Here is a 144,179-nt window from a genome sequence, read left to right as displayed (position 1 = left end):
AGAAAGGATACGTGAGAAAAGTTCCTCTTGATATCTTTTCATTGAAATGTATTCTGTAAGAAATAGCTTTCCCTCTTGAGAATTCATAATGCATATCATCACATTCGCATTTAAAGGCATTGAGGTATTTTTTGTTGTAATATTTATAATAGCACAAATATGGAAACAATTTAAATGTCCAAAGATTTGGCTCATTTGTGGATCATCCATTTAGTATATTATAGAACCATTAAACTTATGGGGAGCTGAGCTTCCCAATGGCAGTGGTTCTCTGCTCTGCATGACTCCTTTTGGAATTTTTTGCTTTCTTATCAAGAACAAGATTTCCCTTTACTTCTAAAATCCAATCAGTCAAATATTAACCTTTATCTTAAACTATATTTCTTTTTTCAATAACTTTTTTTGGAATAGTTTTAATTTTACAGAAAAGTTGCAAATAGAGTACACACAGTTCTCATACACCTCCCATGCAGTTTCCACTAATGTTAACCCCTTTCATTACCATGGTACATTTGTCAAAAACAAGAAATTAACATTAGTACAGTATCATCAATGAAACTCCAGGCATTATTCGTATTTTGCCAGTATTTCTACTAGGGTCCTTTTTCCGTTACAGGATTTCATCCAGAATCCCACATTACATTTAATCATCACATCTCCTTAGTCTCCTCTGACCTTCTTGGTCTTTTCTTGTTTATCAGCACCCAGACAGTTTTGAGTGCTGGCCAGGTATGTTGAACAATATCTCTCAATTTGGGTTTGCTTGATGTTTTCTCATCGTTAGAATAAGATTATGGGTTTTGAGGAGGAATACCCAGAGGCATAATCCTGATTCTACATTGTCTCACATTCGTTTACAAAAGTTGATACTGCAGAAGCAGCCTCCAAGATGGTGAACACCTCCTGGAACTCATTCCCATGTACAGTCCCCCCCTCCAACCATGAATTAGGATTAGTCTGTGGATCTCATAGAATACAGTGGAAGTGATAACGTCTGATATCTGAGGCCAGGTCATAGAAGGCACTGCAGCGTCCTCCTCGGTTTTGTGGGTAGGATTCGCTCTGGGGCAAGTCAGCTGCTGTGTTGTGAAGACACTCCAAGACAACTGTGGAGGGGACCCACCCTGCCAGCCACATGAATGGCATCACCTCGAAGCAGATCTTCCAGCCCCAGTTGAGCCTTCAAGTGAGCACAGCCCTGACACATCTGACTGATCCTCATGAGAAATCTCAAGCTAGAGCTATCAGTCCACCTGTTTCCAAAGTCCTGGCCCACAGAAACTGTGACGGAAAAGAAATGCTTATTATTTATGTAAGTTACTGAATTTGGGGATAATTTGTCACAAAGCAATTAGCTAATGAATACAGAAACACTCAGAAAAGTATCTGAAAAAAAAAAACTTCAAATTTTACAATTCCAAAATAAATTCATTATAACTTGAATATAATCCCTTCTTTTAACGCTTAACCATACTTAAACTATGCCTTTGTATAATTTTAAAAAATAAAACTGGGATCACAATGTAAGTTCACTTTTATATACTGACATTTTCCCCACTTAGTGTGTAAATTCATTGCAGATAACTTATCCATGAAGAAAATTCTTCAGAAACGTAAGTTTAATGGTTCTATAATATACTAAATGGATGGTCCACAATTGAGTCAAATCTTTGGACATTTAAATTGTTTCCATATTTGTGTATTATAAATATTACCACAAAAAAATACCTTTGAAAGAGACAATACAGGAAACTGCTGGGAGCATAGGTTGGAAGCTCATTTTGTGTAGGCATGTTCTAATTCTGCCCCTCCCTAGCTCTACAGCGTTGAGCAAGTTCCTTGGTATCTGTGCCCTGTTTCCCTCTCCTATAAAATAAGGAATGCAGTACCCTTCCTGGCATTTATTATTATTTTTTGTGGTAAAATTTACATAACATTTACCTTTTTAACCCTTTTTAAGTGTACAATTTCGTCACATTAAGTACATTGTCATTGTTATATAACCATCACCACCATCCATATAAAAACTCTTTCATCATCCCAGACTGAAACTCTGTACCCATTAAATGGTAACTCCTCATTCTCTCCTCTACCCAGCCCTGGTAATCACTGTTTTACTTTCTGTCTCTATGAATATGACTACTTTGAGTATATCTAGCTAATTTCACTTAGTATAACATCATTTTTAAAAGGCTGAATAATATTCTATTATATATATCTTTTCCATATATTATAGAACTATGTATATATAAATTGCATAGATTATAAAAATTATATATAAAGGGAAAATTATATGTATACATATATATAAAATGTGATATATATACACTACTATATATATTTATGCCACATATATGTATTTATACCACTTGTGTGTGACCTCAACTATCTCCATTGCCTGCATCACCCTGGCTAACCAGGAGTCCTGAGTCTGTACACGTGACCAGTTCATTCCTACCCCAACCAGCATTTGAGAAAGTCAATGCACTAAGACTATACCCAAGGAATCTCACAGAGTCTACATCACTCTCCTGCCACCCCTATCAGAACTGGTGCTGGTACCCACTGTTGGACGACTTGAGGACAGATCACATCTCTGGATCCCTTGCAGGCATTCCCCAACACCAGCTTGGAGTGTGACAGCCCCACTGGGCAGCTAGACCCATAGGAGCAGCAACGTTCACAGTAGTCTGGCTCTCAGGGACTCCTACTTCTAGGAGAAGGAGGAATGCACCACATCAAGGGAGCAACCTGTGGGACAAAAGAATTCAGAGAGCAAGGCTTCAGTCCCAGAACTTTCCGCTTGTGGAAAGTTTACTTTAGTAGAGGCACAGGTGCAGTGCGAGGCTTAGTGGGAAAAGTCTGTGATTTTATCTCAGCAGTCAGGCAGTGAGGTTGAATCAATAATTTTTTTTTTTTTTTTTTTTTTTTTTTGAGACAGAGTCTTGCTCTGTCGCCCAGGCTGGAGTGCAGTGGCCGGATCTCAGCTCACTGCAAGCTCCGCCTCCCATGTTTACGCCATTCTCCTGCCTCAGCCTCCCGAGTAGCTGGGACTACAGGCGCCCGCCACCTTGCCCGGCTAGTTTTTTGTATTTTTTAGTAGAGACGGGGTTTCACTGTGTTAGCCAGGATGGTCTCGATCTCCTGACCTCGTGATCTGCCCGTCTCGGCCTCCCAAAGTGCTGGGATTACAGGCTTGAGCCACCGCTCCCGGCCTGAATCAGTAACTTTTTAAAAATTGCAAACAAAAGAAAAGCTCAGGTTCAGATGAATTCACAGCCAAATTCTACCAGACCTTTAGAATTGGTAACAATCCTACTGAAACTATTCCAAAAGATTGAGAAAGAGGAACTCCTCACTAACTCATTCTATGAAGCCAGTATTACCCCAATACCAAAACGAGGAAAGGACATAACAGAAAAGAAAACTACAGACCAACATCCCTGATGAACATAGGTGCAAAATGCCTCAAAAAAATACCAGCAAACTGCATGCAATAGCACATCAAAAAGACAGTACACCATCATCAAGTGGGTTCAGCCCAGAAATGCAGGATGGTTTAACATACATTAGTCAATAAATGAGATACATCACACAAGCAGAATTAGAAACCACAACCATATGATCATCTCAATAGGTGCAGAAAAACCAGCATCATTTTATGATTAAAAACCCTCAACAAAATAGGCATAGAAGGAATATACCTCAAAATAATGAAAGCTGCATATGACAAACCCACAGCCAACATCATACTAAATGAGGAAAAGTTGAAAGCATTCCCTGCAAGAACTGAAACAAGACAAGGATGCCCACTTTCACCACTTCTATTCGACATAGTACTGGAAGTCTTAGCCAGAGCAATTAGGCAAAAGAAAGAAATAAAGGCATCCAGATTGGAAAAGAGAAAGTCAAACTATCCCTGTTTGCTTAATAATATGATCTTATACCTAGAAAACTCTAAGGACTCCTCCAAAAAATTCCTAGATTTAATAAGTGAATTTGATAAAGTCTCAGGTTACAAGATCAATGTACACAAAGCATAGCACTGCTATACACCAACAACAATCAAGTTGACAATAAAATCAAGAACTCAATCCCTTTTACAACAGCTGTAAAAAAATGCCTGGAATATACTTTACCAAGGAGGTGAAATATCTCTACAAAGAGAACTACAAAATACTTCTGAAAAAAATCCTAAATGACACTAACAAATGGAAATATATCTCACGGTCATGGATTGGGAGAATCAATATTGTAAAAATGACCATACTGCCCAACACAATCTACAGATTCAATGCAATTTCTATCAAAATTCCAATATCATTTTTCATGGAATTAGAATAAACAATCCTAATAGCCAAAGTGATCCTAAGAAAAAGAACAAATCTGGAACCATCACATTACCTGGCTTCAAATTATACTACAAGGCTGTAGTTAACAGCATGGTATTGGTATAAAAATAGATACATAGACAAATGGAACAGAATAGAGAACTCAGAAATACAACCAAATACTTTGTTGAACTGATCTTCAACAAAGCATACAACAACATAAATCAGGGAAATATCCTATTCAATAAGTGGTGCTGAGAAAACTGGATAGCCACATGCAGAAGAATGAAACTAGATCTCTGTCTTTCACTTTACACAACAATCAACTCAAGCTGGATCAAAGACTTAAGTCTAAGACCTGAAACCATAAAAATTCTAGAAGAAAGCCTAAGGAAAACTTCTGGGCACTGGCTATTTAAGGTTTTTCAAAAAACAGCCATGTAAACTCAAAGTACAGTATCGCTATTCCAGTAATCTTTGGTTCTTTCCGAATGGGTCTCCAAAGAACTTTACAGATATTAATCAGATAATCTTCCCTATTTCCTTAAGAGGTAGATGAGGGAGTCAACAGCCTAATCCCATAAAAAGAGAAAACCAAGGAAATGCCGGTCGCTGAGATGCAGCTGGAGGCAGAGCCAAGAACCCGACTCTTGACTCCTGGCAAATGGACAAGATGCATTCGGTGAGTTGAGCAACGGATCAGTAACTGTGATTAAGTAAGAGCTGTCTTTCCACCCTTCTTGATGCATGCACCCAGCCTCTCCCTCTGCGGACAGTTATTAAATAATGCCTCCCTCTCAGGGAGAGTCGGGGCTTGCTTTACTGCGGGATCTGGCTTAAAAGTTTCACCCTGCCCACTGCCTCTGGGAGCCTCCAGTGACTCATTTCCTGCTCCTGGGCTTGTGCTGTAGCTCGCAGCGATGACCCCGGGGTCTCCACTCCTTTGCCATCGCTGTTTCCTGGCCTCCCACAGGCTGCCAGGACTCCACCAAAACCCTCCTGGGTGCATTCCTCATCCCGGTTCCCACCCGCCCTGGACAGGACTTGAAGTTGCCAGAGCAGTAGCAGTCAAGTCTGATTGCCAAGGACCGGGGCAATCACTCAGCATTGACAGTCTCACCAACATTCGGGCCTCCAAGCTTCGTTTCTGCTCATACCCTCACCTGGAATACTCTTTCCAGTCCTCCTCAGCTCCCCTAGTAATGTCATTCACCAGCCTCTGCATCCAGATCCTCCCTCTCCTCCTCCGCCTCCTCCAGACCCTCTTTATTAGCGCTCAGGAACTTGACAATGTGCATAGCTTAACAGAGCCCTTTGCCCGCCTAGTAAAGGAAAACAGGCAACAAATTGTAAACATAGAATAAGACTATATAAAATACAGAGAAGTGCTACGAAGAAAACAAAACAGGCTCATTGACCAGGGAAGGAGTGGGAGTATTTATTTAGACCACACAGCCTTGGAGGAGGTGATGTTTGAGTTGAGACTTGAGTGAGGAGATAGAGCCAGTCTTGAAAAGGTCTGAGGAAAAGTGTATCTGATGGGAGGCAGAGGTTGTTCAAAGGCCCTGGGGTAGAAATAACTTGGCATTGGAGGAAAAGGAGAAAAATGTCATCTGATGGGGGAGGAGGTACGTGAGGGGTGAGTGGGTCAGGGCGAGAGAGTTCATTCAGGCTGTGTGGGAGCTGATGGCAGGCAGGTTCCACTCCAATTGCTTTCTGTTGGCGGAGTGAGGATCAGACAAATGCCTCGTGTGCTGGGTCCTGTTACACTGCAGTAGTGAGGATGTCACTTGAGAGAGGCATTTGGTCCTTCCTTCCCCAGTCCCCAGTTAAGCTCTACTGGCTGGGCCTTCTGTCAAGTATTCTGTGGGCTGCACTGGGCTCTTTAGTTGGGAAACAATTATTAATAGTTCCTGTTCAGAGTACTCTGCAAAAGAGTGGCAGATTGTGGAGGCAATGTGTAGCTTGAAGCTCTTCCAGACCTCCAGGACTACTGGTAGGAGACAATGGCAGAGCCCGTCATCATAACTTCTTTCCTCCTGGCTCCTTAGATCTAGAAAACCAACCTTGCATTATTTTACACAAATTAGATGATCAAGACAAAGTCTCAGTGTCTCTGAGTGATTGAAAACACATTTGCAATGACAAGAGAGGTGAGAAAGTAGAGGAGTTCACAGGGTGGAGGTGATTCTTTCATAGTTCTGTTTCCAATCCTTTAGCCCTGGGCTTTGAGGGATCCAATAAAGGAGTAGAAAAGTCCCATTTCCTTCCTCTTAATAATTAGAACAGCCTTAACGACGAATGCATACTGAACACACACTGACTGCCAAACACAGAATGTTCAGCAGTTTACCTGGGAAACTTGTTCAGTCTTCACAACTGCTCACTTTTCAGATGAAGCTCAGAGAGATTAAGGATTCTGGCCACTGTCATATCCTTGGCCAGTGGCAGGTCCAACATTCAAATCCAGTCTGAGTCTAGATTCTAAGGCCTGACCCACTGTGTGTCCTGCCTCTAAGTGGCTATTCCCATTCCTTATCTGTTCCTGGTTGCCAGCATCGGCTGAAGCACTTTGAGCTTCTTCCATGCCCGGCAACTGTTCTGAGGCTGAGCCTGTCGGTGCAGAGCTGCTGTCCCTTGAGGTGCTGACCCACACCGTCAGAAGGAAAGCCAGAGTGGAAGGCAAATCCAGGATTGGCAGAGCCAGGACAAGCCCTTTGTATATTCCCCTTGGGAAAAAACATGAGGAAATTGCATTTTTTAATAAATGAGTTTAGGCAAGCCTCTTTTTATACTCCCTATCCGGGAATACCCAACCTTCTCTAGAAGCTTCTTGACTGCAGAGGGGGAAATTTCCCAGACGTTTTCTGAAAGTCAGCTCTGTCTGTCATGTGCTGTGCTCCTCAAGGCTGAGCATTTGGTTTGCAGGCAGTGGGGACCAGCTAGGGACACCTTCACAGGTGCCTTTTCACATGCAATGTCAGAGTTTTAAGTGGTCAGCAAAATTAGCTTAAAATAAGAGCACAATGCTACCACAGGGGGCAACCTTGATGAAGGCAGTTTGCCCCCGGACAGTTCCACGGGTTGGCTATGCCTGTGAAAGTGTGCATCCCCCAGAGGCTGGCCCAGCATGGCAGGCCTGGGACCCTGATATGGGTCAGTGTAGCGAGTTGAATCACGGCCCCCAAAAAGATATGGCCAAGTCCTAACCTGTGGAACCTGTGACTGTGACCTTATTTAGAAAAAGTGTCTTTACAGATGTAATTAAGTTAAGGATCTTGAGAGGAAATCATCCTGGATTTAGGGTGGGCCCTAAGTCCACTGACAGGTATCCTTATTAAGAGAAAAGTGGGAGAGCTTTGATGCACAGGGGAGAAGGCTGCATGAAGAAGGAAGCAGAGACTGGAGTGATGCAGCCACAAGCCAGTGAGCCTGGAGCCACCAGGAGCTGACAGAGGCAACCAGGGATTATTCCCTAGAACCTTCAGAGGAAGTGTGGCCTCTCTGATACCTTGATTTCCAACTCTTGACTTCCAGAACTGTGAGAGAATGAATTTCTGTTGTTTTAAGTCACTCCATTTGTGGTCATTTGTTACAGTAGCCCCAGAAAACTAATAAAGAGAGCCCTGCTCTTGTCTTGGGCCTGTTTTACTATTTATACTTCCCCTATCCCAGAGTAACAAGTTATGCACTTACAATGAGAAACACACTGAGAAGGGGAGGCCAGCACCTGCTCAGGGCTTTCTGCCTCTGTAGACAGCTGGAGGGCAGAAAATCAGATGCTGGTGTGGGTCAACATTCAGAATGTTCTCCTGGCCCAGGTGCTGGGAGGGAATCTCCCTCCTGACTCTGGGTGGGAGGCTTGCTGGGTGGCTTCTGGAGGTTTAACCAGTACCCCAGCTCCCTGTGTGTGGGGAGGAGGGGAGGTGAACCTGGCTTCCCTGACTTCCTCTCTTCTCTCCATGCCTTTGGCCTACAGAGTGAGCCATCCCGTGGATTCTCACTGCCCTTCTCTAAATAGGGCATGGCTAGAACCCCACATACTCTATTATCACCACAGGCCACATTTCACGTTTCCTCCTTTAGCCAGCTTGAGTTTGGGATGTTTCCAATGTCTTTGGTGACATGTTTACCAATAATTCTTCTTAGTTAATTCTCACAGATGGCTAATCCTTTATCAGTAAATTTTTCTAGTTTCACTCTAAGAACCCAAGTCCTTGAGAAGCAAGGGAGGCACCCCATGGTCAAGACTCACACTTTCTGGCAAGAGGGCTGGTGGTACTCAGGGAAGTCCACAGCCACGGAGAGAGTTGGGCCCCTGACGTGAGCTGCAGAGCCATAAACAAGATGCAAAGGAATGGCCTTTAGTTGGTGCTTAATATCAGGAAGATTCATCCTTACTACTCTTTTTTCTCTGTGTGAGTGTGTAAGTGCGTGTGTATGTGTGGTATGTGTATTGAGGTGCGGGTCAGACACTAGCCGCCACAGTGTTTGGCTTTCTCCAACTGTAAATATAAGGAAGAGACTTTGAAGGTCTTATTATTTTTTCCATTCTAAAATCCTAAGATCCTATGAAACATGTACCAGGAGAATTTAAAACAAAAAATAAGGAGTTCACAAACACTTTCAACTGTTCAAGCTTATGCGGGAACTCTAAACCCACAGGAAGAAGAAACTTTTCAACTCCTCCTCATTGATTCACTGTTATAACACCCGACCCTCTCAGCAGAATGTGCTGCTGTGAGGGACTCGCACTGGGTAACATCATAAGCTCTTTTGGTTTGTTCTTACAACATTTGTCCTTGAGCAACCTTGCAGGTGGCAAGCTGCTGCCTACAGAGGGGATGCCTGCAGATGCATGAGTGTTTCACCGCCCGCCCTGGGTGACAGTTGCCAGGCTTCATCTTCTGAAGAACAGTGTTCCCTTATTTGTCTGGCTCTCCCTTTGACTCCTGACTGCACCCTTTTCCTGCTGATTTCCTTGCACACAACGAGGATTTCCTTGCAATAAAGGGAAAGATAGACAAGTATGTGAAACGCAGAAAACTATATGATGAGCAGCTCAACAGCAGATGCATTCAGCTCCATTTCTTCCATTCCTGGATTCACCTGTGACCCCAGCAGCCCCATCTCTGACTCTCAAAATATCAAATGGACACTCTCACCTGAAGACATGGTGGCCCAGTGTGCTGGCCCTCTGTACGAGGGTTTTAGCTCATTTTTGCTCTGTTCCTTCTTTGCTTTGTCTCCTCTGTTTTTGTGCACTTGGTCTGGGGAGTGGGGAGGGTGGTGTGAAGAGGCGCACGGTCCCAGGAATTGTCCTCTCTGCAAAGCTAACGAGACCTGCTTGGGCCTTGTCTGTACCTAGCTCTATCCAGCTGAAAGACCAGCCCAGGCACAGATCCCACCGGGTGGTGTACAGGAGTTCATGTGTAACTCTTGTTTCTGAGACTCACTAGTCAGAACTCACTGAGGCCAAAGATAAAGCCTCAGAACACTGTGGACCTGCTCCCGTCTGGTTTTCCCACATTCCCTCCTACTCTCCTCTCACATGCCCTCTCTGTCCAGGCACTGTGTGCGGGCCCTTGGGGATAGACTGGTGAGCAAACCCAACACGGATCCTGTCCTCTATCCACTCAGGGGTTGGTTTTCCTTTTGTAATGCTGGGGAAATGCCCAAGCAGGGAACAGGTTTATCTTCTCCCTTCGCTGAATGTGTGGATACTGGGGCTCAAGTCCTGCCCCGGCTCCACCTCTGTCTGCAATGAGCAGAGAACTCCATTACCTCCAGACAGGCCGTGGCCCCAGACCCAGCCTTGTTCTGAAGGTGTCTAGCACCCTCTGTTGGTGACCCAGACCAAATACCCTGGGCCTTGGCTTGGGACACGGGCTGCCCCAGGGAACCTTATCAGCTCAATGGAACCCTGTGTGTTGTGCGTCCGTCCAACCATGTACTCCTGCATGCCAGACTGTTCTAGGGGATGAGGATATACAAATGTGCAGGGTAAATGTTTAGTCTCCTCCCATGTTTCAACTCCCGTCTTTTGAAGGAGGATCCCAATGCTGGAAAATGAACCAGGAACAGGGCTCATTCTAGTACTAGGCTTTCAAAACACTAGGCTTTGAATAATCCCTTTCAAAGCACTAGGCTGAGAGGTCTAAGTGTCAAGAGGCCCCTTCATGGCTGTCCTCTGTTCCCTAGAGTTCCTGACCTCAGAGGACAGATCTGGCCCCACCCCTGTGCTACCTGCAGAATCATGGGCTCAATTCCTCTGGGGAGACTGAAACTCCTGTTCCCCCCATGCCTACCTTCACCCTCATCCTATAACTCCTCCCTTCTTCTCCCTAAATGGGAACTCACTGGCATTGGGCATGACTGGGCAAGGGTGAGTCCCTATCAGAATCCTGTGTCATCTTTCTTCCAGCCAAGCTGTCATTGCTGGGCCCTTTATATACCTGATGCTCCTGCTGGTCCCCCGACCAGCTCCCCTGCCATTTAAAGGCCAATGCACACACCTTGATGTTCAGCAATGACTGTGGGAAACTCATGCTCCCTTTCTTGCTCCAAAAAGATCATAAAAATACAGTTGTGTGCAAGAGGCTGGCCCTCCAGATCCCCGCATGTGCCACCACATCCTTCAAATGAATCAGCTCTTTCAGAGGCACCAGCCCTGAGAGGGCAGAATGCTCATGAGCAGAAAGACAGAATGCAAGCTTTTCATTTGTTTGCTTTCCCTTTCTGGGATTTACGTAGTTTAACTTTTTTTTTTAACTTTTGTTTTAATAGAACAACTTTATTGACTTATAATCTATGTGCCATCCAATTTACCCATTTGACAGGTACAATTCAATGGTTTTTAGCATATTCACAGAGTCATGCAGCCATCACCACAATCAATTTTAGAACATTTTTCTCACCCCATAAAGAAATCTCATACCCATTAGAAATCCTTTCCCATTTCCCCCAGGAACCCCAGCCCCTGGCAACCACTAATCCACTTTCTCCCTCTATGGATTTGCTTATTCTGGACATTTCAAATAAATGAGACCACACAACATGGGGCCTTTTGTGTCTGGCTTCACTCACAAAACAAGCTTTTGCTCCATACTTTATTTGCATTTTAATCAGAGTGACCATATAATTTGTCATCCAAGCTGGGATGCTTTTAGAGGGAAAGGGATGCTCTTCATACTTGTGCTGTGACAAACAGCATAAACTGGGGTTGCACGGATGAGAATGTCCTTCCTTCTACTGAAATGGTAAATAATCTACACCTCCCACCCACTCTGCAGCTACCTGCCCTCCCCTCCCTAAGTCAAAATCAGCAAATAAACCACTCTCAGTAACCTCAGGTCTTGCCAATAAAGGAAGTTAATGTACTTCCAGAGTTGCTAATGCTCTGTTTACAGCTGAAGTATGCTTATGATTTATGGGAGAAAGAAGACTAATTTCCCCCAAAGAGAGGAGAACTGGCAGTTTTATTTTTCATTTTGGAAGCATGAAATTTGACTGCATGGGGTGCAAACTGTGAAAGAAAGCATATGCAGACAACAAAGCTGTTATGACAAATGTGGGAAGGATGTCGTGAACTATGGGCCATCAGAATGAGACTCTGGGAGGCTTAATTGGGTAGGTACGCATCGCGGTTCTGAAAAGGGCAATGTAATTATTTAATGTTGTGCTGTTCAATGCACCTGGCTCAATGTCACCTCTCACTGCGATGGTCTCTCCCATGCTCTTTTTGATACTCTGAAAATTGCTTCAGTGTTTGTAAGTAAATGCAAAATTTATTATTTGTTAATTATAGGTATCTGTTGGGTGCAGATAGAAGTTAAGCCTGCTTGACAACACCCTTTCTCACTGCTGGCAAATGAGCACGAGAAGCAATTCAGCAGCAGACATTTTTAACTATTGATTCCCTCCTGACTGCAGCAAGGCTTGATCAAATAAGGAAATCTCTCTATCATCAAACATAGTATTGAGGGCCCACCACATGCAAGTTACTACTCTACAACACCCTGTCAGAACTGCAAACAGAATATATTTCGGCTGCCTTGGAATGGCACCGTGCAAAAGGAAAAATTATATATAGTAATGAAGAAATCATCTTTCCCTAATCTGTCTCTGATCAGACCTCTGCATCATACTTGAGCCTAAATTCTCTAAGAAATCCACTGATTTTTCAATGAATTTTTTGTGTTCTGAATTCACTAAGAAAGCCAGTTTGGACCACCTATCCCAGTGTGGTCAGAGATTGCCCCATGTGGAAGGTGGTTGGGTTCTTGCTGTTTAGGGACAGGCTCTGTCCTGGGAGCTGGATGTTGGGTCTAGACATCCCCAAGCCAAGGAGGCTCCCTTGTGACCATCCTGTTCTGGACCCCAGATGCAAATGTGCTCTGCTGGCATCCCAAGCAGCCTTTGTTTGTGTGTGTTTTGTGTCTCAGCTCATCCATCTGGCTCCCCTTCTGCCACCTTTTCTTCTATTTACGCCCACCATTCTCGATTTGTCTTCCAGCTCTTTCTGAACCAATTATGCTATAGATAGATTTAGTCAATTTCCAGGCCAGATGCTCAAATACATCCTCTTCTGCATTAAAGATCATCAAAGTAGGCTCCCAGCCAGCCACAGGATTTACAGACCCTTGGAATTCCAGGAGAAATCCTCAGAAACTTTTCTGATTCGGGTACTATTCCCAAATTCATTCACTCGGGGGGAAAAAGGCCATTGATTTACTAACAGCGTGGAAAAGATCTTACACGCGGGTCAGCGGACCCAGCCTCTCCCGGAGTCAAAAGATCTGGCCTAGACTAACTGGTGCAGGTATGTCCTGATACGATATTCTGCACAAGCTCAGCCTCACACCACTTCCAGGAATGGTGAGCCATGTTGGAGAAGCCACTCAGCAGTTGGGCAGACCCACGCCTCTAGCCTAGAAAACTGGGTTTTTCTCATCAGCACTATTTTCTACACTTTCTTGCTGGTTCAAGTTGTTGATGAAAAAGCCAAACTCTGTAAAATAATTTGAAGAGAATTATTCTGAGCCAAATGTGAGGACCATGACCCATGACACAGCTCCAGGAGGTCCTGAGAACATGTGCCCAGGGTGGTTGGGTTCCAGCTTGATTTCCTACATTTTAGGGAAAGAGAAGTTACAGGCAGACATCAATCAATACATGTAAGATGTACATTGGTTCCGTCTGGAAAGACAGGACAACTTGGAGCATGGGCTTATAAGTCATAGGTAGATTCAAAGATTTCCTGATTGGCAATTTGTCGAGAGAATTAAGTTATTATCTAAAGACCTGGAATCAATCAATAGAAAGGAGTGTCTGGGTTAAGATAAAGGGTTGTGGAGACCAAAGTTCTTATTCTGTAAAGTCCTATAGGTAGCTGCCCTTAGAGGCAATAGATGGCAAATGTTTCCTACTCAGACTTTTCAAAGGTGCTAGACTCTCAGCTAATCTCTCCAGGATCAGAAAAAGACCTGGAAAGGGAAGAATATAAATTTCCCCAAAAGACAGCTTTGCACTGCCGTTTCAAATATGTCAAAGAAATATATTGAGAGGGAAAATACTTTGATTTCTTTCAGGGCCTGCTATCTGTCATGTGAAGTTATGCTAGAGTCAGGTTGGAATTTGGTATCTTGTTGCTACCAAGAGTCTGTTTTGCTAATCTTAAGATCTCTGTTTTAATTTAATGCTGGTCAGTTGTTCCTGAATTCCAAAGGCAGGAGAGTATAATGAAGTGTATCTAACCACTGCCCCGCTTCCCATCATGGCCCCAAACTAGTTTTTCAGGTTTACTTTGGAATCCCATTGGCTGAGAGGTGAGGTCCATTGAGTCAGTTGCCGGGCGGGGGGAGGGGGGCGCGGAAGCGTTAAATTTTATTTTTGGTTTACAGGGTGCTATTTGTGCAGAGTCCTCCATATTTTCAAGGTATGTAGCATGTTTAAGACCATTCTCTCTTGCCTCACCTTAAAGGTCCAGGAAAGGCAGCAGCACCAATGAAACAGGTATGGCATTTTAAGGAGGAAAAGCTGCTCCCTTCACCCCACCAGGGAAAGAAACTAGCCCCTTACCTGGGACTCAGTGGATCCTTACAGAGCAGGTGTTCTTGCCACCGGGGCAAAAATCCAAGTGCTCCGGAGTTCCTGGCTCATGGGAAAGTTGCCCATCACTTCCAGAGCCCCAGGCAGATACCTCTTTACCATTCATGCTCTCCCAAAGGCATTCCTGGCTTCCCGCTGAGAAGCAAGTCTCAAAATTCAGTGTGCAAAAGGGCTCTCTAGGCTGGGTGCAGTGGCTCATGTCTGTAATCCCAGCACTTTGGGAGGCCAAGGCGGGTGGATCACCAGAGGGCAGGAGTTCAAGGCTAGCCTGGCCAACATGGCAAAACCCTGTCTCTACTAAAAACACAAAAAGTTAGCCAGGCATTGTGGTGGGTGCCTTTAATCCCAGCTACTTGGGAGGCTGAGGCAGGAGAATTGCTTGAACCTGGGAGGGGGAAGTTGCAGTGAGCTGAGATTGCGCTGTTATACTCCAGCCTGGGTAACAGAGCGAGACTGTGTCTCAAAAAAAAAAAAAAAAAAAAAAAAAAAAAAAAAAAAAAAAAAAAAAAGGCGGGGTGCGGTGGCTCAAGCCTGTAATCCCAGCACTTTGGGAGGCCAAGACGGGCGGATCACGAGTTCAGGAGATCGAGACCATCCTGGCTAATACGGTGAAACTCGGGAGGCTGAGGCAGGAGAATGGCGTAAACCCGGGAGGCGGAGCTTGCAGTGAGCTGAGATCCGGCCACTGCACTCCAGCCTGGGTGGCAGAGCACGACTCCGTCTCAAACAAACAACAACAACAACAACAACAACAACAACAACAAAAGGGTGGGGTGGGGGGCTCGCTAATCCACTTCCAGGGGTCTTAATTCAATGGGCCCCATAAAGCCACAGTTTTAACAAGCACCCAGGTGATGTCGATACAGGGCATCACCAACTGCAAAATACTAGCCACCTGGTGGCATGGCTGCCCTTTATCTCCAGGCTTCTTGGCTCCAAAGACAAATGCTGTTGATGGTACCCCATAGGTTGCATGCAGACTGCTCCACCCGGTTCCCGGGTATGAAGAGTCCAACGAAAGTCCAGGGGATACAGCAGAGGGAGGAGCCATAGAACCTGGAGGCCAGATGGAGCACTCTGTATACAGCCTGTGGGCAACGTGCAGAGCCCCTGGTCAAACCTGAAGACAGAGAGGACAAAACCAGTCTCACCTTGACTGAAGTCACCCCAGAGGAGCCATTGGTTTGAAGGTCTGAGGAAGAGAAGGATCCAATGTCACCAACAATTGTCCCACCACCATAGGTTAACCCTGAAGGTCAAGCCTTCCAAAACTCCCTCTGCTTTACTGATGATCAACATTACATTAACTATGTTAAATACTACATGTAGTATATGATGAGTGTGGAGTCAAAAGGAAGCCAGGCTAAACTCGTTCATAAAACGTGCAATTTCCTCCTCTTTTTCCCCAAGGGGAGCATAGGTTTTGGCCTGACTCTGCCAGTCCTGGATTTGCCTTCTGCTTGGGCTTTCCTCTGACAGTGCATGTCTGCACCTTAAGGGACATAATATACATTTGATATTGCTTAATGAACTTTTACTCTGTGCCACAAGGTGGGGACCCTCCTTGTGGGAGGCAACAGCATGTATGAAGACCCTGGATAAGACAAGTGCTCTGATCACTCGCTCATGGAAGTCTGTAGGGCTCACAGACTAGCAGCATCACCTGGAGCATGTTAGAAACACAGATTCCCAGCCCTTGCCTCCCAAATCAGAATATGCATTTAACAAGATGTCCAGGTGACTTGTATGTGCATGAAAAATCGAGAGGCTCTGCTTTGTTTCTCACAAACCACTGCAAGCTCAGATCCACGGAGGCGCAAAAGTGTTACATAACTTTGGTTCTTAAAGTAGTATACTTCTGGATTTTGTCTTTATGGTAGATGTACCTCAGCCCATGCCTTTTCTTTTTCTTGTAAAGACAAGTGTACAGATTTCTATTAATAAATGAATTCCACATTGAAGTGATTTATGAAGCCAGAGCTGACTGTGCACTGCTGCACTCTGGTGGGGAAGACCTGGAATTGCAGGTAAATGCTGACTCCCATACAATTCAGAAGAAATTTCTGTTAGCCAAGGCTCCTGGACTCCTCAAGGGAATCTTTAAAAATAGTAAGCACACTTTTTACACCTCACATGCCTCATATCTAACCTGTGTCTGGGTTAATGAAATGGATTTAAGACCTCAGGTACCTGACCGATCAGTGTTAACTTTGGACTGAAGAAACAGTCACAGTCAATGTTTCTTACTGCAGTCTTTGGGCACAAGCGTTTGGCTCTCTCTGGTCCCTGCCACCTGTGAGGGTACACATGTCTCTGGTACATTAGCTTCTGCTACTGAGGGTCCTCAGCTCCATAGCAAGAGCCACTTGAGAATGATGCCTGCATTTTTAGGCTTTGACTATGGGAGGATGCAAAAGAAGAAAAATAGTTCTGCCCCACTGCCTGGGCTTGGCTGAAGTGAAGATGACTGCTCAGGCAGCTCAAGGGGAATCCTCTGAGACTCTTTCCCAGGATAATTTTCGACACCCATCCTGGGGCCCCCTGGCCACCTCCCCGACCTGCCCAGCCAGAAGCAACCTCTCTTATTCCTGAGTGCTTGAAGCTCTTTGTCCTCAGCTCCTTGCACCCAGAGTTACCAGGTTTACCAGGAGTAATGCAAGAAGGCAGCAACCGTTCCTGCCTGCTGTCCTCTGCTGGGCAGTAAGCCCATGGGGAGCAGAGATCATCTTTGGTCACTCGGGGCAGGAGTCAATGATGTACATAATCCTAGAGACAGATTTTATAAATGGCCAAGTCTATCCCCTTATTAAACTGCAGCCACCAGCATGCCCAGCCATAGAACTGTCAGCATTCGCTGACACCATGGATGGGGGCCTCCTCTGTGGGGACAGCCAGTCCTGTACACTGCTCTAAATATCTGTGGATCTCCTGCCAAAGGGCTCAAGGCTGATAGGGGGTGAGTGCCCAGGATGGAGCCACCAGCTGAAATGTGACAAGATGACAGTCTTCCAGACTTGTGGCCCAACATTTCATCCAGAATAAAGCATATCTGAGATTTTACTGTCTCCCTGAAGAACAATCACATTAAGTGTGATTGATTGGTTGAAGTGTGAGCTATAAGCTGGCATGGGGCAGGCCTCACATCAGCTTCAGAGCTGGAGCTATTGGGCCTCAACCATCCGTCCACACTAATGCCGTTCTCCTGGCCTTCCCAGCTGTCCTATCAAAGAGTGAGGAACCCCGTGGACTTCCCTATTCTGGGCTCCGGACTTTAAACACCTTCCTGTGGCTTTAAGGAATGTCCTTCAGTCTGAATACAATCTTGCTTAGTCTGGGTTTCTTTTGACTGTAAGCACTCTTGGAATAGTGTAAGTCATTGTCAGGAAGCAACAGGGAAGAAAGAGGCTTATCAACAAAACCATCAGTGTCAGGTGTAGAAACTGCTGCTGTGGAAAGTGAGCCTGGAAGACCTGTCTTGAGTACTAACTCTCTGTCTTTTTCTAGTGTGAGTCCCTGAACAAATCTTTTACTCAGCCTTCAGTTTCCTCATCTGCAAAAAGAAGGCAATAATAACTATCTCATGGGGCTTCTTTGAAGAATAAATGAGAAAACGTAAATGACATTGCCTCCTGCACATTAGGCAAATGTTTGCAGGATCCAGAACCTGGCTGTTTATCACTGTGTAGAACATGGATCAGGAAGGATCCATCTTGAAGTCAGTCCCCAAGGGCTGATTTCCTGGAGCTCCGTGTGGATATCATTTGAAGGCCATTTGACCCAAAGGGAGATTGTGTTTATGTCTTTACAGGAGATTGTGTTCTGATGTCTTTACGGGAGATCCTTGTGCAAGGCAGAGCATGAACTCCCTCAGAGAGATTCAGCAGGAGACTCATGGAAACTCAAAAGGAACCATACAAATTCCTTCTTGCCAAGCTTTTTCTAAACACAGAACCCCCTTAAACTGGTCTGAATCTCATGTAAACCGATAAAAGGCAAACTGTTGGTCATGCCCAGCTCTGAGGGTCTCTTTGGTGGGTGTTGTTGAGAGCGGATTAGAACTCCCCACAACCTTGCTTCAGGTTTTAGTTAAAGCAAATCTCAGATCAAATTCTGCCATGTGTTTGTTTTTTTACAGCCAAACATTTACGAAAAGGAGGCATAAAAGATTTCATACAATCTGTTTTGTAAGTTTGCTGATGTCTCAGCTCCCTGTAGTTCAGGTGGACCCACCTTGTGTGAAAGAACCCCAAAGCACACACACCACCACGCTGATACAGGCTCTGACTTTCATCGTCAGTATCAGACACTTTTGGGAGGGGTGCTCCCAAAGCCATGGCTAGACACAGGGCTCTTTATGGATTGAGCCTGAGTGTCGTCTGTGTGAGTACAGGCTACAGATTTCTATTCTCTGTGCAGGGTGGGGTGTGTCTTTAAAATATTTTCACCAGCTCACACTTCCTGAATACCTTTATTTTCACCAATGAGTCCCATTTCTAATATTTATAACATTAATGAGTTAGCAACTAATTGTACTCATCAATACTCTTTCAGACATTTGCCATATTTATTAATAAAGCCTCAAGAATGGCTCGAGAATTGGGTATCAGAATCATTTGCTGCACCTGCTTCTGGAGAGTGTCATTTCTGGAGTGTGGATTCTCAAAACTACCAACTGACTTCTCTAGAGTTGAAGCTTTCACTAACCAGCAACTGCATGAGTTTATGCTGGAGTGTTTTCTTGTTAATTACAGATACCAAAACAAAAGGATGGATCCCATCATGAAGGATGGATTCTATAGAAATACTGAGTACTGTTCGTACTGTGTGGCTAGCTCCATGACAAGCATGGCGGAACTTAAAAGGAAAGTAGGAATCACTTGCCTTTAAGTCAAGTATGAATTAGTTGAAAAGCTATATACATCTGAAACAGAAGAGTGAAAGAGAGAGTGTACAAAGCAAACTTCAGAGATGGGGCCATGCCGGGCGCGGTGGCTCAAGCCTGTAATCCCAGCACTTTGGGAGGCCGAGACGGGCGGATCACGAGGTCAGGAGATCGAGACCATCCTGGCTAACACGGTGAAACCCCGTCTCTACTAAAAATACAAAAAACTAGCCGGGCGAGGTAGCGGCGCCTGTAGTCCCAGCTACTCGGGAGGCTGAGGCAGGAGAATGGCGTGAACCCGGGAGGCGGAGCTTGCAGTGAGCTGAGATCTGGCCACTGCACTCCAGCTTGGGTGACAGAGCGAGACTCCGTCTCAAAAAAAAAAAAAAAAAAAAAAAAAAAAAAAAAACAGAGATGGGGCCATGACTGAAGACCTGGGCAAACACGGGCAGAGGTCTTGAAGTCATCTTGGGTGGTGGACAACCTCTGGACAGGCAGATGAGGCCAACAGGAAGATGCCCCAAGTTTGACGTGTGGATAGACATAGGAGGCCACCCTGCTAGTCTTCCTGTTGGAAGGTATGGCCTGAGGAAGAACCAGCTCTATGGACCACTTGGAATTTTCTCATGGTCAGGTTTGTGCTGCATCCTTGGTTCTTCTGCTTCCACAGGAAACAGTTGTCTTCCCATGCCCACCCTTTCCCAAAGCACCAGAGGGCCGGCCACTCCCAAGGCTGCTTGGCTCTGTGGGGTTACTAGATGCAGCTAGTGGTGACCATTTAAGATAGATAATTTCATTCCCATGATATATGTATAAGGATTGACGTTCATTTTGCAAGCATTATTTATTTAGAAAAGTGTTGTTGTTTATGACACAACCAAAGTGCCTAAAAGGAAAATTAAGTACATTTTAATTATAAAATTACTATAAAATGTTCAAAGGAATTTAATTAAGTTCTAAAGTCTTCTGGTAAACTATTAATATAATATTACTAGATTTAGGCCAAGTGTGGTGGCTCACGCCTGTAATCCCAGCACCTTGGAAGGCCAAGGTGGGAAAATCACCTGAGGTCAGGAGTTCAAGACCAGCCTGGCCAACATGGAGAAACCCCGTTTCTACTAAAAATACAAAAAATTAGCTGGGCATGGTGGCACACACCTGTAATCCCAGCTACTCGGGAGGCTGAGGCAGGAGAAGCGCTTGGATTTGGGAGGCGGAGGTTGCAGTGAGTCAAGATCGTGACACTGCACTCCCACTTGGACAACAAGAGCGAAACTCCGTCTCAAAAAAATAATAGACTTATAAGTAAAATAATAAGATTTGTTAAATTTGACTTAAAAACTTGAGAAAACCTGGGGTTTAGAATATGTTGCTTTTAAAAAGTGACTAATAATTTTTAACACCAAAGCCATCTTTTCTGCATTCCAAGACTCCTCTCAGGACAATAACCAGGATAGACAGGGGAAAACAGGCAATAAATGTCCCTAGGAGAAAGAGTTTTTCTCATAATGCTTCTCTGAGTCATGTTCTCTCACTGAACCAGGCTTCTCCCTTTGAAGGAGAGAAGGAAAATTGTGAATTCAGTGTGTTGGAGATGGCAGGTTTCACACGCTGAGCTCTACTTTCCTCGTAGAGATTAATTCCTCCCAGCCTATCTCCTAGTAATAAATGATTTGCTGTCTTGATTCTGTCTAGCTGGGCTAGTTCATCTGCTCCTGGAGCCCAAACTGCCATGACTTCTCTTCCAAACGCTGGGTCCCTACTTCACCCACTGGAGGTACCTAGGACGGCCTGCTGTCATCTCAAATTCAACACATCCATTATGATCTTCTCCTGGGCCTCCTTCCTCTCTACTTTTGTCGCTTGGCTCAAAACCTCAGGCATTTTCAATGTCTTTGCCACTGTCCCCACTTTTATTTAATAAGTTAGGTCTTTCTTAAAGATTTTCTTCCCACTACCACTATTTTCTGAGGTCAGTCTCTGACTCTAGATCACAGTAATAACTTTTTGGTGGAGAGGAAAGATTTTTAAAATTAAGGTATAAATCACATATCATGAAATTTATCCTTTTGAAGTATACAGTTCAGTGTTTTTCAGTATATCCACAGATGCATGCAACCATCACCACTATCTGTTTCCCAAAGGTTTTCATCATCTACAAAAGAAACCCTGAGGAATGGCTTTTTAGTTAGTCTTGTCATTGCTGTTGATTTTTGAACTTAATAAAATGTGCTAAGAGGTGGCTTGAGTGGTAAGTTGCTCAAATCCCAACTGTGCCTCATTATCCTGAGAGGAAGTGACTATGCAGTGGTTCAGGGATCGAAACCCCAGCTGTACTATTTTTGTGACCTCAACGTTGCCAGTGCCAACTTTTGTCATTTGTAAAATAAGACAACAGTGATATAGAATAAGAGTAAATGAGCTACAGTGGATAAAATAGCTGACATGATTGGAGGAACCAAATAAGTTATTATCTTATGAACTTCTAATTCGATGACATAACTAGAATGCATCTTTTTAAAGTTTTAATTTTGAGACTTGCACATGAAGTTGCAGGAAATCATACAAAGGGAGTATTCAGTCCCCTCCACGCTATCGTCTTGCAAAACCAGTGGATCACCATTTCTTGTTTTTGTCAGGTTTGTCAAAGATCAGACGGTTATAGATGGGTGGTATTATTTCTGAAGGCTCTGTTCTGTTCCATTGGTCTATGTATCTGTTTCGGTACCAATATCATGCTGTTTTGGTTACTGTAGCCTTGTAGTGTAGTTTGAAGTCAGGTAGCATGATGCCTCCAGCTTTGTTCTTTTGGCTTAGGATTGTCTTGGCTATGTGGGCTCTTTTTTGGTTCCATATGAACTTTAAAGTAGTTTTTTCCAATTCTGTGAAGAAAATCATTGGTAGCTTGATGGGGATGGCATTGAATCTATTCCTATCCATGAGCATGGAATGTTCTTCCATTTGTTTGTGTTCTCTTTTATTTCGTTGAGCAGTGGTTTGTAATTCTCCTTGAAAAGGTCCTTCACATCCCTTGTAAGTTGGATTCCTAGGTATTTTATTCTCTTTGAAGCAATTGCGAATGGGAGTTCACTCATGATTTGGTTCTCTGTTTGTCTGTTATTGGTGTATAGGAATGTTTGTGATTTTTGCACATTGATTTTGTGTCCTGAGACTTTGCTGAAGTTGCTTATCAGCTTAAGGAGATTTTGGGCTGAGACAATGGGGTTTTCTAAATATACAATCATGTCATCTGCAAACAGAGACAGTTTGACTTCCTCTTTTCCTAATTGAATACCCTTTATTTCTTTCTCCTGCCTGATTGCCCTGGCCAGAACTTCCAACACTATGTTGAATAGGAGTGGTGAGAGAGGGCATTCTTGTGCCAGTTTTCAAAGGGAATGCTTCCAGTTTTTGCCCATTCAGTATGATATTGGCTGTGGGTTTGTCATAAATAGCTCTTATTATATTGAGATACGTCCCATCAATACCTAATTTATTGAGATTTTTTAGCATGAAGGGCTATTGAATTGTATTGAAGGCCTTTACTGCATCTATTGAGATAATCATGTGGTTTTTGTCTTTGGTTCTGTTTATATGATGGATTATGTTTATTGATTTGCATATGTTGAACCAGCCTTGCATCCCAGGGATGAAGCCCACTTGATCATGGTGGATAAGCTTTTTGATATACTGCTGGATTCAGTTTGCCAGTATTTTATTGAGGATTTTTGCATCGATGTTCATCAGGGATATTGGTCTAAAATTCTCTTTTTTTTGTTGTGTCTCTGCCAGGCTTTGGTATAAGGATGATGATGGCCTCATAAAATGAGTTAGAGAGGATTCCATCTTTTTCTATGGATTGGAATAGTTTCAGAAGGAATGGACCAGCTCCTCTTTGTACCTCTGGTAGAATTCGGCTGTGAATCCATCTGGTCCTGGACTTTTTTTGGTTGGTTGGCTGTTAATTATTGCCTCAATTTCAGAGCCTGTTATTGGTCTATTCAGGGATTCAATTTCTTCCTGGTTTAGTCTTGGGAGGATATATGTGTCCAGGAATTTATCCATTTCTTCTAGGTTTTCTAGTTTATTTGTGTAGAGGTGTTTAGGGTATTCTCTGATGGTTGTTTGTATCTCTGTGGGATTGGTGGTGATATCCCCTTTATCATTTTTTATTGCATCTATTTGATTCTTCTCTTTTCTTCTTTATTAGTCTTGCTAGCAGTCTATCAATTTTGTTGATCTTTTCAAAAAACCAGCTCCTGGATTCATTGATTTTTTTTGAAAGTTTTTTTTATGTCTCTATCTCCTTTAGTTCTGCTCTGATGTTAGTTATTTCTTGTCTTCTGCTAGCTTTTGAATGTATTTGCTCTTGCTTCTCTAGTTCTTTTAATTGTGATGTTCGGGTGTTAATTTTAGATCTTTCCTGCTTTCTCTTGTGGGTATTTAGTGCTATAAATTTCCCTCTACACACTGCTTTAAATGTGTCCCAGAGATTCTGGTATGTTGTGTCTTTGTTCTCACTGGTTTCAAAAAACATCTTTATTTCTGCCTTCATTTCATTATGTACCCAGTAGTCATTCAGGAGCAGATTGTTCAGTTTCCATGTAGTTGAGTGGTTTTGAGTGAGTCTCTCAATCCTGAGTTCTAGTTTGATTGCACTGTGGTCTGAGAGATAGTTTATTATAATTTCTGTTCTTTTACATTTGCTGAGGAGTGCTTTACTTCCAACTATGTGGTCAATTTTGGAATAAGTGTGATATGGTGCTGAGAAGAATATATATTCTGTTGATTTGGGGTGGAGAGTTCTGTAGATGTCTGTTAGGTCCACTTGGTGCAGAGTTGAGTTCAATTCCTGGATATCCTTGTTAGCTTTCTGTCTTGTTGATCTGTCTAATGTTGACAGTGGGGTGTTAAAGTCTCCCATTATTATTGTGTGGGAGTCTAAGTCTCTTTGTAAGTCTCTAAGGACTTGCTTTATGAATCTGGGTACTCTTGTATTGGATGCATGTATATTTAGGACAGTTAGCTCTTCTTGTTGAATTGATCCCTTTAACATTATGTAATGGCCTTCTTTGTCTCTTTTGATCTTTGATGGTTTAAAGTCTGTTTTATCAGAGACTAGGATTGCAACCCCTGCTTTTTTTGGTCTTCCATTTGCTTGGTAGATCTTCCTCCATCCCTTTATTTTGAGCCTATGTGTGTCTCTGCATGTGAGATGGGTCTCCTGAATACAGCACACTGATGGGTCTTGACTCTTTAACCAATTTGCCAGTCTGTGTGTTTTAATTAGAGCATTTAGCCCATTTACATTGAAGGTTAATATTGTTATGTGCAAATTTGATCCTGTCATTATGATGTTAGCTGGTTATTTTGCTCGTTAGTTGATGCAGTTTCTTCCTAGCATTGATGGTCTTTACAATTTGGCATGTTTTTGCAGTGGCTGGTACCAGTTGTTCCTTTCCATGTTTAGTGCTTTCTTCAGGAGCTCTTGTAAGGCAGGCCTGGTGGTGACAAAATCTCTCAGCATTTGCTTGTCTGTAAAGGATTTCATTTCTCCTTCACTTATGAAGCTTAGTTTGGCTGGTTATGAAATTCTAGGTTGAAAATTCTTTTCTTTAAGAATGTTGAATATTGGCACCCACTCTCTTCTGGCTTGTAGAGTTTCTGCCAAGAGATCTGCTGTTAGTCTGATGGGCTTCCCTTTGTGGGTAACCCAACCTTTCGCTCTGACTGCCCTTAACGTTTTTTCCTTCACTTCAACTTTGGTGAATCTGACAATTATGTGTCTTGGAGTTGCTCTTCTCGAGGAGTATCTTTGTGGCGTTCTCTGTATTTTCTGAATTTGAATGTTGGCCTGTCCTGCTAGGTTGGGGAAGTTCTCCTTGATAATATCCTGAAGAGTGTTTTCCAACTTGTTTCCATTCTCCCCGTCACTTTCAGGTATACCAAACAGATGTAGATTTGGTCCTTTCACATAGTCCCATATTGCTTAGAGGCTTTGTTCATTTCTTTTTACTCTTTTTTCTCTAAACTTCTCTTCTCACTTCATTTCATTCATTTGATCTTCAATCACTGATACCCTTTCTTCCAGGTAATTGAATCAGCTACTGAAGCTTGTGCATGCGTCATGCAGTTCTCATGCCATGGTCTTCAGCTCCATCAGGTAATTTAAGGTCTTCTCTACACCGTTTATTCTAGTTAGCCATTCATCTAATCTGTTTTCAAGGTTTTCAGCTTCTTTGCGACGGGTTCAAACATTCTCCTTTAGTTCGGAGAAGTTTGTTATTACCAATCTTCTGAAACCTTCTTCTCTCAACTCGTCAAAGTCATTCTCTGTCCAGCTTTGTTCCATTGCTGGCAAGGAGCTGCGGTCCTTTGGAGGAGAAGAGGTGCTCTGATTTTTAGAATTTTCAGCTTTTCTGCTCTGGTTTCTCCCCATCTTTGTGGTTTTAATTACCTTTGGTCTTTGATGATAGTGACATACAGATGGGGTTTTGATGTGGATGTCCTTTCTGTTTGTTAGTTTTCCTTCTAACAGTCTGGACCCTCAGCTGCAGGTCTGTTGGAGTTTGCTGGAGGTCCCCTGCAGACACTGTTTGCCTGGGTATCACCAGCAGAGGCTGCAGAACCACAAATATTGCAGAACAGCAAATGTTGCTGCCTGATCGTTCCTCCGGAGGCTTTGTCTCAGAGGGGCACCCGACTGTATGAGGTGTCAGTCGGCCCCTACTGGGAGGTGTCTCCCAGTTAGGCTACTCAAGGGTCAGGGACCCACTTGAGGAGGCAGTCTGCCCATTCTCTGATCTGAAACTCTGTGCGGGGAGAACCACTACTCTCTTCAAAGCTATCAGACAGGGATGTTTAAGTCTGCAGAAGTTTCTGCTGCCTTTTGTTCAGCTATGCCCTGCCCCCAGAGGTGGAGTCTACAGAGGCAGGTGGGCCTCCTTGAGCTGTGGTGGGCTCCACCCAGTTCAAGCTTCTTGGCTGCTTTGTTTACCCACTCAAGCCTCAGCAATGGCGGGTGCCCCTCCCCCAGCCTCACTGCTGCCTTGCAGTTGGATCTCAGACTGCTGTACTATCAGTAAGCAAGCCTCTGTGGGCGTGGGACCCTCTGAGCCAGGTGCGGGATATAATTTCCTGGTGTGCAGTATGCTAAGACTGTTGGAAAAGCACAGTATTAGGGTGGGAGTGACCCAATTTTCCAGGTGCCATCTGTCACAGCTTCCCTTGGCTAGGAAAGGGAATTCCCCAACCCCTTGCTGCCTCCCAGGTGAGGCCATGCCTCGCCCTGCTTCAGCTCACGGTCTGTGGGCTGCACCCACTGTCCTGCACCCACTGTCTGACAAGTACCAGTGAGATGAACCCAGTACCTCTGTTGGAAATGCAGAAATCACCCATCTTCTGCGTTGCTCACACTGGGATCTGTAGACTGGAGCTGTTCCTATTAGGCCATCTTGGAACCTTCCCTCTTTGTTCTTTATTTTGTTATTTGCCTTAAACATTCTGAGCTGCACTGAATTCAGTCATAAATTCAACAAATAAGTATTGAGGAACTAACAAAGCACTTCAAAATTTAGTAGTATTAAAAACAGCAATGTATTATTATCTCTCATGGCCTGTAGCCTAACTTGGGAGTCTCTCATGTAGTTTTGGTCAGGGGTTGGCTGGGGCTGCAGTCAACTGAAGGGTCAGCCAGGGTTGAACATCCAAAATGGTGCATTCATATGGTTGGCAGTTGATGCTGGCTGTTGGCTGTTGCCTCTCCATTGTCTTGGGCTCCTCACCATGTAGTGACTGGTTGAACAAGGAAGTCTTGAGAGCAAGTGTTCTAAAAGGCCTAAGTGGAACGCCAGGCTAGTTGAGGACTATGCCTAGAAGGGCACAGCATCATTTCTGCTGTATGCTATTGGTTAAAGCAGACACAAAGCCTTTGTCAATTGAAGGAGGCAAAGAGAATGTATCTTCACCTCTTGAGACAGTGTCAAGTTTCACAATACAGAAGAGTTAGTGAGATGGAAATACTATTGTGACCATCTTTGGAAAATACAATCTGCTGTCCAGGCATGGTGGCTCACATCTGTAATCCCAGCACTTTGGGAGGCCAACACAGGTGGATCAGTTGAGGTCAGGAGGTCGAGACCGGCCTGGCCAACATGGTGAAACCCCTTCTCTACTAAAAATACATAAATTAGCCAGGCATGGTGGTGGGCACCTGTCATCCCAGCTACTCAAGAGACTGAGGCAGAAGAATCACTTGAGCCTGGGAGGCGGAGGCTGCAGTGAGCCGAGATTGTGCCACTGCACTTCAGCCTGGGTGACAGAGTGAGACTCCACCTCAAAAAAAAAAAAAAAGAAAAGAAAAGAAAAAATAATAATCTGTCCTATGAGCACAGTAATTCACATCCTTCCTCAACACTCCAAAAGCCTAATCAGAATCAGATTGGAAGGCTAGGATCTTGTCATCTATATCCAGTCCATGTGCAAAGGAGGCTCCTCAGATGGGGTTTCTCAGAGTTTCCTGTCAATATGAGCACCTGGATGTGGGACATGGAGCAAGTTGAGGAATATATTGTATTGTTGGGAGGCATAGCAAGCATGTGAGCGAAAAGGAAACACTCTTCTTCTCTCCCATCATGTTTGGGTTTTGGTGACAGGGTAGGGGAAGATAAGGGGAAAGAGGGATGTGAGTTAGGTGCTTGATTCCAGGAAATGTCCTCACTCAAGTTTGAATATTCCGATGGCCTGGTGCCAGCCTGAGGCTTTGAAGCTTTGCTGCAAATAGGGAAAATATGTTGGTCTGCAAAGGAGAGTCTAACTGGCTGGTGATATTCAAATCCATTAAATTTGCTGCATCTTATGTTATTTATTTCTTTTTGTTCCTGATACCCAATTTCTACACTTCTGCAGTTATGTAAGGGCTAGAATCTTCATGTCCTAGCATCCCACCCTTAATAAAATTCCCTTTATTCCTTTCCTCACATTTGTTACATATCTTCCTCCCTCCCCAGGCCATGATAGTGGGCATGTACAAAATAAAGCTATCCTGCGATTTCAGTCAAAGCCACATGATGTCTTTCTAAAGCACTACTCTGCTTTGAAAAGTCAATATCCCCCCACTGGCAATTTCCCATAATGTGGTTACTTTAACAAAATACAATTTGAGAAAACAAAACATTGTGAGAATGATTGTGTTCCTACAAGTTCTCCTTCATTTTCTACTCTTTGGCACTTCTTAGCATTTTTCATGTCCTACCTCATTGTTGGCTAAGCGAGAAAGCCAAGAAAAGCTGGCCTTAAGCCTTTTGAGAGGAAAGGGTGAATTTTTTAGGGTCTCTTGCATGAAAGTGATAGAAACTTAATTTGAGCTAGCCAAAGTCAAAAATCAAGTAGGGCAGAGCTTGGGGCTTATTAGCAGAAGGAGAGGAGATGAATCCTGGGCAGTAGGATGAACAGGTGTCCACATGGAGGCCGAAAGCAAGTGGTTCCTTCTCCTTCCCAACCAGACCATTAGGAGAAAGGTCAGGGGTGGAGGCGGAGGGAGAGGCTTCTGCCGTTTGGGAAAGGTGTCTAGGCTGAGGGGTTGAGAGTGGTTAATTGGGAAAAGTGATTGTCCAGAGCAGTGTGGGACTCTGTTCTGCACCCCTTTGCTTGGCAAAAAGGAAAACCTCTCCAAAGAGCTGTCTGCAAAAGTTGTGTGCACTCTCCCCAGCATGCTCCTGTGTGGCATCCACCCACCCTGTACACCTCCCTCCCCACTGAAGCTGTGTGGGACTACATCACCAAGAACCTCCATATCGCCAACTTCAAGGGGTGTTTTGGTCTTTAAGTTGCTCTGTTGGACATACTCGTCCACTCCTCTTGAAACTTTATCCTTTCTTGAGCGTCTGGGCATCGCTCTTGTCCTCTAAGGTCCTGCACTCTCTCGGTTTTGCACCTACTACCTGACCTCTCTCATTCCCCTCTGCGGGCTTCTCCTCCCCTTGCTCCCTAGCTGGTGGGCATCATCAAGGTTTGGTCCTGGGTTCTCTTCTGGTGTCTGTCTATGTGCTCCCTTTAAGTAGTTTCAGTGATCAGCACTTCCACCTAGATGTCCCATAGACATCTCCAATTCAGACATGAAAACAGGACCTTTGAAGCCCTTCACTCAGTCCAAGTCTGATCCTCCACATACCTTCTCGTCTCTGCAAGAGGCACTGCCATTCACTTGGGTACTAGCACCCCTAATTACTGCATCCCATCCCGGACTCACATGTCTATTCTCCTCTATCTAACCTCTGTCTAACCCAGTGGCAAGTTCTGTTGGCTATATTTCAAACTATACCTGGTACAAGCCCATCTCTCTTTATCTCCACCACAACCATCTGGGTCAAAGCCACAGTCCCATCTCATGTGGCCAACGGCCGCAGCCCCCTTACGGGTCTCCCTGTTTCCTCTTTTGCCACCTCCCACCATTTTCCACAAAGTGTTCTTTGAAAGGCAGATTATGTCACCTCCCTACTGAAATCCTTTTGCTGATGTTCCATTGCCCTGAGGATAAAGGCCAACAAGGTTCTGCCTATTCTGGCTCCTCTTAACCTCACAGCCTCATCCCATGACTGTCTCCTGCTCTTTTGCTCTGCACCAGTCACACGGCCCCCGTGTTCCTGGACTACACCCAGCTCTTCCCTGCCCTGGGGCCTTTGCACTCACTCTTTCCCAGACTTGGAAACATTTTTCTCTAATTGCTTATCTTTTTTCTCATCACTTATGACTCAGCCTAAGTATCACCTCCTCAGAAAGACATTTGCTTTTTAGCACTCAGCTATTTCTCTCCGAGTACAGATGATGATTTGCAATCATTTCTTTGTTTAATTGTTTACTGTGTCTGACATTAGAAAGATTCCAAGGACAGGAATAAAAACATCTGTCATGTTCTCCAGTTCTCATTAAGGACCAGCCCAAGACCTGGCAGATAATGTAGACTCAAGGAATGGCTTTTGAGTGATGAGTACAAATAGTATCAAGATAACTGCCATTATGTCAGTCAGAGCTCGAATTTTGAGTGCTGAACTGTAAATGTTCTGTGGGTGAAACTTTTTTTGAAATATTTAAATGACCTGGAATTGAGATCATGTTATGTCTGAAGATGAACTCAGAGAATTCCATGCTGCATTAATTTTCTTTTCTTTTCTTTTCTTTCCTTTTATTTTATTTTATTTTATTTTATTTTATTTTATTTTTTTTGAGACGGAGTCTTACTCTGTTGCCCAGGCTGGAGTGCAATGGTGGGATCTTGGCTCACTGCATCCTCTGCCTCCTGGGTTCAAGTGACTCTCCTGTCTCAGCCTCCCAAGTAGCTGGTATTACAGGCATCCACCACCATGCCCCACTAATTTTTGTATTTTTAGTAGAGATGGGGTTTTGCCATGTTGGCCTGGCTGGTCTCGAACTCCTGGCCTCAGGCTATCTGCCAACCTTGGCCTCCCACAGTGCTGGGATTACAGGCATAAGCCACGGCACCCAGCCTGCATGAATTTTCAAACAGAACAAAGTTATACTCCTTTGGTAGGTACAAGAGGAGGAAAATTTCTGTGGCAAGACTATTTATTACTCTGATCAAAAATGCTGCTAGCAAATAGAATCTAAGCGGACTATTATTGAAATGGATAAGAAACTGCCAAGAAATCTGTATCTATATGTGAAAAAAGGAAAACAGTGAAAATAAAACTGAGATTCTGTTTTGGAAACAAAGCTACCACTTGCCATCAAAACATTTCTGTTACTGACCTGTTGACCGCCGCACCCTCCCTCACCAAAAAAACCCCAAGAAATTATTTTTAAAAAATCCGTCAGAGTTATCAGGCAGATGAGATTCCTTGAAGCGAGAGTCTTAGGAGACATGTAAAGTTATTTCCTCACAATGTCTCTAACTAGTGAAAGGTGAGAAAGAGTTTTCTCAATGGTTGCAACATTTTCAATAAAAATATGTTCACCATTCAACAATGACACCACTGAGTCACTCTATTATTTAAGATAAATTTATTTTTTTCAGATGAACTTTAAAAAATATATCAAATTATATTTTCAATTATATTTTATTAAGTGTTCTTCATTTTATGTGGATTTTGCTTATTTTTTGAGTATCTCATTTTTAATTAGTCTTTAATAATTTAGTGTTTGATAAAATATAATAATTATAAATGTTTTTATTGCTGTTTGTAACATGTTTATAATTTATCTGATGTGTAAGGTATTGAATATTTGTGTTTACTAATTTTTTTTTTTGGAGACAGGGTCTCCCACTGTCACCCAGGCTGGAGTGTACCAGCATAATATCGGCTCATGGCAACCTCTGTCTCCCAGGCTCAAGCGATCCTCCCACCTCAGCCTCCCGAGTAGCTGGGAGTGTATTAGGCATGTTCCACCACACCCAGCTGATTTTTGTATTTTTTGTAGAGACAGGTTTTCCCCGTGTTGCCCAGGCTGGTTTTGAACTCCTGGACTTAAGCGATCTGCCCACTTCAACCTCCCAGAGTGCTGAGATAATAGGCACCCAGCCATTTTCACTAATTTTTAAAATAAATGCCACACTCATAAAAATATCAGTACCAGTGCTACTTACTGCTTTATTATAAATCTAAACAGAGCAGACAACATGACAACTTTTTTGTTTCGTTTCAGCGCAGCGATCGCCACCCTTGCCTGGCCCCAGCAGCCGACAGCTCATCTATCACAGGATGCTTGTGCCCGCCTATCACAGGATGCCACTTATCACAGGCACCCTGTCTATCACAGGATGCTTCCTGATGATCAAGGTTTGAGGATCCAGGTGTTCGCAGCTTATCTCCTCCGGTCTGGACTGGGCTGATTCAAGTGTGCCTGATCCAAGCGGAGGTTTTGTGGTTGCTCATCCACGGAAAGAGGAGGACCCTGCATGAGACACATGGTGTGTGTCCCTTTAACCACCACAGTCGTCCTACCGTGCGGGTAGCATGGATACTATTTTCAGTTGAGGACACTAGGGTTTAAAGAGCTTAGATAATTTCCCCAGATCCTGCAGCTAGTGAGTGTGGGAGCCAATAGCTAAGCCCATGCCGGTCAGACACCAAAGCCTTTCTACTCTGCCTCCCTTCCTGATGCCAGGAGCCACCAGAAACTGCACTTTGGCAATAACCAGCTCCGGCATCTCTAAGAGAGAAGAGTCAGGTGGCTTCGTGCTGTAGTGGACCTGGGATAGAATTTCAGAACCAAGTTCAGGGTTGCAAAAAGAGATCCCAAAAACGGACCAGGGAGGGCACCATGCGGAGCTGCCCTACCTTCTGTTGCTTGCTCCTAGCTGAATATAAAATGGAGAAGGGTGGTCTCTTCCTTGCTCTTGCCCGCAAGGGCACTTGACCTGCTAAGAGGAGAGAAGAGAATCTCCTTGATGGGAACTTCTATGGAGGCTTTCTCTAAGTTCAAATCCCTGGAAACACCAAAAATTCTGTACAATTTTAATTGCAGATGTTTCATTCATTAAATTCAATAATCAGTACTCCTATTATTACTATCAATACTACTACTGTTATTACTATCCTGTTATTGCTATCAATAATACTGCTACTGTTATTACTACTACTGGTTAACATTTTCAGAAACCTAACTTGACTCTCCTCAACTGTATCTTCTTAGCGAATTCATCATCTGTGGAGAAACTGATGAAGCTTTGGGATGGGAGTGTTGATGATGATTTAAAATAAAAGCTTTTACTGCTTTTTGTGCACAGAACCACAAAGTTCATATTTTAATTGATGCCATAATTATTTGAAAGAATTATCTTTAATTTTTTTTTTTTTTTTTTTTTTTTGAGACAGAGTCTCACTCTGTCACCCAGGGTGGAGTGCAGTGGCATGATCTCGGCTCACTGCAAGCTCCACCTCCCGGATTCACACCATTCTCCTACCTCAGCCTCCCGAGTAGCTGGGACTACGGGCACCCACCACCACGTCTGGCTAATTTTTTTTGTATTTTTAATAGAGACCATGTCTCACCATGTTAGCAAGGATGGTCTCAATCTCCTGACCTCATGATCCACCCTCCTTGGCCTCTCAAAGTGCTGGGATTACAGGCGTGAGCCACCACACCCGGCCAAATTATTACTATTTTTAGTTAAGGTTGTATATTATAACTATAATCCACTAGGTACTTATTAATAATATCAACTTGCATCAGGACATTTTGTATGCTGTTTGTCTCAAATTGATTTTTAAATAAAATTCCTAGATTTTCAAATTCAGCACACATCCTATCAGATTATTCTGTTTGCCTTTGCTTTCGACTTCAAATAAAAGTTACTCCCTGCTAAATTGGATGCGTAAAACGTCTGAGTAATAATTGACTAAGCAATCGTGACAACAGCAGTGAGCTCTGCAATGACGCACTCGAGCTTACCAGCACAAGTGTATCTGTAGGTGCATATTTTGAACTAGCCCAGCATTTGTTCCTGAGTCACGAACAAGTTGTGCAGTGACATTTATTCCTGGCTTTCACTCTTGTCTATAATCTTGGGAGACCAAGATAAAGAGACCAAGATTTTAAAGATGAAGTAAAAATCCTTTGGGAGTAGATTGTAAAACACTTAGAGTCCAATCTCTCAAAGGTAAAGGCAAATCCAAGGGGCTGTCACATCTGGTATGTCACTGAAAGCCTGAAATAAATTATATCAGCCTTTCTTAGCCCAAGGGTTGATTTTAATTCAAAACAATTCAGACTCATACTAGGTTACAATAAAATGCAAATAGCCACCAGGTCTTGTACATTCTAAATATTCTAGCTAAAGACTAAAAATGCAGAGTTGGCCGGGCGCGGTGGCTCATGCCTGTAATCCCAGCACTTTGGGAGGCTGAGGTGGGTGGATGACCTGAGGTCAGGAGTTAGAGACCAGCCTGGCCAACATAGCAAAACCCCGTCTCTACTGAAAAAAAAAAAAAAAAAAAAAAAAGCAAAAAAATTAGCCAGGCATGGTGGCAGGTGCCTGTAATCCGAGCTAGTTGGGAGACTGAGGCAGGAGAATTGAACCCGGGAGGCAGAGGTTGCAGAGAGCCGAGATTGCACCACTGCACTCCAGCCTGGGCCACAGAGTGAGTCTCTGTCTTAAAAATAAAATAAATAGGCTGGGCGCAGTGGCTCACGCCTGTAATCCCAGCACTTTGGGAGGCCGAGGCGGGCGGATCACAAGGTCAGGAGATCGAGACCGCAGTGAAACCCCGTCTCTACTAAAAATACAAAAAATTAGCCGGGCGTGGTGGCGGGCACCTGTAGTCCCAGCTACTCAGGAGGCTGAGGCAGGAGAATGGCGTGAATCCGGAAGGCGGAGCTTGCAGTGAGCTGAGATCCGGCCACTGCACTCCAGCCTGGGCGACAGAGCGAGACTCTGTCTCAAAAAATAAATAAATAAATAAATAAATAAATAAATAAATAAATAGATAGATAGATAGATAGATAAATAAATAAATAAACGCAGAGTTCCACCAAGACTTGCAGGCCACATTCAATCCACATTTCAGGGAACTAAGCACTAAAAAGTCAGAAGCACATTTAGGTTTGGGTGTAAGTTCTACGTATTGGAAAATGTTACACTGTTTTATTGACGTTTTTAAAAACTGAAACCATAAAATTAAGGAATACGGCTTTGCTGAATTCTTAAGAAACTGAGGACTTTATTTTTTCAATTTTCTGAGGCATGAAGTTTATTCAAAATAACCATTCTATTCCCCATGCAAGTTTAAAGAAACTGGACTATTTAAACTGTCAACCATTCCTAAGGAGCTATTTTTTAAAAATAGACTTTAATAGCAAACACTGGAAACAATTTAAAAATACATCAATAAAGAAAATGTGGCCGGGCGCGGTGGCTCAAGCCTGTAATCCCAGCACTTTGGGAGGCCGAGACGGGCGGATCACGAGGTCAGGAGATTGAGACCATCCTGGCTAACACGGTGAAACCCCGTCTCTACTAAAAAATACAAAAAAAAAAAACTAGCCGGGCGAGGTGGCGGCGCCTGTAGTCCCAGCAACTCGGGAGGCTGAGGCAGGAGAACGGCGTAAACCCGGGAGGCGGAGCTTGCAGTGAGCTGAGATCCGGCCACTGCACTCCAGCCTGGGCGACAGAGCGAGACTCCGTCTCAAAAAAAAGAAAATGTTAAAATATAGAAAGACCTCAGAGGTACATTACTCAGAAAAAAAGAAAAGTTGTAGAATACTATGCCCAGTACCATCACATTAATTTTAAAAGGAATCCTATATATGCATATCCTTGCACACTCCAAACTGAAACAGTGGCAACATGGGAGAGAAGAGGAGGTTTGGGCAGAAAGTGGATGTATTCATGTACGATTTTGAAGTTAAACATTAACAAGCAAAACAAGACTAACAACAAACAAGAAACAAACAAAAAGTGCATGAGGATTCTGAACTAATCACAGCATGTATTCGGCTACCACAGCAAAGTACCACCGCCTGGGTGGCCTAAACAGCAGCGTTTTATTTTCTCACAGTTCTGGAGGCTGAAAGTCCAGCACAAAGGTGTTGGCAGGTGTGGCATCTTCTGCCGCCTCTCTCCTTGGTGTGCGGAAGGCCATCTTCCCCCTTCCTCACACAGCCTTTCCTCTGTGCATGTACAGCCCTGGGTTCTCTTTTTTCCCTGTGTGTCCTCATCCCCTTTTCTTATTAAGACACAATTGGCAGGGCACGATGGCTCAGGCCTGTAATCCCAGCACTTTGGGAGTCTGAGGCGGGTGGATCACGAGGTCAAGAGATCAAGACCATCCTGGCCAACATGGTGAAATCCCTTCTCTACTAAAAATACAAAAATTAACTGGGCATGGTGGCACAACCCTGTAAGCCCATCTACTTGGGAAGCTGAGGCAGGAGGATCACTTGAACCCGGGAGGTGGAGGTTGCAGCGAGCCAAGATTGCGCCACTGCACTCCAGCCTGGTGACAGAGTGAGACTTCACCTCAAAAAAAAAGACACCATCATATTCCATTAGGACCCACCCTATATTTTAACTTAAAAGACCCTGTCTCCAAAAATGGTTACATTTTGAGGGACTGGGGGATGGACTTCAGCACAGGAATCTCAGGAGCACAATTCGGCCTCTAACACAGTGTTTCTGTTTCCAGCTCTAACCTGTCTGTGCTCCGCAGTGTTTTGGTTTTAACAACAACTGCGCAGTTTTGCACTCTAGGTGGGCACGTGACTTTGAAAATGTATTCTCAGAAACTAAGTCTTAGATACAAAAATCCCCCGCAGCTTCACTAGGATACAATGTGAAGGTGGTGCCTCTCAAGCTAGTACTCAAACGCCGCTTCTCTAAGCCTCTCCTTCCCGCTCGCATGGAGCTTCATTCATAGTTCCATTGCCCTGCCTCAGCAGTGTCCTGGGTGTCTCCTCTGTCTCTGAACATCCACATGGGTTTGCCACATAGTAGTTATTATGGGTTGAATTATGTCCTATCAAAAGTCATACGTTGAAGAAATCCTATGAAGGACCTCAAAATGTGACCTTATTTGGAAATAGGGTTGTTGCTGACGTAGTTGGTTAAAACGGGGTGATGCTGGAATAGGATGGGCCCTAATCCAAGATGACTGATGTCCTTGTAAAAAAGAGGCAATCTGGACTCAGACACACACAGGGAGAATGTCATGTGAACACGAAATCGGAGACTGGGGTGATGTGTCTGCAAGTTGAGGAAAGCCAAGATGGCCAGCCAGCCACCAGGCACTGGAGAGAGGCCTGGAGTCCCTCTCGGCCCTCAGAGAAACCAGTCCTACAGACACCTGGGGCTCAGTCTTCTCACCTCCAGTATTGGGAGACAGTAAATGTCTGTGTTTCAGCCACCCAGTTGGAGGTACTTTGTTACGACAGTCCTAGCAAACAAATACAGTAAGTATCAATAAAGAGTGAGGACGGGTGCGGTGGCTCAAGCCTGTAATCCCAGTACTCTGGGAGGCCAAGGCGGGTGGATCATTTAAGGTCAAGGGTTTGAGACCAGCCTGCCCAACATGGTAAAACCCCATCTCTACTAAAAATACAGAGGTTAGCCAAGTGTGGTGGCCGGCGCCTGTGATCCCAGCTGCTGAGGAGGCTGGGACAGAAGAACTGCTTGAACCCAGAAAGCAGAGGTTGCAGTGAGCCGAGATCACACCACTGCACTCCAACCTGGGCAACAGAGCAAGACTCTGCCTTAATTAATCAATCAATCAGTCAATCAAAGAGTGAAAAGAGGCACCGTTAACAGCTACACTCAGGCCATAGGCATCACTGGGACATACGGCTCCCCTTCCTATAAATCATTGCTGAATTTGATTCTCTTTAGTTTCTGGTCCTTTTTTGCTGTCTCTCCTCCTGATAAGAATGTGTAGGACCTTGGGTGAAAGGAATAAGGTCTATTTCTTGCACTGCAGAATGTCGCATTCTACCTCCAATGAATCAAATGTTTTCTTGAGTGCTACTCACATCGTCATTTGCTTAAAGTAATGAGGAACAGTGAGAAGAGTTCAGATCAGAAGCAGCGAGCTTTGCATCAATGCACTCAAGCTTACCAGCACAAGCCTATCTGTAGGTGGGTGCATAGTTCGAACTGGCTCAGCATTTGTTCCTGAGTCAAGCACAAGCTGCGCAATAACGTTCGTTTCTGGCTTTCACTCTTGTCTATGATCTTGGAGACAATTCTCAAATATTTACAGCTACAGTTCTTACTTTTTACTTGGGAGCTCGTCTTGGGGATCCCCATAGCAGTTCTGGGGAACTGAGACCAGGGACCAAATTTGCATTTGTGGCTCATGCACCTACCGCATCTGGCAAGGCTAAGTTCTACCCGTTCCGTTGCTTAAAATCCGGGCATTCTTGCAGCTGTGGGTCAGACAACACAAAGCCCCAATTTTAATGTTTATTTTCCTGTTTGGTGTGGATACCCTATCTGTCTCTGCAATGCACTCATGAACACATAAGCCAAAAATAGCTACGGTGGGTCATAGGTCAAAGCAATTATGAAGATAAACTTTCTGAGAAATTTGCTGAAAATTTCTGAAAATCTTTTGCAATTATGGGATCGGTATAATTATGTCTGATGTTTTCTACCACTCAGGAACTGTTTAATCTCCATCCCTTGGGAAGTGGGGTCAAGATGATGTGGGTTCAGGTTGTAGGAGGTAGGTGTCCAGGAGTAGGGGCAATATGTGGGGTGAGTGGCAATTACTAGAAAAAAAAAAAAAAAAACCCAAGGCAGTCCCAGGCCAGGGTCAGAATCAAGCAGCAGGGCCAGGCCTCCCAGACACGTGAATCTGGGCCAAGGTTGTGTGTGTGTGTGTGTGTGTGTGTGTGTGTGTGTAAGAGAAGGCACCAATGCACTGAAGAGAACAAAGCAGATAGAAATAGGATAAAAGTCTGGAGTTATTCCTGACCCCAAATTAGGCCACTTAAGTGCTGTGTTTGTTTGTTAAAGTAGCATCCATGGCTTCCGAGATGCATATGTAAGATGCATGAAGAAACAAGAGGCATTTTCCAACTGGTTATTTTTTACATCATCGCTTGATCAAAGGCAATTCTAGCACTTTGGGAGGCAGGGACGGGAGGATCACTTGAGTCTAGGAGTTTGAGACCAGCCTGGGACATAGTGAGACTCCATCTGTACTGAAAATAAACAAATTAGCTGGGCCTGGTGGCACACGCCTTTAGTCCCAGCTACTCAGGAAGCTGAGGTGGGAGAATCGCTTGACCCCAGGAGTTTGAGGCTGCAATGAGCGACGATTGGACCACTCTACTCCAGCCTGGGTAACAGAGACCCTATTTCTGAAAAACAAAAATAACACTTTAGAAATAAGGATAGGCTGGGCATGATGGCTCACGACTGTAATCCCAGCACTTTGGGAGGCCGAGGTGGGAGGATCACGAGGTCAGGAGATTGAGACCATCCTGGCTAACACGGTGAAACCCTGTCTCTACTAAAAATACAAAAAAATTAGCCAGGCGTGGTGGTAGGTGCCTGTGGTCCCAGCTACTCGGGAGGCTGAGGCAGAAGAATGACGTGAACCCAGGAGACGGAGCTTGCAGTGAGCCGAGATCACGCCACTGCACTCCAGCTTGGGCAACCAAGGGAGATTCCGTCTTAAAAATAATAATAATAAAAATTTTAAAAATAAGGATAACATTGGCCAGATGCAGTGCCTCACGTCTGTAATCCCAGCACTTTGGGAGGCTGAGGCTGGCGGATCACCTGAGGTCAGGAGTTTGAGACCAGCCTGGCCAACATGGTGAAACCCCGTCTCTACTAAAAATACAAAAAAATTAGCTGGGCATGGTGGCAGGTGCCTGTAATCCCAACTACTTGGGAGTCCGAGGCAGGAGAATCACTTGAGCCCTGGAGGTGGAGTTCACAGTGAGCCGAGATCGCGCCCCTGCACTCCAGCCTGGACAATGAGAGCGAAACTCTGTCTCCAAAAAATTAACAAACAAATAAAGATAACACTGCCATCAAGTTCTATGAAGGCCTGCCATGGTATGATTGAAGTAATGTGATGTAGGGATGTAGCTCTTGGATAAAGAGTAGACTAAGAATCGTTGGGACAAATGGGCATACACACTAGATGAGCATCTCCCACGCCTGGGAAGCGGCAGACCTGCCTCTAGAGGCTTCTAGTGTGCTCCTTCCTCCCGCTCCGTCCACCAGATGACCGTGACAGCCTCTGCAGTGGTGTGGAAATCAGCACATTCTCTTTCTCACTCTGAAGGAAAAGGCTGGGAATGGTCTCACCCCAAGATCTCATTGTTCTGCCAAGTCAATCACCCCCGAGGCTCCAAAGCATTTGCTCCTCGGTGCTGACTTTCGTGGAGCCTCTAATGAGGCCCAGCATGGCCCAGTGTTGTGTCCTTTGGGCCTCCTCGTCTGCCTTTCTTGGAATGTGGACTGAGAGCTTGTTTTGGATCCTCACCAATCAGGCCTTCGCTATGGCCAGGAGGTCTCAGTAGACAAGCCAGGTAATTGAACATATGCAAGTTGTTTATTTTGTCCATAAAGCAGTGACCACACTCGGAGGAGAAATTGCCTTGTTAAAAAAAATATTCTGTTCCTCATCACTCGATGCCTGGCTCTGCCAGCTGCAGGGACTTTCCAGCAATTAAAATAAACGATTCCACATGTGCACAGTCAACCTTGCAGGAAAAAGGTGTCAGGAAATAGAGATGTCACAGAATTTGAAATAAAATGTGTTTAAGAGCAGCCTGGCTCTCTTGAATTGGAAAGTAGCTTTTCCTGGAGCTGTAAGAGTCTTAACGACTTTAGGACTGGAAGGGAATGGAGTGTCCATGTGGTCCAGCCTCCATGTTTGACGGCGAAGGAAACTGAGGGCTGGTTTTTCCAGTACTGCAATTGGGCTGTGGAAGAGCCGAGGCTATAAACCAACTCTCAGGGCTGTGCCTTCCTGTCTTTTGGAGATGATCAGTAGGGACAATAGCCGTCAAAGAAGGCTCCAGGAGACAGATCTGGCTGTAGATCTGGAATTAGAGGGCCCAGTGGAGATCACTACAGGGCAGGGGACAAATGAGAATGAGAACGAAGGCCCAGGGGCAGGAGTGAACAGGATATATTCCTGGAACCAGAGAGGAGACTAGCCTGATAAGTTTTGGAGGAAAGTGAGGATTAAAGTTGGATAGCAGAATACATTGATTAGTCAGAGGCAATAATCACAGGAACCAGGTGCAGGCTAGACAGTTAAAGCGGAAAGGACTTAGCAGTATATGCTACTTGGACAATGCAAAGAAGAAACAAAGTCTCTAGTCTCTAGGTTAAGCTTCCAAGAATGACCGTTTTTTCCTTTCTTTCTTTCCCTTCCTTCCTCCTTCCTTCCTTCCTTCCTTCCTTCCTCCTTCCTTCCTTCCTTCCTTCCTTCCTCCTTCCTTCCTTCCTCCTTCCTTCCTTCCTCCCTCCTTCCTTCCTTCCTTCTTCCTTCCTTCCTTCCTTCCTTCCTTTCCTTCCTTCCTTCCTTCCTTCCTTCCCTTCCATTCCTTCCTTCCTTCTTCCTTCCTTCCTCCTTCCTTCCTTCCTTCCTTCCTTCCTTCCTTCCTTCCTTCCTTCCTTCCTTCCTTCTTTCCTTCCTTCCTTCCTTCTTTTCCTCCCTCCCTCCCTCCCTCCCTCCCTCCCTTCCTTCCCTCCCTCCCTCTTTCTTTCTTGATGGAGTTTCGCTCTTGTTGTCCAGGCTGGAGTGCAATGGGGCGGTCTCAGCTCACTGCAACTTCTGACTCCCGGGTTCAAGTGATTCTCTTGTCTCAGTCTCCCAAGGAGCTAGGATTACAGGCATGTGCCACCAGTCCAGCTAACTTTTTGCATTTTTAGTAGAGACAGGGTTTCACCATGTTGGCCAGTCTGGTCTCCAATTCTTGACCTCAGGCGATCTGCCAGCCTTGGCCTCCCTAAGTGCTGGGATTACAGGTGTGAGCCACTGCACCTGGCCAGCCAAGAATGACTCTTAACCACACTGTAGAAGTGGTCACCAAGACAGCGGAGGGTTCTGCCATGACCTGGCAGCTGCCACATTAAGAAACTGCCTCCAGACCAAGAAGCCACTGCCTCCAAACCAGATTCCCCTGCCCTTGTTGCAACCCACGCTGGCAAAATGGATGCTTCATCCCCAGTTCTCTTCCACATACCTCAGCTTTGAATCAGAGCTCACCAAGTGCATCTGACAGTCGGAATCTCCTCACAGCTGGGATTCTAACTGTGGTAGAGTCAGAAAAATGTAATTTTTAGCTCTCAATTTGGGCGGCTTATGAAAGGAATGCTGGAAGGGTTTGGGATGGATGCTGAACAAGCCACTCCACAGTATTCACTGCACGTGGAGAGCTTGGAGCCACAGGACAGGGACCTGTGATCGGGAGCCTGGGCTTGCGTCGTCACAAGTAAGGAGTTGCTGATAATTTCTTGGTTAGAAGAGAGTCATGAAGTTTGTGATTTTGAAATGATTTCTCTAAAAATATTATGCAGGCTTGACTTGTCAACAGGAATTCTCGGATAAGGAGGAATATATAGAAGGTGATTGCATCACATGCGTAAGAGATAATGAAGGCTTGGAACAGGCTGACAAGAGTAGAGAGGAAGAGGATAATAACTAATAGCAAATTGGGAAGATTTGGTGATTAATGAAATGAGAAATAAAATGAACCATAAACTCCATGAGCAGAGACTATGCCACTTGTCCTTAAACTGCAAGTATCTCTCCCAGTGCATGGCATGTGATACGTGCCCAGTGAATGACTAGCAAATGAATGAAAGGGAAAAGTCAAAGATGGCGAGTGATCGCCGAAAGGAACGTTTTAAAATAACTATTTAAAACACGGAGAGTCAATAGACTTTGCTATTTTCCCCTCTTTGTGACCACCAGCCTGATAAGTAAATAGAGCACTTTACAAAGAGTCAAAGAGTCAAGGGGGAGACTGGGGATATTGAGGGGCAGAGGAATGGGAGAAATGGGAAAAGTGAAGCATAGAGCTGACTCCCCCACAGAAAGGAGGGTTCCAGGACTGCGCCCAAATCGGAAGAACCATCTGAAGCCCCATGCGGGAATGTTGACACCTGCCGTTCCCACACCACCCCTGCAGCCAGGCAGAGTGATCCCAGGTTCCACACAGCAACACAGCAGCAGAGAGCGGGGTGCAGCTTCTCCAACAGGCTGCACATGGCCACAGTCAAGCTTTCTGCCTTTTCCTTCTATTCCCCCACTCCATTTCCTCAAACTCCAGAATATGGTAATTAGACAACTAACGTGCAGATTTTTAAAGAATCAAAGGACTAGACATAGCTGAAAATTCAAGCACACTGGCACAGAAGAAAGGTTTCCAGTAATCTCAGTGTATGCAAACAAAGACAACAGAGATGTTAAAACAGAGAGGAGAATGCATATGGTACAGAAAAGAAGAGAAACCAACATAAGAACAATCGTGTCTTCCTGAAGCAGAGGATTGAAAAGGGGTGGAGAAGGTTTACTCAAAGATATTTACATGGGCTCTCCCAGGCAGGACTGACTCTGCAGATTAAAAGCACACTCCATGTTCTTGGAGATTTTGATACTCCAGGAAGTTCTGTGCCAAAAAATCTCCAGGCATCCAGAAAAACACAAGTCAACTGCAACGGAAATCAACTACAACAGAAACAAATTAGACCAGCCTGAGAATTCTTCACAGCAATCAAAGCCACAAGACAACGGAGTAACGTCAACAAAGTTCCGAAGGAAGTGTGACCTGAGACTAACCTGTCAAGGTGCCCTTCAAATGGAAAGGGAACAGGCAGACATCTCCACACAACGTCACGAATCTTCTCGAAAAAACATTTGCCATAAAACGTTGGGAGTTCGAGACCAGCCTGGCCAACATGGCAGAACCCCATCTCTACTAAAAATACAAAAATTAGCTGGGTGTGGTGGCACGGACCTGTAATTCCAGCTACTCGGGAGGCTGAGACATGAGAATTGTTTGAACCCAGGAGGTGGAGGTTGCAGGAACCAAGATTGTGTCGCTGTCCTCCAGCCTGGGTGACAGAGCGAGACTCTGTCTCAAAAACAAAACAAACAAACAAAAAAACAAGCAAAAAAAAAGTTACCAACTTTACGTGAATCATGATTTAAAAACAAAAATGACAAGGAGTAGGGAAGCCCTGATAAAACACTGACAAGTAAGTGGAACTCATTTAAATATTGAATTAAAATTGAACAATTAGGAGAACATTAATTAAAGGGCACAGTACAAGTGATGGAAACCTGGAACTTTTTTTTTTTTTTTTTTTTGAGATGGAGTTTCACTCTTGTCACCCAGGCTGGAGTACTGTAGCGCGATCTCGGCTCACTGCAACCTTCACCTCCTGGGCTCAAGAGAGTCTCCTGCCTCAGCCTCCCGAGTAGCTGGGATTACAGGCGTCCACCACCACGCCTGGCTAGTTTTTGTATTTTTAGTAGAGATGAGGTTTCACCATGTTGGCCAGGCTGGTCTCAAACTCCTGACCTCAGGTGATTCACCTGCCTCGGCCTCCCAAAGTGCTGAGATTACAGGTGTGAGCCACTGCACCCGGCATGGAACATTTTGAGATAATCATGTAACCTACAAAATATGGAGGGGGTTAGGTGGAAGAAGTATTAACATTTTTGTCTTTCATAGCAGGGAATCAGTATTTTCTGAAATTGATATGTAATGTGTAATACAAACAATAATGCCAGTGTCTTCTCTTCTGTGTCCCTCGTAATTACTCTTTTCTTAATCCTAGACAGATCTTTAAGAAATCATCCTCTAGTGGTGAAGATATTTTTATGTGTCAGTGAGTCCTTTGGTTTCAATTCAGTTTCTTATGTTAAATTTAACTAAAATTAAATACCTAAAAATTGTAAATGGCTGCAATTACATGATCCCAAGTTTTTAAATGCGATTTTGTTTATTAACCATTTCAACTATCTGTAAGAAAAATATTCAGTTAATATTCTTACTTAAGAGTGATGTGCTGAGTGCAGTGGCTCACGCCTGTAATCCCAACACTATGGGAGGCCGAGGTGGGAGGCTTACTTGAGGCCAGAAGTTGGAGACCAACCTGGGCAACATAGGGAGACCCTGTCTCCTAAAAAAAAAAAAAAAAGAGTGATGGGCTTAGGGTAATGTGAAACATTTTCATCTCTTCATGTTTAGGACTGTTTACATTCCTTATAGTAAGCATTTTTTAAACAAAAATTTATAATTTCTTGCAATATAAAGACTGAAGGGAAATATGCCAAGCTGACAACCAGAGTTCATTCCACATGATGTGAATGTGGATGATACCTGTGCAACTGTCTTTGAAAAAAGCCCAAACCTCGAAGTCATTGGCAGGCCTTCCACGGTTCCTCAGTCACATTCTTTGCTTACTTTTCCAGCCTCCCCTTTCTCAATTCCTTTGTAGAGATGGGATCTCTCTATGTTGCCCAGGCGGGTCCCAAACTGCTGGGCTCAAACAATCCTCCTGCCTTGGCCTCCCAAAATGCTGGAATTATAGGCATAAGCCACCTCACCCAGCCCCATTTTAACCAGTTTTAAGTGTGTAATTCAAAAGTGTTAAGCACATTCACAATGTTATGCATCCATCACCACTTTCAATTTCCAGAACCTTCTCACCATTCCAAACTGAAACTCTATACTCAACAAACAACAACACCCCATTCTTAGCCCTGAGCAGCCACCATTCTACTTTCTGTCTCTATGAATATACCTGTTCTTGGGACTGCACATGAGCAGGATCACGCAGTATTTGTCCCTCTATGACGGGCTTATTTTATTTAGCATAGTGTTTTCTATGTTCACCCATTTTATAGCACGTGTCAGAATGTCCCTCCTTGTTAAGGCTGACTAATATTCCATTGTACATGCTACGTTTTAAATATCCATTTGCATTTTGTATATAATGCTACATTTTGTATATCCATTTGCATCTTGTATATGCTGCATTTTGTACGTCCTTTGATGAACATCTGGGTCATTTCCACCCTTTGGCTGTTGTAAACAACGCTGCTATAATCACTAATGCACAAGTCCTAATCATTTGTAAGGATTCCTGTTGAATATCATCTTCTGAAAGCCATTTGGTTTCCTTATTTGGGGTTGGGTACCTACCCATTGTGTTCTTGTGATGTCTTATGTATACACCATCTTATTTGTTAGGTTACCGTGCAATTGCTGGTTTGTAAGTTCTGCTTGCCATCTTCCCCACTAGACTATGGGCTTCTTGAGTAGAGATCACTTCATTTGACTCGGAATCCTTACTAGCTCACCTAATGCTTAGAACACAGGCGACAGTCAATACTATAGCAGAAAGGGTTTCACTGTCCAGGTTTGCAACACGTTCTAGTAATACAGCCGGACCTCTGATGTTAGAGGATAAGAATCCCACAGGACAGGTATGGTGGCTCACACCTGTAATCCCAGCACTTTGGGAGGTTAAGGCAGAGTTCAAGACCAGCCTGGGAAACATAGACACTTGGTCTGTACAAAAATTTTTTTAAAAAATTAGCCAGATGTGGTGGAGCACGCCTGTGATCCCAGCTACTCGGGAGGCTGAGGTGGGAGGATTGTTGGAGCCTGGGAGATTGAGACTGCAGTGAGCCATGATTGCATCACTGCACTGCAGCCTGGGTGACAGAGCAAGATCCTGCCTCAAAAGAAAAATAAGAATACCTCAGACAAAGCCAGAAAACCAAATAAACAGGAAGAGCAAGGCAAGGGCTCCAAAGATGTCCTATTCTTGGGAGCTGTTATGGCACGAGCCCCCACCCACGTTGCTGAATGTTTTACCTTTCATGAGAGTTCTCAGTTGCACAGTGTGTTAGTCAGGTTCTCTGGAGAAGCAAAACCAACAGGATGTATACATAGAGAAACAGGGATTTATTACAAAGCATTGGCTCCCACAATTACGGAGGCTGGCAAGCACTAAGCTCTGCAGGGGGAATTGGCCAGCTGGAGCCCCGGGAGAGGCAGCAGTGCAGTTCCAAATGCTGGCAGGCTTGAGACCCAGACTAGCATTTCAGTTCAAGTCCAAAGGCAGGAAAAAGCCAATGTCAGGCAGGAAGAATCCTCTCTTAAACTGTGGAGAATCAGTCCTTTTGTTCTAGTCTAGCCTTCCACTGATGGGACGAGGCCCACCCGCATGGAAGGGACAATCAGTTTTACTCAGTCCGCTAATTTCAACACTAACTGCATCCATGACACCCTCACAGAAACACCCACAGGTTTGGCCAAACATCTGGGCACCCTGTGGCCTAGTCAAGTCAAACATAAAATTGACCATCACATATATCTTCTCAAGTCACGCACATGCCTTCTTCTGATCCAACATGAGGATAAAGCAGAAAGTCACATTAAGAGAGTGTGAACCCCAAAAAGCTGAGACAGGTCTCAGTCAATTTAGAAAGTTTATTTTGCCAAGGTTGAGGCCGCACGCCCGTGACACAGTCTCAGGAGGTCCTGATGATGTGCGCCCAAGGTGGTCAGAGCTCAGTTTGGTTTTCTACATTTTAGGGAGACATGAGACATCAATCAGCATATGTAAGATGAACATTGGTTCCGTCTGGAAGGGCGAGTAGGAAAAGGGCATCCATTTGTCTCTTATCTGCCTATTTGTCTCTTATCTGCCGGGTCACAGGCAGATAAGAGACAAATGGATGCATTCTTTTGAGTTTCTGATTAGCCACGCCAAAAAAGGCAATTAGATATGTGTTTATCTCAGTGAGCAGAGGGTGACTTTGAATAGAATGGGAAACAAATTTGCCCTAAGCAGTTTCCAGCTTGACTCTTCCCTTTAGCTCAGTGGTTTAGGGACCCCAAGATATTTTCCTTTCACAAGGGAAACTAGCCTATGTCCCAGGAGGTGGAGGGAGCTGCCTTTGAAAGCATGGGTCCAGTGAGTCTACACTCATTGCTGTGGGCACAGGCCACCAGTAGACTTAGGGGCTGAGGATGAATGAGCACAGCTGACTAGGAAACACATGTAAAGTAGGAAACTGGCCAGGTGCGGTGGCTCACGCCTGTGATCTCAACACTTTGGGAGGCCGAGGTGGGCGGATCACCTGAGGTCAGGAGTTTGAGACTAGCCTGGACAACATGCTGAAACCCGGTCTCTACTAAAAATACAAAAATTAGCCAGGTGTGGTGGCAGGTGCCTGTAGTCCCAGCTACTCGGGAGGCTGAGGCAGGAGAATTGCTTGAGCCCGGGAGGTGGAGGTTGCAGTGAGCTGAGATTGCACCACTGCACTCCAGCCTGGGTGACAGAGCAAGACTTCATCTCAAAAAAAAAAAAAAAAGAAAAAGAAAATAAATAAAAATAGGAAACAAATTGCCCCAAGCCATGATTACTGCCTTGAAATCTTACTTTGAGAAAACTATATTCTAAAGTTGAATAAGCAAAACTGGAGAAAAGTGAGAATAAAGTAAGGTCATGGAATACAAGAAACCCAGCCTACTGTATGAAGCCTGGTTTATATACATTTTCTTTCCACAATATTTCCCTAATCTTGGCATGTAAGCTTTGTCCAAGCCTCTATCCAGCAGGGAATCTTGGCTTAGACAATATACTAAGGGATGGTCACATTTTAGTTACAACAGGAAAGTGATTCTTTGGAGAAACTGATGATGTAAGGAGGTCTTTATAATTAAGTACAAGTCCCAAGACCATCCTGACTTGTCAAGGAAAAACATACTAGAAAGGAGATGGCAGGGAAGGGACGGGCTGCCTAGAGATGAAAATAGGAATGTGTATAGGCAGAAAAATAACACTGACAAAGGGAAGAAAGGCAGGAACCAGCAGAGAAATTAAGGAGGGATGGTCAGATTTGGAAACATGCTTGGATGTAAACTAATTCATCCTTATGTCCAATACATGGCTCTTCTCTCTCCTACCTACTAGGCAGGGCATTTTTGCTTTCTGACAGCGTCTGCTTGAACACCTCCTGTGATGGAAGCTCACTATCAAAAATAACTCTTTTCCTTTTTGCACAGTGCTGAGCCAAACTGAATCAAATTTTGTCTGCTTGCAAATTCTGCCTATTAGCTCTGTTCTGACCACAGCAGCAACTCTCAATAGGTATGATGCCTTTTGACACAGCGGCCTTTCAAGTAACTTAAGTTTCTTCTCTCTGGCTGGGGGTTAAACATCTCCACTTCCTCTGACAGCCCCACCCTGACACCATTTCTAGATCCTACATGATCCTGCTTGGTCATTTGTGAACATACTTCAGATGTGTCAATAACTTTGAAATGTGGAACCTAGAACTGAACACAACATTCCACGTCATCAATGAAATTGGAGCACAACATTATTGTTTATATCCTGAGACTTACTGTCCTGTTAATAAAGTCTGAGATAGAATTTGCTTTTTGGCAGCCCTTCAACAACGTTGGGTCACATGGAGGCTAAAATCAGTTTTAAATTACTGCTCCATCTTCTGATCACATCATAGATTCCAGGAGCTCTCTGATTCTTTGGATTTTATTTCAACACCAAAAAATGTTGAGAACAACATAGCATTATATTAAAAAAAAAAAAGGTTCTAAGGAAGGATGTTTTAAAAAGGCAAAAGATTGAAAGAAAATGATATCCAATGGAAAGTCGTATCTAATGCAGAGTTTAGAAACTGGTAAATATGTGGGCAAATATAAAAGCATTTTCAAAAGTCATCTTTTTATTTCTTTAAAAGATAACTGGCTGTTTAAAACAATGATTATATGTTCCGAGATTTGTAACATATAAAGGCAAAATGTACAGCATGAGAGCACAAAAGACAGAAGTGGAGAAGTGGAAGTAATCTTCTTTCAGGTCTTGAATTACATGTGAAGTAGTGTAATGTTATTGAAGGTAGACTGCGAAAACTTCAAATATATATTGTAAGCCCTAGAACAGCCACTAAAAGAAAGGAAATGGTATAGCTATTAAGCCAATCGTAGAGTAAGAATTAAAAATACCTTGATATAAGCTTCCCATTTATAAATTTAAAAAAGAAAAATACTTGATCTAGAAAAAGAACAGATGAGACAATCTTTAGTGTGGCATAACTGGTTTTCCCAATGCCAAGACATTAAACTGATACGTCCATAATTACATCAAATGTAAATAGTAAAAAGGCTGGTGCAGTGGCTCACGCCTGGAATCCCAGAACTTTGGGAGGCTGAGGCAGGTGGATTGCTTGAGGCTAGGAGTTTGAGACCAGCCTGGACAACCTGGTGAAACCCATCTCTACTAAAAATACAAAAATTAGCTGGGTGTGGTGGTGCATGTCTGTAGTCTCAGCTACTCGGGAGGCTGAGGCAGGAGAACCGCTTCAACCTGGGAGGCGGAGGTTGCAGCGAGTCGAGATTGCACCCCCCCCCAAAAAAAAGGAAGAAAGAAATGGTAAAAGCACTCCAATTAAAGGGTAGAGATTGAATAGTTTTTGTAAAAAAAAGTAATAATCTACTATACACAGTATATAAGAAATACACTTTAAACACATAAATAGGTTAAAAATAAAGAACGAAAAAGGATACACTATGTAAGCTCTAGTCATGAGGATACTGAAGTGGGGATGTTGTACGCCCAGTGGGTTCACGTTGCCCGCTGCCTAGACAGCTGATTTATCAAGACAAGGAATTGCAGTAGAGAAAGCGTAATTTATGCAGAGTAGGCTGTAGGGGAGACTAGAGTTTTATATTATTCAAATCAGTCTCCCTGAAAACTCAGGGATCAGAGTTTTTAAGGATAATTCGGTGGGTAGGGTCAGTGGGTCGGGAGTGCGGATTGTTTGGTTTGGGGATGAAATCATAGGGAGTCCAAGCTGTCCTCTTGCACTGAGTCAGTTCCTGGATGGGGGCCACAGGACTGGTGGGCACCTCCAGGCTGGGGACACCCAGTTGTCAGAAATGCAAAAACCTGAAAAGACATCTCAACAGACCAATCTTAGGTTCACAATGGTGATGTTAGCTTCAAGAGTAACCAGGGAAGTTGCAATCTTATGACCTCTGGAATAATGGCTGGCAATATTGAGAATTCCAGCCCCTCTCATCCTTAACTTTGTGGCTGGTGACCTTTTATTTGTTTTGCAAGAACAGTTTCACTTTTGGCAAAGGCTATTATCTAAACCCTAAACTAAGTTCCTTCCCAAGGCTCGTTCGGCCTATACCCAGGAATGGGCAAGGACACTTTAGAGGTTAGAAGCAAGATGGATTTGGTTAGGTCTGATATCTTTCACTGTCATAATTTCCTTAGTTATAATTTTGCAAAGGCAGTTTCAATGTTAGTATCAGAAAAAAATAGAATTTAGGAAAAGTAATATTGAAATAAGAGACGGGGCTCAGACACTGGACCAAATTGAGGACTAGCTAAAACAGGGACAGGGCAGAAGCACCTTTCCATCAGGCCTACCAGTGTGCCTGTCAGTTTACCATTGCCATGGCAACACCCAGAACTTACCACCCCTTTCCATGACAATGACTCAGCGAGCAGAAAGTTACAGCCCTTTTATTAAACATGTGTGCATAATCCACCCCATCATTTGCATATAATTAAAAATAAATATAAATATGACTACAAAACTGCCTCTAAACTGCTACCCTGGACACAATGACTATGGGGTACCCCTCCCTGCCTCCCTGTCCTGCTCTGCAAGGAGCAGCCCCTTTGCTGCTACCATGCACTGCCGCTTCAATAAAAGTTGCTGTCTGATACCACCAGCTCACCATTCAGTTTTTTCCTGGACAAAGCCAAAAACCCTCCCTGACTAAGCCTCAGTTTTGGGGCTCGCCTGCCCTGCATCATCAGAAATGAAGATAAATGTGATGATAAAAGGAACAAAGAGGCTGGGCGTAGTGGCTCATGCCTGTAATCCCAGCACTTTGGGAGGCTGAGGCAGGTGGGTCACCTGGGGTCGGGAGTTCGAGACCAGCCTGACAAACGTGGAGAAACCTGTCTCTTCTAAAAATACAAAATTAGCCAGGCGTGGTGGCGCATGCCTGTAACCCCAGCTACTTGGGAGGCTGAGGCAGAAGAATCGCCTGAACCCGGGAGGTGGAGGTTTCAGTGAGCCGAGATTGCGCCACTGCATTCCAGCTTGGGCAACAAGAGTGAAACTCCGTCTCAAAAAAAAAAAAAAAAACGGGGAACAAAGAGATACTGCAATCCTAATTGTGTATGCGCCTAATTACACAGCTTCAAATGCATGATGCAAAAGCTGACAAAATAGAGAGTTAGACAAATCCAGATTTAGAGTTGGAAATTTCAACAGTTCTCTCAGTAATAGATAGAAAAAGCAGACAGAAAATCAGTAGGATCTGAACAACACTATCAACAAGTTTGACCTAATTGAGATATATAGAAAACAACATTCAATAATAGCAGAATTCACTTTTATCCCGAATATATATCCTATTATAGGGCAACATAGAATTTTTACTGGAATAGACCCTGTGCTGGGCCATGAAGCAAATTTCAATACACTTAATTAAAATTATACAGAGAATGTTTTCAGTCTGTAGTGGAATTAATTTGAAAATTGATAATTAAAAGATATCTTTAAAATTCCTACTTGGGGCCAGGCACGGTGGCTCACGCTTGTAATCCCAGCACTTTGGGAGCCCGAGGCAGGTGGATCATGAGGTCAGGAAATCGAGACCATCCTGGCTAATGTGGTGAAACTCCATCTGTACTAAAAATACAAAAAAAAAAAAAAAAAAAAAAAAACATTAGCCTGGCGTGGTGCGGGCACCTGTAGTCCCAGCTACTTGGGATGCTGAGGCAGGAGAATGGCACGAACCTGGGAGGCGGAGCTTGCAGTGAGCCGAGATCGCACCACTGCCCTCCAGCATGGGCAACAGAGTGAGACTTCATCTCAAAAAAAAAAAAAAGAAAAAAAGAAAAACAAAACAAAATTCCTACTTGGAAAGAAAACACATATTGATAAATAAGCCATGAATAGAAATCACAAGGGAAATTAGAATTTTTTTTAACTGATTGAAAATGAGAACATAATATAGCAAAGTTTGTGGGATGCAGCCTAAGCAGCACTCAGAAGGAAAAAAATTAATCTAAGCTTTCCACCTCAAGAAGCTAGGAAAACTGAGAGCACATTAACAATAGAAACAGAAAATAAAATAACAGTGGAGATCAATGAAATAGAAAATGGGTAAGTAATCCAAAACAAAAAACAGTGAAAATAAAATGCTGTTTCTTTGAGAGCAATAAAATATATAAGCCACTAGCTACACTGAAATAAAAAGAAAGAAAAGACAAAAATTACCTGTATCGGGAATGAAAAAAGATGATATTGTTACAGATGCTATGGCATTTAACGTATAAAAAGTAAAGATTATTAACAATTGTATGTCAATCCGTTTGACACTTGGATGAAAATGGCATGCCTATAAAATGGAGTATTGTAGAGCTATAAGCAAATGCGTTTTCAAAGATTTTATATTCTGGGAATATGCTTGTGATACGTAAAGATGAAAATCACATACAAACTCTGTATACAGTACTCTTTTATTTTAACGTATACATATTCATAAAGAGGACTAGTGGAAATTTGCCAAGATATTAAGAGCTGATTTTGGATAGTGGGATTCATTTTTTTCCCCTCATACTTTTCTGTAATCATGGGATTACAGTCCTAACATGGAAATATATCAATTTTAAAAACAGAAAAAAATTATAAGGCATATTTTTAAGAATAGTCTTTGCCTGAGAAAATGAACCTTCAATGTTCAAAGAATAAATGGGACTTTTCTGGGCCTGTTTTATCATCTGTAAAATGGGGCTATGTTATGACCACAGAACAGTGCTTATCACTAAGTAAACAGTCAATAAATGACAGCCTTAAAATACAGAACACTCCCAGGACTACAAACGAGGCAGTGCCCTCAGGTGAGTCAGGGGTCAGAGCAAGAAAGTGAAGGGAACTTTCAGAGAGGTCGAAGGCATATGGCAAGTTTCCAGTGGAGCCTGACCTCCAGAGGCCAGTAAAGGGTTTCTGGAATGGGGGAGGGTGTGTGACAGAAAGTGGGAATAGAAAAGGCGATGTCCTGGGTCCACAGAGACTCCAGTGAGGACACTGAGAGGGGACGTGGCTGTCTGCGGTTCCTTCTGGCCTCAGAGCAGATGATGATGGCGAGGTTGTGAGAGTGCCTAGGGCTTGCCTTCCATTTCTGACAATGAAACTGAGAGAGGAACAGGTTACTCAGAGTGCACAAGTTCTTTCAGAACTCGGAAATATAACTGAAATATAACTTTATCTGGGTCTGGTGACTTGAACCAAGGTAGCGGGGCACCTGCTTCCTGTCTTCGTCACCTTGGTTGGTTTCCAGTGCCACATTAACTGTCCTCATTCCCCGCTTTAGCGTGTGTTCCCTTCCAGGGATCTTCTCCAAGCCATAGGTGTTCAGAGTTAACGCGGTTGGTATGAGGCCCAGGCATCGATATTAAAAAGTAAAAAAAATGATAACTTCCTGAGTGATTCTAATGTGCAGCCACACTTGAGAACCATGGGGTGTATCCCTGCTGGTTTTTGTGTGACCATAACAAACATGTAGCTTTTATTATTTTTCTGTCAACTCTAGCTCATCCCAGGCCTTTCCAACATTCTTCACAGAAGTGTTTGGCACTTATTATATTCATCCTTGATTGATATATCCAAACTCCCACTTTCTGTTCAGGTTTTTTAAAATTATGAGATTGGAGAGCTGACTTGTAGCCACAATGGTCTCTTTAGATGCCTCTTTTCCCTTCATCAGAATAATCTGTGACTACACAGCATATACTTATTTTTCAGAGATCTGCATACACAGAAGCATCTTCGTATTTTCTCTCATCTTTTTGTAAGCTAATTTCATAAGGTTTGGAGTAGATGTTGATGCCTAACACTCTCTTCTATGTATATGATGCTTTGAACTGGAAGAAGGAAAAAGCTCCAACAGATTACTTCTCAAGAAGCCCAGAGCATCGGGCTCCACACCGAGAAAAGTCAGCAGCTCTTCTAATGTATAGATTCAATGGTATTCCTATCAAACTACCAATGACATTCTTCACAGAACCAGAAAAAAAACTATTTTAAAACCCATATGGAACCAAAAAAAAAGAGCCCCAATAGCTAAGGCAATCCTAAGCAAAAAGAACAATGCTGGAGACATCAGAGGCCTCACGCCACCTGACTTTGAACTATACTACAAGGCAACAGTAACCCAAACAGCATGGTACTGGCACAAAAACAGGCACACAGACTGATGGAACAGAATAGAGAGCCCAGAAATGAAGCTGCACTCTATGGCCATCTGATCTCCAACAAACCTGGCAAAAACAAGCATGGGGAAAGGACTCCCTATTCAATAAACGGTGCTGGGATAACTGGCTAGCCATATGCAGAAAACTGAAGCTGGACCCCTTCCTTACACCACAAAAAATCAACTCAAGATGGAATAAAGACTTAAATATAAAACCCCAAACTATAAAAATCCTGGAAGACAACCTTGGCAATGCCATCCTGGACATAGAAATAGGCAAAGATTTCATAAGGAAGATACCAAAATCAATCACAACAAAAGCAAAAATTGACAAATGGGATTTAATCAAACTTAAGAGCCTCTGCAGGCAAAAGAAACTATCAACAGAGTGACAGACGACCTACAGAATGGGAGAAAAATTTTGTAAACTATGCATCTGACAAAGGTCTCATATCTAGTATCTATCAGGAACTTAAACAAATTTGCAAGTATAAAATAAACAACCCCATTAAAAAATGGGCAAAAAACATAACACTTTTGTCACAAGAGTACACGTGGCCAAGAAGCGTATAAAAAAAGCTCATCACTGATCATTAGAGAAATGCAAATCAAAACCACAATGAGATACCATTTCACAACAGTCAGAATGACTACTATTAAAAGTCAAAAATTGGCTGGGTGCGGTGGCTCTTGCCTGTAATCCCAGCACTTTGGAGGGCTGAGGCTGGTGGATTGCTTGAGCACGAGAGTTTGATACCAGCCTGGGCAACGTGGAGAAACCTCATCCCTACAAATATAAAAAATCAGCCAGGCACAAGCCTGTAGCCCCAGCTACTCACGAGGCTAAGGTGGGAGGATCGCTTGAGCCCAGGAGGCAGAGGTTGCAGTGAGCCGAGCTCACACCACTGCCCTCCAGCCTGGGCCAGAGTGAGACCCTGTCTCAAAAATAATAAAAGGTAACTAAATAAAAGTAAAAAAATAACACATTCTGGAGAGGTTGTGTAGAAGGGGACACTTATACACTGTTGGTGGGAGTGTAAATTAGTTGAACCATTGTGGAAAACAGTGTGGCGTTTCCTCAAACACCTAAAAACAGAAATACTATTCGACCTAGCAATCCCATTACTGGGTATATACCCAAAGGAATATAAATCGTTCTATCCTAAAGATACATGCATGCATGTGTTCACTGCAGGGCTCTTCCCAACAGAAAAGACATGGAATCAACCTAAATGCCCATCAGTGGTAGACTGGATAAAGAAAATGTACATAGGCACCATGGGATACTATGCAGCCATGAAAAAAGAATGAGATCATGTCTTTTGCAGGGACAGGAATGAAGCTGGAGGTAATTATCCTTAGGAACCTAATGCAGGAATAGAAAAATAAATACTGCATGTTCGTACTTGTAAGCAGGAGCTAAAAGATAAGAACACATGGACACATTGAGGGGAACCACAGACACTGGGGCCTACCAGAGGGTAGAAGGTGGGAGGGAGAGGATCAGGAAAAATAACTAATGGGTACTAGACTTAATACCTGGGTGACGAAATTATCTGTATAACAAACCCGTGACACGAGTTTACCTATATAACAAACCTGCACATGTATGCCTGAACTTAAAAGCTAAAAAAGAATCAGCAGTTCTGCAAGGGCAGGTGTTTTCCTTTCTCCTCTACAGCTTCAATGTGCTGGCTTTGCCCTCAGGCTAGCTCCCTTCTGGGTCCCAATGTGGCTATAGCAGTTTCAATCATCACATTCAGGCAAAATAATGTCCACAGACAAAAAGTCTCTGGCAAGGTCTCCTTGGGAGTGAAGGAGCTTTCCCCAGAAACACCCTCAGCAGAGTTCCCTCACGCCTCCTTTGCCAGGATGGAGTCCCACGGCCACTTCTAAAGCAATTACACCCGAGGTCACAGAGCTGGGATAACGTCCTACTTCCCTAAGCCATGAGGAGGGCAAAAGCAAAGTGACTCCTCAATATCCCAGCCAGGAAGAAGGAGGGATGCTGGAGAAGCAATCACCAGTGTCTGTCTTAGTTTCATCATTACTAGCATTTGAGTGCACACCTATGTTCACTACAGGCTCCTAACATTTCCCCTGGAATAATTCTTTCCCACTGGGTCAAAAGGAATCCCAGAGCAGCAGTTTTGTTACGTCTGGTAACCTAATGGGATGGCATTATCAGCAAGTCAAGAGTTAATCGGACTCTTAGCAAATAAGATACCCAGGAAGGTCTTTTATAGCCCAACTACTGCATCCTACCGTGTCTTGTCTCCGTGTTTTCCTGTTGCAGATTCAGAACAGAAATCCATAGTCTTAATCTGATGAAGAAAAGTACAATATAACCCAACCATCATATTTTTGTCTTTTTTCATCAGTATTCACATACTCCTCATTTACTTTCCCTCTCAGGTCTAAGTTCCTTTTGTGTATTCTTGATGTATAGTAGTTTCCCACCTTTATTAGACCCGTTTCTTTTGAACAGTGTAATTTTTGTACCCTAGCAACAAGTAGCATCTCAGATTTTGACACTCATGTTTCTGGCCTAACATGTCTAACATGTTAACATGTCTAAGCTCTATGTATGACCTGGTACCTCGCATATACACATCTGAAGCTGTGTCATTACTGGGTCTCCTACTTTCCTTCTATTCCAGAGCTTATTTTTCAGATCTCCCCACTCATCTTCCTTTTAAACGAACACAGCATCATCCACATTTTCTCTGGCCTCTTCATAAGCTACTTTCATAAAGTTTAGAGTGTATGTTGATGGCCAGCACTTTATTTCCAACATAAGGCCTTCTGACAGGTTTGCTAGCTTGCAGGAGTTCTCGGACAAAGCAGTGCTCTAAATATTTATTTTAAAATAATCCTTACAACAACCCTCTAAACTACGTGTTAATTTTTATATATGAAAAAACTGAAGCTCAGATATTAAGTAACTTGTTCAAAGTCACCCCGAACAAAGCCAGGCTTGACTCCAAAGTCCAGCTGTTCTTGTGGTTTTCTGAACTCTGAGGACTGAAGAACAGTATCAATCAAAATGTAGATGTGTTAAAATTATCAGACTTAAAAAAAATGTTACTGAGAAACACTGGGGGAGAGTGGCACCCTAACTAATGGAACCCAGGTGAGTGATGCCCAGGGAAAACCATGTGATAAGGAAGAAGGACATGCGGGGAACCACGCTCCAGCATGCAGGGAAAAAGAAAAACTATCTTACCTGGCAGACAACTGAGCATTGGCCAACTTCCTGTATGTTCCAACAAGAATTTTGAGGGTCTCGCTCTGCTACGGCTTGTCCCAGTTCCCCTCTAGGTTCTGCTGCCTCCTTTTATTATTTAACTACAGCCAAGTTTCTCCCACTTCATTGTAAGACTTCCCTTACATCCAATAAGCTTCAAGAACATGTGTAGAAAATAAAAGGTATCAAATAATGTTTGAATGTATAATTACCACATTCTAAAACCAGCCAGACTCTTGGCCTAAGACTTCTAACAACAAACCAATTCCAGAGCCAAGTTAGAAAATGTTTACCCAACTCCTTTTTTATTGGTTGACTCACATGAAAGAGATGGGCATTTCCTTTCCCCAAATGGGAATTTACTATGCCTACTCCCTATTTCTTGAAAGCTGTCATTTTGAAAAAGAGGAATATGAAAAATATTAAAAGACAAACATCTGACATCACTGTCGAAAACTACAAATAATGTAGTAAGTGAAATTGGTTTTCACATTTTAGTACTGGCTTAAACTCTTGATATTTAAGAATTAGGTGTTTCTCACTTAGTTTTATCCATGATCTCTTTCAGAAGTCAACTGTCTCTTGTGTAAAAAGGCTCATAGAAGCCGCTGCCTTCTGAAGAAAGCACACCAACTGGCGGGGGTCAGGGTAAACCAAGAGTCACACCCAACCACCAACTGCTCACGCCCAGGAACCCCACCCTACCCTGGCCACAAAAACTGTGCCTAGACTCCAGCACAGCCTGCAGCTGTGTTTCAATTATAGCTGTGTTTGTAATTACGGGTCATGTGCCCCACCCCAATCACTCCATTTGGCTAACAAGTGACCATATTACAACACACAAATGGAAAAAAAAGTGGAATGCTTGCAAAAGTTACAAATAAAAACGATATGAAGGCATATTAAATTTTGGCTGATACTTCTCTTTGATTTTGCTAAACCACAGCAGAGTAAAGGCTGGCCCAATGTTGAATTTTACTGAAGAGTATCATAAACTGAAGAAAGAAAAAAAGACAAAAACAGTAGTGAAATAAAGAATAGGCAAATATACCAGAATTATGAATGGAAGTCATTTTAGAGAATTATTCTACAATAGATGAAGTTTTAATTTCTTTTCACATTAAACATTGTTTACCACAATCAGCTAACAGAAATTACTGTAACATTGGTCACGATGACTTCATAAAACTAAAGATAGATGTTATGAGGAAACTTCATTTAATGTGAATGGTAATATTAGATACTGTATTTTTTCATGGCAAAATACAACTTATCTTGAAGAGAAAGCAAATAGTTCAGATCAGGGAGACATGCTAAGGTTTTAATAAAGAAAAGCTTGGCCTTGTCCGAACACTTAACAAAGTTCAGGACAATTTAGATAAAAGAGATGAGTGAGACACCAGCGTTAGGCAGGGACATAGGCTCATCATTCAGGCTTTATGTACATTACTGGATCTATGCAGCTCTCACCTTTAGATAAGCAAGCTGTATTTTTGGCAGAGGGATCTTCAAAAGTAGCCTTGGATATGAGGAATCATATTTTAACCACCAGGCAGTCCAAGGAATTATTTTTAAAGGGGCAGCTGAGTATTTTCACGTATATACTATTAAGGCATCTAAATTTTTGGTGTTTTCAGTATATACTTTTACTGCTACTTTTTATTATTTTTCATGTTGTACAACTATGATATTAGGTATTAAGCGACATAATTCTTTCTCTACTAGTGAACCAGTTTATCTCACTTAGCAAACTCTAAATTGATTGAAATATATAATCTGAGAACACACAGAAAAATATACTGAAAAACCAATAGAGATTTTTAACCATCATAAAAACTCAATCTTAATTAACTGTCTTTAACTTAAAAAAAGAGTAATTAGAATGAAAATAGGTATTAAAAATAATTACCAGTAGTTTGTTTTACAAAAGAATAGAGCCATAAATTGTTTTAATTGCCCAATTAAGCAACTACCAGATTCTTTAGTCAACACTAACAGAATTCACATTTCAGCTAGTCAACAAAGCATATATTTAACATCTCTTGAATGTAACATTTTAGTGATAACAGAGACTACATAATTCTATCTGTTGTTGTGACTGTATACAAATTAACCAGGTTAAATATCAAAGATACATTGGGAATACTCCCCAAACCAACAACAGAATATTAATTAAATGAATTTTAAAAGCTTAAGAAATAAAAGTAGCAAACATGAATGAGACAGTGCTTAAACAATTATTGACCTAATCAAGACCTTTAAAATTACCACCAAAATGCACTATGATTTTTTTTTATTTAGTTTACAGGAAGAATCTGTAAGTACAGGTTGCAGAAAGAAAATGTTTAGTGCTATTTACATTCGTTTTAAAACTCTGCTCTATACAAATTTAATTCTGATCAGTATGAACAGTATTTTCGTAGAGCTACTGCATATAAAGCCTTTTCATCAAAGCATTAACAATGAATAAAATAACCTGATTACATTTAAACAACGCTGACCATTTGAAACCATTTACATTTAATGTTTTTAAGGGCTGTTGACACTTAGTAAGTACAGAATGTAATGTCAGCCTGCAACTTCATTTTTATAAAGGCTAAACTTATTTATATGGAATATTGTTCTATATACTACAAGCCAATCTATATTTTAAGTCCTATAGTTAGGTATTTTATAAGTCTTTTATTAAATATATTCTACACATATTTGTAATTTCACCCAGGAAGAATTTCTTCCCAGTGAAAAAATATAAAATCTTTCATATTTTTACAGGTTTAGATGAAACTAGCTCATGCTTTAGTGCTGTGCAAATTGTTTTTAGCATATCAATCTTTAAATTATTGGTATGAAATAAAAGAAAAAGTGGCATTCTTAATTGTGTATGCCATAAAAATCAGCTTTTGACTTTAATACAATTGCAAGCACTAATATCAAATGCAAACTATATAAAGAAACAAAATTAGTACTATGGAGTTTTTTTTTTTAATTTTAAGAATTCATCTGAACTCTCTAAGGAGTAAGAATGACACCGGATGTGGTACAAATTAATGATAATTATGGAAAATTTCAATTCACTGATATTCAAATACATAAAATTGATCAATGAGGTTTTCTAATATTTCTGCACAATAATGAAAGCCGATGAGTGACTGGAATTACCCTCCCACATTAAGGCTAGGAGACACACTCTCACCCCTTCTTGTGCTGTCTAAACAAGCACTCAGTTACTGTAGGACTCAAGAGTGCATGTCTTAAAGGAAAAAAAATAGTTTCATCAGCCCTCTACTGAGTGCTTTAAACAGGCACATTTTGTTTTTTCATTTGTTGCAGTGAAAATAGTCACACTCAGTTTAGTATTCTGTGCCAGTGCAGCCACCACGGCTGACTTTGGTAGAATTCACCCAACATTTTTGTTTCTTTTCCATTTTTTCCTCTCATGTTGGCCCAGTAATTAACTTCATTAATTGCTGAGTGTCTTCCAGTGTGGAATTGTATATATAAGTATTTCTAGGTACCACAAACTGTTATAAATTCTGCTGATGAGAAAAATAATGCCAATCCTTTTAGTGCAAATTGTATTTGGAACACTTGATTTATTAGTTCTGATGATGAAAATTTTGTGGCAGCAAAATGGTTTCTGCTACGAAAGATAACTTCTTAACTTTTCCCCTGGAGATTGACATTCAAAAACCATTATGTTTTAAAACGGCTCAACATAAAAATACGAGAAATAAAAAATCAGAGTGAAAAATGTTCTTGGTTCTTTTTACTTTCATGAGAAAAGATGACAGTGTTCATGTGGTAATTCAGTTCCATGGGTTTACAGGCAGACTGTTCTGAACGGTTTCTGAAGCAATGTCGGGTCTTTTCTGTCCCAGCAGCATGAAAGACAAAGACTATATCACATCACACTAGGCAGACAGCGTTTACAGGATTACACAACAATTACTCTCTCCAGTCTTCTCACGATTCCTCTGACCTAGGGAAAATGAAGAAGGGCCTTGTTGATAAAAATTCTAGAACTGGAGGGGAAAAGGGGCTAGGCAATCAAGTATAGGAAGAAGTAGTTTTGGGTTTTTAAAAATGTTTGCATTTTTCAAAATTAAGAAGCTGTAATAAATGTTCTTTTAATTTTAGCATGTTTCAAAAATGTCTGGTTATTTGTTTGACAATCTCTATTCATAAACTATGCAAACTTCCTTTCCCTCAGAATTTCCAAGAAAAACCCAGCATTTCTGAATGCCTGTCTTTGTGCCTCAACTGAGACACTTTTCCAGCGCATGGCTTACCTTGAGAGTTTGGCTCTGGCAATGTCTCTCTGGCCACCAAATGCATCACTGTTGTTTTGCCAAAAGGAAGTTTTAATGCTACGTGAAAAGCAAAAGACGATTAGTCACACATATATCGACCTATTAAAATCACTATCCAGATTTAAAACCATTTTAAAAATTGATTACTTTTTTTGACTTCTTTAACAGATTGAACTTCTTAACTCAGAGTACCTTCACAAAATTAGATTAATATTATCAGAAATAACATTTAAAATTTAAAAATTTTTTGCAGTTATATAGCCATTTGCTTGACACATTTATCCATATTATTTAAGAAATGATAAAAGAAAAAATATGTAATTGGCTAATATCAGAGGCTACCTTTAGAGGAGAAAGGATTAAATTTTTTTAAAAAATACTTTCTATATTAGGTAAAAGTTTAGATTAAGAGATATTCATTTCTAAATCTAATTACCTGTCAATTGTCTAATAAAATTACTGCACTGAACAGGCTACTATGATGAAGAAATGCAAGAAACAAACTTGATTTTAAACATTTATTCTCATCCCTGTATTCGTCCATTAGAAAAGAATTTTCTTAAAAAGATTAGGTTAAAATAATCACTGTCTTGGCGTTATCAATAATCACTGTTTCCTAATCAAGTCTTTATAACATGTTTTCACTTATAAATTTAATAAATTTTATCATGAAATATTTCAGGCATAGAATACACACCCATGTCCACTAAGGCAAATACAAACACTGAGTTTCATGGTAAATCCCTTTGTTACTCTGGGTATAAAATTAGAAGCAGCTGGTATATTTAGCTTCTAGAACTGTTTCTATAGTTGTCATGTTTTAGTTCTGACACCTCAAATTACCCTGTCTTCAAAAACTACAAACTGAAGTAAGGCCAAAGATCATTACTTAGCAATAATGACCCTCCAGCTCCCTGTTTTAAAACTTGCTCTATAGGATGATGGTTACCATGCAGATTTTAAAAATAATCCTAATTATCTTCAACACTGGTACTATTTCATATGTTTAAGGTGAGTTCCCATCTTATTTAAAGTTGGCCAGCCATTATTTGGTCTACACTTTTAACCTCTGATGTTCAAATGAAGCACGATGGCCCATAAATACATAACGAAAAAAAGGAGGCTTTTAGAATAACTTCCTAGGCCTGACTTAAATTAAAATGTAAATACGACTTTATGTTATGAAAAATTTCACTAAATCTTTGGGAAAGCCTGATCAACATTTCAAACCTTGAACTGAACTTAAAATGCGCACCTACCAGGCTGTGTATCACTCTCATACCCGTCTTCCGGGCTCTAGTAAGACAGACCTGGATTAAAAATTTTCATCTCTGCTGCTTCCAACTGTGTAACTCTCAGGAAGTTATTACCCTCTAAGCTTCTGTTTCCTCAACTAAACCGGAGATACTAATTCCATTACATGTCCTTTGTAGCTGTGTCCACTAAATCAAACAATCCAAGCAAAGTGCTTTGCCCAGAGCTTGGCACAAAGAAAGCATTCAGTATATACTACCATCATCATTTTGAGATAGCAAGGAAAATGAATCTGAGAAAAAAGGTAGGTGAACTGAGATATAAATGTGAAAAAACGTCAGACAGGCCTGGAAAGTTCCCGAGAGGCTTACCATTTGAAGTTACAAATGTAATGTGTGGGAGCTATTATTTTTTCTTCTTCATCTGAATTTTAACTAGAAATAGTAGGTGTTGATGTTAATAACATTTAAAAATGTGAAAGAAGAGGAATGCCAGAATCTAAAATGCCTTCTCTTCCTTTCACTGTGGACGCTTCTGCTTTCTCCTATGACACAGTACAATATCCAGAATAGAGGTTTTCAACCTTTAGAGTACATAAAAATCACCCAGGAATTCAATTCTGTAGTAAAATCAGGAGACGCGGGTTGGGGAGAGAGGGCATGCAGAAATCTGTATTTTAAAATAGGTATCCTAGATGAGCCTCATGCTCACTATTTCAGAACCACATTTTGGGAAATGCTAATCTGGGCCATACTGAATGCCAAAGCTTTAGCTGATCATCATCTTCACCCTCTGATTAACAAGGCTGCTGTCACAGTTTTCCTTTCATGAAATTAAACTCTGTATGACTATATAAAGGTTCTAGTTCAAAAAGGGGGATACAGGGCTATGTTTTAAGACATTTGATAACTGAATATTTCAACCTGAAACTTAACTGAACCAGAAAATTTCAAGAACGGCAGAGAATGCCCTGGCTTCCTACTTGCACTGTCCACATAATGGCTGAATTCCACCCATGGCTGTATACCCACTACTTCGTGGTCATCCACTGCTTGACCACCACCTATAACAAAGATCTCACTAACTTTCCCTGGCAGTCTAGTCTTTCTTTAGGTAGTTCAATGTGTTCACATATTCTTTCCTATATTGAATAGAAAACTGTCTTTGATTTCCAGTTATTGATCCTAAGTCTAATTCACAGGGCTACACAGAGCAAGTTCTAGGGCCACACAAAGCCTTCTTCCACACAGGCCACTCAAATATTTAAAGATGGTTGCATTTCCCTGTGCACTATCTTCTTTATTATTCACATTGAAGAACACAGGGATACTAAAAAGAAAAACTGAGACCCAAAAGACAAACAGTTGATATCGTTATCCAAACTTGCTCAAACATCCAGTTATAATTATTAATGCGGAGGTCCAGGCCACGCTTCTACGCTGGAGATAGTTTATTGTTTTTGAAAAGAAGGACAGCAATACAGAATGACAATAATAATTATATAAGTCAATCTGTTAATTATTCTAAAACAATTTCAAAAAAATACTGGTAAAAAATTATACTTTAGTGGGAATGAATCAATAATTTTGATTTTTAACACAAATTCTATGAGCTTTAATATGAAGTTCAAACTCTGAGGTCACAACAGAAAAGATAATTGAGGAATGGAGTTGGTGGGAAATTGCTCACATAGATCAATACTCAAAAGGGAAATGGAGTATTTCAAGGTTCACTCATATAATCAATAGATTAAATTCAACCATCATTTACCAATTTTTAATTCACGTAAGATCTTGTATGAGCCATAATTTTAAAAAGACCAGAACATGGTCCCATCCTTAATGAATGTACAATATAGCCCGGGAGCTAATAGTCAATTCTTACAGAAAGAGCATTAAGAGTTGGTCCACCTATTTATACAAAAGCTATAAAAAAAGCTACAAATCAAAAAAGCTCCATTTTAAAGTGCCAGATATCTTAGTAGATAGAAGCATTTTTTAGACCAGTTATAAAACTACTAGTGAAACTCAGTGTGAGATTATAGCCTGAAATGTTTTACTCACTTGACATTGTCATAAAATCATTTGCATTCATCTACTTTAGCCCTTATTGCCCAGGATTTTTACCAGTGCATTTTATCTGTTTGTCCTATGTAATACTAGAGCAACCTGAAGGGAGAGCTTCTGTCTTATTCAATCCTGTATTCCCAAGTGCTCAGCACAGTGCTGGCAGGTAAGAATTTAATAAATACATGCTAAATGAATGAATGCAAACATTCTACCTTTAAGGAAAAACAGATTAAATATTAGGTTTAGAGGAAAAAGTCAGACTATATTTAATGAAATATATATTTAGATTGTTTAATTTGCCTACACATTTCCAATTATCTGAATATATTTGAAATATCTATTTTCAAAACTAAACAAATCCTGTTGATGGTAGAAAATGTACCCCATAAGGGGGCACTATTGAGCTACATTTCTCCAATCATATATAAAGAATAATAATAGCTAACAATTAAGGTGTTTACTATGTGCCATGCATGTAAGCACTTTGAATATATAAAGTAATTTACCCTTTTTAACCTCTGAGGTGGGCACTATTGTAATTCCATTTTACTGATGAGGAAACTGGAACACAGGTTGGTTAAGTCACTTGCCCAAGGTTTACACAGCCAGTAAGTAGTGCAGCTAATACAACTTAGTCTAGTTCCAAAATCTTTTCTTTCAACTATTACGCTAAAATGCTGCTCTAATGTCAGTCACTTACTTTATTCTCACATGATTAGCAACTATATCAGGTAGGAACACCTGAAAACATCCCTTCATATATTTAAAAACTATCATAAATTTTTCCTAGTTTGTGTGTCCAGTCTTAAGTTTAAAATACTATATCTGAATTACATTATTTGGAAATATAATAACATTACATGTAAAAAATAGTAGGTATAGAATTCTATCTACACTGGGATAGAGTTTATTTCACAAGGTAGTAGATACTTATTACAGTCCTAAAATTAAATTTAACAGAATACACAATGTGAAGGAGTAGGCATACCAGAAGTAGGCAGAATTCATATTTTAATTTGTCTTTTTTTTTAGTAAATTCAAAGACATTAGCATTTAAAACAAACGAATCATGCTACCATGAGACAGACATGAAATCCCATTACAAAGGTGGCTGTTACCTCCTAATGTGACATTTCCATGTAGAAATCGTCCTTGATAAATAAGTCGTAGAATATTTGGACTGCTGACCTGCTCTTCTTCCCAGTCTGAAAAGAATCCAGTGAACTGGTTAGGTATATTCTAACACGTAATTAACGTACTACTATATTGTTTTAAAAATTCAGATTCAAATCAGTTAGAGTACAAAGAAAGCCCTTGGAGCTTCCTACTATTAGAAACAGGCACTATTCATATATTCACCGCAACCCGGGTTCTTGCTTATTCTTCTTAAGTAGCAAGAGCTGCAAAAAGACTCATTTTGCTTCTTAAAGAATACTAAAATGTACCAAATCGTAGTCCCCAAGTTTAAAGTTAATACAAATGAGTTGGGAAAGACCTACCGAGTAAAAACAAATACCATTTTAAAATTAATTTCAACTACCAGTAATTAACAGATAGTATTATAATGTTCCAATATTTGTACCTGTTATAATGTACATTTAAGGCTAGAAAACAGCAGGTTTAACAAATATCTAAAAAACAGTTAATATATTGATATTAAGAATAACAAAAAAAACTGTGTTGACTTTTGGATAATGTTGATTTATTATCTTATTTTCTATCTGAAGTCAGTTAGTAAACATTAGAGAAGATACAACTTTAGTTCACCTCACCCAAAATGAAGACTTGGAAGAAACTGAAAAACTAATATATATTAGGAGGTACTGTACACACATGAAAGCTTAGAAAAGTGTACGCACAAAGAAAATCAAAAGACAAACTGGTAGGTAGAATGGGTAAAAGATTATTTAACTTCAGCCTATAATTTATATAATAGTAAAAGATGGAAGCTACTCCATTAAAATAAAGGTTTAAGGACACGAGTGTTATGATAGGGTAAAGAGTTAGTAATTTCCATGAGCTTGTAGATGTAACAATTTAAGCCTTCAGTTTATTAATGATCTGAGAATTCCTTTGTCTTTTTTGTCAACAATTCTCAAGTGTTTGTTTCCTATAGAAAGAGATAATGGGCAACACACAAAAATATAGTTTAAAGTATTCTGAAAGAGTGACAGAAGAGAAAGGAAGTAATTACAGATTTTTCTTTTGCCCTTTTTTTGACTATTCAAAATGATGAATATGAATTTGATAAAACCACTGCCTATAAGTGACTTAGGCACAGCTGAAATGAGCAGAGGAGAAATGAATCCCGGTCATTTCCTGCCCCCGACCCATGCCTTTAGTCTCTTCCCTCTTCTCCCTCCTGCAAGGTTTTGTTGCCTTCTGATCCCGTTACTCCCAGGTCCCTCCTATTCCAGAAGAAAGATCAAATAAGTCTCTAACACTATAGTACAAATTGTTTTGAATTCATCACTTCCAAAATTATTGTTTAATAGAATACTACTGGTCAAGATGGAAGTGCTCCATAGACACAAAGGTAAATTACAGTAATTGTTTAATTCACAGGAAACAAACACTAATATTCTAAAAATACTTGAATTTTTTTTTTTTTTTTGAGGTGCAGAAACCTGAAGTCCCATGTTTCATTATCTTATACAGAGTGTCATGATTTCCATGTACTTCACCGGTGTAATATGCTATCTCTCTTCCCCTCCCCAAGGATCTAAAATTTAGAGAAACCTTAGAATATAGCTTAAATGAAGAATTTCAGGTGTTATTAACATATCCTAAGTTTAATAGATTTTTTTGAACCTTTGACCCAGTAACAGCTATGTGTCTGACTATTCCACCTGTTAGTAATATTTCCACTAAATAGCATAAGGGTATGCTAAGGAAAACTAATTCCTTCAACAAGTACAGTGCATTAAGTATTTTCTTCTATTGATTTAATATTTGCCACACATTTATTATTAGCATCAATAAGTAATTTGCTGATTTTTAGTACATTATATGATACAATACAGACTTACAATTTTAATTTAAATATTTTATGTAAAATAAAAATTAAAGTACTTCTCTATTCTTTGCAGTGTCTAAAACTGCTGAGTAGATTTGGCAACTTGAGGAAATACTGGGAATCAAAATCTTTTTTTTTTAAATAAAGGAACATCCACTGATACAATCAATTTTCAGTACTGGTAGATGGTTTGTTCATTTGGGATACTATTTATGGCAAAGACCTATACTTGAATTTAAACTAATTTTAATATCTAAGTAAGTAATTATGAAAGTAAAAGTGTTTCTTTTACCTTATGATACTGCCCAAATAAATTTCAGAGTGATTACCCTTCTTCTGCCTTGTGTTATCTCATCTATAATATCCATATATCAAGAGCTATTACTATGACCACCCCCCCAAAAAAATCTCATAAGGGTAATCTTTTTGTATCACACTTAGAATAACATCATTGTTGGGTATTTAAAAATGCTTTTCATACTGATAGTCATCTATTTCCGCCTGGCTATAAAGAATAGCCAATATTCTTAGAGCCCAAATTTAGTCTTCTTTAGCTTTTCCGAAATGCCTTCTTAGCTATGACCTTTATAGCTTCAGTATCTCCCTGATTTAGAAATCAGCCGCTTGGTTACTAATGCGAAGAAAGATCCAGCAGTTGAAAGTATTTGTCTAAATCAGTATTTCTTAAATTTAGGCCTATGAATCCACAAAGACATGTCCTTAGGGTCTAAAAGTCCTCTTCAAGAAGTTTTAAATTGTATTTTCATTTTAATGAAAATCTGGAAAATCTGTATTTTCATTTTAATGAAATCTGGAGGAGACTGTCTAGATGATTTAAATAGTCATTTTATAACCAAGCGCAGCCTGGGGTTTTCAGTACTCACGTGTGGATTAAATTTATGATTGTACTGGCGCCAAAGAGGCTAATGAGGTAAGAACAGAAGTTCACTTAACAGGTAAATGATGCATTCTATCTAAGAGAAAACTGAGTAACAATTTGTTATACTGTATAAGTAAAGGTTTTATGGTGACTCTACAGATAACCTGATCATCAAACACTATGTAGGAACATAGGCATGGCAAATTCAACAGTATTCATGGGGTAAGCAGTGAGTTGGCTTTGGGAAAAATATACATCATCTAGCACATTAATGTTGTTAATTTGAACATTATTGGTTTGAGAGTTGTATTTGCATTTTCTGAATCAATCTTTTTTAGTTTTATGATTATACATATGAGTTAACAAGAATAAAGAGTTTTAACTGGGTTTATGTTTCTATATTTTAAAATACTCATTATAATAAAAATAATTTAAGTCAGCAACTAGAGATCTACAAGAATTATCTTCCTCTAGAAAAGTTCCATATATTATTTAAGGCTGAGAAACACTGATCTAATTGACTCATTTTGTACATATACTACGTTCTTTGTCAAAACAAGTCTTGTCCTTTAAAAGTTCAAATTGCTTCTGCTAAAAAAATTAAGTGAAATCAGCCAAAAACAATTAGTATCACTATGCTACATGACATAAGGATCAAGATGACACTGGGGAAGTTCAAAGGAAGAAAACGAACCAACAATTCCCTTGAGGGAGGTAATTTTTTTCTTTTTTCTTTTTGAGATGGAGTCTCGCTCTGTCACCCAGGCGGGAGTGCAGATGCATAATCTCAGCTCACTGCAAGCTCTGTCTCTCAGGTTCAAGAGATTCTTCTGCCTCAGCCTCCCGAGTAGCTTGGATTACAGGGGTGCACCACCACGCCCAGCTAAATTTTGTAATTTTAGTAGAGACTGGGTTTCACCATGTTGGCCAGGCTGGTCTTGAACTCCCTGACCTCAAGTGATCTGCCTGCCTCAGCCTCCCAAAGTGCTGGGATTATAGACCTGAGCCACCACACCCAGCCCACAGTCTTATTATATTTAAAAAATAAATAAATAAATAAAATCAGAGAAAGGAAGAAATACCAAACACATTTTCCAAGATTGTTATGGTTACTGGCTTGAAAATGGAAAGCACAGACAGATATTAATCATCTTGACCTTATAGTAGTTCAGAGAACACAAGAACTGACATGAATTAGAAATTAATTTTGTTTCAAACTTAATTTTAAATAGGCTATCTAGAGAAGACCATAGAGAATGTATTATCTGTTAAAAATGTTGCTCTTTCCTCTTACTTTGTGTTTTGGTAAAAATAGGTTTACTGATAATGAAGGTGTGTGTATATTCAGTATTTTGTGTGTGTGTGTTTTTTTTTTTTTTTTCTTTTCTTTCTCTCTTTTTTTTTTTTTTTTGAGACAAGGTCTTGCTCTGTCGCTCAGGCAGGAATGTAGTGGTGTGATAACTGCTCATGGCATCCTCAAACTCCTGGCCACAAGTGATCCTCCTGCCTCAGCCTCCCAAGTAGCTGGGACTACAGGCATGTGCCACCATGCCTGGCTAATTTTTAAATTTTTAGTAGGGATGACATCTTGCTATGTTACACAGGCTGGTCGGTCTCAAACTCCTAGCTTCAAGCAATCCTCCTGCCTTGGCCTCCAAAAGTGCTGGGATTACAGGTAAAAACCACCATTCCTGGCTGCATTTTTCTTTATTAAAAATATTTTTTGGCCAGGCACGGTGGCTCCCGTCTGTAATCCCAGCACGTTGGGAGGCCGAGGTGGGCAGATCACAAGGTCAAGATATCGAGACCATCCTGACCAACACGGTGAAACCCCGTTTCTACGAAAAATACAAAAATTAGATAGGTGTGGTGGCACGCACCTGTAGTCCCTGCTACTCAGGAGGCTGAGGTAGGGGAATCACTTGAGTCCGGGAGGCAGAGGTTGCAGTGAGCTGAGATCGCGCCACTGCACTCCAGCCTGGCGAAAGAGCGAGACTCCATCTCAAAAAAAAAAAAACATTTTTTTTTTCACTTACATTAAAACAGTTCTAAGGCAAAAGGAGCCATTGCATCCTGGGTTCCTTTACCATCTGGGAATGAGACTGCTGAAGAGCAAGATAAGGAAGGATACAATGATCTTCTACATCTGAGACTTACACTCCCAATTTTTGGTTGTTCTTTTAAATGTTATATGTTTATAACAGTTTCAAAATGTTTGTGAGACAAGGTACGGCATAAAGAATCAACATTATTCATACTCAAGGAAAAAATATCACTTACCCATTGGCCAATTGTCATATACATGCTTTGCAATGTCAGAAGCAGAATCATTAGGAGAAAACAGGAACTCTTTTGTTTTTCCGCTTACCAAAATGAGGCGTAAATTTATCTGTAAGAAGACAATGATTCTTTTAACATAAACCTAAAAATCTTTTAAGTAAAAAAGAAGACTCCAAGGCTTTTCATTTCAATCACATCCTAAATTATTACCAATGCCATATTGTGGTTTTTATTTAAATTCTATAAAACTTTTTTAAAAAGAATGGGAATTTGATATTTGATTTTATTGCCTATTATTTAAGGGGTGTGTGTGTGTGTGTGTGTGTGTGTGTGTCAGATATATTTGCCAAAATAAATGAATGCAGGAAAAAAATTCATTATGCTTTTAAATTTAATTACTCCAACAATGTTCAGAATTGAACTTTTGCAAGTTATCACTATTATTATATACATTTTTACCCAAAAATTAATAAAAATGTTGGCACTGAAGATCTCATCACTAAACAGAAAAAAAAATTAGTTGATACTCTACTTCTTAAAAAATATAATTAAAAGAAAAACTATATACACGTTTTTATCCTATGAAAATTATTAAAACCTAGACAAATTAACAAGAAACTATATATATTTTTTTGAGAGAGTCTCCGCTCTGTCACCCAGGCTAGAGTGTAGTGGCACAATCTTGGCTCACTGCAACCTCTGCCTCCCGAGCTCAATCAATTCTCCTGCCTCAGCCTCCCAAATAGCTGGGATTACAGATGCCCACCACCACGCCTGGCTAATTTTTGTGTTAGTAGAGATGAAGTTTCACCATGTTGGCCAGGCTGGTCTTGAACTCCTGACCTCAAGTGATTTGCCCACTTTAGCCTCTCAAAGTGCTGGGATTACAGGTGTGAGTCATCGTGCCTGGCCAAGAAACTTTAATTTTAAAGAACTTTATCATGGTTAAAGAATGAATCAATAATAGTAGCTCTTTTAGTCCCAACTGCATGACCATATATTTTTTAGGTGTAGTAAGTTAGGACACATGGGACAAAGGATATAAATTCACCTTCAGTGATAACCCTAAGGGAGATAAGAGAATTAAAGTGTTTGAGATCTACTGGCTTCGTATTTCCAAGTCAATATATATTTGCTTATACCATTGTTAATATATTTCACAAATGTTTAATTTTTATCTGTTGTAATTAATTTAATGTTTTTTTTTTTTTTAAAAAAACACCATATCTATGTATTCCCCTGTAAGTCACAGAAATACAAGTGTTGTTTCTATTACTCCTGGCCTTTGTTAAAAGAGTAAGTAAGATCTTACTAAAAGTTGGGTCCAGTCCAGAGCAGTGCCCTGGGATAAGGCAATCTAGCCTAGTTTCTTTATATGTAAAGAACAGAGAATCTCATTGCACCAGTCTGAACTGTGCCAGGTCCCAGGTTACCCAAGCTCTCCTTTTTAGTTACTAATTTTTTTCTTATTAAAAATACCAGAAAATCTTTAAGATGTCAGAGTCTACAATAATAAATAAATTGGTGCCTATTACAGCAGTCACTGATTTACTATATTCACTTACCACCATGGCCAGTGTCACTTCCAGCACCTCACCAATTTGAAAATTATTTGAAAATTTTGTTGAAAGTTATAAAATATCTCCCCTATAAAAACGCATATACACAATTCTAGATTCAATGTAACGCAAATGAATTTCATATTAGATGGAGTGGAAGTAGATTTCATATTCTATCTACATATTTCAATTAAAAGTTTTTTAAAAGATAAAAGAAAATAATCTATGTTCCAGGTGAAAAGCCCTTTCAATATGCCCAATAAGAATTTCTTGCTGCTTTTTCTTTTCTTTTTTTTTTTTTTGAGACAGAGTCTCGCTCTGTCGCCCAGGCTGGAGTGCAGTGGCGCGATCTCGGCTCACTGCAAGCTCCGCCTCCCGGGTTTCCGCCATTCTCCCGCCTCAGCCTCCGAGTAGCTGGGACTACAGGCACCCGCCACCGCGCCCGGCTAGTTTTTCGTATTTTTAGTAGAGACGGGGTTTCACCGTGTTAGCCAGGAGGGTCTCGATCTCCTGACCTCGTGATCCACCCGCCTCGGCCTCCCAAAGTGCTGGGATTACAGGCTTGAGCCACCGCGCCCGGCCTTCTTGCTGCTTTTTCTAATTAGAATGAAGTTATACCAAATAGCTGAATACAGGAAGAGATCTGATAAAAACATGTTGCTGTAAAGAAGTGATCCAAAAACTCTTGAGTTCCACTTGAATGAGTTCAAGTAGTAGTCCGCAAGAATGATTATGCTCTACGAAAGTAACACCTTATTTATTTCCTATAGCAAATCGGTAATGAGCAATTCTTCAAGCAAGGAACCTAACATCTATGCAACACAATGTGAATTTTAGTCGTCACAGATACATTACTACTCACGGCTTTCTCTTAATGTATGAATAACAAATACATATTACCCTTTGAACTTATATGGAATATTTAAGGTTCTTCAGTCATTAATGTCCAAGAAATTCTGCCCCTAATAGTTCAGCCACTTGTATTTAACTAGAAAAAATATACTTAAATTCAAGCTTCCTAATTAAGAGTAATACAAATTATGTGAACTTACTACTTCTTAAAATTTTTTAAGCTTAAAATTAATTTCCACTGGGTTTTTACTCAAATTATATTTTAAAATGATGAAAGGAAATAGATTTAGTCTTTAGGATCTGTAAAGGTGATACCAAAGCCTACTTTTGATTTTCCCTGATGTCTATCAATATGGAAATGAGAAAACAAATGATAGTATATCCTTACAATGGAATTCCATGCAGCGTTAAACGACATGAGATAAAGACCTGTATGATCTGACATGAAAAGACAGCCACAACATATTAAGTGAGAGAAAGCAGCCAGGTATAAAACAGTATTGTGGGAACAAAAGAACACATGCCTATTTGCTATGTACTGACTCACGTCTCCCCAAAATCTCTGTATTGAAGACTTAACTCCCAAAGTGACTGTGTCTGGAGGATAGGGTAATTAAGGTTAAAGGGAGATCATAAGGGTGAGGACCTCGTCTGTCCAACAGCAGCCTCATAAGAAGAGAAAGAGCTCCGCTCCTGTGCTCTCTCCCTCTCTCTTCCTGCCCTCCAGGTGGGGACAACAAGAAGGCAATGGTATTTTGCCTGTCTACTGTATTTTGCCGTGGCAGCCTAAGTTGAATAATACACACAAAGAAAAATATAAAATAAGAAATGTGAGGCTCCCTTTAAAAAGGGAAGCAGCTTTTCATAGAAACTATGGTGAGAAGGTTGACAAAAAAAATCAACAAAAACTAAAAACTAAATTACTTGGATCTAAAAACATCTTGTTTATTCAACTTTTGTGTTATAAATTCCTTTTAAGAGGCTAGAAAATACAGAATATTCATGGGTTGCTGAACAAGTAACCTGTTTACTAACCAGGTTGAGAAAAGGTGTAACTAAGACTACATTTAACTATCCTATATTTTCTATCTTCAATGACAACATTTTTCTACTTTGTTTTCCTGTCATTCCATATAAAGAGATCAGGACTCTCTTGCTGCCAAAATGTTTTATTACAGCAACTTGGTTTCTTGCCTCTCTGGTACAGCAGTTTATAAGTTTATAACTTTGAATTGAATAAAAGTGCTAGCCAGGCGCGATGTGGCTCACGCCTGTAATCCCAGCACTTCGCGAGGCCAAGGCGGGTGGATCACCTGAGGACATGAGTTTGAGACCAGAATGGCCAACCCAGTGAAACCCTGTCTCTAATAAAAATACAAAATATTAGCCGAGCATGGTGGTGCGTGCTTGTAATCCCAGCTATCTGGGAGGCTGAGGCAGGAGAATTACTTGAACCCCAGAGGCGGAGGTTGCAGTGAGCCGAGATTGCACCATTGCACTCCAGCCTGGGCAACAAGAGCAAAACCCCACCTCAAAATAAATAAATAAATAAATAAATAAATAAATAAATAAATAAATAAATAGTGCTTCTGACAGCTTAAAAACCTAAAATACAAAGCAGAACTCTGTTTATATTTCAACAGTATGGGTGTGTATATCTCACACATATATATGTACAAACTGAAGTCTTGAAAGGTATGTACCAAATATAACGGTACTTATTTCATCTTTAGTTTTTTCTTTGTGTATTCCTGCATTTTCTAATTTTTACAGTAAGTCTGTATTACTTTTAAAATACAGTAACATTTAATTCAAAGAGTACTCAATCATTTCAGGATATTCCTAATAAACTATTAATATTAAAAAAATTTAAAGCTATCAAGTACTGTATCAGTATGGGCTTTCAAAGAAATATAAATGATTTTCTTAAGTAGACAAATAAGCATATCAATTTTAATAAATATACCGCTCTGGTGGGGGAATGCTGATAACAGGGAAGGCCATGTATGCATGGGGGAAAAATGTAAATGGGAAATCTCTGCCACCTTCTCAATTTTGCTGTGAACCTAGAACCGCTCTAAAAAATAAAGTTGGCCAGGTGCAGTGGCTCATGGCTGTAATCCCAGCACTTTGGGAGACTGAGGCAGGAGAATAGCTTGAGGCCAGGAGTTCGAGACTAGCCTGATCAACAAAGTCAGACCCTGACTCTATAAAAATTTTAGAAAAAAATATGCCAGGTGTGGCGGCATATGCCTATAGTACTAGCTACTCTGGAGGCTGAGGCAGGAGGATTGCTTGCACCCAGAGTTTGAGGCTGTGGGGATACAGTGCAATGATCATGCCATTGCACTCCAGCCTGGGTGACAGAATGAGACCCCATCCCTAAAAAAAGATAAAATAAAAATAAATCAACAAAGTCTACTTTTTATTAAAAAAACACTAAGCACAGAAATATAGAAATACAACATTTAAAAATGAAGTTATAAGATATTCATGGATCCTTTGAAGGCTATTCATTGAACCTAAGACCTTCTGTTCTAGATGTCCGGCTGAAGAAATTATCTTTGAACATTCCCAATTTCTTTTTTTCCTCTTTTTTTCCTCTCACAAGCTTTTAAGCTTGTGAGAGGAAAACCAAACCAAACCAAAACAAGACAAAACAAGACACACATACCGCACTCCATAAATTTAACTGTCTGGGTTCGTGCCACAAAATTCTCAGCATTTCCTATTTTAAAACTAACACACATCACAGTTGCCAATAAACTGATACTATACTTTCATATTTCAAAAATCAATGGTCTAAAGAGCTCATATTTATCTAGATGTTCAGAACGTTGGAAACTCACAGCCTCTAAATAAGTTTGAACCAAGTTTAAAAAATATCATTTTAATGTTTATAGGTGGTTATGCATCCTCGGTTTGACAGAGACCCTCCTTACTCCCCCTGGCCTGCTTCAAACACTCAGGAAACTGCCTAGTTCCAGAAAACGTTTGAGTTTGTTAAGTCACAGTAGAGTCTGAAAGTGGTTTGGAAGTATAAAATGAGAACAAAAAGCAGGGTAAGATTTTAAAATCTTCTACTCAGAGGAAACGTAATCACCCTTCTGGGTGGGGAAGGGGGAGAAAATGACAACTGCCAACAGTAACTGTGTAAATACTTAAGTCTAAAAATTTATCAAGTCTTATAGTAAAACTGCTTCAGGAAAGAAGCTTATGTCCAAAATTGAAAAGAGCAGCAACAAACCCACAACACTGCACTGCTGAGTAAAGTAGCTCTTGCCTGAAACATCCAGTGCCTATATCAGCGTTTGGCGCATAGTAGGTAGTCAGTAACTGTGGACGAATATTTCAGTTTTTTCAGTTTCAAGATGCAAGTGAAAGTACAGACTAGAAAGGTCAGAGCTGATTCAAACCTGGGCTTCAGCATTCTGGCATTGTATTGAAGCGGTGGCATAGTAGGTAGAACAGGAATGGATAATAATTGTTTCTTGGTAGTGCTATGGTCATGCAGATAGTTCATATGCGTAAACACCTCAATCTTTGATTTGGGCTCTGGATCTTTGCTGTCAGCAACATGCCCCAGTTAACATAAATGCTATCATTTAGTAAGGTATTTTGAAAAGTAAAATTAATTCTAAGTTACCATATTAACATATATGTTTGGGCCTACTTTTCAAATGGACTAGGTTAATAGATATAGACAATTAACAGATTGGTCTTAACTTGGGCCTATGCTTATATCTATGAGACAAGCTTGCTACTAGACTAGAGCCATGAATCTGCCTCAGTATGCTTGTCAAGTGTACCTTAGGACTGTAAGAAAGATGGAGAAAAACACTGGATTCCCATAATTTCCTTTAGAAGAAATCCTGAAAGAAATCACGCAGATAAATAACTGGATACCCGGGCTGGTTATTAGTTAATTGCTCCTACGCTATAGTAAGAATCTTCCAGGGCTTATTCAGATAAATAATGTTAACTATAGCTCCTCTCAGTAAATGTATGACAATTTCTATAAATGTGAGCCAGTTTCCTTTAAAATATTAAGTACTTATTATTTAAATATTTATTAATGAAAGACCTTTTTACATCTTTGAAGCCAAGCTAAGCCTAAGTATAAAATACATTTAAAACCTCTGCTTGTAGGATCCTTGACACAGCAACAATGGGTTAAAAATAAGACTTATTTATAGCTTAAAATGTAATATACTTTGTGTACATACCTGTCTAAAAGAAAACTGGTAATAAGGACTCTGATTTGGTATGAGAACTAATATGTAGTAAAGTTCCTAAGATATGGCATTTAGATCACTCAAATGAACTATATATTTTTTATATTTACTTTTGAGGCAAAACAAATCAAACAAGACTATTAGTGAGGCAGAACTACCATGATGATTTCCTGTAAGGCCAATGGATACAACAAGAACTCTTCAACATATGTAATTTCAAGTTAGAATCATTTTTAGTCAAACTGCCATTTCTATGTGTTAGACAGTATCAATTTGGGGAAATTTCATATAGAACTTAGTTTATAAAATAATATGTTTTTAATCAGTCAGGATGAAAAAAATGAGGGGAAAGAAAGAGGGAGGATGGAAGATGGAACTGACTAGAATGGTCTTTGGGTATAAAATATAATTATGGAGATGGACCATGCCCTTTAAAAAGACTGTTTTCTGCTGAAGGACAAATACGTTGATCCGAAAAGGAATTCCCACTTCTCCTCTGAGAATCTCTTAAGAATAAAATGAGTATTGGGATACTCTACTTCACATGCCAGTCTTCCTTAGAGAAAACCATCAACAGAAGCACCCTTTGCCTTTCTACTGCTCATTCCTGCCTTCTTTGCTAAATGGCAACAACAAGCAGGTAGCCAGTGGGAAAGGTATTAGATCCTTTTTGCAAATCTTAAAAAAAAACAAACTCCCAACTTATATCAAGGGAATTATGCTTAGTGAAGAAAGCCAACTGCAAAAGGTAACATACTATATGATTCCACTTATACAATATTCTTGAAATGACAAAATTATAGAGATGGAGAATGGCCAGGCTGGAAGGGAGGAGACAGGAAGGGTTACTTTGCCTATAAAAGGGTAGCACAAAGAATTCTTGTGATGGAACTGTCTGTCCTGTATCTTGGTTGTGGTAGTTGGTACAGGAATCTATCTGTGATAAAACTGCATAGAACTAAATACATACACACACACAAACACACACACATAAATGCACACAAAACTGGACAAATATAAAGTCTGTGAATCATTACCAATTTCTTTCTTTTTTTTTTTTTTTTGAGACAGAGTCTCACTCTGTCACCCAGGCTAGAGTGCAGTGGCGGGATCTCGGCTCACCGCAACCTCCGGCTCCCGGGTTCAGGCAATTCTTCTGCCTCAGCCTCCCAAGTAGCTGGGACTATAGGTGCACCCCACCACATCCGGCTAATTTTTGTATTTTTAGTAGAGACAGGGTTTCACCATATTGACCAGGCTGGTCTCGAATTCCTGACCTCAGGTGATCCACCTGCCTCAGCCTCCCAAAGTGCTGGGATTACAGGTGTGAGCCTCCATGCCCGGCCTATCATTATCAATTTCTTGTTGTGATATGCACTGTGATTATGTAAGATGTTACCATTAGGGAAAACTGGGTGAACAGTGTTTGGGATTTCTCTTATTATTTCTGAAAACTGCATGGTTAATCTGTAATTGTCTCAAAACAAAAAGACTTTTTATTAAGTGCTCAACTTTCTGATAATTTGTTGTTTATGTCAGTCTCTGGTTATTTTTCTTATTTGCATTTGAAAATGAATAGTTTTTTAAAAATAATATCAGTTTAAAACAGCTACTTGATCTACAAAAAAAAAACCTATCAGTGACTTATTTTAATATATAAATTTTAAAATAAACATTTTCTAGAGTTATGAATTTATAAAGGGCATATTTTGAATTTTTGTTAACTGTACTGTAAAAGAAATAAAGAATGAGGAAGTGATATTTTCCTATGTAAGACTGATTTAAAATAAAAATTATTCAAACAATTGCAGTGCTAAAATATGGTAATTACATATTTCATAAACTTTCTTTTATTCACTTATTCAAACATTTTCTAAAACAGACACTGCTTGGTACCTGGATTGCAAAAGGTTAATATGAAATTCCTTGAAGATCTCATAACCTTGAAGCTATGAGAGACATACAAACAGATAACTATGGGAGGGAGGGGTAGTCAGGATATGTTAATTGTAAGTGCTTGATAAATATTTGCTGGATGAATTTTAAAAATAATAAAAAGGAAGCAGCTGTGGGTCTGAGATTCCTGAGTAGGGTATGGAACAGCGAGTTATAAAAAGTAAATATAATAGCTTGCCATTTACTGAGTGGTGCAGTATATTTCAGGTACTGCACTTGGTTATTCTACCTAGCCCATCTCTGAAAAAGGTATTACTCTCACATTCTAGAGTTATGGGACAGAGTTTAGAGACTAGTAAGCAGATAAGCTGAGATTTGAGCCCAGGTGCATCTGAGCCCACAGCACTTAGCTGCCATATCACTCTGCTAAAGACCAGCAACTCCTTACCATGGTCCCTATATGGGCCTGCTTATTCTCCAATGTCATCTCCACCACTCTTCCCCTCACTAGGCTCCAACCACAGGGGTCTTTCAGTCAAAACTGCTAATTTCTTACTCGCCCCAAGGCCTTTACACAGGTTTTTCCTTCTGCCTAGAATGCTTTGCACTCCTCACCCTCTACCCCAATTCACACATTCTAGCTTCTAGATGTTTGAGAGGGAATGGCATTAATAAATCCTTCGGCATCTCATCATCCTGGATGAAATAATGACCCATGTTTTGGAAAAAAGAGTAGAAAAAGAATGTCAAAATAGAACTGGAGAAGTCAAGAAAGGATTTCTCTCCCCCACTGAAATGGGGCAGCAATCATATTTGTGAAGAAATAATTTAAGCCATCTGTGAAAACAGATTTTAACCCATAATACATCTGAATTCCTAACTATGAATTTACTTGTATTCAGTAGACTAAGGCATGAAGTTGTAAACTAGGGTACATTTAGATTTGCTAAATGGATGGAAGAAGCTATGGGGTCTTTTTCTATACTCTGTTTACCATTTAGTATGATGTAGATTCTAATATTTATTAAATGTTAATATTAAATCCTTATAGGTAGAACACTCAGTGAGATTCCTGCTTTTACTTGTGGAAACATTTACCTACCCTATGAGGTAGATAAGAGAGGTCAGAGAGTCCTCTAGCTTAAGTTCTCAAATAAAATTTTTACGACATCTCATTTACTTGGAATGTGAACTTCCAGAACATTTTAACTCATTTAAAAATGTAGGTGGAAAACTACATTCCAAAGCAACATTTAATAATTTTTGAATTACAGAAACCATTCAACTACTTATTAGCTAAAATATTTTCGGGAGAAGACTCATGAACATGAACGAAAAGCTGTTGGGTTATGGAGAGGAATGAATAGTAATAGTTAATTAGCCTCCTTGCTTTCTATGTAAACTGTTTTTTTTTTTTTTTCCTTCATCAGTGAAGAAACAAAGAAAACTTTGGGTTCTTATAAATACATTTCAGAATCAAAGTATAAAACTCACAATTCATAAAGCATTTAGTGCCCAGCACATAAGTCCCTAATAGTTAGATACTATCACAAATTATCATCACCATTATATCCATCATCAGTTTAGTAAATAACGTAACGCTAACTATATAATGCTCTTTCCTTTAGTACTTTAAAATGTACATTTACTTTCAGTTTGGGAAACTTTGATAAAATTAAAATTCCATGAGAAGACTGACAGTATATATTATTGAGAATTCCTGCAACTTATTCTTAAAATTACTTTTTTCGCAAGTTCAAAATCCTGTAAGCTTAAAGAGCATATTGATTCTGAATTAAATTATGGTCTGTATCACTATAAAACCTGACTGTAGGATATCCCTTGCATCTAGGATACAAGGTAACAGCTTTAACCTGATTTCAATGGGCAACGGTAGCCCTCTAGTTTTCTATACATACTATTAACTAAATAACAAATTTGAATGAATTCAAAAGTACTTTCTCTAGGGCACTGGATTGATTTCTAGAGAAATCTTTGTTTTGGGGAGTATCTTGAGGTCACATGGCTCAGTAAATTAAGAACAACTGTTCAGTACAATTGTTTCTGTCACCCAAACGCTGAAGATATTAAACTAAGAAAGGAAAAAGGGAAATGGTAAAGGCAAAGCACTAGAGAGGACAGCAGGGAGGGGAAGAGTAGTTATATTCATGATACAGTTTCATATATTTCAGGAAGATGACAATTCTATTTCCTCTGTCCACCTCCCATTAGTGGGGGCATGATGGTGGAAGTTTTTTGGATAAGACAGCCTGAAATTAACCAGTATTTTTTGAAGATCAACTAGATACCAGTTTTCTTTTGAATAGTTCTAGCACAAGGCACATTTCCAGTACCTACTATATAGTACTTTCTCTTCTCTCTAACCATCTAGATATTCCAATAAATCCAGGTACGATACAGGATAAATCTTTTATGTCTACACTTATTTGCCTTAGCTTTGCCATTATTTGAGCCTTCCACAATATCCCCTTTGAGCTGTCTGCTCCTTTGTTGTGTCAATTCCCAGATTCCCTCTCTCCTACTTATTCTATGCCATTATCAAATTCTCAGTACTACTTTAAATTCTATGCCTTTCACAATATTCCTCAATCATTCAACACAGAACAATTTTTAAAACCAGGAGTCTCAGAATTCATCCAGTTCATAGATAAGGAAAAGACCAGGACAGAGAGGCCCTGAGAGGCTGGCTAGAACCTGGGTTTTCTCCCTCCTAGGCCAGGGCTTGTTCCAGCACACTTCGATGCCACCCCAAAAACACCCGCTCAAGACTCCTCCTATTTCTTTTTAAATATTTTATTTCTATCTTATTCAAATCGCCTCTCCAGAAAAGCTTGTTTTCTCTTAGGATTTACACAACTTTTGAGACAAAATATTCCTTAATTAATCTGCTATATACTAACTGAAAACGAATCCTGCATTTCTCTGACCCATGGAACTTGTAAGGAATATAAATAGATGCTAAGATAAAAAGAATTCTTAATTACTGTGAAATAAGTTTGGAAATGGGTTTAAAAATTCAAAAAATGCAGTTGCCAGGGAATGGAGGTGGGGTTTAACGGGGAATAGTGTGTGTGTGTGTGTGTGTGTGTGTGTGTGTGTGTGTGTGTGTGTGTGTTTGAGATGGAGTTTTACTCTTGTTGCCCAGGCTGGAGTGTAACGGCAGGATGTCAGCTCACTGCAACCTCCACCTCCTGGGTTCAAGAGATTCTCCTACTTCAGCCTCTCAAGTGGCTGGGATTACAGGCATGCACCACCACACTCAGCTAATTTTGTATTTTTAGTAGAGATGGGATTTCACCATGTTAGTCAGGCTAGTTTCAAACTTTTGACCTCAGGTGATCCACCCGCCTCGGCCTCCCAAAGTGCTGGGATTACAGGTGTGAGCCACCACACCCAGCGGGAATTATTGTTTAATGGGCATAGAGTTTCAGTTTTGCAAGATGAAAAAAGTTCTGGAGACAGACTGCGGTGATGGTAGCAAAACATCACAAATGTGCAACACCACTGAACTGCACATTTTAAAATGGTTAAGATGGTACACTTTATGTTATATGTATTTTATCACAATTTAAAAACATAAAAGAAAACTTCAATTCAAGTAAGTTTCTTCGTTGCAAAATTCAGAATCTTTCATATGCCAAAATCTCTAAGAGGGAGGAGAGCTATACCTGTATTATTAGTGTGTTCAAGATTGTTCTACTTTTAGCTGATTCTTCAAAAGACTGAACACACAAATGTGTGTTAAAAAGGCACTAGGCTAGATGCACTAGAAAATACAGAGATGAACAAACACAGTTGCTAGCTCCACAGTACTTTGGGTTTGCTATAAGGCATTCAGCCACCTCAGCAGGCAATGGGGCTAACACAAACAGGTCACTGAAATTCAAGTTTATTTGCTGATTTTCAAATTTGTTGGGCATAATGTATTGATGTAGAAACAAAATTTTACTTGTAATGGAAAGTCAGCCAGAAGTCCTCTGACATAGCATTGCTACCTTTAAAAATGTTAAAATAACTGTAATTAAAATAATCTACTTATTGTTAGGGAATGTAAAAATGACTCCCCCTTTTATAGCATAACTATGAATTAAATATTTGTATCACTGTTGCATGAAACAGCAGAATATATCCAGAGATGGTCTTTACTATTTATTAGAATAAAATTCACATAAGATGGACACTGTAAAAACACAGAATTTAAAAAGGTGCATCTTTCCCCATACTTTTAAGAAAACATGGGGAAATGGTTTAATGCTTGATGCCATGGCTAGAAAATAAGATAATTTTAATGTATGACTTTACCCTATAAAAAGGAAACTAATGGTTCTCAGAGGTATTGTTCCAGATGACTGTTAAAGTTCCTCACTAATATATGAAAATTATTAAGTAAAAAGAGAATGTTATTTAGGAATACAATAATATACATAGGACACATAAACATTCAATAACGACCAATTCATTCCTATCAGTCACACTTTAGACTTGGATAGAGGTAAAATTACATAAATCCAATGCTCTAATTTCTTTATCACTAACTCTTTATCTTTCATTCCTTTTAAACCTGTGTCTACTGAAGCCATGCTACTGAACTGGGTTCTTAAAGGTTGCTTATGACCATCTAATGAAAACATCAAAAACTTTCTTCTCATTTCTCATCTTCCTTAGTCTCTCTGTAACATTCCACACAATTTAACCCCTTACTTCTTAAACGTCTTTCCTCATTAGGTTCCTGTAATTCCCAAAGTATGTTTTCTAGAACACCAACCCCCAAGAGGTATTTTGGGGAGAAACGGGTTCTAACATCAGATACATCTACAAAACACTACTTTATATGTTTCCTTCTTGGAGATGTGTCATGTATGTTAACATATTAAAAGGGCATGGAATTCTTTTTTTCTTTTTGAGATGGAGTCTCGCTCTGTCACCCAGGCTGGAGTGCAGTGGCACAATCTCCGCTCACCGCAAGCTCCGCCCCCCGGGTTCATGCCATTCTCCTGCCTCAGCCTCCCGTAAAAGGGCATGGAATTCTTGCAGTGAATGAGTATTTAACTATAGAACCAATTTTCTTTCCCATATTACCTGTTACCACCTCACAGAACTAGTGTTTGGTAAAACATCCTTTGGGAAGACTATTCCTGCTTATTTAATCTTCTGGTCCTCTCTTTCAGTTGGTTTCTCTTCCTTTTATAATCCAAATATGAGGTTTGCCAAGGTTCCCTCATCAGTTTCTCTCCCAGCCCCTGCTCCATCCTTGAGAGACCTCATTCACTCCCAAGGTTTCCACTGCCACTCATTTGGAATATTCCCAAACTAATCATCCATGAAGCACCATTTTCATTTATCCAACTGCTAGCTGCCCATTTCTGATTGGGTAGATAGCTTACGGTCTCCTCAAAATTGGTATATTTAAAACTGAACTTATTTCTTAACAACAGGTATCTTTCCTGCCTTATTTATTTCTGCTGAATTCTCCTCATCTCCTAGTCCTTTAGGCTTGAAAGCTCAGTCATCATTTACTCCTGCCCTTTGTTCTCACTTGCCCTTACCCAATTACTAATTCTTTCAAACTCTCTGCCAGTTTCTCAGCCCAATCCATCATGTACTCTCAAACACATTCTTAAAAGTTTAAAATTCTGTCAGGGTGTTCTAGACAGCTAACATTTACTAATCACTTACAAGTGCTGCACAGTACTTTCTACAACGTACACAGTTAAACATCACAGGACCCTGTAAGACAGGCACTGTTATCTCTGTTTTACAGATGGTAAAACTGGGACACTGAGGTTAAGTAACTCTTAAGATCAAATATTTATAATCCAAACTCTTCAGTCCAACTACTGCCAATTCCCTATCTAAATTTCTATTTCAGCCAAAGCAATATATTTATTATAAATCCTATCCTGGCAAGAATCACCAGAATGACTTTCTGATTGTTCTTGTTTGGTTCTGAGGTCACCTTTGAAGCCTAAGTGACCACTCAAACCTACACTACTCATTCCTTCCTTAGAGTTTCCATCCAATCACTGTCACTATAGGGTCCATGCTTGCCTAGGACAATTCTGATTCGTGTTTGTTGTCTCACTATTACTATGCCCCCTTTCATTCTCAAAAGTACCTCAATTTAGACAATAAATTATAAGGTCATCCTACATATATCACATCCGTTATTGTAGCAAGAAACCATTTATGTCCATATCCTACCAATTCCCCCAATTAAATCATGCTCCTTGAAGGTAGAAAATCAATCTTAAAACTTAAACTGGTCTTATTTCTCTTACACCAGGCACATTTATTATGTGTATGTGGCTACAGAACAATTGTGGAGATGAGGTTCCATTGGTTGTGTTTTGTTTCTCAATTAAATCCTGCTTTTAAATCAAAAAAGGAAAAATAATTCATTTTAAGTTAATTCATATAGTTAACCTCAGTCACAGTGCTTGAAAACAGTAGGTATTTAATACTTTGAAAGGATGAATGAATAGTGTACCAGATTATGTATGCCAAACTATAGCCAACATTACTAAAATATTTCAAAGATATACATGCAACTGGACACTTCATGTATAATCAGCAAGTGGCTCTACCAATAATTACCAAGAAAAAATGTTTTCCAATATTTTTTACTGTTATACACAGTTAAGTGATAACACACTATTTCCCACAACCATTTTGGAATACAAGCTCTGAAACAGATCACAGTGATAATAAAAACCAATTGCTCTAAAGAGGGAAAAAATAAAAATAAATAAATAATCATCCTATTCTTTACAATATGTTGTCAGTTAACTCATTATTCAAAAGTGATAGCAAGCTCTCCTGTTTAAAAAGAATACAGTCTGTCTGTCTATGAAGAAAACGATTGTTTCACACTGCCTCTGTTTTGCAGTCCTATTCAGTTCGCACAGACAATTTGCATCAACCTGTGACTAGTGATACTGTCACTTAGTGGTGCCCCAGAGAGCCATGATCTCATGTGCTCTTAATATTGAAGTTCTTATTTATAAATAGATGTCTCTGGAATACTCATGAATTCTTACTTGAATACAATGGTGTTTTATTAATAGTTATTAATTAAATTTTAAAATCCTAATACATAATTTATCAATTTACTTAGAATTGGTATGACAAATTATTCAGGACAGCTTTGCATAACAAGCAGTGAAAACGACAAGCAAAAGTGACAAATGCATCCCTGTCCCTACATAATATAAAATACAGCACAAAATTCTGCATCTATGCACACTTTCTAAACTAAGAATGCTCATTAACATAATCATTAAGTGCTATTTATTAGAGGTGAAGGCATCACACTATTTACGTTTTTTTAAAAAACAGAATGCTCATAAGCTCTTTGTTAGAGAATATAAATCTAGCAGCATCAAAACACTTCGTATTACAATACAGAGAGCAAAACAAATGGCAGCAGATGGCTTCAAAGAGTCCCGGGAAATAAAGAAGAGAACTACAGAACAGTAAAGTTCAAATTAAAATTGAAAGGAAAAAATTTAAAAAGAAACAGCTAAGGAAAAGAACAGATAAACTCCTGGGGAAAAGTCAACGACTAACAGACAGCAGAAATAATATTCATGAATAGGAAAGATTGGTATATGCAGATTAGACAATTACCCAAAGCCATGGACATGAAAAGAGCAGAATGCTTCATTGTTAGAGACACAATTCAAGAACTAATGGATCCCTGGCACTGAGCTAGAAAATATCACATATTTTTTGCAAATTTAGAAAGAGGCTCAGAGTTTGTAGAGAATTATCTAAGGTTATAAAAGACAAGACAGAATTCCAAATAAATTGGTATAGGTATGGCAACCCTCTGACATGACCTATTTGCTTAGCAATGTTCTATTTATTTATGTTAGTTTTCTTCTTTTTTATTACTTTAATATTCTAAATTTCTTCCTCTTTTGTTCATAAATTACTCAAATGTTCTATTTTTAATCAATGATATAGCCTATACTCACATCTATTATCTACAATTATCTACATCTACAATCCTCAAGAATATTTGAGGGATGCCAGAAGTTGCTACCATATATCAATGATAACTCAAGAGTAACTAACAAGTCTGGAGAAGATTTAAATTAGTCTCTGGACCTCTCATTACAAGAACTAACATGTGTTACTAAGTGTTACTACCACTTTCATTTCTTCTATTAGATTCCCCCCCCCACCTTTTTTTTTTTTTTTTTTTTTTGAGACAGAATCTTGCTTTGTCGCCCAGGCTAGAGTGCAGTGGCACAACCTTGGCTCACTGCAACCTCCACCCGCCAGATTCAAGAGATTTTTCTGCCTCAGCCTCCCAAGTAGCTGGGATTACAGGTATGTGACACCATGCCCAGTTAATTTTTTAGGTTTTTAACAGAGATAAGGTTTCGCCATGTTGGCCAGGCTGGTTTTAAACTCCTAGCCTCAAGAGATCCACCTGCCTCATCCTCCTGAAGTGCTGGGACTACAAGTGTGAGCCACTGCACCTGGCCTATTAGATATTCTCTTATTTTCATAATAGTCAAGATGTTAATGTTTGAACACTTACCAATACTGAAGGTATTATCTTACTTTATCTTAAAAGTTTAAGTATGCCTATGCCATAAAAGCTGCTTTCTTAGGAAATTATTTTTTTTTCAGTTTTCTTCAATAGCAATTCAACATTAATAAGAGAGAATCTTACTAACACTACACACACACACACACACACACACACACACACACACACACACACACCCCTACCTACGTGCAGGTTGACCTTTTCTAATCTACTTTAGTTATGTTTGTTAGGTGAAAACTAAGTACACAGGTATAGGTTAATTGAATTTAGAGAATAATAATGATCCTAGAAGTTAGAAGAAGATATAAAGAACATGGTTGGTAGCAGATATGATTTTAAATCGTATTTTAATCACAAGTATTTTTATAGAGCTACACAGTCACCAGGTTTTATTAATTTTTCTTCTGCAGTGTTTATCTTTTATTTTTTCTCCATTCACCTGTCAGCATCCTAGTTTAGACTCTTATCACTAGGTAAGTAATCTACTAATGGGTCTTCCCAGGCACCGGGTGCCCTTTCTCCAATATATCTTGCTCTAGTTAATCCTGTGTATTAATTTGTCCATGCAAAATGTATTTATCAGGCACTTATCATATCAATGCTTAATATTTAAGACCTGCAAAAGCAACAGAAATTAGCAGGTACACTTCAATATGTGCTTCTGAGATTATGAAATTGGCTATGCATTTGACTACATTTTTCTTGCAGCAGGTACAGGGAAGAATTAAATGCATGCATCAAGACTACAAAATAACAAAGGCAGAATTCTACTCAAAGAGACAATTATTACGAATTATAGCCAAAACATTCTTATCTTGACACTCTCAAATAAGACAGCAAACATTCATTTCAAATTCAAGTACTCAGGCTATTCACTCATGAACAGAGTTAGTGATTTTGATCATATATATTCATACATAAACTTTGATGTGCATAAGACCTAATGCCTTCAAGGAATAACTCTACTACCAGTGACTTTAATCTAGCAAATACTAAATAATCTGGAGCCTGACCAATGCTGATTTATAAACTTTTATGTCCTAAGGGCTTAACTTGTAACTCCATTATTTGTAACCTGGATTACATTTTCCAAAGGGGAAAAAATGAGTTATATATGGCAGTAAGTATCCTAGCGAACTCCTAAGAATATAATCTAATAATATAAAAAATATATACTTAATATGCGGTACGTAGTAGTAACATTAATAACTACTAATACATATAACTCTTACTAGATCCTCTAGTCAGGATCTAGTAACATTATTAATAATATTAGTAACAGTTACTAACATTAGTTATATTATTAATTAGTAACAATTAGTAACACTGTGTTAGTATTAATAATTTTAGTAACATTATTAATAAGTAATAACACTATTAGTAATTGCTAATCCATATACCTCTTGCCAGATCCTCTTTTAGGTGTTTATATATTGACTTATTTAATTCTCACCGCAACTCTAAGGAGACATGTAGCTTGTGCCTGTAATCCCAGCTACTAGGGAGGCTGAGGCAGGAGGATCACTTGAGGCCAGGAGTTCAAGACCAGCCTGGGCAACATAGCAAGGCCCCATCTCAAAAAAAAAAAAAAAGAGCCACGTGTGGTGGCATGCAGCTGCAGTCCCAATTACTCAGAAGGCTGAGGAAAGAGGATCACTGCAGCCCAGAAGTTTGAGGCCACAATGAGCTATGACTGTGTCACTGCACTACAGCCTGGGTAGCAGAGGAAAACTTGGCTCTCCCTTTTTTTTTTTTTTTTTAAATAAGGAGAAGAATTTTAAGTTTTTCTTTTTAACGATATTTTTAAATACTTAGTTCTATTGTTCGGTTCTTATAATTAGAAAACCTGAAAAGAGAACAGAAGAGAAAACTTGAAAGATCTACTGCAAAGGAAGACGCATGTTAGAGCTGGCCTAATATAAATAGATGATTAAAATTAAGCCATTTGCTAAAAGGCTGAAGATGTGAGCTGCTTTTGGAGCCCTTGGAAGTGGTTTTTGTGCCAGGAGTAGTTTTTGTGCAAAGAAAATAAAATCTAGAAGTTTAATTTTATTTTTAATTAATATTTGATTTATGAAAATTACAAACAAATTCAAAAAATTAGTCCCAGCTTTTAAAGTTAGCTTTAAGTTTTTACTTAACTTCCAAATCTGTCAAAATGTATCACTTACCACTGGCTTTCAATTATTTAGATTTTAAACTGCAATTATTAATTGAACAGATTCAATTTCTTCTTTAGATATTTCCACTAACCGCTGGTGAATCTTCCCAATTACCTATAATTCTTATAAATCTAACAAACTAAACTTATAAACATGGTCAACCTGAAATTCTCATAAATGTTATGGTCCTATAAATAAACTTCTAAGCCTTTCTCCTAAAAATCACAAGCAAAATCACTACTCAAGTACATGTTTTAAATTGGAAGTGACACTGCCCAGTAAGCACCTGAAAAGATGCTCAGCATCATTTAGTCATCAGGAAAATCAAAATCAAAACCACAGTGAAATGCCATCTCCAACCCACTAAGAAGGCTGTAATCAAAAACGCTGACAATCTTTTAGGTGATAAAATGATTTCATCTTGGATCTCTCCCATGACTTGGTCTGAATTCTGATCACAACAGTTAAAGTCATTCTTCTAAAAGATTTGAGGATTCTTTCAGGCTTTCACTAGATACTGTTTAAACTCAGCTGCTATTCCTCAAGGGCTTTGTATTCTAGATTTAGAAAAGTAACAGGAAGATTTTAGGAAAAAATTTAAGGGCAGGAAGCATGGGTCATATAAAGAGAACATAATCTAAATGTCTCTTTAACCACTGACATTTCAATTACACTGCCATGGAATAAGCAGTTAACGTACTTAGAAATTATTTATTTATAAATTAATCAGTAGAAATTATTTATTGAAAACATTATCAAACAGGCTCTAAAGAAAAAAATTCTTAATGTATTTTTCTCATTCTTCATATTTTAGTATCAGTTTTCTGTTGGCTGGTTGGTCTTTGTCTCCCCATTGAAACTGTACATTTCTTCAGGTCAGAAAAGGAAAAAGAGAAAGAAAATTACATGCTAGGTACTTTGCTTCCTTGTGAAAGAGATATGATGTTCATGGTCAAAGAAGCAGGCTTAGTTAGTGAGTAAAATGTGATTTGAAGGATACAGACAGAATCTTAAAATTACAGGAATTTAATGTCTCTATAGAATATTTTCACCAAGATGTGGTTCTCTGGTGAATCCCCCTAATCCTCTTTAAGGTCTTGAAATACATTTATTTACACTGGCCAAGATAGTGTTGGAGAAAGAACCCTTCAAATTCTACACTGACATTCCCCAATACTTTTTTTTACCATTACATTTTTACCAATACATCTTCAAATCTATAATCTGACACTACATACATTACCTACATGCATTTGGGAGGCACATTACATAACTGTTCATTCACCTTTTATGACTACTGCAAAGATCAAATAAAATAAATATGATCAATGTAGTTTTGTGTGCGTGTGTGTGTTTTTTTTTTTTTTGATGGCATATTAAACACTTTTTTTATTTTTTTTTTGAGACTGAGTCTCGCTCTGTTGCGCCCAGGCTGGAGTGCAGTGACACGATCTTGGCTCACTGCAACCTCTGCCTCCTGAGTTCAAGCAATTCTCCTGCCTCAGCCTCCGGAGTAGCTGGGATTACAGGCACCCATCACCGTGCTCAGCTAATTTTTCGTATTTTTAGTAGAGACAGGGTTTCACCATGTTGGTCAGGCTGGTCTCAAACTCCTGACCTCAGGTGATCCGACCACCTCGGCCTCCCAAAGTGTTGGGATTACAGGCATGAGCCACCGCGCCTGGCCCTAAACATCTTTAATGAAGGCATGGTACAATTACTAAATCAGCTGATCGTCCTCCCTAAAGTACATCAGTAAAATCATCAGGGGGCCATTAGAAAGAAAGAGAAAAATACCATAATTACCATGATTACAGACAAGATGTCTAATAAGCCACAGCTACTACTGTAGATGTAGCCCTAAAAAAGAAGAGGCCACGGTCCATAAGCTTACTAAGAGTCCTTATTCTAAAGACTCAGAGTCCACTAAATATGTGCAATCATTCTACAAATTTTTCACAGCATTTAAGCCATTATTATTTTGATAATACAAGTATGAATAGAGTAGTCTGAATTAAGTGTAATTAGAAAACACATGGAAAACAAAAACTTCTAAGTAGTCATACTTGCAACAGCACAGCTATTTCACAAAGGATATGTGAATTCTTCTTAAATGAGCAAAATTAACAGAGAAATCCAAAAACTGTAGATGCATTTAAGTAGTCATCAAACTTTATAATTTTAGTAATTTTTGACATGCTTGGTATTATTGGTGGTGACAACAATGAGAACAGTATGTGCTGCCTGCTTACCACGGTCTTGGAAATTGTGCTAACTATAATTATATAAGGTAAATATTACTCTCTTTATTTTCCAGATAAGGGAACTGAGGCGTGAATGAGGTTTTCTTGCCAAAGGTAAGTGGGAAACTGAATACAGCTCTGTTTCTGAACAGATCTTAGGCTAAGATAGGGTTTCTCAACCTCAGCACAACTGATATTTTAGACCAGATAATTCTTCATTTGGGTGGTGGGGGCGGGGGTTTGTGCACTGTAGGAGGTATACTATCATCCCTTGCTTCTATCCACTAGGTATCAGTGGCATTCCACCCTTGCTGCCCCCCTTTCCCCTGGCCCCCGGCAAAGTTGTGGCAATAAAAAAATGTATGCAGACATTGTCAAATGTCTCCCAGGGGGCAAAATTGCCTCGGTTGAGAATCATTGCTAAGTAAAGTATTACTTAATTCATACCTTTACCATGATGAACCATCAAAAGCACATTCTTGGAGAAATCTAGAGCAATACAATAATTTCACACATTTTAAACTACTCAGCAAATAGGATATTTAAAATCATTTGAAAATAAGACTAACTGAAGATGTTATATGGTTAAGCAAAAATGTCTAAAAGGTACCTAAATGCAATAAATTACATGATCACACATTATTTTCTTTGTTCCCATATACTAAGACTATAAAATTAAGAGTCTGTAACAAAAATAGAAGTTTTTCTGTGCATATGAGTGGTTCTTCAAAGCGGTCCCTTTGGACAGGATGTGCACAATTGCTGCCACTGAAGGGAAAAGAAGAGTCAAATCCTGTATTTTGGAAGTATTTTGAAACCTAGTTCAGGAATATGTCTCTCTGTTGTTCTCCATCACCTCACTTCTACATGGCATTTATTTACAAACCTTGCCTTATTATTTTACAAATCACATTTGGCTTTTTCTTTTAAGCCAGGATAATATTATGCAGTTTATCACCATTTTATTTTAGACTTTGTTTTGAATTATTATTGCTATTTTCAAAATGAGTCCAAATATCAAAGGACAAAATTTGTCACATTGTGGGTACTGGAAAAAAAAAAAAAGCCAAAAAAGTCAAAGTATTTTATGTAATGGCAGAACCAATGGACTGAGAACAAAATTTCCCAGGATGACTAGGGTAGGGAGTAGGGGGATGACTATACTAACATCCAAAGGTTTCAAACGTTTATTTTAAAATCCAATTGCTTAACAGTAATTCCTTTTCAAGCTTATATTCATGATTATTTAAGTCTTACTTCCACAAACACCCTGCAGTCAATTCAAATCAATAAATCACTGAATTTCACATTTAATTTTTAAAATATCTTTTGAAATGCTACTGTTGACACTTGCTCTGCTGAAAATATGACAAGAGACGCCAACAAAGTAACAAGACTGATGGATTTAAATTTCAGCCTCTTATTTCTCCTCCTAACCCCTGACTGAATGAGTTAATAAGTTCTGACGGCCAGTGAGTAGGCAGATTTGAGGAGACAGAAGAGCACTCAAACAGTGTAAGCCTGTCTGAAAAGTCATTTGGCAATTAATATCAAAAGCTGTAAAAAATATTCCCTCTTTTTAACTGAGATTCTATTCCTAGAAATTGATTCAATGTAAATAATTCGAAAAAGGCAGAAGAAAAAAAGCTATGACATATAAAAACATCTTCTAAAATCCTAACGATGATAAAGTGTGAATGTTTTAATACAACTAAAAAAACAGAAGATAAAAGAAAAAATATGGCAGACTAACTTGAAAGAATATTATGCAGCCATAAAAATTTATAAAATATGGATGGAATAAGTCAAGCCAACCTTTTGACATGGTAGTTAACTGCCAGTCTGTTAAATCGTTGGAGCAACATTGCACTAAGGAACAAACACTCAGGCTGGTAGCAGCTCTGCACCTCCCTAGGATGGATCTCCCAGAGGGAGCAAACAGGCTGCCATTTTTGCTGCTCACCAGACCTCTTTTCTGTTGCCTTGAGGCTTAGAAGGCAGCTTAGTGACTGGGGACTGACAGGGACCCCGGCACAGTGCAGCAGCCTTATGGAAAAAGGGCCAGATGGGTTTTCACCTCCAGGTAGGGGCAGGGTGCCTCTCAACCTGGACCCCCAGCACATCTGCCCTGCCCCTACCCGAACACTTCAGTGGGTGGCAGCTCTGCATTTCTCTGAGGAGAAAATCCCAGAGACAACCCATAGCCCCTCTACCACTGCAGATGCAGTGGTACCGCCCTTGCTACCCTCAAGCTGAGAAAGGAACAGAGGGCCTGATGGCAACTCTGGCATACCACAGCCACGCTATGGAGAGAAGCCCAGTCTCTTTTCTCTGTGAGACCCCACTCCCCACTCCACCAGGTACGCCTGCTCTCGGAACCACTGAATAGCCATTCAGCTCAGCTTAGCTACCCCAAGCTGAGCATTCCCACTGCTAGTGACTCTGTTTCCCTGGGGAGGGGCTCCCAGAGGCAACCAATAGCACCGGCTGCTCTTGGACTGGAGAAGAAACAAAGAGCCTGAGAGCTTTATTCACACTTAAAGCACGGCAGTCATTGTACAGAGGAGCTCAGCTTCTTCTCACTATGAGCCCTCAATCCCCGCATTTTTCAGCAAGCAGAGCCCCAAGCTTGGGCCAGCAGTGCAGCCTTCCCAATCCTTGGCTGAACAGTAGCAATGGCTCTGCATTTCTCTGATTTCGCTCCCAGAGACAACTGAAAGCCCCTCTGCCCCTTCAGTTGTACTGCCCTTGCTGCCCTCGGACCGGGGAAGGAGCGAAGACCCTGAGTGCTTTAACTATACCTTTAGCAAGCCATAGCTGCCCTAAGGAGAACAGGCCAGACTGTCTCCCCTCAAAGTCCTCTTTCCCCATTGCTCATCACCGGGCAGGGTTCCCTGGCTTGAGCCCACTATGCAGCCACCCTACCCCAGGCCAATCACACTGATTAGTAGAGGGTCTGCATTTCTCTGGGGTGGAGCCCCAAGAGGCAAGTGAAAGGCCCTCTGCCACAGCTACTGCCAAGGTCCCTTCCCCTGCTGCCTCCAAGCTGGGAAGGGAACATGAAGCCTGAGCTCATCCAAGGGCAGCAGTGTGCAGCCTGGGAGTACAAAGGCCAGATCTGCAGCCAGCACTTAAGTGGGAGAGGAGCCCACACTTTCAGAGCACGGAGAGGAAGCACAGCTGCAATGGTGACGAAATACAGGGGGGCCACGCCGATGGAGCAAGAGCCTACCTACGAGCCATTACGCTTAAGCACCATCTACTGGATCACAGCTTAAACTTCAACACCAAAAATACTTTGCTAACACACCCTGCTGTGAAACCCACGAAAGAACTCAGTGACAAATAAAGACCCTGCACAAATAAAAGGCCAAGGCACAAAGCCTTGGCCTTCTGAAAACATCCAGAAAAGAAGTTAACTGACTGTACTCGAATTACACCACAGTTAAAGAACATCAGCCCACACAGATAAGAAAGAACCAGTGCACGAACTTTGGCAACCCAAAATGCCAGCCTGTCTTCTTTCTTCCAACTGACCATGCTAGTTCCCAGCAGGGGTCCTCCAACCAGGCTGAAATTTAATCCCAATTAAAAGGCATAGAGTGGCAGGCTGGATAAAGAAGCAAGACCCATTGGTACGCTGTCTTTAAGAGACCCATCTCACATGCAATGACACCCAGAGGCTCAAAGTAAGGGATGGAGAAAAATCTTCCAAGCAAATGAAGGGAGAAGGGGTTTCAGTCCTAATTTCAGACAAAACAGACTGTAAAACCACAAAGATCAAAAAAGACAAAGATGGACATTACATAACAGTAAAGGGATCAATTCAACAAGATCTAATTGTCCTAAACACATATGCACCCAACACAGGAGCACTCAGACTGATAAAACAAGTTCTTAAAGACCTATAAAGAGACTTAGATTGCCACACAATAGTAGTGTGAGGCTTTAACATCCCACTGACAATATTAGGCGGATAACCAAGGTAGAAAATTAGCAAAGACTTTCGAGACCTGAACTTGATACTTGACCAAAAAGACCTAACAGACATCTACAGAACTCTCCACTAAAAAACAACAGAATATACATTCTTCTCATCTGCACATGGCACATACTTTAAAACAGAACACATAATCTGTTTTAAACAGAACACAGAATCGGCCATAAAACAATCCTCAACTAAATCAAAAAACCTGAAATTATGCTGCCATACTCTTGGACCATAGCTCAATAAAAATAGAACTCAATACTAAGAAAATCACTCAACACCATACAATTACTGGTAAATTGAACAACCTACTCTTGAATGACCTTTGGGTAAACAATAAAATTAAGGCAGACATCAAGAAATGCTTTGAAACTAGTGATAACAAAGATACAACATACCAAAATCTCTGGGACACAGCTAAAGATGGAAGTTTATAAAGAGGGAAGTTTGTATCACTGAATAACCATATCAAAAAGTCTGAAAGATCTCAAATTAACAACCTAACATTACACCTAGAAGAATTAGAGAAATAAGAGGAAATTAACCCCAAAGCTAGCAGAAGACAAGAAATAACCAAAATTACAGCTGAACTGAAGGACACTGGGATGTGAAAAACCATACAAAAGATCAACAAATCCAGGAGTTGGTTATTTGAAGATTAAATAAGATAGACCACTAGCTAGAAAAACGGGAGAAGATCCAAATAAACACAATGAGAAATGACAAAGGGAGCATCACCACCGACCCCACAGTAATACAAAAAACCCTGGGAGACTACTATGAATACTTCCATACACACAGTCTAAAAAAACCTAGAAGAAATGGATAAACTCCTAGAAACAGCACCTCCAAAGACCGAACCAGGAAGAAACTGAATAATGCAACAGATGTTATTTCTGGGGGACAGCATAATGAGTGAGTTCAGATTTCTACTTTACCCTTTTCACATTTTTCCAAATTTCCACAATGAACATGATTTATAGCTATCAACAACAGAGATTACAGAAACAGCTTATAATGCATTCGATCATTCCTACGTTCTAATGATCTGAACATACACAACACATGTGCATGTGGCCTGAAATACACATGCACATATATATACAACTTGGTTACGTATAATTCTGTATCTCAGGTAACAGTACTAACTTGAAAGAGCCAGGATTATTAAATGTCAAAATAGCCCTCCGATTCAGAAATATGGGACCATTTAATTAAGCTAAGCCAATGATTTAAATAAAAAACAACTCTCTAAAGAGACTACTCAATAATTAAAAGGTATTTAAAATATCAGAAATACTAAGATTTATGTAAAACATATAATACACCTATACCAAACTAAGAATGTCTGCCATTTTATCACAATGGATGATCACAATAAATGGTCTATAGCAGCTTTCCACAGTAATTGTCTCTTGGGAATTCTGTCTGGAAAACAAACCCAATTTTAGATTCTAAATTCTTAAAGTTCCCAGATTTCAGCAGTCCTTGAGGGCAAGGTAGATTCAAAATCATCTAGGGAGTTTTTTCAAATTATATTTCCTGGCCTGGGCCCGCCCTTCCAAGAGTCTGGTATGTCTGCCCTCTGGGATGAAAGCATGGGCATCTCCACTTAGAAAACAGCTCTTACATCCCCAATACTGCCTTCTCTTTGAGAAACATGACTGCATATGCTATATATCTTTTTAATAAAAAATAGTCTCCTTTAACTTGGCGGGGGTGAGAATCACTCCCTAGTACAACTGGTTTGGCTTAATTTTAACTTGCCCTCCCATATTTTTTATTGAATGAATGGTTGAAACATCACAACATTCAAGAAGTTGATAGAACATGATTTCACATATTCATTATATACAATTTCCATGCAATTATCCAACATTAAATTATATACAGCACAGATTTAAAAATAAATTCTTAACAATTCTACCATTTTCTAAAACTACTAAGGATTTCCAGAAAACTATGGCATTACAAATGCCATTCTAGAATAAAGTGGTATGCATCCAAAGTAGTACCTTGTGGCTGGACATGGTGGCTCATGCCTGTAATCCCAGCACTTTGGAGGCCAAGGCGGGCAGATCACCTGAAGTCAGGAGTTTGAGACCAGCCTGGCCAACACAGTAAAACTCTGTCTCTAATAAAAATACAAAAAATTAGCTGGGCATAGTGGTGTGTGCCTGTAGTCCCAGCTACGTGGGAGGCTGAGGCAGGAGAATAGCTTGAGCCCAGGAGGCGGAGGTTGCAGCGAGCCGAGATTGTGCCACTGCACTCCAGCCTGGGCAACAGACCAGGACACTGTCTCAAAACCAAAAAATCAAAACCAAAAAACCCCACAAAGTAGTATCTTGTATTTCTATGTTAGTAAAATTACATACTAGCATCCAGTTAGATAAAACTGTGCTACAGAGAAAAAACCTTTATTACTCAGCAAGTGAGTAGTTAGCTCTTCTTGTATGGTTACTGATTGATTTACTTTTACATTAGTCTACTTTAGCAAGAAAAATATCCAGAAAATATCTAATGCAGGCCTGGAAAACAAAGTTTATCACTCTTGCCAATTATTAATTCAGAGGAGCTGCTGAAAATATGCTCCATTAAGAAGGATCTTAAACCACCTCTAGGTTCAGTGGAAAATGAGTTGCTATTAATCATCCACGTCTGTCGTAAGTAAAGGGTAGCGCTGGGGGGCAGGGAGTATGGTGGATGCAGTGCTGACGTGCAAGGGTGCCATATATTTACTGACCCCAGTCTAACACCTTCTTAAACTGGACCAAGATCTTTGCTTCATTATAAATACTGAGGCGTTCTTTGGCTTAACTTCAGAAATATTAAAAAGCATTTTTCTCACTCCAAAACTGGCTTCACATGTGTTCACTGCCTGAAGGGGTATATTGGCCATGGCTCTGCCATCTCTTCTGACCCAGCGATACACATGCAAACTCATAATTCACTTTATTGCCTTTTGTGATCTGTGATGCTTTCTTCAGCAGCTTTTGTGTCTATGGTGCAATTTTTAAGTTTTATAATAATACCCTCTATCTTGTTCTTTCCCACCATGAGATTATATTTCCAAACTAATATTTAATATATACCATATTTTATCGTTTCAATTACAATTATCAGTTATTCTAGTATGTAGTATACTTCAGAACAATGAAATCACAAAGAAAGGGTAATGATACCAAAAAGGAATCGGTCAGAATATGAATTTGGGCATTTGAATCTGAAAGTTTACCATATTTTCTTTCCTTTTCCACAGAGACCCAGTTATTGTTAAAGAGAACCTAGGTGCCACAAACTTCATACAAAGTTAGTATTTGTAGAATTCATTTTCTATAATGTCAAGCCCAGTTCTTGCTACTTCTTGTATGGGAAACAAAGGTTAAACTGTAAGTCAGGAACCTTGGACTCTCCTAGTCCTGGTTTTCACACTAGCTGACTATATAATCTTGGGTAAGTCACTTCACTGCTGAAGGCTCAATTCCCTAGTCCGTAAACTGGGGAGCTGCATAAGTATCTAGCCTGCCAGTTCAGCTGCCTTACTGCTCCTGAGTTCTGTGCTTCAAGTACCTCAGACTTCAATTCTCTTGCCTTTTATCCCTTTATTTTCTGCTCTCCACCAAATTATTGACTTCAACCACAATTCTACATCCAGTTTTTCCTGTTAATTCTATGAATTTTTAAGGCTCCTTTTTATTCAGTAGTTATTATTATCCAAGTAACTGTTTACATTGCTGTTCAATGAAGTATGACTTAATTTAATAACTGTAAGTATAGTATCTAGTGTAGTCTTAATGGCATCACTGTTCAGATCAAATATAGCCCTCAAGGAAGCAATCAGCTATGATGATTGCTGTTCTGGAAAAAAAAAAAAAAAAAGGAATTCTGAAAAAGAGAAGGCAAAAGTTGATTCAAGACTTACCTCTAACAGTTAACTGTAAGATTGTCAAGACAGAAACCAAAATATTTACAAAGGCTATCTTTGGGAGGTAACAATATGGATGGCTTTTTGCTACTTTTAAATATTTCCTACATTTTTCAAATTTTAGAAGAATTGTCTATTGCTACTTAATGGTTAAACGTACTATAATAGTCTATTTTATAAATTCTTTGTAGTGGGTAAAAACCACAATGATTAACAAACATGAATTAAAACAGCTTTTATAGCACTTCCAAGAGAAATCAGGTATATATGAGGAAATTCTCAAAGCCTCTGTTTGCTAAAGGGAAAAATGAACAAAAAGAAGCTGCTTACGCAGCTTTCATTACAATCTATTCTAGACCATTAAAAATCACCTTCCATTTTCCTTCCAACTCTTAAGATGGAAAAAATTAGTTAAATATTTAATGTATAGCTAGCAAGTTAATTTTGTATCAAATGCATAAAAAGGTGTCACAGTATTCTTATTTGCTCAGTGTATACTCAATGCATACAGTGCATATATGACCATTTAATAAAGCATGACATTACAATTTTAAATTAATTACAAAATTTCAAAACCCAAGCTCCCACTCCCCCCACCTCACACATAGATTTATGGAGACATTCTAGTATGTTACCACTCAACCTTTTGATTTTTTTTTATATTTCACTATACAGCCTGGGTTTGGTTATCAACCATACCACTTAACACCTGTGACATCCTAGACATGCCACTTAACTGTCCTGGAAGCTAAGTTTCTTAGTTGTAATATCATTATCACCAACATCTGTTTTGTTTTGTGTAGTTTACAAAATATTGTCATATATATTAATTCTATGGATACCCACACCACCCTCATAGTCTCATTTTGCAAATGACTTACCTCCCAAAGTCACATGCCTTGTAGTAAGACCAGTGCTTACATAAAGTTAAATACCCCAGCTACTCAGAAGACTATTGTGAAGCTCAAATGAGACAATATGAATGTATTTTGTAAGCTCTAAAACTTTTTGTAAAAATATAAAGTAGCATATTATTTTCTATGTTCCCCTCTTAGGGAAGTAGTAGTTGCATTCAATGATCTCCCATTGTGCTCAGGTATAAAACTGCAAGTTAGAAGAGTTTTTAAGTTTTAATTGAAAAAAAAATTGGATTAACTAAAGACTATTAATATTTTTAACACAGTATGATCATGCTCAATAGAATTATAAATCTTTCTTTTCCTCAAAATAATATAAACATCGCTCCAAGATGCATGACTATTAATTATGCATTCAAAAATTTTGAGCATCTACCCTAGACACCTACTGGGTATACATGATGTAAAACACGGATGGATGTCTGAAAACATGGAGCTAACAGTACAGTGATGAAGACAGGTAAACAAGCAAACAAACAAAAGACAACTTGTGGGAAAGTGCTATAAAGAAGTAACAGGGTCAACAGGGTCCTAGAATAGGGAACCTGGGGAGAGGGAGCTTCAGAAAGTGATACTTGCCCTGAAACCTGAAGAAGGAGTAGGAAAGCAAAGAGTAGGTGGTAGAACAGTTTAGGCCGTGGGAACTTCATGCATAAAATCTCCAAAGCAGAAAAGAAAAAGCCTTAGCACATCTGAGGAAAAAATAAATAAATCAGGACAGAATGGTGACTGAGGAAGACAGCCACCAATGAGGTTGAAGAGCAAGCAAGAGTCAGATTTCACACAGCCTGGGAAGGACTTTAAATATTAAAGTGGACTGTGAAACCATTAAAAAGTTTTCAGCAGTGGAGCACAGTCCAATTTACATTGAAGGTCATCATGGTGGTTGTACGGATAAAGCATTCTTTCTTTAGGAAAAGAAGCTGACAGGCCAGTTAGAAGACTTTGCAAGAGTCCAGTTGAGATGACAAAAGCTTGGACAGGGGTAGAGGCAGTGAAGAAGATATGTTTCCATTAAATACAGAGTCATCTCTAGGCATTAGTCGGGGCTATGTTTCCGGACCCTGCCCTCTGACCCCTACCCCGCAGATAACAGAAACCAGGGATGCTCTGGTTCCTGATGGAAAACAGCACAGTATTTCCATTAAACCTAGCACATCCTCGTATATACTTTAAATTACCTCGAAATTACTTTTAATACCTAATACAAATGACTATATATTACTTCATTTGTGTGGATCCAACATAGTACTCAGACTGCAGAAAATTCAAGTTTTGCTTTTTGAAACTTTGTGAAATTTTTTTTCCTGTGTATTTTCAATTCACAGTTGGTTAATCCACAGACACAGAACCTACGAATATGAAAGGCCAACTGTATATTTTAGGGGTAAAACATACAACTTGCTGAGGTCTGTGATGTGAATAATGGAGAAACTGAGGAATTAAGGTTATTCCACAAACCAGATTGAGCAACTGGGAGAATGATGAGGGTATCAATAGGATCAATCCCAAATTTGACATGTCTGTTTTTTTAAAAAGTGGAGATGTTAAAAAATAACTGGCCATGTGATTAATTAAAGAATTCAGAGGAGATCGTCTGGGCTAGAAATACACATTTGGGGGTCATCAGCATTTAAGTGGTATTTAGCCTGGGAACTGATCCAATTCTAGAAAAGAGAGATAGAAGAGAGCACAGACTGAGCTCTGAAGAAGGCTAAGATTTAAAAAGCAAATAGAGAGTTGGCAAAAGAAACTGAGAGGGAATAGCTAATGAGATAGCAAGAAAATCATGTATATAGGGTCACAGAAACCAAAAGAAGAACGTGTTTAAAAGGCCAGATGCAGTACTGTTTTAAGTGCTGCTGAGAGGCCAAGTAAGATGAAGACAAGGCATCTTTTGGATTTGTACACTGAAGACCAGTGGTGTATAGTACATTTTGTGCATAGCCTTTGTAAATATTTAACAACTAGTTAATATTCTACTAAGTGAAAATACAGGTATTTTTAGTGTAACAGTGAGTTTTCTACATGCGAATTAGTTATTTTAAATAAGGAAACTGATTTGCCTTATTTGAACCAATGTTGTTCATAATGCAAGCTATGATTGGAAACCAGCACTCTGCTTAGGAAGAAGTAGCTGCACACACAACAGAAGGACACAAAATGATTTAGTTTGAAAGGCTGGCTACAATGTGGAAATGTGTTCTTTTGCTCACTGTTAACAATTATGAATTTTAGGCCTTTACAATAAACACCTGGAAAACGTACTCAACTTTTACTAGCTATGCATAGACCCTCGACATAGTTCGAGTCAATGGTGGTATAGGTTAAAGCACCTGGGGAGGAAGGGTCATTTCTCAAAGCACTGCTTGGGAAAAGCCTTTTGCCCATCCACTTATTCACCACCCAGAACACAATGTGATCTTTGAAATTATTATACGATAATCTTTGGACCATGGAGAGGAAATCCATAAACTAAGGAAAGCAGAGCAAGTAGACAGGAGGATACTGGTTCCTTGAGGGCACTTCTCAGGCCACTGTACTAGACCTGGAATGCCACCTTCCAAATTTCTTGTTGCAGAATAATATAAACTCTTTACTTATTTTAATCTACTAAGTATGATTTAGAAGTTGCTAATTGCTAAACTCAATATTAATTGATAAATGCCATGTTCGTTTCATTCCTTCCTAAGTAAGAGTATTTTAAAATGAAGCAATGTTTGACACAGTGAAGAGGACATTAGAGCTACAGTAAACTCCATTGCAACTAGTACTAGCCATGTGACCTAGCTCTGGACAAAGAGATGTATGGAAGACTGATGGGGGCTTCTAGGAAATGTAATCCTATGCTGAAAAGAAGAGAGAGCTGCGGAAGGAAACTGGTAGATCGTGCTGTCCCTGCCATGCCCTCCATGCCATTCCGCACCCCTTGCTCTTGTCTTTCAATTGGTTGTGATACCTACAGCTACACAGCTATCTTGAAACTACTGAGCAACAAGCACAAGGATAAAAAGCCTACCTCCAATAATGAAAAATATCTGGCTGCTTGATAACATCACTGAGTTGCTAGACTAGCCAGAATGCCTTTTCCCCAATTTCTTGTTATGTCAGATAATTAAATATCTTTAGTGATAAGGTCACTATTAGTTGGGGTTGTTTGGGGTTTTTGTGGTTTTTTGGTTGCTTGTTTTTGCAGCTAAAAGCATTCCTAACTGATACACTCCCTATTTTCTCTCAAATATCCAAGTATCTTCATGCTGCCCTTTAAATAAACAAAATTAGAAATTTTCTCCCTTACTCTGGCTTTCCATCTCACTTCAAAATTTCTTCGCCAATATAGGCTGTACTTGTACTAACGTTCCTACACTTGGAATGCTCCCCCATCTGAATCTTATGAATTTGTAAAAGGCCTAGCTTAATACCTGTATCCTTCAAGAAGCCTCTCCAAAGGGGCCACAGGGTTTACATCTTGAAGTCCACAATTCTCTGAATGTATTGACAGTCTCGCCATTATTTATTCCCCATGTAAACCTTCCCTTTCAAATCAGCATAGGGTTTATCCAATTCAAAATTCAATTCTAAGAGTTTTCAAGCTGGGAATGTTGAATATCTGCACTTTGGGCTCTTACTGCTGAACTCTTGTACAAAGCCTACCTGCAAGAACCACCACTCATGGTTATATCACTTTAAGTATATGCAGCTCATTTTCTCTTCGGGATTAATACATTCTTAGCCAAGGGTATAAATCAGAATATATTTGTGGAACTTTCCAAAATGCATATTCCAAGGCACCACCCCAGACATACTGAATCATTTCCAAGGTCATATATGTTGAAGGTATCAGGTGATTCCGATGTGTACTCCTGGGTAAGATTTTTCTAACCCTAGATACTCTAGAGTTGCACTGTTGCCTACAGTAGCTACTGGCCATATACAGCTATTGAGCACTTGAAATTAATTTAAATTTAAAAATTGATACGTGAGATTCAGTTACCAGAAAACCTTATGCATGTTTGGAACTTGGGTATATGAATTTATTTTTTCAACTGTAAATTTTATGAAATATAGACTATTTCTAATGAAAATTTGACATCTGAATTCAGATGTGCTCTAAGTATAACGCACCTTAGAGTCTGAAGACTTAGTATGAAAAAAGGTAAAACACCATCAATAATTTTGTAGCAATTAGAAGTTGAAATTATAATATTTTGGATATATCAGGTGAAATGTTATTAAAATTAATTTTACCTGTGTCTTTTAACTTTAATGTGGCTACCAGAAAATTTAAAATTACATATGTTGTGTTCTATTTCTATTAGACAGTGCTATTTTCTAAAGAGTCATTTTTACCCAATTGTGACTAAGAGTTATGTCATTAAAAATACCTATTACATTTACTTGGAAAGAGCTAGTCAATGTCTCCTTTATTAAGGGCCTATGTAAGACATTTCTCTCAGACTTCAGTGCCAGAAAAAAATTTCCTTTTCCTAAGCAATTGGTATAGTTTTAATTTATGAATATTATGAATCTTATTATCAATCAGATATCTCTCTTTGCCTTGCTGAGAGCCAAATTACAGCCAAACTTCAGTAATTGCATAGAACTTCAGGAAACACTTCTCTGGCTGGCTAGCCATAGTATTCTTCTTCATTTTCTCTTTGCTCAGAAATTATTTTTCTTCTTGAAAGTCATAAATCTTTTTTCGTTGTAACGAGAAAAGAAATTATCTTCAATAAGAACCAAAGTCTGGGAAACACCAAAACAACTTAAGGCAAAGGCAAATTTATTGAAGTAAAATATGAACAGTTGTAAAGTTAGCTGTATCCTCGAGACTCTGCATTCGCAGGTTCAACCAACCGCAGGTTGAAAATATTTGGAAAAAATTGAAAATAATACAACAATTAAAAATAATGCAAATAAAAAACACTACATATAATGACATTAAATTGTATTCGTTGTAAGTAATCTAGAGATAATTTAACATATAGGAAAGGATGTGCATAGGTTATATGCAAATACTGCACCATTTTATATCACGGACTTGAAGCATCTGTGGATTTTGGTACTGGGTGATGGTAGGGTCCCGAACAAATCCTTCTCTCATACTGAGAGACGACTGTATTCAATTCCTCAAACTGCTACTTTTTAAATTCACTTTGCATCATTATTTTCAAGAAATAAAGCAACCTTTAAACACCACCACAATATTCTCATATGCTTTGGGGAAGAACAGCCAGAGCCACTTTTGAAATAAAATGAAAATCCTCAGAAGAAAAAGATGTAATTAATGAGTATTAGTGACACTGTTCTAGTTATCTAATGAAATAATGTTCAGAGTTACAAAAGAAGGAATGCAAATCATGCTTCTTCAACTTATTCAAGAGGGTTCATTTCTATTCTGAGTTATTAGGTCTAATCCAAGAAGAAACAGTAGTTTTAGGTTCAATTTAGAATCTTTCTTTTTCTAAAAGAGTATCTAATATTATTTTGCTGTAGATTTTGTGAAGTTATATTGCACAGCCAATATGAATAAATACAGGTTGTTTTATTTACTTCAAATATCAAAAATCATACAAGGTCTTTCCGCAGTTACAAATTTTACTTATTAGTCCTTAACTAAAACTGAGCCTGCCTGCTAGCTTACAGATGTCCTCAAGGAAAACAAATTTATATTCTACCAAACAGAAAATCTAGAACAAATTAATGGCAACAACATGAAAACCTACTAAGAGCTTCTACTGTTATCACAAATAATCATTTAATATATAGAGATCTATAACAACTATATAATAAAAAATAATAAAAATTTTGAGATGCCAAGTCAAATTTTATAAATGAGTAAAAAGAAAAACTTTAATACTCTTTCAAAAAGTCATCCAATAAATATTAATACCCACTCTTTTCCAAGCACTGTAATAGGCCTAAGACATAAGGGCCTATTATAAAGCTGAATAAGATGCCCATGTGCCATGCCCTCCCAGCACATGAGCTAGTGAGACAGACCAGAGTTTTATTAAAGAATGACCGAGGCGGGCTGCTGTCCAGAAATACACCACCGGAATAAGATGGCCATGTGTGGTTGCAGTCAGCTGAAGTTCCAAAACTGAACAACATATTTTTACCAGAATTAATTAAATTTTATTATGTAATTTTAAATGCCCTTTAGAAGCTGTCTGGTTCAGAAAAATCATGCAATAAAAACTAAGGGATTAAAACTATCAAACTTTCAGAAATGTTTGTCTAATTATTTTTAGAAAACTGACCCTGCATTGTCCAGTAGAAAATGAATTAGTAGGTATTCGTTTCCATATAGAAATGTTATAAAAAGAAAACCAGTTTATTCCTCTTCCATTAAATATATGTTGGGCAAATATTTAAAGATTATTATTACTGTGTTAGTTCACAACTATTAGTTCCCAACCCCTGTGAATTGTCCTAACTCTGGGCAAAACATGGTAGCAACTGAAATGTCAATCCAGTGTGTACTATAACAGAAATCCTGTGTCACTGGGGCACAAAGAGTGAGCACCAATACAGATTTACAAGGGTCTGAAACAGCATCTCAGAGAAAAAGACTCAGCTGAGATTTCAAATAGAACGAGTTAGATGAGTGGAAAATGGGTGTGTATGGGGGGAAATATCCCTTATAATAAATGAGCTTCAAACTTCTGAGATCCTCTAGTCTGGATACCAAAAAACGATAAATGCATACTTTGGGAAATGACCATGAATTACCCACCTACCATAGATCAAAGATATTAACATTAAAATTATTTTATCCAAGTTAGAAATGTGTTAACTTCCTGAACAAATCAATTTGTGAGATCTAGAAGCCAAGGAATATGTACAACCCAAAGCTAAACTAAACAAACAAAACCCCATTTTATTGTTGCTCTTCTGAATGCCACTTTGTTCCCAAATATGTACTATCTTTCCAACCCAGAACCATAAAATAAAACTTCAGGCGATGTTACTGTCATTTTATGGAAATTCTCAGTGTGCTTTCTGAATTGCCTAAAAATCTACCTAAAAGTTACCAGATGAGTGGGTTTCTATACCTATGTCATTCACAAAGTGATTAAACAGATGCCAATTCAAACAGAAAAGCACTCAATGAAAGATGTCTAGATAACTTACCTACTGCTATGAAGGAACTGAACTCATACAAGTCTATGTTAGCTCTATCTTTGGGAGCTATCTTTGGGAGCTCTCTTTGTGAACAGCTGAATAATCTATACATTTCTGATGTAGGTAAGTTTAGCACCTTTCAGTATCTATCAAATAACCAGTCTCTGCATGGAGTCATCATAAATATCATTTATCACACAATGATGCTTTTAGGACATATTAGGTAGGTGCTCAGGGCTATTTTCCACTAAACTTCAGAATGCTATGCTAGGAATTCTGTCAGCTTTGAAGGATTTTTTTTTCCCCACCGTCACCTGGATCTGACTAAGAAGAAATAATCTATTTTTTAATAAGACAATACGAATGACAGTATTTTAACTGAAAAGCAAAAAGCACTCTGTAAACATATTATAATTTTATTATTGAATAATTAGTATTATTACTTTACTTTGTGTAGACTCCCTTCTCAATTAAAGCAATATGGTATTGAAGAAATTGACTGAATTACGGAATGTAACCACAGAGTTTAGGGAGTCTACTTTGAGAACTAAATAACAATAAGGAATTTTTACCATAGAAGCTGACTGTTTTCACTATCTAAAGCAAATCTCTTGCTATGTGCTGAAATAATCAGTTTTAAACTGTTTACCTAAAATATTACCACACGTGTCTAAAATAAAAGTAAATGAGCTGGGCACATTGGTTCATGCCTGTAATCCCAGCACTTTGGGAGGATGAGGTAGGAGGATCGAATAAGCCCAAGAGTTTGAGACCAGTCCGCGCAACATGGTGAGATTTTGTATCTACCAAATAAATAAATAAATAAATAAATAAATAAATAAATAAATAAATAAATAAATAAAGTGTTGGGCATGGTAGCACATGCCTGTGGCCCCAACTACTGAGGTAGGAGGATTGCTTGAGCCCATGAGTCCATGGCTGCAGTAAGCTGTGTTTGTGCCACTGCACTCCAGGCTGGGTGACAGAGCAAGACCCTGTCTCAAAAAAAAAAAAAAAAAAAAAAGGAACAATGTTGAACTCTGAAAATCTTCTAGGAGTAAAGTTTATAAATTTGGTTATAAGAATCTGTGTAATATTTTTATTGCTTGGAGACATTTGCTATTTCCTTTTTCTTGGATAAACACTAGGGAGCAGACTGCTGTTATACCTAACTGCTAGGTAAATTAGGGTTACCTCTCGATTCAAGATGTGAGACGTAAAAGCTATCCTGCCTGCATACAACAATCCCCCAAAGACAAAAACCATGGCAGTGCTGCCACGCTGTTTCCTTATTATTCCTGGACATTTTGTACCGAGAACTATTTGATTCCAAGTTTCAGTACTAAATACTAAACCACCTCAATCTTTAAAGTCATTTTAGGAGGTAAATACATTAACTTCTTGTCTGTGACATTTTATTTATTCTGGAGTAAATAAATAAGAGCATTTTCTAGTTTAGAATCTGAATGCCATTTGGGGAAGTCTACAGTTACCATAGCTTGGTATGCTACACTTTTAAGATGAAAACATAAACTGTAATAACTAAAGCTAAGCTTTTCTGTTTATTTTGCCTCTTATCTGATGGATAAATGGGCAGCAGAACCTTCTAATTTTTAAAATGAATTAAGCCACTCAGGTTTGCTCCAATGTTTTAATCACTGCTTAGTCCCCGCTCTACTTAGTAGGGGAGGGGTACAGGGTTATGATGATAAAGCTGGCTGAGGTGATGGAAATAAGAATGGGTCAGGGGAGGAACAGGAAAGAGACCATAAGCAAAATAGCTGAAATGTATTAGAAAGGAGAGGGTTTCTGGAAGTTTTCTATTTTTTTCAATGTAATCTGTAATCCAACTCTAAAAGCAGAAAATAATCATAGATAATTTTTTAAAAATTCCATTTAGCAGAAGATCAATGCTGAAATCCAATTTGTTAAGTGAAATTCTTAGGTACAAATTCACATGTACATGTGTGCATGCATGTATAAACTTGTGCGTGTGGTAAATCCCTACTCTAATCCCAAACTGGGTCAGCATTCTGACAGATGGGAGAGCAGGGAGCTGAGTAAACGGCAACCAGACATAAACAAGTGCTTTCTCTGTAAGCCAGGAATTCAAAATTACATTTGATCCAGAGAATGTTTTAAACTTTTGCTTTTTATTCATTTGAGTTACAGAAAATAACTTGTGCTAGCCTGAACTGACAGCAAAAAGTTATTTTTAAAATCTGACATAGCTGCTAGTTTAGCAAATTAATGTGCTTCATTCACATTAATTTAGTCCCCATTTCAAGTTCCTGGTATAGAACATATTATATGCAAATGTTCTGGCCTAGAAGCTGCATTACAGCAGTATCAGCTCTGCATTTACCCTTAACTGCATCAAGCAGTGAAAAAAGGAAGTTCAGCAGCAAAAGTAGCTAAAAATAAGAAAACAGTCATATTCTAATGTTCACATACACTCACAGGCTTTCTAATTCATGATCAAGAAATCTAAATTTAGACTAACTAAGGAAAAAAGATACTATCACACACATCCTTTTCAGTCAGGAAGAGAAAGTTAATATGTGCAAAGCCTTCAAACCACAGGAATTCAGAGACACTTAACATCAATTATTTAAACTACGAATCTTTTATAGAGCAAAGGAAAAAGAAAACTGCTTAGGTCACTTGATCAGAAATACACAAATAACTATTTTCTTCCTTTTCCTTCCAATAAAAAAGATGATGAAAACTAATAATTTCTCAAATTAAGGCCAATCACCTGACAAATTTTTCTCTAAGAACTATTTTTAAATGTTAAGGCAGTTTTTCCAGCCTTTCAAAAAAGTGTTTGTTTCCTTATTTTTAAAGTTCTGTCTTCACATAATATGCATATCACAAGTGTGCTTGCACTTCACCTTAGTGGCCAATGTATAATAGCTTGTATATTTTGATAGCAAATTGAGACTTAGTTCATTTTAGTTTAAGACTGAAAAACCCAGAACTCTAAGAATACTGTCTCAGAATTTAAAGACCTTTCCCACACGTTCTCCCCTTCTCAACATTCACAAGACAAAAACCACTTTAACACGAATCACATTCTGAAATGTTAATTTTTCAATGCCTTCAATTGCTAAAAGATAGCATCTTTACATACTTTATATCTGTGTGGTTTGATAATATTAGGTAATTGCTGCTAATTTTTAAGGCGTGATAACAGTATTATGGTTGTTTTAAAAATAATCACTATCTATATTATATATCTGGGAATATTTACGAATGACGTGGAATTTGATTCAAAATAATTGAGAAGGAGCAAGTAGGGCAAATATAAATACAGATAAAACACTACTGTCTATGAGGTGACAGCTGTTGAAGCTGAAATATGGATACATGGAAGTTTTATTATAATATTCTCTCTACTTCTGTATGTTTGAAATTTTTCATGAAAGTTAAAATAAAAGTGCTTAGAAAATCCCACCTAAGTGACTCTCTAAATGCTTTATAGTCTGAGAGAATTAAACCCCATGTTTAGCTTTGGGACAGAAAAGGAGAACTATGAAGTGTAAAAAGAAAGGGAAAGAGCCAAGTAAGGTGATTTTGTTGCATTTACCCTTAACCGCATCAAGGCTATCCACATCAGAAATCCCGGGATAAAGAAAGATGCTCAGAGTTCAAAAGAAACAGTTACCTGTGAATATAACATTTGGCCAAGTTCATAAACTCAGGAGGTTGTTACAATGGTACTTCTACAAACCTGGAAAAAAATTAACCTACCAATCACAGGACTGGAAGATTTAATATAATAAAGCAGTTATACTTTCTGTAATCGAACCTATATAATTACTGCTTACTTATAATAATGAATTAAAATACTAGAATACTTCAAATTATGTAGATTTCTTTTTATGAGCATTTTTCAAAAGTAAAATTTCTTCTACTAGAAAAGACATCACTTTTTTTAAAAAAGGGAAAAGTCAGAAGAGAACCATATTTCCAAGTTGGAGAAAAACAATTTAGAAAGAACCCAAGGACCACACCACTGTCCCCACCCCCAAGAATTCATGAGCGGGCCGGGCGCGGTGGCTCAAGCCTGTAATCCCAGCACTTTGGGAGGCCGAGACGGGCGGATCACGAGGTCAGGAGATCGAGACCATCCTGGTTAACACAGTGAAACCCCGTCTCTACTAAAAAATACAAAAAACTAGCCGGGCGAGGTGGCGGGCGCCTGTAGTCCCAGCTACTGGGAGGCTGAGGCAGGAGAATGGTGTAAACCCGGGAGGCGGAGCTTGCAGTGAGCTGAGATCCGGCCACTGCACTCCAGCCCGGGCGACAGAGCGAGACTCCGTTTCAAAAAAAAAAAAAAAAAAAAAAAAAAAAAAAAAAAAAAAAAAAAAAAAGAATTCATGAGCAAGATTCATTAATGTCAAAGGGCTGATTTCAAGACCTGAGACCTCTATCACAGGAGATAATTCAAGAACAATAATCCTTTTTCCCCCCTCCCTACCCCCCAAACTTTTCTATAGACAACTGCAAGGATAAAATGTCAAACATTTCAAAAACGTAAAAGGTTTTACAAATAAACCATATAGGATGATTTATGGTGTTCGAATAAGCCTAACAATGTCTCTTAACTTATTCCAACACATGGTTTTTCCTTTCTTTTCTGGAAAGAAGCTTCTCTAATTAAGTCCTTAGTAATACTAGGATGCGAGTGATCCTGAAAAGAGAGATGTATCAGAAATGAGAATCCCACTAAGAGGTCCTCAGACATTTTTTTTGAGACAGTCTCACTCTGTCACCCAGGCTGGAGTTTGGTGGCTCGATCTCGGCTCATTGCAACCTCTGCCTTCCAGGTTCAAGTGATTCTCCTGCCTCAGCCTCCTGAGTATCCGGGACAACAGGCATGTGCCATCATGCCTGGCTACTTTTTGCATTTTTGTAGAGATGGGGTTTCACCATGTTGGCCAGTCTGGGCTTGAACTCCTGACCTCAGGTGATCAGCCTGCCTCAGCCTCCCAAAGTGCTGAGATTACAGGCGTGAGCCCTCAGGCCCACACCCGGCCTGAGGTCCTCAGACTTTTTACAGTAACACAGAATGAACTCTAAGTTTAGGATACTCCCCAGATTCCTTGCGATCCTGGAGTTTATTTTTCACTCATGGTTCCTATATTTGAAATAGTATTAAACATTTAAAAACTGTTATATCAAGCTTTTTTCTCCCTTGAGTCATCATCCACTATATTTCTGTCCTTTCATTCTAATGAATTAACTACAGACATTGCTTAAATCAACATATTAGGTTCCAACCATGAGAAAAACAGTAAACATAACTACATACTAAAGTTACTGAAGTCAACCCTTCAGCTTATTTGCTATTATTTGTTAAATGACTGTTGTCTTTTTGTTCTATAATCTTACCACATGCATATATAAAATGAACTGCCTTATTTCTAATGTATATAGTATTTAATAGCAGCGTATGCCTTCCCAGAATTCTGGGAATAATAGGCGGTCACACAATAGGCTCTGGAAACAGAATGCCAGGATTTGAATGCCAGGGCTCCACCAGTTACCAAAAAACTCCTTTAAAATCTTCATGTTTCAGCTTCCTTATCTGTAAAATGGGGATAATTACCTAACAGCATTGTAGGGAAATTTTACTGAGTTAACATGTGTGAAGCATAGAATAGTGCCCACCTGGGCACTCGATACATGCCAGCAACTGGTATTTCACTATTAAAAAATAATGCAAAGAAGAAGAAGGCTTACTGACTTAAGTACCAAAAGAACTTTGTTAAAAAAAAAGACTATGAAATCTGAGCAGTGTTTCAATATATTTATACTTTGTAAACCTATTACTTATAGGTTATATATGTGTTTGATTTATTACACTAAACTCATCACCAAGAAAATACCTTTCTTGTAACATAGGAAAGCTAGGTATACACACCAGGACAAAACTTAAAATTGTCTTTATTTTTTACAGCTGTACTATGTCATGTCATAGTAATCACAACTCTTGGGTAACTAATCAAAGTGCTCAGGAAGCCAGATGTAATACCTTTTGCAGCCATTTATTGGTAGATCTAACTTTAAAATCTCTAAAGTAAGATCAGGGTGCTACTGCATTCCAGATACTAAATGTCACTGGAACATGAAGACATTCTCATTTCCAAAAGAACATACTAACTTCTTTGGTTGAGCTTTCTAACACTTTGTATGTGTATCATTTGTTCATTACAAACATATACCACAGGTAGAAAAGTTTAGTTTTTAGCCAATAAAAACCTTTCATTTGCTTTATATTCTCTAGTACGAGACCATACAAAATTTTTTTTTACTAATTTTCTATAAGTTTGCTTTTGTCTTGTTCTATTGATTTTGTACAGAAATACAAAATATGAATTATCTGACTGCACATAAATCCCCAAAACAGAATCTTCAACACAGTGGCTCTCAAGGAACTCAGATGAAATTAAAAACAATTTTATGAGTAATTGCTAGGTGACTGCAACTAGTCCTAAAGCTCTTTGTTCAATTAAATTACCTGAATTCGAAGATCTAGAAACTTGCTCTCATTCAGTACTTTTGAGAAAGTGTTGATGTTCTTAATTCTGATATAATTAACAGTACCACCACTGGAATATGCTGCCTTGGTTGACTATATAAGGCAGGGAAAGTATCTTATAAATTAGCAGACATTGAACTCAGTTAATGAACTTTATGCAAACGTGATTTCTGAAAAGATAAATGTATGTAAATTTTGTAAATCACACATTTAGATATTTGTTTTTACTTCATTTACTTTTAGCTGGTGAAAGGGGGAGTAAATAAAACATAATTAAAATCTAAAGAGTCTTTTAAAAGGTCTTGTGTACTATAGAGATGTATATAGATACCATATATGTATTTACAAATCTAGCAATAGGATAAAGTACTGACTGAAGGAGGGAACAGTTAAAAACAAAACAGTCCTTTTGTGAGATCTCAAAGATTTTAAAATAAGCGTTCCACAAATCTCAAATATAAACTCAAACCTCTGCTCCTTTTGATTCTACTGAAATAGTCTGGTTTAGGTGGGTTTTAATTTGCTTTGATCTTAGTGAAATTACAGGATTAAAATTAGAAAAGTGTTTCTAGTCACTGGTACAACCATATTACTCTACAGAATCACCTGAGGTGGAGTGCAGTAGCGCAATCACAGCTCACTGCAGTCTCAAACTACTGGGCTCAAGTGATCATCCCATCTCAGACTCACCAGTAGGTGGGATTACAGGCACGAACTACCACACCTGGCCAAAGATTGCATTTTAAAAAAGAAATACGGTACAGCTATGATTTGTTAAAAAGAAGCCTGTTTTATCCTACGGAAAAACTCAAAGAACTAAAGGTTTTCTTTCGAGTGAGTGTAAATTGCCTACACAAAAGGGCACATAAAAGGACACTTAATTAAACTGGATCTTTAAGACCTCCCCAAATTAGAACATTTTAAAATGAATTATCAACTGTATACACACACACACACACAAACACGCACACACATATCACATCACACATAAAAAAATCTGGAGTGTAGAGAGAAAAAACATTAATAGTATTTATATGTAAGAAGAAGAATTTTATAAATGGCACTATTTTCCTTAAAATGTTTTCTATTTTACAAGTTTTACAATAATCTTATTGCTTTTCTAATTAGTTACAAAATTAGAATGAAAGAAAAAATAAACAAAACAGTAAATTCAGGTTTTTTTTTTTTTTTTTTTGAGACAGAGTTTCACTCTTGTTGCCTAGGCTGGAGTGCAATGGCGTGATCTCGGCTCACTGCAACCTCCGCCTCCCGGGTTCAAGCGATTCTCCTGCCTCAGCCTCCCAAGTAGCTGGGGTTACAGGCATGCGCCACCACGCCTGGCTAATTTTGTATTTTTAGAAGAGATGGGTTTCTCCACATTTGTCAGGCTGGTCTCGAACTCCTGACCTCAGGTGATCTGCCCACCTCGGCCTCCCACAGGGCTGGGATTACGGGTGTGAGCCACAGCACCTGGCCACAAATGTAGATTTTTAAGTGCAGACAGATAAAAATAAATAAGAGTATGGCCAAGAAAGGACAAAATGGGACAAGCCACATAAATACTTCTCTTTAGGAACTACTGGTCAAGTACACTGAGAAATCACAGAAGGAATACACGTCATTAACTTTACTATGGAGGATAACTGAGCGGCAACCACATTAACCTAGTTGACGCTCCATAATGATAATTAGCTTTCCTTCTGAAAAGTTAATTTTTTTAAAATATTGTTTTTATGTTATTAAAATAGTCACATCAATTATAAATTTATAAGAAATTACTATTATTTTTAATTAAAATATGTTCTTAAAATGTTAAGACAAGAATGGTCAATTTGGGAAAGTTACTCTTCTAGCGTAAATGAATCATCTAATATGTGACCACATATATACTATGTTTTCAAACAGAGTGAGTGGCTAGACCATTGTTCCTATCTTTGTCATAATCTGATGTGCCTATTCTGGAAAACCTCCCTTTTGCACCTGTGATATTTTTGGTGTGCTTTTCAGGTAATTATAAGTTATATAAGTTATTCAAGTCACCTGGGAAACAAAAAAAGGGTTTTACAGCTTCAGAGTAGACTGCTATCCCTTTTGTCCACCCTGGGATAGCCACTTGAACTACTCAAGGAAGACTTCAGCTGTCCATCTAGTGGTTCTAACTGAGAAATGACATATGTCAGTATTTCTTCCAGAAACGACTCACGTGTTGGCATAATTTGAAAAGCAAAAATATAATAACAAGCTTACATCTGCAGTCTGCAGTACGTACAACTTATCAATGAACCCAAAATAAAGGTATTTAGGGCAAAAGTTTTCCCAGCTTTTGATTTTTCTTGGCTGCCTGTTCTAAATCCCAAAGGAGTAAGGTAGACAGTACTTTGGGGAATGAAAAAGCCATTTGCTTCTCTCCTATGCCAGCTGGGAATCTGATTTCCCAATTTTTTTAGTAAAACTCTTTCTCTGGGTACAAAGAATTTAATAAGAAACATCTCTTTGCAAACTCTGCATCAAAGCATGAACTAGATGATTGCTACTGAACCAACAGCCCTATTATTCTGTAACAGAAAAATTCACCTGTGTAGGATTAAAAAGGAATAATTTCAGAGCAAAAAGCAAGTACTGTTAATGCCTGTCCTGATCATACGCAGTAGCAAAGCAAAATATTTTGACAATTAGAAAGTGTTGGGAAAATATAGATACAGGCATAAGAATGGAAAAAATGACTTCCAAAAAAATGGACATACTGAATCCTTCTATGCCTAGCATATCAATACGGAAGAAAACTACAAGAATTATATTAAAAACACTCTTGACCACATTGAAATATCTGATAATGCATTGAGACCCATATAGCTTTCACCAAATTATACAATATTCCTCACCTCTTGCTGTATCTGCTGTTGCTGACGACTCTTCCTCCTTGAGTTTCTCCCTATATGCCTTAAATGACGATCCAGCATTTTTATTATTTTCTTTTTTCCTGTAACTCTGTTTCTTTTCTCACTTTTTTAATTCCCTTGTTCCCAAATAGAGGGGTTGTGCCTTCAGGGTATCCTCCCTCTCTCCCTTGGTGACTCATCTAATCTCATATTGGTATTTTTTTCTTCAACTGAATGCTCACATAAATTTATACTTTTTAGACTTCTCTTCTTTCTTGAGGACCAATTTCACACTCTTACGGAAGTTAAGGAGAGGTAAAATGACTCACCGATTCCTACACTACTTGCTCTTTTAAAAAAGATAATTCCTGCCAGGTGCGTTGGCTCACACCTGTAATCCCAGCACTTTGGGAGGCTGAGGCAGGTGGATCACCTGAAGTTGGGAGTTCAAGACCAGCCTGACCAACATGGAGAAACCCCATCTCTACTAAAAATACAAAATTAGCCAGGGTGGTGGCACATGCCTGTAATCCCAGCTACTCCGGAGGCTGAGGCAGGAGAATCACTTGAACCTGGGAGGCAGAGGATGCAGTGAGTCGAGATCGCGCTACTGCACTCCAGCCTGGCGGCAGAGTTAGATGTGGTCTTATTGATGAATATCCTAGGAAAAGACAGCCCTGCTGTGGGACAGGGCTTGTAGGCATGTTTGAGGAACTGAAAGGGAGCCAATATAATTAAAGCATAGTAAATCAAATGAGATGAGATAATCATGTTAGGCAGGAGCTAGATCATGCAGGACCCTGAAGGCCCAAGGTAAGGATTTGTAATTTTATTCTATGGAAATTTATTCTTCAATGGAAAACACTCAATGTATTTTTGGAAAAGGTACTACAGGGAATGTGAATAAAAGTAGAAGGATTAGTTCCAAGATTAATTTAATAGTCCAGGAGAGAGAGGGTGCTTGAACTATGTTGGTAGCATGGAGATGAAGAAAAGTAAATGGATTCTAGATATACTTCGAAAGCGACTGAACATAAAGAATGAGGAAAAGAGACGAATCAAGGATGGCTCCAAGAGATGTCTGACTTAAGCAACTGCTTGGCTGATGGTGCCATGGTAAGTAACATAGTAATTAGTTTTAGCTGTTCTTAGCAACTAGAAGAATGGAAGAGATAGAGGACTGCTGATTCTACAGCACAAAACAGCAAAAATAAGTAAATAAATAAAAAATAAATAAAATAAATAAAAAAATAAAACCAGGGTACGAAAAGAAAAGGCAATTAGGTTATCTATGAGAGAACAGCAATATCAGACCAAATTTCCCATGGAAAACAACTATAAAGGTTATATAAAATGCCCCTAAATCCCCAGCTATTTGAAGGGTTCCGGAGAACAACCAAGAGTCAGGACTTGAGAATCCAAGATTCCTTAGAGAAGGGAAACACTTTGAAGATCTCACTTCAATTCCCCCTTGAGATATTTGCCAATTACCAGCACAGAGCAAAAGGCCAAGCAGAAAGCAGCATCCCAGAACTTGTATGAATCTCACTGGGCTGGGAAGACACAAAAAGTGGATGTTGCACCACCAAGGAGCCAGGAATTCAGGATCTCAGGAAAATAAAAACGAACCTCAAAGAAAGGAGCCCAATATTCTGTTCAACTTTTCCTCTCCAGGAATGTGCTGAATGATAAACAGCATGGACTGAAATTCAGGAAATCCCAACAAAAAGATGTTGAAAAGAGGTTTTTAAAAAAAGCTTTCATCAGCCTCATGATACTTGAAATTCGGGACTTGCCAAGGAAGAGGTATCTTGGTAAATATGCCAAACTTTCAACCGAGACCTTGGCTAAGGGCTATATACCAGTAGTGCACCAACAGTGAGGCTATCAGAATTTCCTGACTGTCCTGAATTCAGGCTCGTGTCATATCAGTCACTTATGAATCAAAGTAATCAATGTTTTTCTAACTACTCACCAGAGGATATTAAATCCTATATGAAGAAAGATAACCATAATTCAGATTCTCTATAATTTTTCATCACAATGTTAATAAAACATTGCCAGGCACCCAAGGAAAAAGGATTGAATGATGAAAAACAAAACAACAGGAACAGGCTCACAGGCAATCTAGATGCGATGGTCATCAGACAGGAATTTTGCAACAACAGTTAATATACTCAAGAAAACAGATGAAAACATAAGAATTTGAATCTATGTAAATTTTAGGATACAAAATACAAAAACTAAAATTAAAAACTCAGTAATTGGAAACAACTGGATATTGGACAGTGAAGATATAAGTGAACATGAAAATAGGTGGCTAGAAAATCTCTAGGCTTACGAGAAGGGGGAAAAAAGAATGGAAACTGTGACATGACCTAACATACATGTAACTGTAGTCCCATAAGGAAAGAAGACAATAGAATAGAAATAATACTTAAAGAATATTAGCTAATTCCTGGGCTAGGTGACTGTAATCCCAACACTTTGTAATCATGCCTGTAATCCCAACACTTTGGGAGGCTGAGGTGGATAGATCACTTGAGGCCAGGAGTTTGAGACCAGCCTGTCCAACATGGCAAAACCCCGTCTCTACGAAAAATACAAAAATTGGCCAGGTGTGGTGATATGCGCCTATAATCCCAGCTTCTAGGGAGACTGCCAGGAGGCGGAGGTTGCAGGGAGCTGAAATCATGCCACTGCACACCAGCAAGACTCTGTCTCAAAAAAAAAAAAAAAATTTTAGCTAATTCCCAAACGACAAAATATAGTAAGCCAAAGATTGACTCAGGACCTCAAGATACTCTACAAGCTTTATGTAGATTACAAAAAAAAAAAAAAAAAAAAAAAAAAAAAAAAAGCTACAAAAGAGCACATCAATAGTAAAATTGGTGAAAACCAAAGATAAGATATAACCTTTAAAACAGCCAAAGGAAAACACATTAACTTCAAAGGAATAACAATACAATTAAAAGCCTGAGTTGACATAAACAGTGGCAGCCAGGTGATGATAAAAGAACATCTTGAAGGTGCATGAAGTAGGGACCCTTTAAAAGTGAGGTAAAATGAACACATTTTCAGGCAAACAAAAACAGAATTCATTACCAGAAGACGTGCACTAAAATTTCCTTGAAAAGGATAATTACCCAGATGCACATACAATCAAAAAAAAAAAAGAAATGAAGACTTCCAGAACGGTAAATTTGAGGACAAAGTGAAATGGATAATGATTATTTTAACAACGACATTTTATTACCACTGTTATTATTTCAACAATAATAATAATGACATCTTTGGGGTTGAAAACAAAGCAAAGACTGGAAGAGGGTCAAATGGAATTAAATTAAAAGGCCATTCCATTACCCTGAACTGGCAAAGGCAAAAATTTATGATAGACAAAAAAGTTAAAGATGTACATTGTAATCTCTAGACTAACCAGTAAAGATAGTAAAAGAATTTATAACAGAGAAGCTAAGAGAAAGGCATACGGGAAACTATTTGATTAATCCCAAAGAAAATAAGAAATGGAAGGGAAGTTCTAAAGGACTGATGATGGAAGCAAAATACAAATTGCAAAATTGTAAATTTAAACCCAAATAATGTGCTACAGTAATTACATTAAAGGTAAAACAGAGATTATCAAACTTAGTAAAAAAGCAAAAACCCAACTACATATGATGCTTAAAGAGATTCACCTTATGTACAAAGACAAAGAAAGATTTAAAGGAAATGGATAGAAAAAAAAAAAAGAATGTTATACGAGGCACAATTTGAGAGAACTAAAAACATACAGACAAATCCTTACATATGTGGCAATTTTAACACAAGTTTCTCAATTGAGTGATTTAAAAAAGACAAAAAAAATTCAGTAGTGATACAACAGATTGAACATGATTAATAAACTTAATTGCTGTCTATGGCGCACTGGCCTCAATTTTCTAAAACTGACCCTAAAGCAAGTGTCAACAAATCACCCACAAGTGAAATCATAGAATGATTCCAGACCACAACAGATACCAAACGAGGTATCAATAACAAAAATATAGCTAGAAAATCCCCAAATGCTGAGAGCACAAGGGAAAATTTAAAATATGATTTATTGAATGATAATAAAAAAAAAATACATCAAACTTGTAAGATCCATCTAAGTTGCATTTAGAGGGAATTTCATATACATTTTTTAAATTCCAAAAATATTCCAAAAAAACCCACAAAGGAGCCAGGCACAGTGGTCTGCACATCTGTATTCCCAGCTACTTGGGAGGCTGAGGAGGAAGGAGCAGTTAGTTGAACGCAGGAGTTCAGAAACCAGCTTGGGCAACACAGTGAGACCCCCATCTCTTAAAAAGATTTTTAAAAATAGGCTGGGCACAGTGGTTCACGCCTATAATCCCAGCACTTTGGGAGGCTGAGGTGGGCGGATCACGGGGACAGAAGATAGAGACCATCCTGGCTAATACGGTGAAACCCCGTCTCTATTAAAAATACAAAAAATTAGCCAGGCGTGGTGGTGGGCACCTGTAGTCCCACCTACTCGGGAGGCTGAGGCAGGAGAACAGCGTTAACCCGGAGGGCGGAGCTTGCAGTGAGCGGAGATCGCGCCACTGCACTCCAGCCTGGGCGACACAGCGAGACTCTGTCTCAAAAAAAAAAAAAAGATTTTAAAAAATAAATAAGCTGAAAATTAATGACTTAGGTACCCATCTCAAAAAACTTTAATACAGGAAATTAACATTTTTAAGTAGAAGAAATAAAAGTAAAGGCAGAAATCAGTAAAAACTTAAAAACAACATTCAATTTGAAAATGGACTCTGAAAAGACTGAGTAGTACAAAGAGACCCAAACTGCCAATAAGCAGATTTTGAAAAGGAGAGATCATAGATACTAGAAATAGCAAAACAATTATAAAAGGATATGCACACACACACAAAAAAACCTTAAGCTGAACTGGAAAATCCAGACAAAATGGACAAATCCCTTGAAAAGCAAAACTTGTCAAAACTGACAAAGAAACAGAAAATAGGAATAGCTTTTTATGTACTGAAGAAATAGAATCAATAATCTTCACAAGAAAATTCCAGATGGCTTCACCAGTGAATTATTTCAAACATTTGTGGATGAAATAAAATCAATCCTCACAAATTCTTCCAGAGAATTAAAAAGCATTTCCCAACTCATTTTATGACGTCAGCATAACCTTGATACCTAAATCTGTCAAATACTTTACAAGAAATTTAAATTGCTAGCCAATGTTTTTCGTGAACAAAAAAAAATTATAAATGAAGTATTATCTAGCATATACCATTTGAGTAATGTATAATTAAAAGCTAGGTTTATCCAGAAATTCAAGGATGCTTTAAAATTAGGAAATATATATCCTTCTCTTTCCCACCCGTCCCAAAACTAACACATATCTTTTGACAGAGCAACAACATTACTAAGAGTTTTGTCCTAAGGTAATAATCAGACAAGGCACAGTGATATGCTTCAGAATATCCACTATGTCGTTATTTGTAATAACTTCTAAATGCTCATGAATATGGAATTAGCTAAGTAATTTATATACATCTATCATAATCAGTTCAAAATTATAATATGATTCTGTACTTACTTGCATAGCTAGATGTTCAATATAGGCTGAGCTTAAAATATGTAAGGAGGTAGTTTTAGGCTAAACTTGATTTAACATGACTAAATGAAAATAGCAGGATACAAAAGCAAGACTATTTCTAAGGCAAAGAAAAACACTAATTTTATATGAAAGTGAAGAAAAACATATCATAAGAACATTTTGTCTAGATACAATAAATTGCCATCTTAAGTACATAAACAAAAAATGTTAATGTCAAACTTCAACAATTTTCTTCAGCAGAAAGAACATTTTCTTCTCAAAATCTAGTCAGAAAATTGCCCAAATATATATTTACTTAGACCAAAAATGCTACTTGATTTGACCAACCAATAGATAATCTCTCTCTCTTTATATATATATATATATACATATATATATATATATATGCAGTTAAAAGTATGAAGACAAAAACAAAATGCCCTGAAAGCACCAAATCCTTTACAAGTCAATCTATTTGTTACACATATAAAGCATTCAAAGTGGTACTTTTTTTTTTTTTTTTTTTTGAGACGGAGTCTCGCTCTGTCGCCCAGGCTGGAGTGCAATGGCCGGATCTCAGCTCACTGCAAGCTCCGCCTCCTGGGTTTACACCATTCTCCTGCCTCAGCCTCCTGAGTAGCTGGGACTACAGGTGCCTGCCACCTCGCCTGGCTAGCTTTTTGTATTCTTTAGTAGAGATGGGGTTTCACCGTGTTAGCCAGGATGGTCTCGATCTCCTGACCTCGTGATCCGCCCGTCTCGGCCTCCCAAAGTGCTGGGATTACAGACTTGAGCCACCGCGCCCGGCCTAAAAGTGGTACTTTTTAAGAAAAATCCACTGTGTAACAAATATATACACAAGAAGACTCAAAGTTCCAACAAGTTTAAAGGAAACTCCCTTTAATTTTACCAATTAGTAAGACAAGCAACCTTAATTAAAATCATTCCAATCCAGAGGTTACATAGTATATTACAAAGATACATAAAATAGGTTTCATAAAATAGGTTTCATTTCTACCATGCTAGCTCAGACCAATCAGCAGGGAATCCCCGGAACAAGGTATTGGGAAGGAACCTAAGGCATTCTTAGGATAATGTGCCTGAGGGATTCAGCAATGTTTGCTCAGTTATGGTTGTGGGTGGGGGGGGGGGGGGGTAGACGTTTATCACTATTGCCACCAGACCCAAATTCCTATTTTAGTTCAACTTCTTCCTCGCTATGTGATCACAAACGAATTCCTTACCCTCTCTGAACCTAGGCCGTGAGAAAGTAAAAATGAGCTCGGTTGATAATCAGACTGTGATATCCGAAAGATACAGAGAAGATCAACAGGTAGAAAGTTTTTCCTATGGTCACACTGCAGCTCCCAAATGACCAACAATCTCCCATTCTGTAAGGGATTATGTTTTCTCACCAGTGACTTTCCAAGTCCCCCTCATTTATCCTGTCTCCTAAACAAAGACTGCTGAAAGACCCAATTACTAACCCACCTCCACTTGATGTATAATAGCATTCAATCCAGGAGTCCCTGCTTCCAGCACAGCCCAAACCCTACTGAAAACTCCTCCCATTCTTTCTTTTCTTTTTTATTTTTTGGAGACAGAATCTCACTCTGTCACCCAGGCTGGAGTGCAGTGGCGCAATCTCAGCTCACTGCAACCTCTGCTCACTGCAACCTCCACTTCCTGGGTTCAAGTGATTCTCCTGCCTCAGCCTCCGGAGTAGCTGCGATTACAGGCTCCTGCCACCATGTTCAGCTAATTTTTGTATTTTTAGTAGAGATGGGGGTTTCATCATGTTGGTCTGGGTGATCTCGAACTCCTGACCTCAAGTGATCCGCCCACCTCGGCTTCCCAAAATGCTGGGATTACAGGCGTGGGCCACCGTGCCCAGCCCTCACGTTCTCTTTTACTGACACTCGGCGGTATCTGGCATATGCTCTTCCTAGCTGCAAAAGAGTCAACCTAACTTGTTTCACCACAGATGCATTCCTGGTGGTCTTCACCTGGTGGGTATTAAGAGTTTCTTTATATACCAACTATATTTATCCAGGGTGACTATAAGGATTAAATTAAATGCTATAATGTAAAACGCCAAGCATCTGCCTGGTATTAGCAAGTACACAACAAATATTAGTTCTCTCTCCTCTATGAGCTCAAAGTAAAGTTGTAAGTGTAATTTTATTTTTTATCACGGAACCAGTTCTTTACTATCAAGAAACTGCATATCTGCAAAACACAGCTAACAGCCAGAAAATTAGCCCCCCAAAGAAGAGAATTCTAAGCAACCAAAACAGATATGATCAAGTCCATGAAATAAAAGATCATCCACTTTACTGTGAGGTAACTCCTAAAATCCTACTTAGACACCATTTGTTCATTTTAAACACATATTATTTTTAATAAACTTTGGAAATATGGTTTCCACACCCATAGCAAATTAAAACCAGCAACTGCAAATGGTTAGGAATAAGTAGGCAAAAAAAAACAGCTGCTCAACGAGGCAGGAGACAGAAAACTTGTAACTATCAAACATAAGAAGTTAAAATGTTTACAAATCTTTTGTCATCTAATGCAGTGGCTTCTATATTTTTTTGATTGAAAATCCCAAACATAAAATACTTGAGGCACATATCTACAGTATATGTGCTTTCATTTATAAACATACAGATAGTATAAAACACATACTAAAAACAGAAGTTAAAAGATCAAAATTTTGTTTTACTTTTTAGTTTACTATTTTAACTATCAACTATTTTAAATATTAATTCATTTTAATCTTTCAATCACTAAAAATGTTATTATTATTAACATATTAAGTGAGCATTATTATTAAATATATCTCTATTTTTTAAAATCTTTGTTTCTTCATTTGTGAAGTTCAATGTATTTTGACACTTGGTTTTAAGAGTTGTCATAAGTCACAGCTGAAAAACTTATCTTACAAAGATGAGATCTATATAGAAGAACATGTCACTTACTAATTTCCTAAATCATATTACTTTTCCATTCTATCACCAAATACGCAAACATTTTTATTCAAAGTCAGCTACCTGATGTCAATGTTATTAAAATTTTCTTTTTCCTAACTGCAATAAGATATTTTTACAAATCAAAATGTTCGGCTTTCCAATAAATGGTCCAAAGTCAATTAAAATTCATTGTAAGGAAGATTTTCAACAGTTAGGAAATACCTCAACACGCTTTCAAAATGTTCTCCATAACATTTGTTTCTTTTGAAAAGCAGGTACTTTCTCACTTACTATTTAAAATGTTGATTTTGCCTTGATGTGACAACTTAGGGATTGTTTTCCTAAAAATATCTGCTAAATTTTTATTTGTGGTAGCCTCTTGTCATCATGGGTAAGAACAGCATATAGAATACTCATCTTCTGTGATAAAAATGTGTGATTAATCTTTGAGTTCTACAATTCTTTTAAATGCTTTGACAGCAAACCTCTGTTCCCCATCTCAATACAAAGTATCATAGATTCTTCTTTTAAAAAGTATTTTAAAAAGGACTATATAACAGAAAACTGGAAAAACTCTGAGAAACTCATGATGCTGTTGCTGGCATCTACATTAAAGAATTCACACATCTTCCCTCAGTAAACCACACTCTCAGCGACCACCTACCTGAATGCAGGTGGACCTAGGAAAACCTCACAGCCAATTCATATAGTACGAATAGAAAAGCTCAATCCTTTTCCCTTTTGGGGCATAAAATAAACAAATAGACGTTCTCATATTTACTTCTCAAAATTGACTTGCTTCACCTCACTTTGTAAATTACTGATCTAGTGAAGGCGCATAAAGCTTCCAGATCTATATTAGGTGCTGAGGGTATTATAGTTATAGCTTACACCTATTAATACTACTACTATATTACACAGACAGGTACCCAATAAACACTGATTAAATGCAAGCAATATTATTCAAATCATAGCTCTAAGTCGCCAAAAATCAGTTAACTTACGCACAGTGTATTTCATTTAAGCAAATACAATGGTAATCCAATATTGTTAGACTGGGCTATTTTAACACTCAACCTCCAAGTATTCAGAAAATTTACTGGTTCAGAATGACTTATTACCCAAGGTTTCCAGGTTACCATGAATTCTACAGTCACTCTTCATTTTTCCCTCCCAGAATAAGATGACTTAGAAAATTAAAGAGCACATTTACTAAGTATATGCTTCAGTCTCCTAAAACACATTTACTGTTTTATATTATGAAAACTAATAGCACTATCAGTATTTTATCCACTAATTTAAAATAAATTCAAGCTTTAATACTACAAATATAGTTTTCATATTTCAAGTGATAGCAGAAGCAGACATTATAGACTTCATATTTAACACCACTATTACTACGGAACAGTATTTACTTTTTCCATAAGTAACGAAGACAGTAATACTTTGTGAGTCAAGAAAGTCACTCAACAATTTCTGAATGTCTAAAAACTATCAGAGGTGAAATAAAAGTTATACTATATCCACAGACATTTGATACCTGTGTAATAGGAATGTCAAAAGCACTAAAGGAAAATGGTTTATAGGAAGGAAAGATCACTGTAGCCTAAAATGAACTAAAGACCACTTCAGACACAAGCTGGGGTAGGTAGAAAGAAGTAACTCAAAACTGAGGGAAACAATGTCATCCGTTTTCTTAATAAAAATGTCTAATTCAAAATACCAAATATGAGACACATTCAAGTAAAAATTTAGAGAAACATTCAATTCTTAATATATTATTTATTAAGCTATTCAAGTAACACATATATGGAAACAGTACTTATCTACCCTTTGGCTTTATAAAACCCTTCAACTTAAACCTGAAATGAGAATCATCAGGAAGAGAAAGAAAAATAAAAAGGAGCTGTAAGTAAAGAGAAAAAAGTCCTTGGGCATTAAATCTCCGTATGCTTTTCTCAAAGCTAAAAGCTTTCTATTTTCTGGACCTTTTTCTTTCATGGCATTTTCTCCTGGTATATTCAACATATGTCATTTTACTTTAACTTGGAAAAGTGATAAAAGTTCACTTTGAAAGGAAATATATTTTAGTAATTTCCAGTCCACAAGAGGGCTCCAGTAATTCTTACATGAATGGAAGTGATACAACAAAAATTATAATAAAAATATTCATTAAGCACATAAAATATACTGGAAAAAATTTGAATTGTCATTATCTCATTCAACTCCTATTACAAATTGTTGTTATCTGCTACCATTTTTACATTAACAGTTGTTAAAGATACGGGGCTTTTCTTTGTTTTATCAACTAAAATGTTCTGAATCACAAAATTGCTCTGCCATTATTCTCACACTGTCAATTTCTCTCTTAAAGTTTTCAATGTAATAGATATTATAAAGTATAATTTTAGTCCAAAGCTCTAAATAGTAGCCTAAATGTTGTATACAATACTCTTACAAAAACAAGAATGTATTTCTTGATAACTTTACCAATCCAGAAAACAAAATTACCACTGCTGCCCAGTCTTAGGTCTTATTACTAACACAGGCAGTGAACATTTTCTTGCAAAAATCCTACAGTGGTTAACATAAGTCACACTGCAACTATAAACAATGAATATTGCCGCATCATGAACTATGATCTTGGCTGAAAAATAAATAAATAAATACATCATTTAAATACAATATATTATAATGATACTCTGTTCACGTATTTTCAGATTTCTTCAAAAATAAGTTACTACACTAAGATGTTATTAAATCTAGTTCAAACTCAATCACTCTTAGCAAAGAAAAACCAACATTTCAAGTAAATACATTTATATTTATAGGACATACATATTACAGAATGTAGTAAAAGTACCAACTACAAATTATGTTTTAAAGGGTACAGCAAATCCATTCACTAGGGGTGCCACTCCCTCATCCAAAAAATTGAGATTTGGATTATTAAAAATGAGAGTCCTTATGCTAAACACAAAAAATTATTGAATGTTTAAAAATAAATTTTAAATGTGAGTTCTATGTACAAAACAAAAACCAAAGCTAAAAAATCTATTTTAAAGTGAGTCATAATCATGGCCATAAAGACTTTACCAAAAACATCAATTGATTTAGCAATTATTGTAGCTCGAGAATAAATTATCTCTATTGGAAACATGACAGAGGTTGTAACTTCGCCACCCCATCCCATCTCCCCAACAGGATTTTCCTATACAACTGACAAGCACCATTAACATATAAAAGATTGACTTCGATAGAAATGACACCACCGCCAAAAAGTAAAAGTGTAACATTTGTTTCTAAACAGCACATGCTGTCAACTAGGAGAAAGCTTAATTAACATTGTACTGCATCTAGCAAAAATGTGCTTATTCATAAATGCAAGTTTAGCGGATTGTAACAGTACACATCCTGATCAATTCAGAGTTATGCTACAAGGGATGTATGTCATTAGCTTTGCCGTGGGAGTGGTGAGAGGAGCTCTTCAAGGTTTGGAGTGGTAAATTGTTCTGTCATGAATGTAAACGAAAATCAATTGTCAATTAATGGTATGAAGAGTTTAATAATTATGAAGCATTTAATCGACAACTTCTAACCAATATTTGTCATGTTATATTTCAAAAAGTTAAGAATTCTAGGCATATAGCAAATGATAGACTTCTTAAGCAAAAATGCAAAGTAAAGTAATAAATGAACGTTTAAAAGACTTTCACAAAGAAAAAAATCTTAACCTCTAACCGGTTGAACAGAAAACAAGACATAAAAAAATACTCAGAACAATCAAACTGTGCTGTACCTTAGTACCCACTCTGAAATAGCATCATCAGGGCATTATATGTTTATTACATAATACTGCTTTGCCCTTGCATATCACCTTTAATCAAAGGATCTCAAAGCACCACAGAATCATCAAGGCCTTAACATACAGTCTGAAACAGATAAACTGTTATATTTTATAATTGCAGATATTAATAAAACCCTGCTCCTACTTCCCAGTCCTCTGATCCTAACATCAGCCTCCAAACCTCTCTCTGACTTGGAAACAGTATTTCCCAAATCATCTCAATCTGTGACCGATGCTACGCACATTACAGCTTTTCTTCACTGGACCTAAAGGAAGTAGTGGCACTGTTTTAATAACACACATCTATTTCATTCCAACTTCCGTGAGAGAATAGATGGTACTTAAGGTTAACCTATCTTGCACTGTGCTTGATGATATAAAATGGAGGCTTTCGAGAGAGCAAATCTTTGCTCGAGGCGATGAACCCACAGATCACTCATCAAACAAGGGAAATAGCATTTCCCAGCTCTGTCTAGAGACCGCTCCCGGCAGCTCCAAGAGCGATATAGAGGAAACCTTGTCCAACCGTCCTTAACCAGGCAGGAGGCTATTTCATGTGTGCACACCAGAAGAGAAGCGAAAACTAAAAGGACAACGCACGAGTTTTAGGACTCAGGAAGGAGAGTGTAAAGCTGTTATGTGGCCACCCAAGAGACAGAACACTGTGTTTCCTTTGCATTAAATGGGAAATTAAACAAGAGCAAAATGCCTTTAAGCCAAGGTCAAAATAAGCCATTTAGAATCATTTAATTTTTATTATAAAATCTGTTTATGAGGTTTGCTCCTATAGAAACATCTGGCGTTTTAAAATTTAATCAGCAGGCCGGGTGCAGTGGCTCACGCCTGTAATCCCAGCACTTTGGGAGGCCAAGATGGGTGGATCATCTGAGGTCAGGAGTTTGAGGCCAGCCTGGCCAACATGGTGAAACCCTGTCTCCACCAAAAAAAAAAAAAAAAATTAGCCGGGCGCCCTGGCGTGGTGGTGGGCGCCTGTAATCCCAGCTACTTGGGAGGCTGAGGCAGGAGAATCGCTTGAACCCCAGAGGCAGAGGTTGCAGTGAACCAAGATCGCGCCATTGCACTCCAGCCTGGGCAACAAGAGCAAACCTCCGTCTCAAAAAATAAAAATAAAATTAAAATTAAAAAATAAAATTTAATCATCAGCAATGTTCAATTTGTTTCCACTGAATACACAAACACTCAAATGTTAACATATGTGAGCACAACTACATTAACTTCAACTCTTTCATAAACAGGATTATTCCTCTTCCTGTTAATTAACTGCCTTATGTTTGTCCTTAGGACTGCAAAGTGTAACTTCACACTCACACAAACCAAGACCCCAGCACTGTAAGGATACACGGTTACTGCCAGTCAACAGACTCACAACCTTAGCCTTTATAAACAAAACAAAAAGAAAGGCGTCAATACACAACAGTACTTTTTGTTTCAAGCTCTCAACACTCAGTGATCGTGATCGAGGCTCAATACTACGTTTCCTTAGCTTTATGTCTAATATGGAATCTACTACTAATAAATATTTGCCATTAAAAAGCCCTGGAATAGTCACAGTAAGTACCAATACAGGGTCAGCCTACGTTTGTGAAAATTCCAAAATATCTTAATATTTTTGTTGCCATCCATATTCTGACATTTCAGAAAGCTCACGGCAAATTCTAACATACTTTTTCTTGAAGAGATGTATATCCCTGTTCTTGAAAAATATCAAGTTCGTCCCTACTGCACTGATGATCTTGTCTGTGTCATAAAGCAAGATTCCCGTTTCCTTACCTATTCTCTCGTAGGGACACCCGTCCTCAGCTCTGCCCAGTGTCACTGACGTTTTCAGAAACGTTAAAATACTAGTGTTCGGAGGCTTCCAGCAAAGAGGGAGGAGATGTTTTGTCCCCTCAAGCTACCAGGATACATCTCCCTACTTCTCCACTGTCTTCAATGATTTAGAAAACACGACCAAATGGGAGAACCTATATTAAAAGCAGTACTTTCTAAAAGGGGGAAACCAGAAGCTCCAACTTCTCCAAATCGCTCAGCACGGTGGCTTTGCGACAGTCCCCAGCAAATCTTCGCCCCACGCCTGCCGTCTTTCCGATTAAATAAGATTGGAAACCACAGTTAAATCAGAGTGTCATAACTTATCGTCACTTACCATATCCGCCGGGACATTACTGGACATCTTGCCGTTTGATATATACCCAGATGTTTACGGAAAAAAAAAAAAAAAAAACAAAGAAAAAACAGCAGAAGTCTTCAAGCTACAGAAATAAGCCTTCACGATTTGACTGGTTCGTGATGTGCTTTCTCCCCCAAAAATAAGTTATTTCGGAGCCAAAGTGCCGGTCAGGCCGAGGTTCTGGTGCGAAGAGGAACAACCCCCAGGAGCTGTGTGGCCGGAGCAGGAAGAAACTCCCGGGACAGCAGAGGCAGCCCCTGTCGTCGTCAGCAGCAGCAGCAGCCCCAGGACCGGCCGCGCCAGGTGGACCAAGCCGAGTGACACACGGACATGAAGAAGGGTGGGAGGGGGTTAAATCCGCCTTCCTCCTTTCCCAGCCCCGGCAATGATTCACACTCGCTCCCGAGTCAAGTCCTCATTAAGCAGGAGAAAAATGCCCCAGCGTGGATGTACACAGATAACTATGTAGCTACACATCGACGCGTGAGCCTTGAGTGGCGGCCGAGCGGTGGCCGGACGCTGGCCGCGGACTTGCCGAGCCGCTCTCGGGGCGCCCGCGCGGACGGCGCGGGTGAACGGCTCAACTCGCGCCGCCGGGACGAAGAGCGGGACCGCGGAAACCCGCGCTCAAGGGCATTTAACTAGTTGGGAGCCAAAGCGTAAGACCGGGACGGGGGCCCGACAGCGCGGGGTGCTCGGGGCCGGCCGGGACACTCCACAGCCCCTCTGGGCTCAGGCCGCGGGCGCCTCCGGGCAGCAGCGCGGGTCGGGGCACATCGTCTCCAGCTCCTCGGCGCTCCTCTTCTGCCTCCGCCTCCCCCGCCGCCGCCTCCGCGGTCTCCGCCTTCCCCTCCCCTCCCCGGCCTCGCGAGCTCCGGGCGACGCCGACTTCGGCTGGTCCCCGGAAGAGGCCGGGTCCTCCCTCTCCTCAGCCCGGGAATGGTTTCCTCTCAGAGCTTTGTTTCTCCTCCTCCACTTTTCAATCCCACACGCCGCAGCCGCCTCCTGTCATCGCCTCTCAAACCAACATGGCGGCAGTGGCGGCGGCGGCACCGGCGGCGGCTGCCTGAGCGAGAGTAGGGGAAACGGGGAGAGCACGGGCCCCCCTTCGCAGCCACCGCCCCCGTCCTCGTCCTCCCTCCGCGGGCACTAAGTGCGTCACCACGGAGACCACCCTCGAGCATCACGGGAAGTGTAGTCTACGAGGATGGGGGGAGGGAGCCGCCGAATGCGTCCTCGCCCGGCTCCGAAGCCACGCCCCCCATAGCAACAGTTGCGAGGAAAGGAAAGCTCCCTTCCCTTGCTTTGGACAAGCTGCTGCCCAGGAGTTAAGTGATACCTGCTACCAGGAGTGCTATGATCATGAGAATTGTTGGGAGAAAATAATTCTGCACAGAAATTCCCTTATGCACAATATGCACACAGAGCTAAAATATGCTGTACCTCCAAGCAGAATAATTCATTTTAATTACAGCACACTCTCCACATCCTGCAATCTCAATGCATTTTGTAGAGTGATTTCATCTAGGTCTCCTCAACATTACATTTTGAAGAACAAAAGCAATCATTGATTTCCAATAAGGTCACAGAAGTTCAACAGGAACAAGGATCTCATTAAGCAGTGAGAATGCTTGAACATGTGTTTCCTTGAAGACCCAGGGCCATAAAGCTACAATCAACTTAACTGAAATTACCAAAACTGTATTACACGCAACAGTGTTATTTATCAGATCTGTATCAGGAAATAGCTACTACAAACTACATGGGGATTCACCAGTTTACCCATCTGGACCCTAAATTCCATTCTATATAACTCATAATGTAATTAAAAACCTATATGCCTTGCAGTGATTAGCAAATAGGAGAAAATAATGCCATCGTTGAGAGACCAATCAGATGGACATTTGTGATTTCTGCATTTTGTTCCTAAATCTGAGGTCAACATCTGAATCTCTATTCATATCTTTCTTAGTCCTTTGACAGAGTACTTTAGAAAGGGCAGTCTCAATATGACACCTATATATAAATGCCAATGAATTTAGAGTCTGAAAGTCACCGCTCCAACCTACAGCTATGTGACCTCATGGGTAAAATGGTCTTGCCTACCTTCCAGGGGTAAAGGAGGGGTAGTTATGAGGATGAGTTCATGCATGGGAAATAAGTCACTTTGTAAATAATAATGCATCATTTGATACGAAATGTCACTACTCATTCTCTCATTCAGCAAACAAATGTGCCAGGCACTCTGCTAGGCACTAGGAGATTAAAAATGAGTCACTGTAGCAAACAGTAGCATCATGTGGCAGAAATGCCAAGGTCTTGGGTTGGCAGTGGGGGTTATTACATCCTTGTCTATAGGGCTGTTGGAAAGGGGCAGAATCCAGTCACTGTCCTCAGGGAGCTCATTGTCTAGAAGCCTGCGTGATTCCCCACAGCAATCTCTCCAGTTGGGTTTCTCATCAGATGGAAACCCACGGGACATTTAGAGTACCTGCCTCTTGAGTAGCCTGGGTGGAGAAATTCCAAACACTCCTAAGGGACTATATCACTCTGAGGAGGATAGATCAAATTCTCCAAAAAACCAAAGGCCAGAAGAGAAGACAGGCCCAAATCTCACTGTGATTAGTCTTCAGACTTTGTCTAGATATTTCCAAGTCCATAGTTACATGATTTTCCATGGCCTTTGTTATTTGGTAGCTCATTTGCCATATTTAGCAACCACAGAGTCCCCCTACCCCTCTACCAGCCCTCCAGGAAATAACGGCAGGTGAAAATGCTTCAATTGACCAATGAGCTCAGAAGGAATATTGGAGCACAGTTTGAAAGCTCTAACTCACAGAGTTAGTCCCTCCACCACACCCGTGACTCCAACTTTTATCCAATGACCTCCCTGGCCGTGGCACTGCCAGGCCTAAGTGCTACTATAAGTAGAAAGGCAAGAGTTGCTGTCTGCTACAGGTTACCACTGCCACCTCTACAAAAGGCCATGTCTTTCAAAAGTCCCTGTGTTTCCAGTTACTCTTCTAAGAGAGGCTAAGACATTATTCTCAATAAAACTCATTGTAACTCATCCCTAACATTGTTAAGGCATGAGGTAACATTATTGGACACAGTTGCAGATTTTTCCACTCTTTCTTTTCTCTCTGCTTCCCAGCTCAGACGGGTGAGATGGGAGACTGTAGAAAGGAGTTCTGCTGTCCCTAGCAGGAAAAGGTAGCATCTTCCTGACCCTGTGAATCTATTGTCAGCATCAGTTGGAAGAAAGTGAACGACACAGCATTTTTGTAATGGGAAAAACAACTTCACAGGAACTCAAAAGACCTGGCTTTGCCATGGATTAGTTATGTGACCTTTTGCCTCTATGAGTTTCAATTTCTTCATCTGAGAAGCTTGAACTAAATCTCTAAGGTCCCTTCTAAGAGTCTATGAGTGTCAAGTCCTGGAAAAAATAGGGCATGACACTCATGGCCTGTTAAAAATATCTTCCCTAAGTGACTACTTATGGGTAGGAGGGATTTGTGGGGGACAGGGAAGGTGGAGTGATGACAACCTAAAATTAGATTTTGGCGATGGTTGTAGAACTCTGTAAATATACTAGAAACCACTGGATTGTACACTTTAAATGGATAAATCTTTATTTTTTAAATTGTAGCAAAATACACATAACATTAAATTTAACTTATTAGTCTTTTTTATATTTTCAGTTCAGTGGCATTAAGTACATTCACACTATGCAACCACCACCACCATCCATTCACAGAACTCTTTTCATTTTGCTCCCTGAACCCATTAAGCACTAACTCCCCTTTTTCTCCCAACCACCTTTCTACTTTCTGTTTCTATGTTTTTTTTTTACTACTCTGAATACTTCATATGAATAGGATCATATGGCATTTGTCTTTTTGTGACTAGCTTATTTCACTTAGCGAACTGTCTTCAAGATTCTATAACATGTCAGGATTTCCGTCCCTTTTATGGCAGAATAATATTCCATTGTATGTATAAACCACATTTTGTGTATTCATTTATCCATGGATAGACACATGAATTGTTTCTACCATTGAGTTATTGAGAAATGAGTGGATTTTTTATTATGTAAATTAAATCTCATACATTTGTTAACAAATATATCTCCCCCATCTACCATGTGAGGGGTCTAAAATGGCTCCCAGCTTAAGATCATTCCCAAAGGATCTTCTCAAGGAACCTCGTGAAGTTAAAGTAACTAAATGGAAGGATTGCTTTCTGTGAGACCAGTAAGCTTTTATCATGTGGTTCTTTAGTTGATTATCTCATGATGCCATGCACTGACATTTACAAAGGATCAGAGAGTAGGAAAATGCCATAAGAAGCAGAGATAGCCTTTGCCATCACCATTCAGTTTTGCTGAAGGCTGGCCTGATCTGCAGGTACCCAGGACCCCAGACACAGTCTGGAGTTTCCCATCGAAGGGCAGCTGGAACCCTATGTGTCCTGGTCATGGCCCAGGGGTAGGGGCCCAGTGCGAGGGCAATCACAACTCTAACCATGCCTAAGGTTCTTCTTTCAGTCTTTTATTTATTCTAGCCAATGTAAGAGTCACTTCAAAGGCTTAGTAAAATTATTCTAAACTTCCCATGAGAAAACTACGTGAAACCCTCTAATATAGACGGGGTCTCAAGAAACATTGATCTGCCATGTGCAGTGGCTCATGTCTGTAATCCCAGTCCTTTGGGAGGCCAAGGCGGGTAGATCACTTGAAGTCAGGAGTTTGAGACCAGCCTGTCCAATGTAGTGAAACCCTGTCTCTATTAAAAATACAAAAAAAAAAAAATTATCCGGGAGTGGTGGCAGACACCTGTAATCCAGCTACTTGGGAGGCTGAGGCAGGAGAATCACTTGAGCCTGGGAGGCAGAGGCTGCAGTAAGCTAAGATCATGCCACTGGACTCCAGCCTGGGCAACAAGAGCAAAACTCCGTCTCCAAAAAAAAAAAAAAAAGAAAGAAAGAAAGAAAAAAAGAAATGTTGATTCCCTACCGTAAGTGGCCAAGGGCTTTCCTCTGAAACTAGACATAATTTACTGAATGATTTTGTAATGGATTTTCCTCCCTTAGTCTTTACTCTTGCTGGAGCAGAATGAATGTGTGTTTAGATTTGAAAATTGTCCTCTGAAGGAGTTTGCAATATAAAGAACAAAATTAAATTGTGTAAAGCAAAGGAATAGATAGGACAGTCTGGGTGACCTCTTTGTACTCCCATACACATATGGCAGATACTTCCAGCTTGTGAACCTCACACTTTCCTAACCAGAGATTCTCAACTTGCTTCCCATAAGAATTACTGGAATTTCACATATAAGTGAAATCATGCAGTATTTATCTTTCGGTGCCTGGCTTATTTCACTTAACATGATGGCTTCCAGTTTCATCCATACTATTGCAAATGACAAGATTTCTTCCTTTTTAAAGTTGAATAGTATGCCATTGTGTTTATATACCATATTTGCTTTATCCCTTCATCTGTTCTTAGACACTTAGGCTGATTCCATGTCCTAAGGATGATGGTTACCAGGAGTTGAGGGAGTGGGAGTGGGGAGGAATGGCGAGTTGTCAATCAAAGTGTACAAAGTTCCAGTTAGACAGGAGGAAGAAGTTTTGGGAACTGTTGCACAGCAGGAGGACTATAGTCAACAATAACATAGGGTATGTCTCAAAATCATTAAGTTTCAGATGTCTCACCACAAAAAACGATGAGGAAGGTTACATAAAGGAAGTGATGGTTACGCTAACCAGCTTGATGTAATCCTTCCAGGTTGTATAGACATATCAAAGCATCACAGTGTATCCCATGAATGTGTACATCATGATTTGTCAAATTAAAATATTAAAATAAAAAAGAATTGCTGAGAGTCATTTAAAAAGGCAAATACCTGAGCCCTCCTCCAGACCAACCAAATCAGACTGTCCAGGGCAGGGCCTGACACTGGCATTTTCCAAATCTCTAAAGTAATTCTAATGTGCAGGGGAGAAACACTGCATATGCCAGATTCCTTCTGCCCAGCTCCCCTTCTTTTCCCAGTTAGTTTCTCTTATGAGAGTGCTTACCTGAAGGTACTGTGATTTATAAAGGTGACCCATGGCCACAGTCTTGAGTGGTCTGAGGAACAATCATAGCACACTGCTCTCTCCTCCCACTCCCCACGCCACTGTATTCATGCACCAACCTAATAACTAAGAGATTGACCTTTCCCTGATGCAGCCCTAGTCTCTGTCTCAAGATGCTTCCCTCTTTGCTCAGAGTCCAGTAAGAAACACAGACAAGTAAGGCGAAAATTAAAATGCCATGTGATGAGTTGTTAAATGCTACCACAGGAACACGCACTAGGCACTTTGAAAACACAGAGGAAATAAAGCAAACTAACTCAGTCTTGAGGCTTGTGGAGTTTAACCAGGTGAAGGCCAGGTGAACAGGCAGGGTAATCAGGAAGAAAATACATGGCCCAGAGTGAGGCAGAAAAGGGAGGTGGCTAAAACTCAGATGGCTACTTCTGGGAATCAAGGCAGGACTGGGGTCAGAGAAGGGCAGGAGGGAGAAAGTGGAGGTAAATCACCAAAGGCTTTGTAACTTAGGCTGAGAAGTTTGGATTTACCCTCATAGCAAAAGGAAGCCATTAAAAGGTTTTAAGCTGGAGAGTGTCATGATAAGATCTGTTGATACAATAGGATAAAAAGAAAAGGTCTACGAACTCCTACAGTACTTTTTGTCTGTATGTTTTGGCTCAGTTGTCATGTTGTATGACCTCTTGGACTGACATAATTTTAAAACTCTTAAGGGGTCTCAGAGATCATCAAATACCATCTCCTCATTTTGCAGATCAGGAAACCTACCAGTGTCAAGGGCTACCAGGGTTGACTCCTAGTGCAATGCTTTTTTCACTACCCACCTCCTGCCAGCAAAATTCTATAAAAACAAGGAGGACTTTTAGTCATTCTACTACATAATATGTATTTGACCCAGTAAAAATGTATTTCCCCTTCTGTTTTTAAAATAAAGAGTAACATCAGTATATCATAGCAATTCTGGAAATTAGAGAATCTATTTTTGGGTTTTGGTATATTTCCTTCCAGGATTTTGTGTGTGTGTGTGTGGGTGTGGGTGTGTGTACATGATATCACACATTTATAATATACATAAGTTTTTCTCTTAAATATTAAAAGCAAAGTTTTTTCTTTTAAATAAAAATGTGCATTTTTTACAAATGACCATGTCATCTTTCAATTGCTCGTTTTCATTTTTAAGAGCTACACACTCTTACATTGCATATTGATTGGTACATATGTAACCATTTTCTATTTGGCAGGCATAAGATTGCTTGCAATTGTTCACGATTTATGCTTATAAATCTGCATTTTGAATTACTTGTTTAGGTGAGAGTTCAGAAACTGCTATTGCTGGCCACAAAGCCTCTGAGCATTCAATTAGTGCTTGAATTGCATAGCAAAATTACTTTCCAAAAGGGTTTTACCTGCTTAGAATGCTACCTGTGCATGAGAATCCAGCTTTCCCACTACCACCTCCAGCCCTTATACGTGTCTACAGCTGTATCAGCGTGTACATAATATACGCGCATAACCTTGACGCAGTAGCAGTGCACAGTGGTGACTGCAGGGAGGTCTTAACCTCTCAATATCATTGACTCTCCAGGGCTGGGCCTGACACTGGTATTTTCTAAAGTCAACTAACTCTACTATACTCCAGGTAAAGATACAATCCAAGTAGAAATGAGTGTTTGCTATACAAACACAGCCTCAGCAACACCCTCACAGCCCCCACTTCACACCCTCCCACATCCACACGCAAACACACATTCCAACCAGATAGGAAATCCCAAATATTTATAAAAGTTGGAATCATTTCTGCCTATGCATGCTGATTTATTAGATTAAAAAAATGTACTTTGTGATTGTTCGTTTTATATTTTGATGATTTTTATCAGATTCAGCCATTTATTTATTTATTTATTTATTTATTTATTTATTTTTTGAGACAGAGTTTCACTCTTGTTGCCCAGGTTGGAGTGCAATGGTGCGATCTCGGCTCACTGCAACCTCTGCCTCTCGGGTTCAAGTGATTCTCCTGCCTCAGCCTCCTGAGTAGCTGGGATTATAGGCATGTGCCACCACGCCCAGCTAATTTTGTATTTTTATTTTTTTTATTTTTATTTTTTATTTATTTATTTTTTGAGACGGAGTCTCACTCTGTCGCCGGGGCTGGAGTGCAGTGGCAGGATCTCAGCTCACTGCAAGCTCCGCCTCCCGGGTTCACACCATTCTCCTGCCTCAGCCTCCCGAGTAGCTGGGACTACAGGCGCCCACCACCTCGCCCGGCTAGTTTTTTGTATTTTTTTAGTAGAGACGGGGTTTCACAGTGTTAGCCAGGATGGTCTCGATCTCCTGACCTCGTGATCTGCCCGTTTCGGCCTCCCAAAGTGCTGGGATTACAGGCTTGAGCCACCGAGCCCGGCCTAATTTTGTATTTTTAGTAGAGACAGGGTTTCTCCATGTTGGTCAGGCTGGTCTTGAACTCCCGACCTCAAGTGATCTGCCCCCACCTTGGCCTCCCAAAGTGCTGGGATTACAGGCCTTTTTCTATGCATAGCAAACAAACATTTTTGAAGGGTGGATGCTGAGCAAGCAGAAACAGGGCAGCAGGCACAGTTAGTTAGGTTTGGGACTTGTGTGCAACATAAAACCTTGGTTTTAGAATCACTTGAATACAAATACCAATCTGTTAAACTTTAGAAATCATATTCTTATTCATAGACAATTTCGGTAATACCACTCCTGGGCCGTCCATCATGAATGTAGAAAGAGGCAACACCCAGTTTTGCTACCATTTGGCAGCTTTGACATTTGTCTCTCTCTGTCTCTCTTTTTAAATTGCTAGTTATACCAGCAATAGAATGATATTCGTCTCTTTCACCATCATTCATCTTTCTGTCAGTTTGTGCCTGGTGTCTCCAACTATGTGTATACTCCTTAAGGGCTGGAGCTGGGTTTTAGTCATCTTCGTATCCCCAGGGCTTAACCTAGCGAATAGCACTCAAAAAAATCTTCTAAGTGCATTACAGAGATGAACATGTGATGTCTTAAAATCCCTTCCCAGTTCTGTGATTCTGTAAAGTCAAGGATTACCTTCTTAATGTTATCTTCAGACCTAGAGCTGCGTCTGGTTTCCACAGAAATGATATCCAAGGCTTAACTCAATGGCTCTCCCATGACTAAAAGAATACGCCAATGGCAAGAGGAACGATTTTCATGTTAAGGTTGGAGAATTTCACTTTTGAAAAAACGAATTACATTTTTTAATGGTAACGTGTTTTTTGCTATTTTGCCAACAACAATGTGAGTGGGTGAGTCTAAGAATTCATAGGCTACCAGAAAAAGAATCCTCGAATTTTGTGTCTTGCTGATGCCCCTCAATGCCTTTCTTCCTGACCTGACCTCACTTTGCAGACACTATGGGGTCATTGAATCATCCAGTGTTGGAGCTGGAAGGATGCTTCATGATGATATCATCACCTTATTTTTTCTTCCCACAAATGAGAAAATAGAAACTTCTTGAGAAGCAGCCACAATTTCTTTGTAATTTTCAAATGCACATGAGAATGCATTTCCTTTAAGTTGTTCCAAGAAATAGAAAGACAAAACAAATTCTAGTAACATTATGTAATGTTGAATTATTATATAATTTTATGTTAAATCATGTCAAATTAATATAGAATTTATCATCAAATTGATATCATAAGACATAATCATTATTACTGGTTTTCATTGTCATAGAGATCAACCCATTATCATAGGGCTATTCGACAACAACAACTTTTTTTTTTTTTGAGACAGAGTCTTGCTCTGTCGCCAAGGCTGGAGTGCAATGGCGCGATCTCAGCTCACTGCAACCTCCACCTCCCAGGTTCAAGCGATTCTCCTGATTCAGCCTCCCGAGTAGCTGGGGTTACAGGCATGCACCACCACGCTCGGCTACTTTTTGTGTTTTCAGTAGAGACGGGGGTCTCACCATGTTGACCAGGCTGGTCTCGAACTCCTGACCTCAAGTGATCCACCTGCCCCGGCCTCCCAAAGTGTTAGAATTACAGGGGTGAGCCACCGCGCCCAGCCAACTAAAAAATTGTTCGTGCCAAAAGTAGTAAAACTCTATCAAATGTTGTCTTCTTTATAAGTTGAGGGCCTCACCATTTTGCTCAGGCTGAACTCTACCTCCTGGACACAAGTGATCCTCCTACCCTCAGCCTCCAGAATCTTTTGAGCCAGTCCACCATACCCGATCCCTGATTTTAAAAAAATATCCTATATAAGAATTATGTTTTCCTCAGTGTAGGCAAGTGTACTGTTAACATTAATCTTGTGTCATGAACTGTAAATCCTATTTCTCTTGTACCCCAGTAACCTCTAGCATAGTCATGCCATAAAGTTTTGACACTAGTTTTTATTGATTACTTGATCGATGGGT

General features: G+C 39.6%; 1 protein-coding gene across 3 annotated transcripts; it reads right to left on the bottom strand.

The window, feature by feature from the left end:
- Window positions 1-59,412: 59,412 nt before the first annotated feature.
- UBL3 (ubiquitin like 3) lies at window positions 59,413-134,837 on the bottom strand. Of its 3 annotated transcripts, none has more exons than XR_004054678.1 (5): window positions 133,270-133,502; window positions 72,137-72,245; window positions 67,079-67,165; window positions 62,617-62,694; window positions 59,413-62,306 (listed from the first exon to the last, which is right to left on the bottom strand). XR_004054678.1 is itself a non-coding variant. In XM_010367088.2 (5 exons), the coding sequence occupies exons 1-5, from the start codon at window positions 133,670-133,672 to the stop codon at window positions 62,254-62,256; spliced, it is 354 nt and encodes a 117-aa protein (XP_010365390.1). In that variant the 5' UTR covers window positions 133,673-134,837; the 3' UTR covers window positions 59,413-62,253. The 3 variants fall into 3 exon arrangements, 2 of the variants coding, with proteins under 2 accessions (XP_010365390.1, XP_030778013.1); XM_010367088.2 differs by lacking the exon at window positions 133,270-133,502 and adding an exon at window positions 133,646-134,837; XM_030922153.1 differs by lacking the exon at window positions 133,270-133,502 and adding an exon at window positions 119,052-119,283.
- Window positions 134,838-144,179: the final 9,342 nt, after the last annotated feature.

The sequence above is a fragment of the Rhinopithecus roxellana genome, chromosome 18, assembly GCF_007565055.1.
Source record: "Rhinopithecus roxellana isolate Shanxi Qingling chromosome 18, ASM756505v1, whole genome shotgun sequence".
Lineage (NCBI taxonomy): Eukaryota > Metazoa > Chordata > Mammalia > Primates > Cercopithecidae > Rhinopithecus > Rhinopithecus roxellana.
This window is presented reverse-complemented; position numbering and strand designations above follow the sequence as displayed.

Bases quoted from the DNA above. Each gene is read 5' to 3' on its own strand.
- UBL3 (XM_030922153.1), bottom strand. From the start codon at position 119,129: ATGCTGGATCGTCATTTAAGGCATATAGGGAGAAACTCAAGGAGGAAG. The intron at 72,246-119,051 runs GTGAGGAATATT...GTCTTCTTACAG, and splicing joins AACAGCAGATACAGCAAGAG to ATAAATTTACGCCTCATTTT. The intron at 67,166-72,136 runs GTAAGTGATATT...GATTCTTTTCAG, and splicing joins ATATGACAATTGGCCAATGG to ACTGGGAAGAAGAGCAGGTC.